Here is a 144,179-nt window from a genome sequence, read left to right on the forward strand (position 1 = left end):
AACAGTCCCGGGCTATTCTTATACCCCTGAGGCAAACAGCAGAATTTTTCTGGGAGCCTAACGCGCTAAAGCTTGTCAAATCCCTACTTTCTGGTGCTATATTCTGACAGAAGAATCCATTCGAGATGTCTAAAGTCGTTTTATATTTTTTCCGCACAATGTTGTTCATCAGTGCGGCGCTATGTGAATTTTGTATAGCATATGTACGTGTATGTTCGTTCAAATGTCTGTAGTCTAAGACTATTCTATATGAATGGTCCGGTTTAGCTACAGAGAATAAGGGATTATTCATCGGTGAGACACAGTGCTCAATTACCCCCTGGTATTCCAGTTGTGTAAGTATTTCCCTCACCGGTGCCCTTGCTTCATGTTTTATTGGATACTGCGGTTGTGGCTGAGGTTCACCTTTAATCGGAATTACATGATATGGAGAATCCCTATCCCACCCTACGTGATATCTATATAAGGCAGGTGCTTGTGCTAGAGCCCACTTGATGCAATAGGACTCTGCGAGTTTCCCTGGAACAAATAGTGAGAACAAAGGTTTAATAACCTCCTCCCCAACTGGGCAGGTGCGAACAAAGTCCGGCGCCCAATCCTGTTCAGCCAGCAAAATGTCATATATCTTGACTACACAATCCCAAAAGATTGCGTTTATAGTGCGTTCAATGTCTCCTTCCAATTGTAAAGTCACTGTATACACCCTATCGGGTTCAGAGACACGCATATCTGCTGTTTCGACTTGTATGAAGTCATCAGTTGCTTTCACCTCCAGATGCTATAGAAGATTCCGGAGCCTCTGCTGCGCTGTCTAGCAGTGCTAGTGCCCAAGTCTTGTTCTTCAAAAGAACTCTCTTCCTGTGTGGCATGTCTAACTGAGACTGCTGCCACCTTTTTCTTTTTAAACTGTTGTTTTTGTTGTATCGGTTTCTCTTCCTTCTTGACAGAAACCTCCGAAGAGCGTTGTGATTCCTGTCTTGGTTTCACGTACTCTGTTCTCCGCTCTGACCGCCCACCTCTCTCATTTCTCTTTTCCAATGAGTCCTGAAAGAAACGAGATTGGCGTGTATCGGTGTATTGATATCTATCAGGCGTCTTCAAATTATCCCTATTTCTGAGATTATACCTATTCTGCGGGGGCTCCGTACGCGGAGATTCTCCCCTTTCTTTTTTAGGTGTCTGTTGTTTTTTCTCCCAGCGCTTCTTATTACCCTCAGGTTGCTGTTTAGCATTGTCTTTACTAATTTTTCCTTGAAACTGTGGTTTTTGCGGTCTAAGCCCTAGGCTATCTCGACCGATACTGGAATATGTTTCCGCTATTATTTTAGGCAGTTCCCGCTCCTGATCTAGTTGCGGGACGTCACGAAGACGCACACGCACCGTAAGTGCAACTGCCTCCCCTTTAAGATTACTTAGTATTATTGAAGAAACCGTGGCAAAGTTGCCCATCAGTTGCATTCCTAAATCTATGGCTGGGGCAGCCCCTTATTCATCTTGAATCTGTTTAAGCACTTCCGGTTGGTTGGCCAAGGTCGGTGTACCGTGTGCCATTCTGTAGAGCGCAGCAAACACTGTGCCCCATGTATTACAATGTTCCACTGTGGGAACCATGCCAAATGGTAAACACATAGTTAATATTCTATGTTTGTCCTGAGGTCCTGAGGTGCTGGAACTTTACCCATGATAGAGTGTACAGTCACTGGGTTTATACCTGGGGCTACTGCATGTGGTTGTGCTGGAGCAGCACGCGCTGGGTTTGTATTTAGTGTCTGCATCACAAATTGTACTAAGCGTCTATATGTAGCCGTTAAGTCTGTATATAAACGACGAACTTCAGTCACCGGCATATTTGCAACCGCAGGATGTGGTGTATATGTGGCCAATAAAGGCCAGGTCGGACCATCATTACTCAGTGGACCTAACCTCACTGGCAATATTGTATGGGGTAGGGCGCCATCAAGCCAATTATTATGTTCTTGATAAGATAGAGGTATCTCTAGGTATGCGTACGCCCTGTACTGGCCAGGCGTGTTTCGCAACCGTATATGTGTGAAATGTATTTGTATTCCCATCAACTGCTGGAAACGTAACCCAGAAGTAGAAAAGTTCTGTTCTATAGGCTGCATGGGCGGCCACCACAAACGTGACTGGACCACCCTGGTTCGTAAGACCATGTGCAAGCAAATTTGCTGTGAGCGGCTGTCTCATATTAAGAGCTATTTGTATTACCTGGGGATTCGCCATTGGAAAAACAGCGCTGGTTCAGAGAAGGCACACCAAAACGGGGTTTTTCCTTTTAAGGTTCAAGCTTGAACAACCATCCGCTATATTTAGGGTTACCTATATCGCGGTGGTGGAGGTCCTCAGTGCCACGGACGTCTCTGTTGAAGGAACTGAGGGATCATCATAATATATGAGACCGAGAGAGACTGGTGGACCCGAAAATTAGAGCCAGACCAATCGTTGGTGGCGCCATGTCGCGTAGGCTCTCATTATCCTAATGAGACTACTGGATTTTTGGGCGGCAAGATCGTTCACAGTTTGGGGGACTAAGTCTAACCCACCGCGAAGGACCCTTGTCACCCCAAATCAGGGTTGAGCTCCGGCTAACTAGCAGTACCTTATCTCTCCGAAAGGGAAGAGACAATTGGGCAGCTGAGCGCATGACATCTTAGTGCTTCCCAGGGAAGTCGTGGTCACTCAGATCCCAACCAGTTCTCTCATACACAGTGTGGTCTCATATATAAATGACAAAGGCAGTTTGAGTTTTAAAGATTGGTTTAATAAAACAACTGCATTTTAGATAACAAGGTGTGAGCCGCAATAACCAGACCCATACAACACTATAGGATTGAAATAGTAACGAGGAGAGTGAAACATAAGAATAACGCTATCATAGTGCAACTAGATTACGTTCTCTCTTCCAAGTTCTATTTTGAGCACAGCATGTTAAGCTCTAAGCCTGCCTTTCAGGTTCCCCCGGGAGGACATCGACCCTCATACCTGAGCAAAGGCCTGTGATCGGGATCAGCATCTGCAACAGGACAGTCAGCGTCTAGTTGTGGGTTCCTTCTCGGAATCTCCCTCTTACGTGTACCAGGACAAGGAAGTGTTTTTATAACTAACACGCCGGTGTTCTAAGAAACGTCCCTACGTAAGAATGTGTACTTTCTACGAACCCTAAAGACTAAACTTCTAACACGTCTATCGGCAATGTACCAGACTGTATCCTTGACTGAAGCACATAGCAAGCAAGAATGTATTGTTTGAGAACTTCAGTGCTGAAGTAAGCTAAACAGTGTGATAGAAGAAAATAAAACAAGACCGTGAAACTGGTTATTGTAAAATAGCAGTGCGAGGCTAAATAAAATGCATCTAGGGCAAAGTGCACAGAGGCCTAATACATTAAGCAAACGCGCAGAAAGCTACATTAAAAATGGCTACACTACAACGGGAGGAAAGGCTCTTTACATCTTGCGTTCCATTCACCTCAATGTCCGGCAAGGTAAAATCCCCTACATCAGGAGTGGATTCCACGTTGGTAGAGGGAAAAATAAGATTCTCCGAATCCCCGCCAACAGAGAGCGGCTTACTGATCAGAGGAATTGAGACCACAACCTTTCCAGAGGTATCGAGAACATTAGTATTTGAATTAGCTTCCTCCTTGGATGCTGGTCCATCAAGTAGCTCCTTTAGAAGGAAAGGAAGAATGGTGCATGAGTTTTTTGTATTCATGTGAGAAATTCCCTTATTTCTTAGGGGATTCGAATTAGTCTTTTTACATGCCCGGTTAAGGAAAGCTCTACCCATTCGAAGATGTTTGGCCGTCATATACAAGAGATGGACTACCTTGAGGAACTAGACAACAAATAGATATATGATGAAATGTACAATAAAACATTTTAATCTTTTATGGAGGAACAAACACTCCAAGTATGAGGTCAATGAGTACTTTGGGGAGGTCTGAGAATTGTGGCCCCTCCAGGAAGAACAGGCCGCACTGGCCTAACGCCAGCCGCTTCCGCTCCACCTCAGGGATCCACAACTCTGAACTTTTACCTTCTCAACCCCTGTTTTCAGTTCACTCAAACTCTTTATCAGCTCTTATTCCGCAACTTAATTCCAAACTTGCAAAATTTTGTAAACCAGAATAAGGAACTCCAGGCTAAAAACAATATGAGCTAAAGGTCATGTAAAACAGATGGAGCGACAGACAGAAATTGTGAATGAGATGGTAGCATGGGAGGCTACGTTGCTGAAAGGTATTGTTTAGTGACGATAATCCAAAACTCCCTCCTCTCCACTCTCCACGCTCCCAATGTCTTTATTTTGCCTTCATTGCCTTATGCTTTTTACTTCCGCTTTTACCAGCACCTTCTAACCCCTCCTGGTGGGGTCACAGCATCCCACAATGTACCGTACCCCGAATCGAAATCCTCACCAGCGTCTCCACCGGTATGGGCGTGGGGGTAAGGCGTGAGGCGACTGGGCAAGGCAACGAGATGATTGCATCTATTTCAGCAGGTCCGAACCAGTTCTTGGGCCACCCCTAGGAGTACTCCTCTTCTGGAGCGGTTGCGAGTTGGGGGCCAATGCCGTGGAAAAAAGTTCTAGGCTCCAGCAGTCCTTGAGCCTTGATTCTTGGCAGTCGTTTGGGCGTTCGCATGTCGGTGCTCTGCCCCTTCAGCCCCTTCCGCTTCCGTAGCATTCATTCAGTAGTTTTAGAGAAATTAGTGTTTAAAAAAAAAATATCTAGGGACGCGGATCCTCCGCGGATCCAACTTTTCCCTGTGCTGATATATGATTGGCAGCCGTCTTGGGACAAAAAAAGTTTAAAAAAAAGAAAAGTGGTCTGAGTAGGGACACCCAGACCCCTTGGCTCTGGTGCTGGGGTCCGAGAGGGACCCCACCTTGGCTTAAAAGCATTTTTTTTAAACATCTGAAAAATCTGTGGACCCAGTTCCGCAAATTTTTCTGATGCTTAAAGATGGATTGTTTCACACCCTTTTTTACAAGACCCCCAGGTGGGTGAAGTCCCAGATGCATGCCAAAACTAAGGTGAGGGGTGCACTGGGCCCTCCTATTGGGCTTGTTAAATCCCAGAGGCTCGCCACCTCCCAGGGGCTAATGTTTGATTAAAAGTGGGGTGGGGGGCGCATGACCCCCCCTGCACCCCCTCTGCAGCACCTAGGACCGCCACATCCCTAGGGCTTTAATAAAATGTAATGGAGGCCACCCAGCCTCTCTGCAGAGTTGTATGGCAGAACTATGCATACCAGAACAACGCATGCATTAACAACGCAGGCAGAATCACATCCGCGTCTTTTACACAAATACCTTTACCACACATGCCTTCACAAAGAATTTCATTATAAAAGCATGCTTAGTAAAGGCATATGTGGAAACGGCATGCGTGGTTCTGTCATACAAATGAGGCCCAAAACTACCTCCACCCCTAATAAGTATACTACCCAGACACCCCTGACCCACACTGAGCCCTAAAACCTTCTCCCACTCATAATAACTAAACTACCCCAACCCATCCACCCTTGCCCCTGAAAATAAACTACCCTAACACCCCCACCTGCCCTGAGCCCTAAAACCTTCCCCCCACCCCTAATAACTAAACTACCTGACCCTCACCCACCGTAAGCCCTAAATAAAAAACTACTTGACCCCACCACTCCGCCCCTTCAAAAAATAAACTACCCTGACCCCCTACCTTCCTAAGCACTGAATCTAACCACACTTAACTCACCGTGTCCTCTCCCGATCCTTCCTCCTCACTTTCTGCCCTTCTTTAATCCTTCCCCACCCCAAAAAAATAAACTGCCCCACCCTAAGCCCTAAAAAGAAATATACCCCAATCCCCCACCCTGCCCCATAAAAATAAACTACCCAATCCCCACCCACCCTAGGCTCTATAAACTAAACTTCCCCAAACCCCCCAACCATTGCCCCTAATTTTTTTTCCAAAAAGCCCTTAATCCACCCTATCCCTAAAAACAACCCCCAAACCTACCCCAGCCCCACTTACCTCAGTACATCCTCTCCCAAGCTCTCTGCCATTTTCTCTGCCTTAACTACGCATAGGCGTAGTTTTGCACATGCGTGGTTAAGGCAGAGAAAAAGGCATGCGTTGTTCTGGTAAGTGTTGTTCCGCTTGCGTAGGAAGCATCCTTGTTGTTTTCAACATGTTTTTTAGGATGTTTTCCTCCCTGCAGCCCCGGGGACCACCACCAGGTCTTTACACAAAGGTAATGTGGAGGGGGCCGTACAGCCCCCTCGCAGTCCAGAGGACCTCCGTCTCCCCGAGACCAAAGATATTCTGTGTGCTGGGAGGCCGAGCAGCCCCCGAAAGCCCTGGGGACCACCACCTCATCGGGGCTACAATAAAAGAATAAAGGGGTCTGTTATGGAGCCCTGGTGCCCACCACCTCCCCAGAGCTTAATAGGTTGGAGGGGGGCCAATGATGGCCCTGGGCACCACCACCCCCAAGGTCAGCTCCGGCTATGTCTAGGGTTACCCACCCCCGGGAAATAGCTGTTTGCTGTGACTTGGCAGGAGCTTTGATAGCTCCTGCCACGTCAGAGCAAACACTTCACTTTCTGCAAGTAAGAGCTGTCAAACAACTCTCACTTGCAGACAGTGAAGTTTTCATCTGATTCCTTGCATGCAAATATGCATGCAGGGAAACGGATGAAACAATTGCTCCTGCAAGCAGGGAGCTGCTATTTAAAGCAGCTCTCTACTTGTGGGAGCAATGCCAGCTCCCGTAGGATGTGGGGAGCTGGCTAGGACCGCGGGGGCCTTCATGCTCCCCCCATCCTGTCACGCTCTCTCTCAATCTTCCATCCCAGAATAGGAGAGAGAGAGATTGTCATTGCAATTGTCTATCCATGCAATGACTTCATGGAGACAGATTAGCAAGATGTTTGGTACGAATGTTATGGTTACATTTAGATGCAGAGTGGAACCGAGTCACTTCAGGCCTTCCGGTCAAGGGCTTGTGCTGTCACTCAGTAGGCTGAATGTTCAAATCCTAGTATCGCTTGGCACTGTGTTTGTGTATTTACCAGTTTTTGACTGTTAAATCTTCCTAGTGATGGAACATTCATGTTCCAGTCACCAGCGTGGGTTGACTCTCATAGGTATATCTAGAAGCATCACACTAAGGAGTCAACTATGGCCGAAAGGTTAAAGTCACAGACCCTCACACTGAAAGTTGAGGATTCTGCTCCAAGTGTGTCTGTACAAATTTTCCTTCTTTAATTTCTTTTAAACTTCAAATGTTTTAGGGTCATACTGAAAGGCGATCATACTAGTTTTAATTGACAAATACATTTTTCTTTTCAATTTGTCCAGAAATTTCTCATTTTAAGTATATCACTCATCAAAGCCTAAAAATTCTCTGTCTCTCTCCCTCTTACTCTCTTTCTCTCTCTCTCAATTTCTCTTTTCAATATCTTTCTCCCACTTAACCATTCAGACCCATATGCACCCATTCACAGACCCACTCATACACTCACGTACCCACACATAGATCAACTCTGACACTCACGGACCCACTCACAGACCCTCTCAGATTCTCACACACCCACTCACAGACCCACTAAGACACTGATGCACCCACTCTCACACCCAGACCGACACTCTTACAGGTACTCTCATGCCATGATACATCCTCTCACACCTGTTCTCACACACAGAGTGACAGGTTGCATCCAACTTCCACCGCACACAGCCAAAGGCTGTGCAAAGCATGGGGTTGGGTGGTTAGGAGGATTGGCCGGAGGGTCTGGTCGCAGGCCAGGCCCTGCAGCTATCCCCCACCGTGCATGGCCAAAGGCTGTGCACTGGATTGGGTGGTTGTAGGGGGTTGGGCACATGGTTTGTCCGCAGGCCAGGCCTTGTGACCGACCCTCGCTATGTATGGCCTTTGGCCATGCATGGCAGTGGTTGGATTAACGTATACTGATAAAAATGACTTTATGTTAAACAAAACATAGAAATTCACTTAAAAAACCAAGGGTTACAGGGATGTTATAATTGGGAAATATAATTTAGAAAAAACATGGAAATTCACTGAAAAAATAAAGGTTAAAGAGGCATTATACTTAGGAAATAGAATGAAAACAAAAAACATAGAAATTTACTGAAAAAAAAACAAAGGCTTCAGGGATGTTATCGTTAGGCTCACATTTCACATGTACAAAACCAGTGAAATGCAGCAGTTATAATAACCTCAGCTAACTATAACTTGTGCCCTTATAATGCACTGCTTATGACCTCACATATAACTTCACTCATGACATGGTCCGTGACATCACTGATGACATCACAAATGACGGGGCTACAAAATAAAAAGAATAGGAGAGGCTCAGCGCATTATATGTAAATAATATGTGAGGGACCACACTGACCCCGAACTCTGGGAACCATCACCTTCCTGGGGCAACATACTGTGAAATAAATTGGGGGAGCCAAGAGGACACCCCAGGGACCACCATCTCCCTGGGGCAAATTTAAAAATAATTAAAAGGGGGGCTACCACCACCTCCCCTGGGCCAATATGCTTTTTTAAATATAGGAGAGGGGTTGGGCAGCCCCTTCCTAAGCCATATATGGCCCTGGGGACCAAAACCTCCCTATCAACAACTCCCATTAAGCAAAAGCAAGCACTGCTCTGCTCCCAGCAATTGGGAGCGTTAAAACTGCTCCCGATTGCTGGTGTCAGGAATAAGGCTGTGCGCAGTCCAGGTCCCACCCGAAACTCCACTGTGCGTATTTGCGGCACTGCATGCGCACCACTTCTCATCACTTCTTGTTCTAAAAGTGGTCATCAGCATCGCCTGCCCTGTGGTAAAGCTCATGTAGCTGCAGGGTCAGGACATTGGTGGACAAGATGCACTTATCAGTGCTATTCTATGAAGGGACTACAATTCCCAGGTTATTAGAGGCAGCGGCCATCTTGGGGTGTGGCAGGCCTATAAAGCCCAGCCACACCCAAGCACCTTGCTCACTATTTTGAAGACTTCGATGCAGTCAGACCTCGTGGGGGTTCCTCTGAAGAAGAGCAGATTTCCTGCATGGCAGATTGACAGCAAGTCGGAGTATCCTTGTTTCCATGGTGAATTCAGATACGAGTAGGTCGTACTCATAGCGGTGAGGTCTTGAAGAGCCCAATCTTGAAGGAAGTGGTTACTTCCAAAAGTACAGTGCCCCTTAGCACAACGAGCAAAGCATTTCCAGTTCTAAGAGTAAAGCGGCGTTGGTGCGACAATCAAAGCGCTTCGGATTACAGGAGTAAAGCGCCCCTTAGCACAATGAGAAAAGCGTTTCAGGCCACACATGTAAAGCACCCTTGGCACGACAATCAAAGCGTTTCAGTCCACATGAGTAAAGCGCCCTTGGCACGACAATCAAATTGTTTCAGCCCACATGAGTAAAGCGCCCTTGGCATGACAATCAAATAGTTTCAGTCCACATGAGTAAAGCGCCCTTGGCACGACAATCAAAGCGTTTCAGTCCACATGAGTAAAGCGGTCTTGGCACGAGGATCAAAACGCTTTAGTCCACATGAGTAAAAGCACCCCTTAGCACATAGAGCAAAGCACTTCAAGGTACAAGAGTAAAGCGCCCTGGGTACAACAATCAAAGCGTTTCAGGCTACATGAGTAAAGCGATCTGGGCATGGGTATCAAAACACTTCAGGCCACATGAGTAAATCGGCCCTTGGCATAACGAGCGTAGCGCTTCAGACAAAGCAAGTAAAACGCTCTCTGGCATAATAAAAAAGGTGCTTCATGTATGATGATCAAAGTGCTTCAAGAACAACAAGCAAGGCGCTTATGCTCAATGAACAAAACGCTTCAAGTTCAATGAGTAAACTTTCAGGCATAGGTAGTAAATGTGAAAACGTTTCAGAGATAAGCAAATTATAGTTTCATTGTTTTTTGGGAAACATAATATGTGAGATACATATTTAAGTCTTTGAGAATTTCTAGGCTTAGATCAAAGGTTTATCTTATGCATGCATAATTGTTACATGATTGATATTTAGAGTATGACCATAGTCCAAAGCTCTTGCCATCTCTAGGTTTAGAGGTTGTAGTTTGTTCTTGTTCCATGATTCAAAGAAGGGGCTACGCCCAATTCACAAAGGGTCTCAATCTGATATCACGGAGATGCCTTTATTCAAGAGTCCATTGGTTAGTTATATTGTTATGAATAAATGTATGCATATTTGCTCTAACTGTTTCTTTTCAGATCTCTCTCCCTGCAGTTCCCTACCCTAATTCCCTTCCCCCGCCTGGCTTCATCATAATTCTGTGCTATAATAGCCTTCTGAGTTGGTGACGCCAGGAGTTGGGCCTTTGGTTCAGCAGTGTGCAGATCCAGAGGAAAGGGCACTGTCACAGCTGGGAGCAGAGTTTTCATCTCTTTCCCCACCAGATGTCATGTGGGCAGGGAAAGAGATGAATAGATTGCTCCTGCATGCAGAGAGCTGCATTTTTAGCAGCTCCCTGTGTGTGAGAGCATTGTTGGCTCATGCAGGAGGTAAGGCGCTGGCTGGGATTGCCATGGCCTTGAGGCTCCCTCCTTGGTCCCCATCAAAGGACACTTGGTGCCCAGGGTGGGGCCAAGGCACACATGAGGACGTGGCCGGGCCCCTGTGGATGGGGTTCAGTGGGCTGAATACGCCTAGGAAGGGGGGCCATATGGAGGTTGTGGTCCCCAGGGCCTGGGGTGGTCTGTGTGGCCCTCATCTATTTATTTAAAGTAGCCCCAGGGAGGTGGTGGACCCCAGGGTGGTATGCGTGGCCCACCCACATATTTATTAAATGTAGCCCCGGGAAAGTGGTGGTCCTCAGGGTCCAGGGGGCTCTGTGTGTCCCCTGTTTTTAATTTTTGCCCTGTATGCTTGTCCGCCTGTCCCCCAAATATTTTTTTTAGGTAGGTGTTGGTTTCAAGGGCCCAAGGGAGGTCTGTCTTGCCCCAAATATTTTTGGTAGGTTGCCCAGGAGGGTTGTAGTCCCTGGGGCTGGGTGGGAGGGTTGCACAGCTTCCCCATATTTTTATTAATTGTAGCCCTGTAGGTGTGGTCCCCAGGGCCCTGTGGGGTCTGAGCAAGGAAGGGTGGCCCCAAGGAAGGGTGGCTCCTGGGGCCCGGTAGGGGTCCATGTAGACCCCAAAACAATTTTTATTAGGTTGCCCAGGGGAGGTGGTGGTAACCAGGGGGTCCGCGTGGCCCCCCATACTTTTTTTAGGTAGCCCTGGGGAGGTGGTGCATGGAATGGGGTTGGGTGACTTTAGAGTATTGGATGCAGGGCCTGGCCTGAGGTCTGGCCCTGCAACCAACCCCTGCTGTGCACTGCCAAAGGCCATGGGTGTCATAGTTTTTGGGTGTTTATAGGGGATTGGCCTCAGGGCCATACAAATTTTGTATTTTGAATAAGTTTTAACAATTTTATCTTGTTCCCCTAGGGTGTCCAGGACAAGCTGGTCTCGCCCTCGGCAACGGTTGCCCGGTGCGAGGACGAGACCACCTTGGCCTGCTATGGGCCACCGGGGGAACGCTAGCTGGGCAGGGATCGAATGTGAATCGCTTCCCCTTCCACCCCGTGGCGTCTGATGAAGAGGCCTTCCCCTCCGTGCTGCAAGCTCAGCTTCCAGCACCGATCGGAGAAGAAATGCAAAAGCATTTCTCCTCTGCTCACATGGAGGGGGCAGAGAGGAATGAAAGGAGAGGAAAGGTCTTTCCTCTCCTTTCATGTCTCTCTGAGCATTTCTGCTACCCGACCGCATTGCGATCGGGCAGCAGAAATACCACTAGACACCAGGGAATTTTGTTTTTTTGTGTTTAGGAAACTAAGGGGAGCAATTTATTTTTAGGCTATTTCTGCCTTCCCTGGGGGCAGATCGGTCTATTTTTATTAGGCCAATCTGCCCCTAAGGGGGGCAGAAACCACTAGACACCAGGGCTTTTTTTTGTCAGTTTCACATGAGGGGAGCAACCCCTTAGGCAAGGGTCGCTCCCCTGGGGGCCATACCCCCACTCCAAATAAATGGGGCCAAAGTTGTTCTGCCCACCAGTGGGCAGATGGGGCAATTACCCCCAATCCACACCCCAAGGGGACAGAATGTCTACTAAATGCCAGGGAATAAAAAAAAAAATTGTGTGGTGGCCACCAACCAGTATGGGCATGGTTATGCTCCCACCCCAACTGAATGGGGTAACGGTCTTTCAGCTCCCCCCGCATATTAAAGCATCTTATCCCACGGCAAGCAAGTGGACATTTGATTATTTGGGGTTTTGGTTTTACATTTGGGCCATGAGAGCTTGGCTAACCCTCAAAATCGTCCCACTTGGAATGGTGAGGGCTGCACTTTTTGGACTTTGGGACGCTGCCATGTAGGAAAATACACAAGACCTAAAAACATCTGAAAACTAAACATCTGGGTAAGTCCAAGGTGGTGTGCTTCATATGCAGCCCACACCTTTTTCTTACCCACAATGCCCTGCAAACCTCCAACTTTGCTGGAAATCACACATTTTTTCCCCATTTTTGTGATGGAACATTCTGGAATCTGCAGGAATCCACGAAATTCTTCCCAACCAGCATTGTCTCATCTACACCGATAAAAATTCTGCTGCACTTGTCAGCCTAAAAATGTTTTTTTTTAAACTGCCCATTTGGACCCACTTGGTTCCCTCTCAATTTTGACATGTTTTTGGCTCTTCCCTGTTACAAGAGCATGGCCTACCTACACAAGTGAGGTATCATTATTACCAGGAGACTGAGTAGAACGTTGGGTGGTAGGAAATTTGTCCCGGTGCAGTGATCCCACTCAGAAATGTGGGGAAAATTAGATTTTTGAGCTGTAGTTGAGGTTTGCTGAGGATTCTGGGTAAGAAAACATTGGGGGATCCACGCAAGTCACACCTCCCTGGACTCCCTCGGGTGTCCAGTTTTCAGAAATGTCTGAGATTGGTAGGTTTCCCTAGATGACTGCTGAGCCCGGGACCAAAAATGCAGGTGCCCCCCGCAAAAACAGGTGGTTTTGTATTTGATAACTTTGATGTGTCCAGATAGTGTTTTGGGGCATTTCCAGTTGCGAGCACAAGGCCTACCCACACAAGTGAGGTGCCATTTTTATCGGTAGACATGGGGGCACACTATGTGGAAGGAAATTTGTGGCTCCTCTCAGATTACAGAACTTTCTGTCACAGAAATGGGAGGAAAAGGTGTTTTTTAGCCAAATTTTGAGGTTTGCAAAGGATTCTGGGTAACAGAACCTGGTGATAGCCCACAAGTCACCCCATCTTAGATTCCCCTAGGTGTCTAGTTTTCAAAAGTGCACAGGTTTGGTAGGTTTCCCTAGGTGCCGGCTGAGCTGGAGGCCAAAATCCACAGGTAGGCACTTTGCAAAAAACACCTCTGTTTTCTTTGGGAAAATGTGATGTGTCCACGTTGTGTTTTGAGCCATTTCTTGTCGCAGGCACTAGGCCTACCCACACAAGTGAGGTCTCATTGTTATCGGGCGACTTGCAGGAACGCTGGGCGGAAGGATATTTGTGGCTCCTCTCACATTCCAGAACTTTCTGTCACAGAAACGCGAGGAACAAGTGTTTTTTCAGCCAAATTCTGAGGTTTGCAAAGGATTCTGGGTAACAGAACCTGGTGAGAGCCCCACAAGTCACCCCATGTTGGATTTCCCTAGGTGTCTAGTTTTGAAAAATGCATAGGTTTGGTAGGTTTCCCTAGGTGCCGGCTGAGCTAGAGGCCAAAATCCACAGGTAGCCACTTTGCAAAAAACACCCCTGTTTTCTTTGGGAAAATGTGATATGTCCACGTTGTGTTTTGAGCCATTTCCTGTCGCGGGCACCAGGCCTAACCACACAATTGAGGTATCATTTTTATTGGGAGACTTGGGGGAACGCTGGGCGGAAGGATATTTGTGGCTCCTCTCACATTCCAGAACTTTCTGTCACAGAAACGTGAGGAACAAGTGTTTTTTCAGACTAATTTTGAGGTTTGCAAAGGATTCTGGGTAACAGAACCTGGTGAGAGCCCCACAAGTCACCCCATCTTAGATTTCCCTAGGTGTCTAGTTTTGAAAAATGCATAGGTTTGGTAGGTTTCCCTAGGTGCCGGCTGAGCTAGAGGCCAAAATCCACAGGTAGCCACTTTGCAAAAAACACCCCTGTTTTCTTTGGGAAAATGTGATATGTCCACGTTGTGTTTTGAGCCATTTCCTGTCGCGGGCACCAGGCCTACCCACACAATTGAGGTATCATTTTTATTGGGAGACTTGGGGGAACGCTGGGCGGAAGGATATTTGTGGCTCCTCTCACATTCCAGAACTTTCTGTCACAAAAACGTGAGGAACAAGTGTTTTTTCAGACTAATTTTGAGGTTTGCAAAGGATTCTGGGTAACAGAACCTGGTGAGAGCCCCACAAGTCACCCCATCTTGGATTCCCCTAGGTGTCTAGTTTTCAAAAATGCACAGGTTTGGTAGGTTTCCCTGGGTGCCGGCTGGGCTAGAGGCCAAAATTCACAGGTAGGCCCTTGGCAAAAAACACCTCTGTTTTCTTTGGAAAATTTGATGTGCCCACGTTGTGTTTTGGGGCATTTCCTGTCGCAGGCACTAGGCGTACCCACACAAGTGAGGTACCATTTTTATCGGGAGACTTGGGGGGACATAGAATAGCAAAACAAGTGTTATTGCCCCTTGTCTTTCTCTACATTTTTTCCTTCCAAATATAAGATAGTGTGTAAAAAAGACATCTATTTGAGAAATGCCCTGTAATTCACATGTTAGTATGGGCACCCCAGAATTCAGAGATGTACAAATAACCACTGCTCCTCAACACCTTATCTTGTGCCCATTTTGGAAATACAAAAGTTTTCTTGATACCTATTTTTCACTCTTTATATTTCAGCAAATGAATTGCTGTATACCCGGTATAGAATGAAAACCCACTGCAAGGTGCAGCTGATTTATTGCGTGTGGGTACCTAGGGTTCTTGATGAACCTACAAGCCCTATATATCCCCACAACCAGAAGCATCCAGCAGACTTAACGGTATGTTGCTTTTAAAAATCTGACATTGCAGGAAAAAGTTACAGAGTAAAATGTGGAGAAAAATGGCTGTTTTTTAACCTCAATTTCAATATTTTTTTCTTTCAGTTATTTTCTGTAGGAAACCCTTGTAGGATTTGTGGGGGGGAAGGACTGACAGCGAAGGAGCTAACGTTTGTTTAGAATTGATTAGGATTTGAAATGCTATATGCAACACTTCCTTGTGCTGGAGCCAGAATAGTAAATGTACCCCTCCAAACTTCAAGACACCCCACTGGTATTTAGATTGAAGTGGGTCAGGTAAATCTTACCCTTCCAAAGGTTAACACTTTCCCTGATTTTGCTTAGGTTGGAGGGAGAACAGTACATTTACCTCCTCTGAAGTTACATAATTTCCCTACTGTTGCTTAGATTGGATTGGGAACAGTGAATCAAACCAAACCCATCCAAAGGTCAACACTTTCCCTTCTGTTGTGTACACTGGTGTAGAAATAGCACATCTAACTCCCTCAATCGCCAGCATTTTCTCTGAGTTTGCTTACTTTGAAATATGAATAGTAAATCTAAACCCGTCAAAGGCCAACACTTTCCCTACTTTTTTGTTTTTTAGATTGGAGTGTGAATACCAAATGTAACCCCTCCAAAGTCCAACGCTTCCCCTGTTTTTGATTATGCTAGAGTGGGAATAGTAAATCTAACTCCGATGAAGGCAAACACTTTCCCTGCTTTAGCTTACTTTGAAGTGGGAATAATAAATCTAAACCCTCCAAACTCAACAATTTGCATACATATTCTTAAACTGACTCTAACTCCTCTGATGTCCAACATGTTTTGGATGTGCAACTAGTTTTGTGTATATTTCTATGTTATTATATTTATGTCATGTTTTAACATTACATTTTTTTAAATATCTAAAATATTTTACAAGGTATCTACTTTTTATTTACCTTGTCCTTTTTAATGTTAATATGTTTTTCAAATAATTGTGATATACGTTATTGTTTATACATATATGTTAATTGTTATTTCAGTTACTGTTAATATTATTAATTTATTTTTTAACATTCACATTGTATTTAGATTGTTTAGATACATACATTTATTTATTTTTCAGAGTATCAAATAAAATTAAACTTAAAATAATTTTATGTTAAGTTTTATTTTTATAGTAGGTTATATATAAGTTTTGGTCATGTATATGTTGGGTAAATGTTACTTTTAATTTATTGTCAATATATTTAGGTTAATATATTTTTAAAATGTTTTTTTTTGTATTTAAAAAAATATAGTCATATATTTTTTATTGACATTACTTAGTAAAGCTGATTATATTATTATGTTCTAGTTTAATATTTTAAATAAATTACATGTGATGCAATATACATTTTAACATTCTTAACTTTATTAGATATATTCTGCCCCATTATAATTTTTGACACACTCTTTTGGTAGGTCGCTTACTATGGGCCATGTTTATGAACCCACTTGTTTCGCACTTCTATCACATAACATGGTGAATGTGTGAACCAACTCAAAAATGCGTTTTATTGAAGCCAGGCAAGGCCACTTTACATGGCCCTGAGTGGTAAATCTGGATAAAGCAACGCAGTACAAGTTGCTGCATTGTGTTACACTGCCCCAGGGAGGCTTTCCATGGATGTTCCCACATAACACCCATGCATTTTGATGCATTCCCAGACTTACCAAAAGTGGTAGACCTGGGAATGCGCTAAAATGCTATGCCTTACCAGATGAGGCGTAATGAGGAGAAATATCTTTATTTCACAGAAGAAACGAAAAAACGCCTCAAGAGATTCCTCCACAAAAACAATCCTTATTACAACGTAGGAGGGTGCCTACATTAGCGCTAGGTAGCTAAAATGGCATCAGTGCAGGGACAAAGAAAGGAATGCACCTTATTCTTTTAAGTATGGAGCATTCCTGCTTTTTCCCTGTGATACAGCGAGCACAGCAAGGTGACTTGGTGTGCTGCCTCACTTTACCATAAATATGTAAACTCAGTTTGTTGACACAATGTTCTTGTTTCACGATGTTGTTGTCCACAATATTTTGTCATACAACTATTTTTAAACTTTCAAACTTTGCATTTTGTGTAGCCTAAAAAGCTAAAATAAATCCACAAAGTTGTGAATTGGCCATTCCCAACTTTTAACACCCATAATTTAAAGGTGAATTTATCTAAGTAGTGAAACAAACATTTTCATGACAAAGAAGCAATTATTCTTTCCAGCCTTGAAACATCCGGAACTTTTACACTGCTTTAGTCCATGAATGTAGCAATTAACAGCTCAAAGATGATAATTTATATGTTGGGGTTTGGAGCAGGGTTGCAATTTGCGTGCAGCCTTTTTATTAGCATCTTTGAACCTAACTGTGAGCTATAACATTGTTTTTGCTGGATTCTGCGATTTGTGCAGCTAGTGGGTTATGTGGTGAGAGCACATCCATAATTACACGGAAAGCGCAGGGACCATGAAATAATATTAGTCCTTTGTTCCTTCCTCTATGTCCCTCTTTTCTTGATAGATCCAGACGAACCAAATTTGACTTCTAGGCTACAAAACTGAAAGAATTATAGGATTTACTGTAGGTTGAGACATGTGATTCTCATCCACTCTCACAAGCCGTTTAAGCAAGCCACATTACATTGTCAGTTATGCCAGAGGTGGATTTCACCCAGCGCATTAGGACGATCGCTATTATGTTTGCCAGTGGAGTCCTTGTCTTCTTTGAGGTTAGCATCCTGCTAATTGCTCTTCAAGTTAAAGTACACCTGTCACTCTACTGTAGTACCACATATCAGCAACAAGCACTTATACAATACATTAGGTGCAAGTGGTGGGGTGTTGATTATGGTATCATTAAAGGATTCAAGGACTGTGCTCAAAATGTGATCATTCAAACATTCTGTAGTGTTGTGAAGTGTTTGGAAGAATTCACTGAAGCACAATGCTGGGCATTTTCTGCACATATATTGAAAGCTCTAATCTTGTTTACAAACTTTGTGATGCTCAGACTCAGAGACCTGAACAAAGCTGGTGGACTTTATGGTGTGCAGATGTGTGGAGATGCATCTGTGTTTCAGGTTTATCACTTTGAGCAGGCCGGCTTTAGGGCAGTGCGAGCGGTGCAGCCACACCGGGTGCTGACCGTGATTGGGGGGCGCTGACCTCAGGGGGGCTCTGAGTTTAGCAATAGATTGCATCCATCCTTCAGGAAACAATTAAAATCTCAAGATAGCCCTTTTGATTAATGTTCCTGCTGGGAGTTTTTTCTACAGGCAGCCCTGACTCTCCATAAAGTAGTGTAGATGATTAATGTACCTGCTACAAAGAACAGAACTATATTTTATGTGGATAGCTGAGTGGGTTAGTAAACCCAGCCTTTACAAGTTATTTAAAACAAATGTATGTGAAATGGGGGCTATGGAGAGATGAGGGACAAATTTGCTGGATAGTAGGGAGTGAATCTTAAGAGGTGGTCATAGAGTGAGGGGGTGCCAAAATGACTGTTGCACAGGGCGCCACCAGCGCTGAAGCCGGCCCTAACTTTGAGCTTAATGAGTTCTGATGTTTTTGCTTAAATTATACCTCAAAACTTGAGCCATACCACAACTCTCATTAGACAGGGATTAAATCATTGTTATGTGAAACAAAGAAATGATGATGAGGAGTAGCAATCAGTAAACCGTGTCGAGTATACATATGAGTCAAGTCTGTTGGTGATAGTTACAATATCAATAAACTTGAACATTTCAGGTTTGTAACAATCACATCCAGGGCAGAATGTGGTGGGGGTAAAAGTATTGCCATGGTGCAAAAGCTTGGGCAAGCAAACTACGGGGAGGCAATGGAATTATGCGAATGGGGGAGTGAGTGATTCAGTTGGTCCCAAAAATCGGCACCAGATTTAATCAAATGTGTTTACCTGATCATTCTTTCTATAAATAGCCCACTCAAATGTTGCAATCAGGCACATCTCAGTGAATAAATCCATATGTGGCTGCATATCTAGATTTCCAATGTCTAAATGAGAATATTTTGGCAATCATTAAGGAGGTTCGATTCAATCTTCTCCACTTGGAGGTAGTTAGTGGCATTTTGGCCAGAGCTGCTGACTATGGAACTGGGTAACTAGGTTTGAGTTTATCAGAAGAGGCCATAGCAGCAAATTTGCAGTACCTTCTAATCGCTGAACTTGAGTCAAGCTTCTTGTATGCTTTTTCATTATACTCCAGCAGAGTGGGTCAGTCTTCCTCTGAGTATTGAAAGAGTCAGTAGTGGCTCACAGTGCGGGGCGGGGTGGCACACGGGGGGAGGTCGGGGGCAGTGAAAACAAATTAATAATTAAAAATAAATAAAAAACGTACCTGAATGCGCCTCCACCACCATCGCGCACCTCCTCTTCCCTTTGCCGCAGGCACATGCTCCCAGCCTGCCCTGCGGTCAGTCTGAACGCTGCTGTCATGCTGCTGGCAGCATGACAGCAGCTTTTGGATTGGTCAGAGCACCCAGCCAGGGCGCTCTGAGGTAGACTGGGAGAGTCTGCCTACTCTCCCCAACCCGGCACTGCGTTGCCGGGTTGGACAGAGCTTAGTGTGCATGTATGTTTGGCTGGCCTGAGATGGCCGGCCAACCATACATGAGTACTGAGGGGGAGTGCTGAGCTCTCCCCCTCTGTGCTTGTCCAGCCTGTGGCCCGCCCCTTCTACAGTACAACAATAATAAACATAGGCCCTCATTATGATATTGGCGGTAAATGCCCCTTACCACCGCGCTGACGGCTGCCAACTTACTGCCGCGCTGGCGAAGATCCGTTCACCATATTATGACACACACACACCAATCTGACAGAATACAGCCACGTACACAAATCCGCCAGACCAAAGGTGAGTGATAAACTGGCTGTCCCAAAACCCACACCGTTACACCAACAGAACAACGCCTACCACATTATGACCCACAAATCACCACGGCGGACATTCAGCAGCAGTAAACCATTGGTGGTATATACCGCTGCGCTCACAATGGACACCCAAAGACAAAACAACACTACATTGGCCAATATGAAAAACACACACCTGACACTCATTCACACACCACACCCACACCACTATAAAACAAACACCCACATTACCCACAACCCTTTACCAACAACTATTGCCACCACAAGACTGAGAAGAAGAGCACAGAGACAACTAGACACAAACACCACTGACACCCATACACCCCTCACATACTCCACATCACACACCCCACTACATTACCCAACACACCCTCACCAACCCACATCACACAACAAACATGGCACCAGAAAGGCACCCCCGTTTCACTGAGGAGGAGTTAAGGGTCATGGTGGAGATGATCGTCAGGGTAGATCCACAGCTCTTTGGAGCACAGGAGCAGCAGAAATCAATAGCAAGGAAGATGGAGCTATGGCGGAGAATTGTAGACAGGGTCAATGCCGTGGGACAGCACCCAAGAGCCAGGGATGACATCAGGAAGAGGTGGAATGACCTATGGGGGAGGTACATTTCATAGCAGTAGGACACCAGCTCACCCTACAGAGGACTGGCTGTGGACCCCCACCTCCTCCCCACAACTCACAGCATGGGAGGAGCAGGTACTGACAATACTGAATCCTGAGGGACTCGCCGGAGATTGCAGAGGACTGGACACTGGTAAGTCAACTTTTAACAATTACCACCCCTCATACCTGCATGCCATCACACACCCTCACACTCACTCCCATCACTCCACCACATCCCACACACTCCACCATCACATCTCACAAATCCCAATGCCAGGCCCTGCATGCTGTACCAATGCATGGACACCCCTCCCAGCCCTGCATGGACACCCATCACTAAAGCATGCACAGCATAGGGAAGCTGACAATCCCAAAATACACCTACATACACAAGCAAAAGCTGGCAGGGGAACAACAACCATAGAGGGGAAGCTACAGAAATACAAAAGTCAGACAGTTGAAGCATAATAGATCATTTACATCCCCACATGTACCCCAGCCAATGTCACTGGAGAGGAGGTGCCACCACTATCCAGTCCCCCAACACAAGAGGCCCACAGTGATGACAGTAACTCCGGACTTCAGGATCTGGACGATCTACCTATCCCATCAGGTACCACTGGACAGCCGGTCACCTAAGCCCACTCACAGACCACCACGGAGCCTCCCCCATCAGGAGCCAACACCACAGCACCCACCCAGCGTACACACACCTCTGTCCCCAGGACATGTCAATCAGCAGTGTGCCCACCAGTACATGGACCCCAGGCCACACCTCGTCCACAAGACAATCAGGGACCTGGGGTCAGTGGGCACACCATTCAGGGACAGAAGCACAGGCCAAGAGGGACACTGGGAGGACTGCTGTGTGCCAGGGGGAGGACAGGAACAGGGAACTGACTCTCCAGGAGGCACTCACCGAGATCCTAGGAGCCTACCAACATTCCCAGGACACGATGGACCAGATCCTTGACAACGTGCAGGAGAGCAGGTGGCTGCAAGAGGGACAGTAACAGGGGATCAGGGAGGACATGCAGGCCATTACCACCACCCAGATCACCATAGGAGGGTTGCTGGCAGACATGCCAACATCATGAGGGAGGCAACAGCACACCAGCAGGCCCCTGCCACTAGCCAGTCATCTGAACAGCCCTCCACTTCCGCTGCCGCTAATGGCCAGGAGGCTCCGCCACAGAACCAGCAGGTCACCAGCACCCCTCCACCCCACAAACGTTCGCTGAGAATCAGACAGAAGCCAGAGACACTTGCCAAGACCACCGCCAGGAAATGAAACTCTCCTGATTGTCCCCCTTGTGTCCCACACTGTCACCTTTTCCACTTTGAACTGCCATAGCTCCCCTTCCTATGTCCCCATGGACAATGCACCTGTGCTACAAACAGACTGGAACAATACCCTGGACTTTCCTCCATCATCACCCCATTCCATTGCACTTTCCCCTGTATATTTTAGCACAACAATAAACACCCTTGGATAAACCTCGACTACTAGTATTTCATGTATTGCAAATTTGTATTGGTTGAAACAGCTACAACCATTGCAAATGAACTGTAAATAGCATGAGCATAGAATTAATGACCTGTAGCTGTCTGTTGTGATCACATCAAGAGAATTTTGTCATAACACCAACATCTGTCAAATGAATGTCCATAGGTAACAGTAAGTAGGGGAAAGAAGTGGGTCATGCCAACATGCCAATGCCACACAGAATACACCAATAGTCATAGAAATGTGAAGTTGCGCTGTCTCACCTGTGTGTCATTGGAAGTACTGACAGATAACTGATGTCCTGTTGTCCACATCCTCATCTTCTGCCTCCTCATCCTAACTGTTCTCTGGGTCCACTGCTGCTACAGGGGCATCTCCAGTCTCCTCCTCCTGCAGAAAAGGTACATGGCGTCTGAGGGCCAGGTTGTGCAACATGCAGCATGCCACGACTATCTGGCAGACCTTCTTGGGTGAGTAGCACAGGGGTCCACCTGTCAGATGGAGGCACCTGAACCTGGCCTTCAGGAGGCCAAAGATCCTTTCAATTATCCTTGTGGTTCGCCCATGTGCCTCAGTATAACGTCCTCCAGACCAACAGGTGAGTACACTGTGGGCATGATGCGTGTGACATGAATGCATGGAGTTGTGTGTGAAGGCATCGTGTAAGGGGGGTGAGTGGATGTCCTCTAGGCGGTGTACATGTTGTGCGCTGGGCTATGTGTGTGCCAATGGTGATGGGATCAGGTATGGCGGGCCGTTTGTGTGACAGGTTGTACTGTTTGTCTAATTGTGTTCTCCTGTCTTTATTGCCGCTGCAGGTCAGTGCCCATCGAAAGAAGGGAATATGGCGTGCCATCGCCAAATAGGTCTGGACCCTGGGGGCTATGGCAGGTGGAGCACCCACTGTCGGAAACGGTGGGGGGGACCTGAGATGCTGGGCACCGAAGACCACCGAGGCCCAGCTGGGGACGGCCTTCCAATGAGGAAGGGGTGCCCATCGGACCCTGGCCCCCCTATGGCCTGCATACTGGCGGTGGCCTACCCAGACCTGAATGGGCGCTTGAGGGCATCACAGAGCCACAAGGGGGTGAGTACAGTGACTATCATTACAACTTACGGCTGGTGAGGTGGTAACCGGGTGGTGGATGTGTGCCTTGGGTGCCTCTAGGCCAGGCCAGACATAGCAGCATAGGTCCTCTGGTGGCTAAGGGTTTGAATTTAAAATACTGCTTACCTTGGTTGTCAGTATTAACTTCTGGTCAAGGCTGCGTGGGTCCCAGGTGTGCTGCAGTTGGCAGTTTGTGCCCCTCCTCATTCCTAAGTGACTAGACATTTCAATGGTAGTGCAATGCATAGTGTGTAGGCCTGTTCCCTGTGTGTGAGGGTGCTGTGTACGCCAACGGTGGTGTTGCAATCATTGACCCAGTGTATCCTCTGTCTCTCTCCCCCCCTTTCTTGTTTTGTTATCCTGTCCTTATGTGCATTAGCATAATCTGGCGGAGGAGCAGAGGCACTGGCGACAGAGGGAGCTGCATCCTAAAGGACCCTGGAGGCAGAGCCCACCAACGCTGAGGGAACCAGTGGGACGGAGGGCGAGGGGATCACCACAGCAGAGACTGGAGTGGACAACACAGACTCTGATACTTCTCCGATGGGAATTCTCTGGTGGTGGTGGACACCTCTGTGACCACCCCAGCTGCAGGTACAGCAGCCACCCCGTACAAGCACCGCCCTCCCAGTAGCCCCTCAGTGAGTTGCTTGTGCCCGCTCACCCAGGAGGGTGGGCATCACCTTTGCACCAGGCACCTCAGGCCCTGCCCCAGTGAGCTCTTCCGCCCTGAGTGAGGAGGCTATTGACCTCCTGAGATCCATCTCTGTAGGTCAGTCAACCATTGTGAATGCCATCCAGGGGCTGGCAGCCCAGATGCAGTAATGCAATGCATTCCTGGAGGGCATTCATGGTGGATTGGCGGCCCAACAGAGATCGATTCAGGCTCTGGCCTCCTCTCTGATGGCAGCCATTGTCCCTGTTTCTACTGTACCCCCTCCAACTTCCACTTCCCAATCCCATTCTCCTCAATCCCAACCGATCCCATGCAGACGGACCTACGAGCATGCACACAAGACAACACCCAAGAGTGGCACAGGCAAACACAAGCACCACACTTCATCCCAAAGGCACTCACACAAACACCATACTGTTGCAGACATGACAACATCCACTGCCTCCACTGTCTCCCACTCCTCCTCCTCCTCCTCCACCTCCCACCCAGTTACGTCCACACTCACACCTGCATTCACTACATCAATATCCACTAAGAGCATCATCACCACACCAAGCAGAACACACACCTCACTGGCATACACCTCCACAACATCCATGCATCCTGTGTCCTCTCCCACTGTGTCTGTCCCTCCTCCTAAAGGACACAAACGCAAGCACTCAGACACCCAACAGCCATCCACCTCACAACAGCATACAGCCTATGCACCTGCACCCAAATCCAACAGACATACACCTCCAATGACTACTCCCTCATCCTCCACTCCCATTACTCCTCCCTCATCCTGCCCTACGCCCCTAAAAAACCTTTCCTTGCCCAACTTGACCGCTTCCCTCCCCCTCCCACCCTCGTCTTGCACGTATGGGCAGGGTAGTAAGGACACAGTCCAGCACGTCAGCCAAACAGTCCACGGGGACCGTGGTAGCACCACCTACTCGTGGTGGTAGGGATACCAGAACAACAACACTGAAGGGGAAGGAGGCAGCACAACCTGGGATGAAAGGAGGAGCCGGCACCAGCTGTGAGGAAGGGGAAAGAGCCTGCACCAGCTGGGAAGAAGGGGAATGAGCCTACACCAGCTGGGAAGAAGAGGAAGGAGCCTGCACCACCAGGCAGAGGGGAGAAGAGCCCATCCACCCTGCCAGGAAGGGTAAGGGAGCCCCAACCCATGACCAGGAGGAGAAGAGGCACTCTACGCTAGCGGAAGCTGTCAGCAAAACACCGCCACCACCAGCAGATGTCACAAGGCCCCCACAGCCAGCCGTGGATGTTCTGCCATCACAAAGTGCAGGGGCTGTCCAGGACCCTCTCACAACCACCACCAGCATGCAGCCATAACAGAATGCGGGCTGTCCAGGAGCCTCCCACAACCACCATCAGCATGCAGCCATCAAAGAGTGGAGGGATTGTCCAGGAGCCTCACACAATCACCACCAGCATGCAGCCATCACAGAGTGCAGGGGCTGTCCAGGAGCCTCCCACAACCACCACCAGCATGCGGCCTTCACCGCCGGTGGACGCCATGTAGTCCACCCTCCAGGGGCTACTGTGCGGGCTGCCCCCTCCAAAACCAGTGGGTCAGACACCCACTCCAGGAACTGTGGTCTTGGTCTCCCCAGGACAAAGCAATAGGCATGTTGCCCCCTCAGAATCAGTAGCATTACACACACTTGAGAGACTGTGGCGTTGCACTCCGCATGACAAAGCAATGGGCGTGTTACCCCCTTCAGAACCAGTGGGGAAGACACCCACTTGAGAGACTGTGGCCTTGCACTCCCTAGGACAAAACAATGGGCATGTTGCCCCATCCAGAACCAGTGGGCATGACACCCACTCCAGGAACTGTGGCCTTGCACTCCCCAGGACAAAACACAGGGCATGTTGCCCCCTCCAGAACCAGTGGGCATGACACCCACTCCAGGAACCGTGGCCTTGCACTCCCCATGTCAAAGCAATGGGTATGTTGCCACCTCCAGAAACAGTGGGGAAGACAACCACTCGAGAGACTGTGGCCTTGCAGTCCCCAGGACAAAACACAGGGCATGTTGCCCCCTTCAGAACCAGTGGGCATGACACACACTCCAGGAACTGTGGCCTTGCCCTCCCAGAACAAAGCAATGGGCATGTTGCCCCCTCCAGAACCAATGGGCTTGTTCCTGCATCCGGCTGATGTTCCCCCCCCCCTCAGATGCCTGCCTATTTGACAACTGATGCCCCTGCATTGTTCTATCCGGATTGGTGCAGGATTCGAGTTGGGCCTTGGACTGTGCCCTGTGGTCATGTGGCCCCTTGGAAATATGGACTGGGGAGTGTCCCCTTCTTATACAAGTGTACATATCTGTTTCATGGTCAAATCGGATTTTTTTATTTTTTATGTTGAACTGATTACAATCCCTTTGCTAAATTCCTGTTGTTCTTGCATTATTCTGCAGATTTTCGGGGTCAAATTGTTTTTGTAATGAGGCTGGTTGTTGGTATGTTTTGTGTGTGTCCGGTGTGTGTTGTGCGTGTGTGTGTGTCACTCTCATTTTCCTCCCTCCCTCCCTTGTGTGCTAGGTGGCTGTACTCACCGTCGTCATCTTTGCTGGTGTTGGTGTTCCAGGTGGAACATAACGTACAAGATCATCGGGAAAACTTGCAGTTTGGGTTCCATGGCGGCGAGGTTCTTCCCTGTGTCTCCAATGGTGAGTCCTTTCACTTTTGTGCTCTGTTTACGCCAGGCTTTTGATGGCGTTGGTACTGCCTCAGAAAATGTGGTGGTTTGCAGGGTCTTAATATCGTGGGCAGAACTTTGTCTTCCGCCTGGCTGTAGGCGGCTACCGCCATGGTGATGACTGTTGTTTCCACCCTGGCAGTCGGTGTGGTACATTGGCTGTCAATCGGAGATATCACTGCCATGGTCATAATTTGGCGGTAGTTACGGCCAGCCCGTTGGCAGTATTACCACCACTTTATCACCCACCGCCAAGGGCGTAATGAGGGCCATAGTTTATTATCATTGTATTGTAGAAGTTTGTCCGCTGCTGCTGCTGGCGGGGGGCGATGCTCCTCCACCCAAACGGAGGAGCCTCCCCTGCATGGAGCTTGTTCCTGGAGTTTGTTACCAGAATCGTCTTGTGTACTGGTATAGGGCATACAAAAAAATACTTTGCATGGTAGCCTGGTACAGGCCTGATACCACCCCTCTAAACCCTCTCCAGATACGGATGTACTTCAAAACAGTTGAGTAAACTTGTGTGATAGGAGCCAGGCTTGGGTAGACAGTGTATAGGTTGTGTATCTTTCCAACTTTGGCCAGGGCCAAGGTTAAATTCTCAACGTTTTGAAGCACTTCTCAACTATTATATATGATAAATGTTATGGAAACACACTTGTGCCAAACTCCGCAAGAAATCTTGTAACATCCAATCAGAAGGCTAACATAGTTCCAGAGCAGTGCTGGGGCATAGCTTACGTGATTTGTTTATAGGTCTCATTGAATTAATGTGCACGCTATTATCAGGCAACAAGTTATTTGCTATGACTGTTCAACTTTATGTGTGGAGGAGCAATATATCACATCTAATCCTGTTGGAAGTTGTAGTAAATTCATTTGAACTGAGCTCGAAGGGGGCGGAATGTCTTAGACAACATAGACCAGCTGAAACAACTGGTGGGCAAGCCACTGGTGTGAGGTATTTTTACGCCTTGATCGAGTGTCTGCATGTATTTTATCTGCATTTAGACAGAGTCTCATACCTCCCCACACTAAAGAGGAAACTGCTTTATCGATTTGGGAATGCATTCATTTAAACACGATATGGGCAGCATGCTGAATAAATAGTTATAGCCAGCTATTCCCGTCAATTAGATGATTTGCGCTGTGCCCAACAAGGAGATTTGAAGATGTGGTTATCTTTCAAAGTCAAGGTCAGTTTTCGAGATGAACGGGAATCAAGTTGTCTTCCTTCATACGCCCAATATTAAAATACCTAAATATTTAAAGTTCTCTGTGACTTATCCCAATTTACTTTATATCTTGAGAATTTGGATAACTGTTATCAGAGAGAGGAGCATTGGGATAGTAGTAAGAGGGTTAGCGATAGTAAGAAATATGTCAGTATCTTAAACCAGGTCTTTGGATTCCACCACTGAGGTGTGTATGCCTTTAATAATGTTCTAAATTCAAGAGGAATAATATGGGGGGAGAATGCATCCCATCTATTACTCCTCTTAACTGAAAATGGATCATGCAAAAAGTCCCTACAGATTAGTCGTTTGCTTGTGTTCCTGCACAGTAGGTGCACATTGTAAATGAATTCCTGCCCCAAACCCACCCTCTCCAAAGTTCTGGATAAATAGCCCCAATCAATCTGATTGATGGCTTGCTCCACCTCTAGCGAAAGGGCAATGCCGTCTCCTTTCAAATCCTATAGTAGATGCAAAAGTGTTCGAAGATGATTTCTTGAGGATCTTCCGGGGACTAACCCCACTTGAGTTTAAAGGAAGAGACTAGTAATCTCAATTCTCATTTTGTATTGTGGGATATTTGTCAAAATCGTAACGTCTGCATTAATTAAAGAAATGGGTCAATTGTTTTCACAGTGCATTAGTATCTATTTAGCTTTAGGATTAACAAAATCAAAGTGGTATTGCAAAGTGTTGGTAGTCTTCCTCTCATCCCTGCCTTCTTATTTAGGAATTGCTTGTCCAGTTTGTAAAATTCTGCCTGGAAGCCTCATCGGTTAATTTATTGTAGGGGAAATCTCTATTGGTACTCGCAATTCTATCATTGTTACTTCACCCTTAAGGAGACGTCTCCTTCGTCTTTCGGAGTGGGAAGTTTCAGGGAAGACATGGAACCTTCCTCATCTTCCAGTGATTCTCACTTTATGGATTCATATAAAGTTTTAAAGTAGGTGGAAAAGGTATCAACAATATCAAGTGGTGAGTGCACCGAATATCACGTTTGTTGTACTTTGCAAGTATGATCATTTAGGTCACTATCTGTATGGAGGATGCAGCAGGGAGCCTGTCAGTATTCTCTTCCTTCTTGTAGTGGTGCCATTTAAATCAACAGAGCACATATTCAGCTCCTGATATGAAAACGGCATTAACTTCATGCTTCTCTTTTTTAGAGGATTCCATGAATGTCTGGAATAGATTTTTCTTTAAGGGTACTAATAGTGGTCTCTAGTCTTGTCTGCTTGAGTTTCACCTTTCATTTCACTAGTGTTGAGTCTTTTATCATCATTCCTCTCCATGTAGATTTTTATGTTGCTCTCAGAGTTTGTGTTGGTGATACAGTATATGTTGCTCTTTAAATAAGCGTCAATGTGAGAGTTGAGATTCATCTCTGCTTTTGCATCTGGTCAGATTCATGCACCATGGCTTAGGCAAGAGTAGAACTTGACTAGGTCAAATAATTTAAAGAACAGGCGAATGGACTAATAGCTCTCCTTGTAGGATGAAGCTGCAGTCACAACAGGTAGTAGGAAAGTAGGATCTATGATGGGTATGTTCCACAGCTTAAGCTGTGCACACATAGGACTCATTACGAGTTTGGCCAACAGGCTGGTGTGAAAGACTGCCAAATTATGACCATGGCGGTATCTCCAACAGAATACAGCCAAACCACTTTTAGTGCGGTTAGGCCACCACGGACAACGGTAGCCACCTGCAGGCCGGCAGAGATCACACACGTAAAAAACTCACACCAACCCCCGTATACACAGTACAGGCACAGTCACACACAACACACAACACCACCAAACAATACTACTACAACACAATCACAACACCAGCAAAGCATTGGCTAACACCCACAATAGGCACTACCCCTTGACAAATCATCCATACAACACTACATACCAACGGCAGGAAACAAACTCATACAAGCACACAACTGTACAATGCAGCATATGACATACCCTGCAAACACACATCATGACGTATCTGACATACCACTCTCCACACACACTCACGCACTCAGTCCAACCACACAAAGGCACACAACACCGCAACTAACACATGTCAACACAAGCACCACTCAATACCATCACAGCAACATGTCCCCAACATACACATGCCCATCACACAACACACACCCATCACTGTTGGTTAAATGCACTGCACACAACCACACATGCTGCCTAGACTAAACAGGTAGCACAATCACTGACACACAAAATGCTCACAAAAACAATGTCAGCTAAGACCAAATCTGCCCTAAGTAAAGAAATGCAGGACAAAGACATAACATTGACACCAACAACAGGTTGGTTCAAATATATAATATTAGTATGAATATACTAAAACTGTCCAAGGCCAGAGGCCAAATTAAAGAATATAGGGGGTCATTCCGACCCTGGCGGGAGCACCGCCAACAGGCTGGCGGTGCCTCGCAGGGCATTCTGACCGCGGCGGTTTGGCCGCGGTCAGAACAGGAAAACCGGCGGAGTCCCGCCGGTTTTCCGATGCCCTGAGGAATCCCCCATGGCGGCGCAGCTTGCTGCGCCGCCATGGGGGATTCCGACCCCCTCACCGCCATCCAGGAACAGGATGGCGGTGAGGGGTGTCGTGGGGCCCCTGGGGGCCCCTGCAGTGCCCATGCCAATGGCATGGGCACTGCAGGGGCCCCCATAAGCGGGCCCCACATAGAATTTCAGTGTCTGCATTGCAGACACTGAAATCCGCGATGGGTGCAACTGCACCCGTCGCACCCTTCCCACTACGCCGGCTCCATTCGGAGCCGGCGTCCTCGTGGGAAGGGGTTTCCCGCTGGGCTGGCGGGCGGCCTTCTGGCAGTCGCCCGCCAGCCCAGCGGGAAACACAGAATGGCCGCCGCAGTCTTTTGACCGCGGTGCGGTCATTCGGCGGTTCTTGCCAGGCAGGCGGCTCCCGCCGCCCGCCGGGGTCTGAATGACCCCCATAATGTGCAACATGAACACAAAGCACGTGTGTGATAGCAACTTGACTCCTGGCTGCCATGTAACCTCTACAGGTAGGGCACCAAGGGGGCAGACAGGCACCTCAGGGATTAAGGAGGGGTTCGGGGGGGTTGGGTCTTGGGAGAGGGGCTTAGGTCGAGGCTTGGGGGAGGGTTGGGTACTCTTGGGAGGGGTTGACTTCTTGGCGGGAGAGAGGCATGGGACTTGCAGGGTGGCAGGGGAGGTCTTGGAGGTGGAAGTGCTGGACTTGGGGAGGGGCACAGAATGTAAGGGGTATAACGGGGTGGGAGAGGAGCATTGAAAAAGGCGCACTCCGAGAGGAAAGCTTTCTTTGAAACACAGGGATGGTCATGGCAAAAGGGTTTGGGTGTGGAGGGAAAGGGAGTGGTTGTCTGAGGTGTTGTTGTGGATGTCTTGGGTGCATGTTTGTACGAGGTATGCTTGTGGGTAGTGGGTGTCTGTTGGGTGGGTGAATGTGGGCATTAGTGTGTTTTGGGAGGAGGGCGGTGCAGGTACTGGGAGATGCCATGGTGGATGGGTGACTGTCTGTTGGGGTGGTGACTGCAGGTATGGTGGATGTGCTGCATGTAGGCATGTCTGTGGTTTTGGTGTCTGTGGATGTGGTGACTGGGGTGGATGTCTGAGGGTCTGCTGTTGTGATGTATGTGGGTAAGATAGGTGTAGTGGCTGGATCTGTGATTGTTGGTGTGGTGTCTGCAGGTGTGTCAGGTGTTGTGTCTGTAATTCTGGGAGTGGTGGGGGTGTCAGGGCAGGTTGTGACTGTTGATGTGTCTGCAGGTGTATGTTGCTTGTGTGCATGCCGGTGATGTGTCTTCTGGTGCTTGTGTTTGTCTGAGCTATCCTTGGATGTTGAGGTGGATGCATGCTTGTCAGTCTGTGTGCTTTGGCTGGGTCAGGGAAGAGGGGTTTGGGATTAGGAAGAGGAAGGTGGAGGGGGAACAGAAGCCAAAGGGTGACTGGCTGCCATCAATGTGGAGGACAGAGCCTGAAAGGATCTCTGTAGGCCTGCCAGTGCACCATGAATGCCCTCCAGGAATGCATTACTCTGTTGGATTTGAGTTCCAAGTCCCTAAATGGCAATCACGATGGTCGACTGACCCACAGAGATTGACCTCAGGAGGTCAATAGCCTCCTCCCTGAGGGCAGCAGGGCTGACAGGAACTGGTGCAGAGGTACCTGCAGCAAAGGAGATGCCCACCCTCCTGGGTGAGCAGGCACCGCCAACTGGGTGGGGAGCTACAGGGAGGCGGTGGTAGAAAGGGAGGAGGCAGCAATGATGGTGCTGGGGTGGTCCCAGTTGGGTCCGCCACTGCCAGGGGGTGTCCACTGAAGATAGATTCTGAGGATGATGATGTAGATCCTGTCTCCCCCGGGGCACTTCCCTCACCCTCCAGGCCACTGGGTCCCTCGCTGTCGGTGGTCTCAGCCCTCCGGGTCCCATGGCCGGCAGCTTCCCCACTCGCCTGTGCCCTGTCTCCTTTGCCTGTTAATGCGGATGCAGAGAGAGAGAGAGGGTCATCACATTCTTCACACATACACATTACAACCAACTTGCACAACAGTAGGTATCCATCTCCTGCTAGGGAAGTCCCAGTTAGAAATACTTTAGTGCCTACATCATGTCAAAATATGAAACTTTCAACTACCCTGTTTGTCTTCTGTCTCACTGACATCATAAGCCAAGTATTTGTGCCCCCATCAAATCACGTAACTCCAAGGCATCACGGCGATCATGGCATGGCTAAAGCAAATTATTAATCCCCATACAGCTAATCACTGTCCAACATCTCATCAGTCTAAGGAAATGCAGGTGACAGATAACACCATATCATGCCTACTCCGACTCAACACCTGCCAAGTTGATCAACAATAGACATGTAACATGAGAGGAAAGTCATCTCACTTCAAATACAACACATCACCTTTCCTTCCAATCACATGCCTAGCTGGTCCTTCTGTCCATAACTCACACAATGGCTACATTCTCTGATGAATACACAGCAAGTGGAAGTCCCATACAGTGGCCATCACAATTTGACATTCCATGTCTGGAAAACAGCTATGCAAATACCTGTGAAAGAATTTACAGGATTTTCTGCAGTCACTATTCAGAAACATTGCCAAATGCACAACAACTCCAAGTATTGCAATTGGAGCTACCGAACACACATGATGCATCCACAGACAATCACAGAGAGCATAGTTACAGCAACACAACTATGGACAGCATACAAATTGCTAGGAGGGCTCATAACATTGCACCTGACGTGCTGATTCAGTGCCACTACATGACAACTTGAGTACACCTACATTACTTACAGCTATCCTGACATGTGGTTCCCACTACCTAAGTCCTGACTAAACACTTACACAACTGAAAAACAGTGTACCCATGAATTACACATGCACCTACACAACTGTTATTTTTCTGACAACATATCCCACAACATCAACAGTGTATGTGAAATGGAACTTCTGCTAAACATTAGATCAGGCCACTATGAGCTGGGCCAAAAATAAACCTGTCCAAACAGCCCAGATCAGCTAAAGTAAGTGTAGGAAAAATAACCTACTATACATGATCCGCCATGAAGTATCCATTGAGCCATGATGTAGGCAGCTAATATCATATGTTGCACTCTTATAGGTTTGTTATTGGCATATCTAGCATGGTCATTGCACATGGGCAAAGGGTCAAACTGACTAGCCACTTGCCTTCTCTACAACAAAGGCATTGGGATACAAGTTAGTTGTCCACATATCAATGTAATGTCAACAAATGTTAAGGGCTCATAGTCAACATGAGCCCCCCATTGTGGGATGTCTATCCTTTACAAACTTCACAATACCCCATTTTGTGATTGTAACATGACAATGGGGACACCTCCTCAAACCTCATAGAGACAGTACTATATTGGTCATAACAATTGCCTGGATTGGATGCCAACCTCACATGACGTCTACAACTGTTTCTGGACACTGGATAACTAGGCCCTGTAACTAATATGTCAGGCCCAGTGTTTCACATAGAGCAGATCCATTTAAATAGGAGTGGTCTGACACCTTAGAGTTACATAACACACTATTTGGATGATACAGCAGCTTACTGACATAAATGGCTTGGTAGAATCACACATGTGGCTCAGTCACTTGTGCATCTCCACATGCAGTCAAACATTTTGCATTTTGCTAGACACAGGTGATCAACATGTTTCCATGCACAATACAAAGGCCAGATCTCTGTTTGTATAATTGAAACTGAAGTACTGTGCATTCCCAGTAGTTAACATACCTATAGCACCTACAACATTGTCACAGCTGCAATACTGAGACAGCATGCAGCAAACTATCAGAGGAAAGTACATGGGTTCTGTCATGACTTACTCTTGTGTGGCTGCTGTGCTGCCCTCAAATGCCCATCCACCTCACGGTAGGCCACTGCCAAAATGCGGGCCATTAGGGGTTCATGGTCCAACAGGCACCCGTCCCTCGTTGGGAGGACATCCCCAGCTGGGCCTCAGCGGTCTTCCAGGCCCAGCGAATCAAGTCCTCCCACCGCTACCTAAAGTGGGTGCTCCACCGGCTGTAGACCCCCAGGGTCCACACTTGCCTGGAGATTGCACGCCAAATCCCCTTCTTCTGATGGGCCTTGAGTGGCATGGATGACACAGACAAAAGGAGAATGTCATGTCCACATGCCCCATATCAACAGGAGTGGACAATACACATCAGTCAGAGCAAGTTGCCACACATTCCCATCCTTTCAGCTCACACACCTCCACAATGTACCATCTAAATGCATCAGCACCTTCACAAGCTTATATTAACGGTACACCGTCAAACAATCCACCTATCACACACTGGTATGACATTGAACTCACCTGCTCCTTTGGTGCACTAAATAGCTGTTCATACAGGGGTAGGGCCTCACCGACTGGCTTCTCCAGCTCTTCAAGGGTGACACAGGGGCCCTATCACCTGCAGGATGTGCCATGATAGCTCCCAGGGACAGTACACAGCAGCTTAGGTTATGGAGGTTTAGCTGGCAGCAGTGTCAGGAGTCACGTGAGCAATACTGCAAAAGATGGCTACATCAGGATTCCCCACTGAGTGGATTTGGCCTATGTGAAGGCAGACTTTTATGAGATGGGACACATTCCACATGTAGTGGGAGCCATTGATGGCACCCATGTATCCTTGGTCCCTCCCAGTGCAAATGAGCAGGTGTGTAGGACCAGGAAAAACTACCACTCAATCAACGTTCAGGTGGTGTGTCTGGCAGACCAGTACATCTCACAAGTCACAACCAAGTATCCAGATTCTGTGCATACATGTTTGTGTTGTTCTCATATTGTGTTCACAGGTGACTCTTGCTATCCAGGCCTTCCTTGGCTGTTGACACCAGTGAGGTACCCAACCATGCCAGAAGAAGTCCGCTACAATGAGGCCCACAGGAGGACAAGGTGTGCAGTTGAGCAGACTTTTGGGCTCCTGAAGGCAAGATTTAGGTGCCTGGACTTATCTGGAGGAGCCCTCCTCTACTCGCCCCACAAGGTATGTCAAATAATAGTTGCCTGCTCCACAATCTAGCCCTGAGATGTCAGATACCATTGATAGTAGATGAGGGGGAGGCAGCTGAATCTGTGGGTAGAAATGCTGATATGCCAAGTGATGAAGAGCCAGAGGAAGATGACGCAGAAGACTCTAGGGCAGATCTCATCAAGCAGTAGTTCAACTGACAGACAGGTATGTGAAGTATACCTATTGTCGTGATGAAATTGTTAAACCAGATGTAGATGGCTGGCATCACACCTCCTTTCTTGCATCATCTGTGGGGGTGTAGTGATGTCAAAGGCATGTAAGTGAGTTGTGAACGCAGACTGAAAGTTTGTATTGTGTACAGAACAAATTGTTCTGCAGTCTCATGTATTGTTACAGCATGTGCAAACTTACACTTCTAGAAATGACTTATCTGAAGTGAGGAATGTTTTGTGCAATGTCCTATCCTTTTTCAGTTTCACTCACATATTTGCCTAGATCCTGTTTGGCTCTGCAACCTTGGCTTGAGAAATACTGTGTCAGAAGCAGGTAGGAATTGCTGACAGACATGAGAGGTGTACATGACAGATACCTGCTAATATCAGTGTTCTTTAGGTGGGGTGTAACCTTGATTGTTATACCGTCATAACACTGGGGTGGAAAAGGCTTTAAGCATTTCTTTCACCTGTGTGATAGAGGAGAATGTCAAACGGTGTATTATGTGTCTGGGGAAGTGTCTGGCACATGTGTAAAAGTTGGATCATAGCCTCTTGCTTCACAATGGGTGGAGTACTTTGTGATCTACATTGAACCTGGCTGTCATGCTGTTCTTACTTTGCAGTCGAGGGTGCATGTCACTGTAGACTGACTTAGGTGAGTGACAATCCTAAAGGTATGGGACCAATGTTAGTGAATGGTTTCAGTACTGGGTACCTCAGTTATCATCTTTGTATGTTCCATGTGATATGTGATTTAGAAGCTATGGTATGGGTATGTGATGAGCCTATACCAGTGTTCCCCTGCTTTGTAGGTAGATTACCATTACCCTGACTTCTGTATCCTGTGTATTTGCATTGTATGACACCATTGCATACATCCTGATGGTACTCTCAGTCATGCTCTATGTGCTGATTCCAATACTAACAGTATTAATATTGTGTCAAACTAGATTTCAACCTCTTTGACATCTGTCCTGTAAAATGTCTGTTGTAATGAGTCTCCTTCTGATGGAGTCCCCATTTGATGTCCATTACAATGACTGTTCGATACAGGGGAACATGACCACACCGGAGTTGACATGCATAACTATTGTAAGTGGATGATAAAGGACACATAAATAGGACCTGTGTTTAAGTGTAATTTATTGTGCATATAAAAAGGAAATCTAGAACAATGATACTAAATTAAATGAACATAGCAGTGATGGGTAAAGTCATGGTGGACGATTTAATCAGGGTAGCTGCTACCCCAGTTGGTAACACAAGTCCAGTGTTCTTGTACCATGGGAAATGGAGTTAGATATCAGAACAGTCAATACGGTGTATCTGTGGCACAAAAGGGGGACTAATCAGGAGAGAGTCACTTCCTGGCAGTGGGTTTGGTCTTGGCGTCTGCTCATGCTGGATGTCTGGGTGGACGTCCACGTTTGCGTGGGGGGGTTCTTCAGCTACAGAGGGAGGGGTGTCTGAGGCATGACTTTCCCCTGGAAGGGCCTCCATTCCACTAGCAGCCACTTATGTTGAAGGGACAGATGTTTCATTGCTAGTAGAAGGGGCCAGATGTTGTGTAGAGAAGGTAATCAGGGTAGTTTTGATGTCCCACAGCACCCTGCAATGGTAGCCATGTGGACCTTTTGTGCCTGCAACTGCTGCATGACTTTCTGGTGGTGGTCCCTCTGCAGCATTTGATTTCCCCCAACATAGTGATGGCTTGACCCATCCTGTCTTGGGAACTTTGGTAGAATTCAGAGATGGTTCCTGGTCAGCTCTGCCCCTTTGAGGCCCCATCCTCTGGCCCACAGCATCCCTCTCACGCACCCTACCCCAGTGTGCCTGTGCCCCTGGCAGTGTGCCTACTCCAAGTAGTTGCAGGTCCATCATTGTCAGGGATGGCAAAGTTAGACTGAGGTACTTATACTGTGGGGCACACAATAGCTGATACAGTCATTGAGACACAGGTTTGGGGGTGAATGCTTGCCTGTGATGTTGATGCAACAGGGTTGGTAGGAGTTGATGTGGGCAGGGTGGGGCTGAGAGTTGTTGACTGACCAGATGTCTCAGATGGGCTAAGTTGTTCGTCAGTGTCCAGACATCCAAAAGTGTTGTTCTCACTGGGGCCTTCATCCAGAGGGGGAGTGGCAGTCTCTGGTATCCTCTCCGTGGTGGCAAGAACCAGGCTACCTGTGGAAGGAGTGAGACACAGAATTCTGCTTAAACATGGGTGTTTTCTAGCATTTGTGTGAAATGCAGACAGCACCTTAACATGATTCCCTGCAATGACATTGATAGCTGGTGAATAGCATACCTTAGTTGTACATACAACGCTGTGACTTGATTTCCATACTCCATGTTAAGAGTTGTTAGACTAGGTTGGTACAGATTGCACTGCAGATGGCATGTGCTATTGTCTGATTATTGACATGACTGTTCACCTGTTACCTAGTGAATAGTCAGGCTTGCTAGATGTCACGCATTAGAGCTGCACAATGCACAATGGTGTCCTTGTAGGAAAGCAGCATGTGAGTATGCAAGGGACATTGACCTGTAATTAGATGTAGTGCATGTGCATCGACTCAGTCATCTGGCTTACCAAACCAGGTCAGTCTATTTCTGGCTTGGGATATTTGATCTGTGGCCATTATAAATGGCACTCAGCAATAGCTGTGCTTTGCTTTGGTTGCTATTGTGAGTGTGCCATTGCATTGCTGTCATTGTCATGTACTGTTCCACACTATAACAATATAGATGGTGTAGCTAGTAATTTAGTTGTACACGCATTACATGTGATGTGTTGTGCACATTCCAGGTTTACACAATGATGGGTTAGTGCATTCTGGGAGTTGTAGTGATATGATTAGTCAGTAGTTCACTTGTCATTTCCAAGGGCTGTTAGGGCAGTTGGGCTCAGTGGAGAAGTGGCATGCCAGGGAGAGGCACTAGGTGATTTGGTGAGAGGTGAAGTGGGTAGAATGGTTAGTTAGGGTGTGTTTAGGTGGTGAGGGAGCATGCACGACAAGACAATTGTGTGACATAAATGTTGTGGGTACTTACCAGACTCCAGTCCCCCAGGTATACCTGTCAGGCCCTCAGGATGCAGTATGTCTATGCCTCTCATGATGTGAAAGTATGGGGAGGAGGTGGGGGCCCACTGCCAGTCTTCTGTATGGCTAGCTGGTGCCGGGATGCCATGGAATGCACCTTCTCCCGTAGGAGGTTCCACCTCTTCCTGATGTCCTCCCTTGTGTGTGGATGACTGCCTACAGAATTGACCCTGTCGACTATTCTTTTGCCAGAACTCCATTTTTCTGGCAATAGATGTTTGTTGGACCTGTGCTCCTAACAGGTGTGGCTCTACCCTTACTATTTCATCTACCATGACCCTCAACTCGTCATTTGTGAAACGTGGGTGTTTTTGTGGGGACATGGTAGTGGTTATGTAGATGGTGTGTGGGAGTGTTGTGAGTGTAATGGTGCAGTGTTAGGTAATTGGTGGGGTGTGGGTACTGCGATGTGATTGGGAGATGGTTGTAGCGGATTGTGTGTGCTAGTGATGTGTGTATTGTGATTGTTGTGCTGATGTGCGTGTGTGCTGAATGAAATGTGTATGTGTGCCCATGGTGTACAAGTACAAATTCTTAGCTTAATGGCTTCTCTGTGGGTGGAATTTTGTCTGGCGGTGCTGGTGGTGGAACCGCCTCTTTTCCGTCCTCCAGTGTACTGGCAGTTTCATGAAGTTGGCCTTTTTTTGGCAGACTTCACAATGTAACTCTCAATACAGCAGTTGGATTACCACCAACATGGCTGTTTTTTGGTGGCCACCACCACGGCGATCTTCCCAAAAGACAGACAAACTCGTAAAGAGGTCCATAATGTGGACATAAAGTGCCTGATTCCAACCTTAGTGGAGGGGATTAATCCATCCTAAACGTGACAGATATCCTGCCCGCTGTATTACAAGTTCCACTATATCCTATGGAACTTGTAAAACAGCAGATGGGATAGCCATCAATTTTGGGACGTAGTAATCTCCTCCGTCAAGGTTGTAATCAGGCCCAAAGTGTTTGTCTCTGTCATGAAGGGGATCTTCATCTGGCAGTGAAGCAATAGTCATTAGTGATGTCTTTAAGGAGTGTCATGTCATTCATGTATTCTCTGTCATGATCCCCAGATCCCTCCAGAAAGGGATGTATGGTTATATTCCAAATTGCTGCTATGAGGATATAAGGTCTGCCTAACTTCAGAAGGAATCTGGTAATGGAAGATAAGAATTGAATTTGTGAGGAGTTGGGAGCATAAACTGGTTCATATACCACTCTTGTGTCTAATATGGAGTATTTAATGAAGACATAGGGGGTCATTACGAGTTTAGCGGTCTCAGGGCCACCATGTTGGCGGTCGTACAGCCAACAGGCTGGCGGAGAAGACTGCCAAATTATGACCATGACGGTCTTCCCAACAGAATACAGCCAAAGCACCGTCGCACCTCCAGAACGGTCAAGCCCCCATGCATGACGGTACCCACCTTCTGACCTCCAGAGACCATGTTTCTGCCGAACAGATTACAAGGCTGCACACCACCAAGCTTTCCGCCCCGGTCACACCACCATGAAAACCCTGGCGAAACCAACTTTGTAAAAGGAGACACTCACCTCCACGAACACATACTCATCCTGGAGCCGCCATGGAGCCAGAACTGCACGTCTTCCCACTGCTCCTGCTTGCCCAACATCTTCCGAACCAGCAACGACGACGATGACAACAACCGTGAGTACACACTTACCTGTCACTGTTGTAAAATGTCAAAGTACCTACGCACATACAACATACATACCCAGGACGGCTGGTGAGGGCAACACACACGCATTTTCGCACACTCACACACTGCCACATACACACACGCACATACAACTACAAACACTACTCCCATCACACACACACAAGCAAAAAACACACAACTACACCCAGATACAAAGCAAGTGCACACTCACAAACAACAATGCACAACACCACCAAATGACACAACAACACCACTGTCTCAACAACACAAATGTGCCCTTAAGAACACACAATACACACCTCAACATCACAATTCAATCATACAACACAACACTACAATACCAGAGGCAAGTACACACATTCAGACATCCAAGCAACAAGCCACAACACATACTCCGCAAACACACATCACAAAGGTTCAGACATACCAATACCCACACACACGCACACAGTATAACCACACAAAGGAACACAACATCGCAAATTACACATGTCAACAGTAAGTCCACACAATACCAACACAGTTACATGTCTTCAACATACAGATGCCCATCACACAACACACCCATCATTGGGAGACAACTGCCATGCACACAACCACACATGCAGACCAGACACAACTGGTAGCACAACCACCACTCACACACAAATGTTTCCACACAAACAATATCAGTCAATAGCAAAACTGTCTTAGATAAGAAATTCAGGACAAAGATGTTACCTTTAAACCAACTATGGGTTGGCCCTGATAATTATTAAAAAAACATAAATGTATAAATAAAAATAAGTGCAAAGGCCATGGGGCAGTGCAAAATGTCAAAGTGCTAACTGCAAAAAATGCACCTGTCTGTGCTTCAACTTGACTCCTGATTGCTGTGTAACTTCCACTTGTTGGGGCATCAAGGGGGCAGGAAGGCACCCCAGGGATTGGGGGGGTGGGCAGATGGTGGGGGGGGAGTTGGACTTAGGTTTGGGAGGGGGGATCCTTGGGTTTGGGTTTGGTAGGGGGCATTGGTCGAGGCTTAGGGGAAGGTTGGGTACTCTTATGAGGAGTCAACTTCTTGGCGGGGGAGGGGCATGGGAACTTGCAAGGGAGGTCTTGGAGGTGGAAGGGCTGGACTTGGGGAGGAACACTGATCATTTAGGGGTATCACAGGGTAGGAGAGGAGTAGGGAAAAGGGAAAAGTCTGAGAAGAAATGCTTCTTATTTACAAGAAGACAGTCATGGCAAAAGGGTTTGGGGGTGAAGGAAGAGATAGTGCTTGTAAGAGGTGTCTTGGTGGATGTTTTGGGTGCATGTGTGAGTGAGGTATGCTTGTGGGTAGTAGGTGTCTGTTTGGTGGGTGAGTGTGGGTGTTTATATGTCTTGAGAGGAGGGGCTGGAGGTGCAGGGAGATGCCATGGTGGATTGGTGACTGTCTGTTTGGGTGGTGACTGCAGGCATGCTGGATTTACTGCATGTAGGTGTGTTGGTAGTTGTGGTGGTTGCACATGTGATGACTAGGGTGGATTTCTGAGGGTCTGCTATTGTGCTGACTGTGAATAGGATAGGGGTTGTGGCTGGATCGGTGAATGTGGGTGTGGTGACTGCAGGTAGGTCAGCTGTAGTGTCTGAGGTGCTGGGGGTCGTGGGGGTGTCAGTGCAGGAAGTGACTGTTGCCGTGTCTGCAGGTGGGTGTTGTTTGTGTGCATGCTGGTGGTCGGTCTTGTGGTGTCTGTGTTTATCTGAGCTACCTTTTGATGTTGAGGTGGATGCATGCTGGTCTGTCTGTGTGCTTTGGCTGGGTTTGGGAAGTGGGGTTTGGGTTTTGGAAGAGGAAGAGGAAGAGGATGGTGGAGGGGGACAGATGACAAAGGGTGACTGGCTGCCATCAGTGTAGAGGCCAGAGCCTGAAAGGATCTCTGTAGGCCTGCCAGTGCACCGTGAATACTCTCCAGGAATGCATTACTCTGCTGGACCTGAGTTGCCAGTCCACTGATGACAGTCACAATGGTCGACTGACCCACAGAGTTTGACCTCAGGAGGTCAGTAGCCTCCTCCCTGAGGGCAGCAGGGCTGACTGGGGCTGGGGCAGAGGTGCCTGCGGCAAAGGAGACACCCACCCTCTTGGGTGAGTAGGCACGGACAACTGGATGGGGAGCTACAGGAAAGGGCGGTGGTGGAAAGGGGGTCGCGAACAAAGATGGTGCTGGGGTGGCCCCAGAAGGGTCCGTCACTGCCAGGGAGTGTCTACTGGTGGAGGATTCCGAAGATGATGATGATGTTCCAGGCTTCTCCGTGGCACTCCCCTTACCCTCCGAGCCACAGGGTCTATCACTATCAGTGGTCTCAGCACTCCAGGTCCCGTGGCTGGCAGCTTCCCCACTTACCTCTGCCCTTTGCATGCTGATACTGATGCACACAAATAGAAAGAGAGGGAGGGAGGGAGATAGAGAGAGAGAGGGAGAGAGAGGGTCATCACATTCTTCACATACACACATAACAACATGCACAACAGTAGGTAGAAATCTCCTGCCCAGGGAATCCCATATGGAATGTCACATCATGTCACGGCTACCTACCCCTTCATGCCATATCTCTCACCATTATCATGATCCATGTGAGGTATCACAACTAGACCCTTCCATCTATTCACCTGTAAACCTATGTCAGCATGCACATCATGCCCTTGCTAAAGCTGAACAACCGTCCTCATCCAGGTCATATATCCCCTATCATCACAAGGAACAGCAGTTGATAGATAACACCATATCATACTTGTTCACATTCAACTCCTGACATGTATGTAAGGAATGTACCATGCTGGTCAAGGCAACTATATTGAAAAACTACCAGCTCCTGCCATTGCTATCACATGCCTAGCTGAACGCTCTGCACACATATTATACTATGGATGCAATCCATGATGAAGACACATGTGGCAGTCCCAGTCAGGTGCCATCTGAATCTTACAATACATGTCTGGAAACCAGCTATATCACAACATGTATCTAATCCTAGTGGCCTCGTTGCAGTCTCCATACACAATACTCCACATCAGACCATACATGCATGTACGGCAACAGTGGCCTACCTAGCCCACACGATACACACACTGACAATCGCAGAGATCACTGTAACCACAAGTAAACATAGGACAGACAACTAATGCCAACCAGGCCAACTCATATTCCACTTGATATGCATATTCAGAGCCAACGCATGTCAACATGAGTAAACCCACACCACTCATAGCAGTCCAGACATGTGAATACTACTACCTTAGGTTCACACAACACACATAAACCACTGAGAACACATATACACATGATGCACACACATGGATCCACACAACTGCCATTGCACTTACAACATATGCCACTACTACAACACCTGCATGACAACTAGTATTACAGCCAAAAAATTACATCTCATAGTAAGAAGTGACCCCATAGCATGTCCTGTCCAACCTCTCCATATTAGCTAGGCAAAGGACAGCAAGGACAACAAGGATTGTCCCACTCCAAAAGCTCTGACCCAAAGTAGCCATTGTGACATGATCTAGGCAGATATTACAATATGATGCACTAGTAATGGTAGGGAATTGTCAAATATTGCATGGACATTGTACTTTGTCAATGGGTAGAACTGCCTAATCACTTACCTCCAACGAAACAAAGCCATTGGAACACTAGTGTTTAGATTACATTTTATTGGCCTGGAAATGCATGGGTAGGCCACATATACATGATAAAACACCCACATTGAATATCCTTCAGTTGCAACTTTCACATACACCATAATATGCACATGAAGGGAGAATGGGGACAACACCACTAACCCATATATAGGGGGTCATTCTGATGGGCCAGGGTTGGCGGGAGCACCGCCAACAGGCTGGCGGTGCCCCGCAGGGCATTCTGACCGCGGCGCTTTGGCCGCGGTCAGAAGAGGAAAACCGGCGGTCTCCCGCCGGTTTTCCGCTGCCCATAAGAATCCTCCGAGCTGCGCCGCCATGGGGATTCTGACACCCCATACCGCCATCTGAACAGGATGGCGGTATGGGGTGTCGTGGGGCCCCTGGGGGCCCCTGCAGTGCCCATGCTAATGGCATGGGCACTGCAGGGGCCCCCGTAAGAGGGCCCCACTTTGTATTTCAGTGTCTGCTTTGCAGACACTGAAATACGCGACGGGTGCAACAGCACCCGTCGCACCTTCCCACTCCGCCGGCTCCATTCAGAGCCGGCGTCCTCGTGGGAAGGTTGATTTCCACTGGGCTGGCGGGCGGCCTTTTGGCGGTCGCCCGCCAGCCCAGTGGAAATCCCAGAATCACCGCAGTGGTCTGACGACCGCGGTGCGGTGTTCTGGCGGGGGTACTTTGGCGGGCGGCCTCCGCCGCCCGCCAAGGTAAGAATCAGGCCCCTAGTGTTCACATCTGTCCATACCTGTTAACCGAATGAGATGCCAGATTCACATGGAGTTAACACATGTAACAGGACAAAACCTAACTAGGCCCCGTCCCGCACATGTCAGGCACACTGTAGCAAATACAGTTGACATACATATATGGGAGTGGGCTGACACCATAGAGGTACATAGGGGCTCATTCTGAGCCTGGCGGGCGGCGGGCACCGCCCGCCTGGAGGGAGCCACCAAATGACCGCACCACGGTCATAAGACCGCGGCGGCAATTCAGACATTTCCTCTGGGCCGGCGGGCGCTCTCCAAAAGAGCGCCCGCCGGCCCAGAGGAAATGCCCCTGCAACGAGGACGCCGGCTCAGAATTGAGCCGGCGTAGTTGCAGGGGTGCGACGGGTGCAGTTTGCACCCGTCGCGTATTTCAGTGTCTGCATTGCAGACACTGAAATACACAGTGGGGCCCTCTTACGGGGGCCCCTGCAGTGCCCATGCCGTTGGCATGGGCACTGCAGGGGCCCCCAGGGGCCCCGCGGCACCCCCTACCGCCATCCTGTTCCTGGCGGGAGACCCGCCAGGAACAGGATGGCGGTAGGGGGTGTCAGAATCCCCATGGCTGCGGAGCGCGCTCCGCAGCCATGGAGGATTCCCCCGAGCAGCGGGAAGTCGGCGGGAGACCGCCGACTTTCTGCTTCTGACCACGGCTGAACCGCCGCGGTCAGAATGCTCGTGGGAGCACCGGCAGCCTGTTGGCGGTGCTCCCGTGGTCGGTGGCCCTGGCGGCCACCGGCCACCAGGGTCAGAATGACCCCCATAGTCATATACTTGGATATTCAGACCAGCATATACTAGACAGGTAGCCTACAGATATATATACACCTGGGTGGAGTGACACATGTGGCACTGGCTAGTGTACATCTCCATATGCAGACATAGATGTACCTTGACACACCTGACCTAAATGTACACATGCATTAGCCTAGGGCCAGATCTCCATCTCTTTGTCAGGCAGAGTACAATGTATTCTCAGTTGACTACATAAATGGGCCACCTACTACAGTGTCTCAGCTGCTAAAGTGTGACAGCAGGCACCAAACTATCAGAGCAAATTACATGGGTTCTGTCAGCACTTACCCCTGTGTGGATTCTGTGTTGCCCTTAAACACCCATGCACCTCAGGGTAGACCACTGCCAAAATGCAGGCCATTGGTGGTTCAGGGTCTGATGGGCGCCCCTCCCTCGTAGGGAGGACATCCTCAGCTGGGCCTCCACGGTCTTCTAGGTCCAGTGTCTCAGGTCCTCCTACAGCTTTCTGCAATGGGTACTCTGTCGGGTATGGACCCCAAGGGTCGTCACTTGCTTGGCTATGGCATGCCAGATCCCCTTTTTCTGATGGGCGTTCACCTGCATGGGTGACACAGACAAAAAGAGAAAGTAATGTACACTGGCACCATACCAATATGATTGATCAGTGCACAACAGGCACAGCAAGTTGCCACTCATTCCCGTCCTCTCAGCACACTCCTACACATCATGCCATCTGCATTCATCGGCACCCACACTAATGCAAATGCAGTATGCAAAGTCACACACAACATCTATCACACATGACTGTGGCATAGGACTCATCTGCTCCTCTGGTGACCCATATAGCTGTTCCTACAGGGGTAGGACCTCATCCACCAGTCTCTCAAGTTCCTCCATGGTGAAGGTAGGGGCCTTATCACCTACAGGACGTGGCATGATGGCTCCTTAAGGCAGTACACAGCAGCTCACATTGTGGCGGTCTTGCTGGCAACAGTGTCAGGAGTCAAGTGTTCAATACTTCAGAAAACGGTGGTCATGACCCCCACATACAGAACCGTCACTGCCGGCGGTCATCACCATTGGTCCAACTCCACCAAAGGCAGCAATGTTGTCCAATGTCAAGTTGCACCACGGTTGTGACCGCCTACCGCCATTACAACTTCCGCCGGCGGACTCAGGTTACTTCCTCGGGTCTAGTACAGTAGGTCAGGCGCCTGCCATTTTGGGCACATTTCTTTGATGGATATGTTTACTTATCTGCTTCATACACCTATTCCACCCCAAGAGCAGTATGTAGTGCCATCATTTATGTGCAACATTATGGTCATATATTCACCTAATGATGTGATTAGGGAGTATTTATGGTGATAACTTATGTATAGCGACTCTGAAGTACATAGGTCACAGATAGATATAGGTAGTTTACAATAAATATGTGTGAATAGTGCAGGACAACTAAGTGTTACACACTTGTACACTAACATTAGTCTCATTGCTACATTTCCATTTGCATGTAAGCCAATGTGCAGCAATGAGGCAGGAATCTGTGAATATTTATGGGCTGCACTGTATATGTCAGAAGTTCTGAACATCCTCTACATATGTTAGGTGTCAGCTAATATGCAATGTGTAATAGATGTGTGCATACAGCATAATTCATAGTATACTCCCTCCTCTCAACATAGTAATGCTGCCATGAGGAGAGTGAGACACTCACCAGTGTACCGTCCACTAGTAGACCTGGAAACCATGGAGGACAGGCATGTCGCACAGACATATCCCCTGAATCGTCAGACCATCACAGAACTTTGTACTCAGTTAGAGCCAGATCTGATGCCTGCCATTCACAATCCTTATGGCATGCCTCTCATCGTTCAAGTCTTGTCAGGGCTACACTTCCTGGCCACACGGTCCTTTCAGAATACAGTAGCTTTAACAGCTGGGATGTCTCATCCCATGTTCAGTCTGGTTTTGAAGGATGTACTGTGTGCATTGTTGAAGCACCTGGACAGCAATATCAGCTTCTGCCACTGAAGGGATTTGGCCTATGTGAAGGCAGATTTTTATGTGATTGGACACATTCCTCGTGTGGTTGGAGCCATTAATGGCACCCATGTAGCCCTGGTCCCTCCTAGTGCCAATGAACAGGTGTATAGGAAAAGGAAGAACTACTACTCAATCAACGTACAGGTGGTGTGTCTGCAAACAAGTACATCTCACAAGTCAAAGCCAAGTTTCCTGGATCTGTGCATGATTCCTACATCATGAGCAACAGCAATGTCCCACATCTGATGGCATGACTGAAAACAGAGAGGGCCTGGCTACTTGGTAAGTTAGCATTGTTGTGTGTGTCTGTGAGTTATGTCTCCTGTCTTCACAATCTACCCAGTCCCACATACAACATTGGAGTTGTCCCTTTGTGTACACAGGTGACTCCGGCAATCTAAATCATCCTTGGCTGTTGACACCAGTGAGGTACCCATCCACGCCAGGGGAACTCCATTACAATGAGGCCCATGGGAGGACAAGGTGTATAATCTAAATTTGGGCTCCTGCAGGCAGGATTCCCCTGCCTGGACCTATCTAGAGGATCCCCTCTTCTACTTTCCCCAAAAGGTATGCCAGCTATGGGTCATACTTAAGTCTATGGTTTAAGTGCTGTGTTCCTCAGTGATGCTCTTTGTGTGTTCCATGGGATAAGTATATATATAGCTATGGTATGGTAATGTGAAGATCCTGTACCTGGTGATATATATAGTACCTATCGGGATGACCCTGCTTGGTAGGTAATCTGCCTTGGCCATGACTTTTATTACCTGTAAGTGTGCTTAGTATGCCACCATGCCTTCCATCCTGATGGTACTCTCTATCATGCTCCATTTGCAGATTGGAATACTGACTATACCCTGGTGTTACTCTGGATTTCACACTCACATCTGGCCTGTGACATTTCTGTAGTGCTGTATCTCCTGCTGAGGGTGCCTCTCTTTGATGCCAATTACACTGGCTGTTCGATGCAGAGGGACATGCCCAAACCACAGTTGGCAAGCATGACAATTGTTGATGTTGTATTAAAGACACATTTATAGTATCTGTGTTCAATGGTGATTTATTGTGCATATCATAATAATGATAGTAAAAATAAAGGTGCATAGATTAACAAAAAGGTCATGAGTGAGGTCATGGTAGGTGGATTAATCAGGGTAGCTGCTACAGCAATTGGTTGCACAGTTCCAGTGTCTATGGGAAAATGGAGTAATGACTCAGAATAGTCAACTAGGTGTATCAGTGGCACACAAGGGAGACAAATCAGGTGAGGTTAACTTCCTGGCAGTGGGTTTGGTCATGGCCTCTACTCCAGCCAGATGTCTGGATGTTCATCCACGTTTGCGGGGAGGTTCTTCAGCTACTGAGGGAGGGGTGTCTGAGGTCTGTGGTTCCCCTGGCAGGGCCTCCATTCCACTAGCTTCCGCAGATGTAGATGGGCTAGATGTTAGGGTGCTAGGGGTCGGGCCTGATGCCGTCTGGGGAGACCAATGAGGGTGGTGTTGGTGTCCCTCAGCATCCCTGCTATGGAAGCCATGTGGGCATTTGGGGCCTGCCGATGCTGCATGACTTCCTGGTGGTATTCCCTCTGCAGGCTTTGATTTCCCCCAGCATGGTTATATGGCCCATCCTGTCCTGGGAAGATTGGTATGCTCCCAGGACTTGGGAGATGGTTTCCTGGTCAGTGGAGTCCCTTTGAAGCCCCATCCTCTGACCCACAGCTTTCCTCCCACGCATGCAAACCCAAGGTGCCTGTGCCCCTGGCACGATGTGCCCACTCCCAGCATTAGCAGGACCATCATTGTCTGGGGTGTCAAGGTTAGACTCAGGCCCCTGTACTGTGGGATACACAATTGATTGAGCAGTCCTTGGGACACAGGTTTGGGAGTGATTGGTTGCCTTTGATGTGGATGCCTCAAGGCTGGGAGTGGTTGATGTGGGCAGGGTAAGGCTAGGACTAGTTAACTGACCAGGTGTCCCAGAAGGGCCAGGTTGGTCATCACTGTCCAGACATCCTTGCTTGTCGTCCACACTGGGGCCATCATCCTGAGGGGGACTAGTAGTCTCTGGTATCCTCTCCATGGTGGCTATGGCAGAGTTACCTGTGGAGTAAGTGAGACACAGAGGCCAGGTTAGATTGTGTGTTTGGTTACAACTTTGTGAGATGCAGAGAGTGGCTTAACATGATTCCCTACGATTACATTGACAGCTACTGCACAGCATACCTTTGTTGTACATACTATACAGGGACTTGGTTTCCATTGTCCATGTTGGGAGCTGTCATACAAGTTTGGTACAATTTGCCCTGCAGATGGGTTCTGATTTAGCCTGATATTTGACATGACTGTTCAGCTCTGTTACCTTGTGAATGGTCTGGCTTGCTAGATGTCACACATGATAGCTGCACAATGCACAATGGTGTCCTAGTGGGAACACAGTATGTGAGTATGCAAAGGAAATAGTCCAGTATCTAGATGTTGTGCATGTGCATCAACTCTGCCATGTTACTTCCCAACCCAGGTGAGTCTATTTTGGGGTTTGGATATGGGATCTGTGGCCATTCAGAATGGTCACTGAGCTGTAGCTGTATTTTGCTTTGCTTGCTTTTGTGTGTGTGCCATTGCATTGTTGTCTTTGCCCTGTACTGGTCCTCACTGGTACAATCTACATGGTGTAGCTAGTACTTTATTTGTACATGCATTACATGTGATGTGTTGAGCACGTTCCAGGTTTTCACAGTGATGGGTTAGTGCATTATGGGAGTTGTAGTGATATGATTGGCCAATAGTTTACGTGGCATTGGCAAGGGTTGTGAGGGCAGTTGGGGTGACTGTAGGGGTGGCATGCAGGAGAGGGGCATTAGGTGAATAGGTGGGAGGGATAGTAGGACATTTAGTTAAGTTGGGGGTATTTGGGTGGTGAATAAGCATTCAGGACAAGACAAATGTTTAACATTACTTTTGTGGGTACTTACCAGACTCCAGTCCTCCAGGTATTCTAGTCAGGCACTCTGGGAGCAGTATGTTCAAGGCATTCTCCTCCCAAGATGTGAACTGTGGGGGAGGAGGTGGGACCCACCGCCAGTCTTCCGCACAGCAATTTGGTGGTATGATGCCATGGAACGCACCATCCCCTGTAGGTCATTCCACCTCTTCCTGATGTCATCCTTTATGCGTGGATGGCTTCCCACTAAATTGACCCACAACTCCAATTTTTCTAACAATGGATGTTTGTGTGACCTGTACTCCAAACAGTTGTGGCTCTCTCTTGACAATTTCATCCACCATGACCCTTTGTCAGTGAATTGTGGGTGTTTTTGTGGGGACATGGTAGTGATTGTGTGGACAGTGTGTGGGGGTGTTGTGAGTGTTAGGATGCAGTGTTGTATACTTGGTGAGGTGTGGGTGCTGCGTTGTGAGGGTGAGACGGTTGCCGCGGGTTGTGTGTGCTAGTGATGTGTGTATTGTGTTGGTTGTGCAGTTGTGCGATGTGTGATGAGCGAGATGTGTATTTGTGCCTGTTGAGTAAAGGTGCTTTCTCTTAAATATTTCCTGGTCTCGGTGTATGTGAATGGCGTTTTTGTTGCAAAGAATTGTGGGTTGTGGAGGGGTATGCTATATAGTACAGTGAGTAGGTGTGTCGGGTGTGTGAACGTGTGGCAGGTGTGGGGTATTTAAGCTAGCCAATGTGGTGTTCTGACAGTAGTGAGTTTGGACCGCAGTGGTTCATACCACCAATGATTTTCTGCGGTGAAAGAACCACTGTGGTAATTTGTGGGTCCTAACCTGGTGGGTGGAATTTTGGCAGGCTGGTGGTGTTGGTGGTGGGACCGACTCTTTCCTGTCCATCAGTATCCTGGTGGTATCAGAAGTTTGGCTATTTTTTGACTGTCTTCACAGTTTGACTCAATACAGTGGTCGGATTAAAGCCAACATGGTCTTCCAAAAAGACCGCCAGAGTTGTAATGAGGCCCATAGAGTTCGTTAGGGCCAATCCATACCTTTAGTATTTTGTAAGCAAGGGATTTCCTAATAAATATGGCTACTCCCTATGTTTGGAGGAGCTTCTATACGGGGTTTAAAATGGTAGGTAGAAACAATGTGGCTACTGTACATTACTTTGCACACCAAGGCCCTCATTATGAACATGGCAGTCCGTTCCGCTCCACCGGCGGTGGCGGTAGAAACCGCCAACAGAGGAGCGGTCCGGACCGCCAAATAATGATCCAAACGAAACACAGGCATCCAGCGAACCACCCACCGCCAGGAGAGGTGTCCCGCCGACGACGCAGAGTCAGCCCACAGGCCATCGGAAAGACACAATCCGCCCATCAAATTCTGAACCACCATTCCGCCACCAGTTCTGGGGCAGGAACCACCGGCACACAAAGCCAGGCGGAAATGAACCAAATATAAGGAACCACACACCGGAGACCCACAGAACGCGCTGCGGCAGCCATGGATAGAGAGCTGCAGATCATGCCAGCCCTGCTCCTTGCCATATATCTACACGACCGAGACCGCCGACCAAGACGACGACGGTAAGTACTGCAACCTACGACACAAGGGAGGAAAGGGCACAGTTACATACCCACCCACTCCAGCCATCCGGCAACACCCCCCACAACCCTTCCCAGCAGCACAAGTCATACACCCCACAGCAAGAGGTACTTACCCGACACAAGGCTAATGCAACTTGACCATAGTACATGCAAAAGTCCCACACCCATACAAATTTAAACAAATTACCAGGATTTCATGGCGTGCAGCCCAAACACAGGCCATACAGAAACTTTAATAAGAACCTCACTGAGCCAAACAGTGCAAACAGGACCAATGGCCAGTCCGCAAATTCACAATTGTCATGGGCCACAACGGGCCCCACCTTACTCCACATACTGGGGCACCATATGGGCATCCAGGCACCTCACGGAAGGGGATCAGAGGGTGGTGGGGGTGGGGATTTTCGACGGGGTGGGCCTTTGACTTTCTTGTGGAGGGGGGTGGGCTTCTCCTTTGAAAGGGGTGGGGGCTGTTTGGCTCGGGTGGAGCTGGATGACCTAGGCTCTGTCCGGGCCTTCTTCTTATCTGAGGAAGGGGCATGGGAATGTGAAGGGTGGACCGGGGTGGGCTGTGATGTGGAAGGAGCTGAAAGGGCAAGGAGGTGGGTACGTTTGGGGACAAGACGGGGTGGGCCAGTGGGTTGGAAGAGGTCAGTACGGGAGAGGAAAAGTTTTTGGGGAGCAAATGGGGTGGGCGTGGATGAGGGTGTGGGAGTGGAGGCAGAGGGAGTGGATGTATGGGGTGTAGGGGTGCGTGTAGTGGGTGCAGGTGACTGCTCAGTATGCTGTGGTGTGGTGGATGTCCGATGGGTGGCTGTCTTGGTGCATTTGTGTGTCTTGGGAGGTGGGGGTTGGACACAGTGGGAGAATACAGACAGCTAGTGTGGATGTATGTTATGTGGGTGTCTGCAAGTCTGGTGAGTGTGCTGCATGTGTCAACTACAGTAGAGGTGGGGAGTGCAGGTGTGGTGTATGGGGTGCATGTATGGCTGTCTTGTATTGTGGTGAGTGCAGGAAGAGGAGCAGTAACAGTGAGTGAAGGTGCAGTGCATGAGGGTGTGGATGTAAAGGGGACAGACAGGGAGGCGGAAGAGGTGGGCACACTGGGGGAAGTGGATGTTGTTGTGTGTGCAGGTGTCTGTTGGCTGTGTGAATGCTTGTGGTGGGAGGTGTGGTACTTGTGTTTTGACGTGTGCTTCTTGTGTGTTGATGTGCCTGTCAGCGTGTCTGAATGTGTGCTTTGGACGGGTGAAGGGAGTGGGGTGCTGGAAGGGGTAGAAGAAGTTGGAGGGGGGACAGAATGGCCAGGGAAACTGGCTGCCGTCCAAGAGGAGGCCAGAGCCTGAAAAGATCTCTGTAGGGCAGACACAGCACCGTGAATGCCATCCAGATAGGCATTTGTCTGCTGCACCTCTGATGCTAGCCCCTGGATGGCATTAACGATGTTGTCTGTCCTACAGAGATGGTTCTCAGGAGGTCAATAGCCCCCTCTGTGAGGGCAGCAGGGCTGACTGGGGCAGGGGAGGAGGTGCCTGGGGCGAAGGAGACGCCCACCTTTCTGGGTGGGCAGGCACGGGCAACTCGATGGGGAGCCGAAGGGAGGGCGGTGATGGAATCGAAGGTGGCAGAAGATGTCAAGGTAGTGGTGTGTGCACTAGGGTCCGCCACTGCCGGGGGACACCCATCGGAGGAGGTCTCAGAGTCACTACCTCCTGTGGTAGTAGCCTCCCCAGTGGAAGTCTCCCACCCACTGGTCCCCTGGGCATCCGTTGTCTCTCCCTCGGAGGACCCGTGGGCCGCTGCCTCCCCACGTGCCGGTGCCTCAGCTCCCTCACCTGATGTTGATGATGTACCAAACCATCACAAGAGAACAGGGATGGGAGACAAAACAGGAGAGACACTTGTAAATAGCTGAATGCAGGTACAGAATGGTCAGACATACACCCACCCAGCAAACACACCCAACAGGCAGCACCGTGCACTATGCCCATGGCCATGCCCCTGACTACTGGCCAGAATACTGCTCTACACCCATCCCCTGAATTACCTTAGGAGCAGAAGTAGGTGAAACCTGACAGGGACACCCCTACACCCTTTGGGGAAAATACAGTAGATGGACACCAGTCAAATTCCCTGCCTCTAGGCAGCATGAGCCCTATTGCACACCCAGACATCCTTCCAGACTGAAGTATGGTCAAAGAGTACTCACCCCCTTGTGACTGCTGTGCAGCCTTCAAGCGCCCATCCAGGTCTGGGTACACCACCGCCAGGATCCGTCGCATAAGGGGGGTCAGTGCCCTACAGGCACCCCTTCCACGTTGGGAGGACTTCCCCAGCTGGGCTTCACTGATCTTTCGCACCCAGCGCCGCAGGTCCTCCCACCTCTTTCGACGGTGGGTGCTCCGCTGGTTGTAGACCCCCAGGGTCCGCACCTCCTTGGCGATGGAATGCCAATGTGCACTCTTCTGGTGGGTGCTGACCTAGAAGGGCGACACAGAAATGGAACACAGACGTCAGGCACTTGCATGATAGGTACAGCTCGCTAATCATCCACTATGGGACGGACAGTACTCTCAGACATACAGGACAGTTGCACGCAGCATGCCATGCACCATGGCCCATGCAGGCTCAGAGGTGCACACATATGTCCAATCAACACCACCCATTACACACACACAGTGCCCTCCAAACCCAGACTCACCTGTACCTCTGGCCGTCCGTACAGTTTCGTGTACAGGGGCAGGACCCTGTCCACTAGCTTCTCCAGTTCTTACTGGGTGAAGGCCGGGGCCCTTTCCCCTGCAACACGTGGCACATCCATAGTCAGAGGCAGTCCACACCAGTACACAGAGTGGAGTACCTGTCTCCACGAGATCAGGGAGTCAAGTGATCAAAGATGAAGAACGCGCGTACGTCTGTGGCGGTGTGCACCGTCACCGCCGGCGGCGATTATGATGCGCCAGGATTCCCCATTGGCACCCATGTTAACCAATGAGGGTGCGAACAGCGGTAAACACCGCCTTACGCTGTGACGTCAACCGCTAGTGGTAAGAGGTCACTTCCACAGCGAAAGGGCAGATTTACAGTGGGCAGTCATTTTGCCTTTACCTACGCATCTACAATTACTTAATACTCACAATGCAGGCCCTACTAGCCACATGATGCACCTAGGCCTCTGACCATTCACTATTGTAGCACACATGAAATACTCTGTTCTCTCCTTGTGATGTACATGTATATCTGTCAGGTAGCAGTTATTGTAGAGACACCGCAATGAACAATGCCGTGCACATATGATGACAAGTGTGACTATGTATGTGTTTTCATCACTCCTTTTTGTTAACCCTCGTAGATATCGACCCTTTTGGCGAGGAAGGGCACCATCAGTGTACAGACCACTTGTGGATATGGGGGCCATGGTGGAGCGTCAGATCATAATCACTTACAGGCTTACGCGTGCAACTATTCAGGACCTTTGTGCATTAGTAGATCCTGCACTAACTCTGGGAAATCATAATCAGCATACCATTCCAACTGAGGCGCAGGTGCTCTCCGCACTCCATTTCCTGGCCACAGGCTCATTTAAAGTCGCAGTGGGCATGGGTGCTGGTTTCAGCCAGGTACTGACAAGATTTCTGAATGAATTTGTACAACATCTGAAATCCTATGTGAAGTTTCCCCAAAGTACTGACCTCCCTGCCATCAAGTCTGACTTCTATGCCTTTGCCAACATTCCCCATGTCATAGGTGCCATCGATGGCACACATATAGCTATCATCCCCCCAAGAGTGAGTGAATAGGTGTACAGAAACAGGAAGAACTTTCACTCCATGAACATCCAATTGGTATGTACTGCAGACCAGTACATTTCCCATGTGAATGCCATGTTTCCAGGTTCAGTCCATGATTCCTTTGTGTTGAGGAACAGTAGTGTGCCGCAGAAGATGGAACAACTACAAGAGGACAGAGGGTGGATCATAGGTAAATCTGCCTGTCACTAACTGAAACATTGCAGAAAACCAGCCTGTCTGACTAAGGAACATAACAATGACGAGTCTAAATTGCACCATTTTGTAGGTGATTCTCACTATCCAAACTTGCGTTGGCTCCTGATACCAGTGAGGAATCCCAGGACGGATGCAGAGAGGAATTACAATGAGGCCCATGGGCATACTAGGAGGGTAATAGAGCAAACTAGAGGTCTCCTGAAGGCTAGATTCCGGTGTCTACATATCTTTGGGGGTTCCCTGGCCTATGGACCTGATAAGGTGTGTAGAATAGTGGTGGCCTGCTGCATGCTGCACAACGTGGCAGTGAGACATTCTATCCCCCTCTTGGAGGTGGAGGGTGCTGTAGGTCCTGATCAGCTACCTCAGAGAGGTGAGGAGAGTGATGGTGATGATGAGGAAGGGGAAGATGTTAATTCCAGGAATCAACTGATACAACTCTTCTTCCAATAACTGTGTGGGACTTAAGCCTGTCATTGGGGTTACTGACTAATACTGTCAGTGTGCTCTGTCTTATGGGGGGTTGGTCATGATAGGCGATACATGGACCACTTCTGCATGGCGCTGACTGAAAATATATGCATTCCCTCCTTGCCACCATTTGGGCACACAGGACTACCGTCATGCACAAAATTGACAATAAAGTTGTTCTCTGCCAGTTGCATCCATACTCCACTTTGTTCACAATTTAAGACAGGGGACAGTGTTACAGGTGTGAAATGTGTTTTATTGATAGAAGTGAGTGAATTGTGCTATATACAGTGATAGGAGTCGTAAGGGTTGGGGGTCCTCAAAACCAACTTGGTGGCAGCCTTGTTGGATGGTATTGATGGGTCCATTTTGTCGAACAGTACTTCAAATTGCCCTCAGCTAAGTGTTGTTGGGGAATGGGTGGGATGGTTGCTTTGCATTAGTAGCAGAGTCAATTGTTGGAGGGGGCCTTGTTCTTAGCTGGGTTTCCAGTGCCATATCTTGGCCTAAGAGTACGTTTGGGTGCCTGCTGTGGAGCTTCTTGGGGTAACATGGTTGGCCCTTGGGTTTCCTGGGAGGGTATTTCCAGGGATGTTTCTGCTGCTTGGGTCATCTGATGCTGGTTGTCCAGGGCTGTTGTGGGGGCCTCTTGTCTGGTGTGGGTGTCAGACTGGTTTTTGACCAACTGCAGCAGTGCTCCAGCTATGGTGGCCATTGTGGCATTGTGCTCTTTCCACTGCTCCATGGCCTGTTGGTGTTGTTCCTGCTGCATCCTCTGACTTTGCATCAGGGTGGACACAATCTGTGCCAACCTGTCTTGGGTATGTTGGTAGGCCCCCAATACCTCTGAAATAATGTCCTGGGCTACTGCATCCATCTTGTGGCCTCCCCCCTGGCCCACTGAGACCCTTGAACTTGCCCTAGCCCCCTGTGCCTGTGTCCCCTGCACAGGTCTGGACGTGCCACTTGTACTGGGGCCCTCGCCTTCCTGCATGTTGGGAGTGGGAGACTGTGGCCTCTATAGCTGTGTTCCACCAGTCTGTGCTCTGGTTACACTGGTGTGGGTTAGCCTGGCCTGCTGGTCTTGACTGGGTGGTAGGGGTGACAGTGGTTTCCTGGGTGGGGCTGCTGCATGGTGAGAATCCAGGACTGTGTGAGGGGCCTGCCTGCTCATCAGTGTCCAGCGATCCTTCGCCAAGGTCTTGTGAGGTGCCTCTGTCTTCCTGGAGGGCAGTGTCACTCCTTGTCGTCCCGTCCATTAGGGTTGCACGGGTGCTGGTGCCTGTTGGGGGATGGAGACATGTCTGTTACATATGCATGTAGGTTTGAGGTTTACAGGATTGGGCTATTTTGTGCTGGTGTTACTTTCAGTGGCCTTCCAGGGTGCCTTTGTGAGGTTGACATTGCATTTAGCACCAATGTGGGGTTGCATTGTGGTGAGGGGTATAGTTCCATTGTAGGTACGCGCAGAGGTGGGTGGCTGTGCACAGTGGGGGTGATGTGGCCCTGTTAGTGGGCTGGAGATCATGCAGGGGGGTGGATGTGGTGGGTAATGGCTGGGTGGAGTGTAGGTCCAGGTGGGTGTGGGTGGGGTGGTGAATGCATTGCAGCTGTGGTGCATATGGGGTAATTGTAGATGACTTACCTGAGTCCATTCCTCCAGTGAGTCCTGTGAGTCCCTCTGGGTGCAGGATGGCAAGTACCTTTTCCTCCCAGTCGGTGTAGTCGGGTGGTATTGGTGGCGGTCCTCCCCCAGTCTTCTGCACTATGATGTGGTGCCTGGATGCCATGCCACGGACCTTCCCCCGCAGGTCATTCCATCTCTTCCGGATGTCATCCCTGGTGCGTGGATGGTGTCCCACTGCATTCATTCTGTTCACAATGGTCTGCCACAGGTCCAATTTCCGGCTGATGGGTGTGTGCTGCACCTCGGCCCGAAGATTTGTGGCTCCACCTTCAGGATCTCATCCACCATGGTCCTTAACTCCCTTTCGGTGAAGCGTGGATTTTTTTTGGGGGGGGGATGGTGAGTGTGCTGGATGGTGTCGGGGCTGGGGACGAGGTAAGGGTACTCTTCTGTGGGTCGATGTGCATCTCCTGTATGCTGGCGTTCGCTGTCTGGCTCTGGTGCTCTCCGTCTTCTTGTCCTGCTTTCATTGCAAGGGATTGTGGGGTGTGCCTGGGGGTGTTTTATGGGGTTCTGGATGTGTGTCAGGTGTGTGGGTGATACACCTGTCCAATGTGTGCACTTCTTGCTGTGGAGTCCACTTGCCGCCCGTGGCGGTCGCAGCTGCCAATGGTCGTCAGGGCTCCACTGTCCGCCGAGGTGATTTGTGCATCATTATTTGGAGGGCGGGATGTGGGTGTGATTGGCGGTGGTGGGGTGGGATGGGCCGGGATTCCCTCCGACAGAGTCATGGCGGGGAGTGGTGGTCTGGGAATTTTTGGCGGGATTGGGTTTTTCGTTCATTATATGTCGGGTTTCCATTCACCGCCAACAGCGGGATTCTATTCACTGCCGACACAGTGGTCGGCGGTCTTTCCTGCCATGTTCTTCATGACCGCCCAAATCTCTCCTTAATTTGTCCAACTCAGGTGGTGACAGGTGTATTTCTTGTATAAGAGCTATATCTGTATTTCTGAAATGTAGATACTTCAGAACCTTTTTCTGCTTCATGTAGTGGGACGTTCCATTCACTTTCAGGATAAGGCAGTTAACTGTTTATGGCCTTCCTTGTGGTTCATCAAAGTTACGAGGCAGTACAGCTCAGACAGAGAGAAAAAAGGCAGGGAATGGGTCAGTAGACTGTCAGGAGTGGGTAGTATATAAGTAACGAGTAGCCTAAGGACTATGGTGAAAGGTGAGTGTGGAGTAGTCCTCTAGATAAGCAGTGGGTGGGAGGAAGTTGCATGATCAGTAGTGCTGGGCTTATGACTTTATGAATGTGAGAACATTACAGTGCACTTTGTCACATTGTACTTTGTGTGGCAGGAGAAACCTGGGGTTCACGTATTGGCCATCTTTCAGAGCGATAGGTCACAGTATAAAGACTGGGTCAGAGGAAGGAGAACGCGAAGAGCTGCTGTAAGATTGCTTGCTAAATAGGGTAGAAGGAAGTAGAGGTGCTGAGGACCATAATAGCAGTCAGTCTGGTCGAAGTACCATCATATTGAGTTGATCTTACGATCAAGCAATTACAAATATGAGGCTGTTGCATTCTCTGTCAAAGATATTGGTGCCAATTTGGACTTTTGCTATCTCATTGAATCGAGGGTATTATTTGTGTGCTGACCATCATGATCTGTGCAAGTCTTATGGGAGCCATAGTTTGAGGCTCTAAAGATCATTTTTGCATTTACGTTATTGTTCAGTTTGCAATGATGTTTCCTTTTCCATGGGGTCCATTTCTACAGGGAAGTGGCAAAGGTTCTCAGGTTCTGTTTGTTCTACTGTTCTACCATTTGTTGTGATAAGCTTTGGGGGCAGTTCTAATAAAAAAATATTGGATGTTTCTCTTTTTAATCTCTGGACATAGTCCCAGGAAGGCCATATGCTTATGGATTGCTTCCACAGAAAATGCACCAGAACATATATGCTTTAACCATAATGGACAAAGGAAATGTGTTTCTTGCCAGTTATATTATCTGTCTTGCTTGTTGCTACCTATTAAAGCACACAGTGGTTTGAATGAGGTGGCCGGGTTACAAGATCTTAACCTGTTGGCTCTATGAAATTCAAAATGCAGTTTAAAACTTGTATTCAACAGTTTGGGCAGCAAGTGTATAAGAAAGGTTTCCACATTTTCCACATTTCCTGCACCAGTTCCTCTGGGGTTCCATAAAGTCTGATATTGTCACACCAATATTTTTGGTGATGAAAGCTATCTTGTCCACAACCAGAAGAAAAATTCAGGTGACCATCAAGGCCAGGCAGACAGTGCTGGAGGTGTCCATTAATTGACGAAGAGCTGTGAAGACTGACCATTTGGCACAGAGGCCAAATCTGAGTTTTCTTGCAATCATGTACATCAAGACACCCATGGACGATATTTCCTTTAGGATTGTTTATAGACTGGTGTCTGGAATCACAAGAGCATGGCATCATTCCCAGTAGTTCAAAGGTCTGCCCATTTCAGATGAGATAGTCTAGATAATATGGATAAGAGTCATTGTCTACAGGTGGGGGTTGCTCCCGTTTGGGAGGCACTGGTGGCCATTATGAACATGGCAGGAAATACCGCAGATCTCCGTGGTGACGGTGAACAGAAGACCGCCAGTGGCGGTGAACAACACGCCGCCATATAATGATGCAAAAAACAGAAACCTCCAAAAATCCTGCAACCTCCAGCCACCGCCAGGGCCCATGATGGGGGAAATGCTCTACACCCCACCCTCCCAGTGCCAAGCAGACAAATCCTCTACCCACCAAATAATGATGCACCAATCACTGTGGTGGATAGTGGACGTCAAACGACCATTGGCGGTACGGACCTGGCAAGTTTGAAACCCACACACCTGACATACATCCACAACAGTATAAAACACCCACATACACATCCCAACAATCCTTTGCAAAGCCAATTACATGAATCAGACTGACAACACTTCACGCATACACTGAACACAACATAACAAAAGTCACACACAAATATACACAAAAGCAACCTCACCAATACTCTCTGAACACCACACCTATAACACACACCATGCCACCCTATAAGCACCCAAGCTTCACAGATAGGGAGCTAAGGACCATGATGAATGAAATACTCAAGGTCGAGGCACAACTATTTGGGGCACAGGTGTAGCACACACCCATCGCCAGGAAGATGGAGTTAGGTTAGACTATTGCATACAAGGTCAATGCAGTGGGAAACCATTCACGCACAAGACATGAAATCTGCAAGAGATGGAACAACCTGCGCGGGAAGGTGAGGTCTATGGCATCCAGGCACAACATTGCGGTACAGAAGCCTGGTGGAGGACCCCCACCTGCACCCCCGACTACACTGACTGGGATGAGAAGGTACTGGTTATCCTGCACCCGGAGGGCCCCACTGAACTGATTGGAGGACTGGACTCAGGTAAGTCATCTAAAATTACTTCATATCCACCACACCTGTAATGCATGTACCACCCTACCCCTCCAACTACCACCAGGACCACATCCCCACCCAGGCCACAACATCCACATCCAGTCACCCTGCATGCGCATAAACACACTAACAGGCCCACATCCCTCCCCCTGTGCACAGTCACCTACCCCTGCATGGATTCACAATGGCACTACTGCACCCACAAAGCACCTCCACATCCCATGCAAAATGAAAGGATAATCCTACAAAAGGTCCTTGCATGGCCAGACAGGGGAATAAACAGTATAAAATAGGGGAGGGCTGTGCAACCTTATTTGATTTTGTACATGGAACATACATGTGCACCCTCACCCCCCCCCCCCCCACAGGCACCACCACCCATGCCACCCAGACGGAAAGGCCAAGGAATGCCAGCACCCCACACGAAGACAGAGTCCCCACTCAGGAGACTGGAGAGGGATGTACGGACAGGGAGGAATACCCTGGCCCGTCACACAGACCTGGACTGTCACCCTCCGGCAGTCCCACCCAGGATACCACTGACAGCCCTACCACCCAGCCACCAACATCAGCTTTGGCCAAATGACCCCACACCAGTGTCTCCATGCCACAGACTGGCAGACCACATGTACAGAGGCCAGAGTCTCCACCAACATACAGGCAAGATGACGGTGGCCCCAGTGCAAGTGGGACTGCCAGATCTGTGCAGGGGACACATGCACAGGGGGCTAGGCCCAGTGGGAGGGCATCAGTGGCCCAGGGGGGAGGCCAATTGGATGATGCAGCCCAGGAGGTGATCTCTGGGGTCCTGGGAGCATACCACAATACCCAAGGCAGGATGGGCCAGATCCTGGCCACCCTGGAACAGAATCAAAGGCTGCAGATAGCCCAACAAACTAGAGGCCATGGAGCAATGGCAGCAGCTCAATGCCACCATGGCCACCATTGCAGGGGTGCTGCAGCACCACCACCCTAGCCAGCCTGAGACCCCCACACACCTGGAAGCCCCTATCACTAGCCAGCACACAGACCTGCCGTCCACATCTGCAGCAGCAACTGTCTGGTGGCAACGGCAGAGAACACACAGGAGACTAGCACCCCTAGCCCTGCAGCCCAGCACCAGTCACTCAAACGTGCCATCAGACCGGGTATGGCACTGGAACACCTGCCAAGACCAAGGCCCCCGCTAAGAAGTGACTCTGCCCTGAACTGTCTCCAATGTGTGCCACTCGGCTACCATCTAGACCCGCCAATACCAACATACCAACTTGTAAGGGACATATGGACCAATACCCACTGCCACCAATCACTGAGCACATGTACCTGGTATGGATATGCACCATGAGCCCACTCCCTATCACTGTACAGCTCACCTATGGAATTGTGACATGTAATAAAACACATCTACACCAATTTGTATGTCCCCTGTCATTATGAGTAGTCAATTGTTACTGTGAATGCATTATCCAGTCAATTCCATAATCATACCTTTATTGCAGGAATGGTACCCCATGCACAACAGTGTCTGGAGTAAGTCAAAATGTACACCATGTTTGTTTCCATGGCACATGCCACCTCAGTCTTCAGGTAACAGTGTCAATGACAACAGACACCACATCCCCAAGCAAATGAGTCAGACAACTATTATGCAGTGCAGACAACAGCATCAGTGAACAGTACCTCATAGTCACTGGAAGTATAGGTGGATCAGCTGGTTCCTGGAGTTGACATCTTCCCTCTCTTCATCCTCACCATCACTCTCATCCCCTCTCAGGGGTTGCAGGTCTGGATGTACAGCACACTCCTCCGCTAGAAGGGGGATAGCTCTCCTCACAGCCAAGTTGTGCAGCATGCAGCAGGCCACCACTATTCTACACTCCTTCTCAGGGCCAAAGCACAGGGATCCCCCAGAGAAATGAAGGCAACAAAATCTAGTCTTCAGGAGACCTATAGTGTGCTCAATCACCGTGCTAGTACATCCATGGGCCTCATTATAATTCCTCTCTGCATCTGTCCTGGGATTCCTCACTAGTGTCAGGAGCCATTTCAAGTTGGGGTAGCCAGAATCACCTGCAAAAGTGGGCAGAAGAGGACTTCAACAAACTGCCATTACTTGCATGCAGCCTGGCTGTCAGCTATGTACCTATCCAGTGTCATACACACTCACCTATGAGCCAACCTCTGTCCCTTGTAGTTGTTCCATCATGTGTGGCACACAGCTGTTCCTCAGGACAAAGGAATCATGAACTGATCCTGGAAACCTGCCATTGACATGTGATATGTACTGGTCAGCAGTACACACCAATTGTATGTTCATTGAGTGGAAGTTATTTCTGTTTGTGTACACCTGTTCATTCACTCTATGGGGGATGAGAGCTATGTGGGTTCCATCAATGGCACCTATCACATGGAGTATGTTAGCAAAGGCATAAAATACAGACTTGGTGACAGGGAGTTGAGTCCTTTGGGGAAACTGGACATATGTCTGCATGCGTTGTAAAATGCATCCAGGAATTTGGACAACATGAGGCTAAACATTGGCTGTGAGAACCCTGCACTGCACCTATGCCCACTGTCACCTGAAATGAGCCTGTAGCCCAAACAATTGAGCACTTCAGTAGGGATTGCATGCTGATTCCAATTAGCCGGTCTCAGTACAGGATCCAGTAAAGCACATAGGTCCTGGATTGTTGAACGATTGAGTCTGTAGGTGACAATGATGTTACGTTCCTTCATGTATCCAAATCAACAAGAGGTCTGTACACAGATGGGGCCCTCCTTCGCCACATGGGTCTGTACCTATGGGGAGGAAATAACACCTAGGAGGGACACACATACACATGCAAAACATGTAGTGACTGCATAACTGGTGTGCAATACATAGGGTACACACACAAGCGATGTATAATGTACAACGTTAGGCATCTGTATGCAGAGATACCTCTGGTCTATCGGCATTCCAGTGTGGATACATTACATGAGATGGGTGAATGTGAGGAACAGACACTCATGTGGGCAGGCGACTAAGGACTGGGATTTGTAGGCCCTGAATGGGGCCCCTGACCAGGAAATATGTATGTGGTGCTAGCAAAATGGCAGCCCCCTGCCATCCAGATATGAAGGAGAGGAAGTGACATCATTCCGCTGGCGGTTGTTGTCATGGCGGAAGGCGTTGTTCACCGCCGTGCACCCATTCATCGGTTTACATGGTTGTCAATGGGGAAACTGGGCCTATCATGATCGGTGCCGGCGGTGACGGTGCACACAGCCGTGGAGCGTACACCATGTCGTCACACCAATTTCTCTTGACTCCCAATTCCTGTGCATGCAAGTACTCCACTGAGTGTGCTGCTGTGTCCTGACTCTGGTCACTCCAATGGCACGAGTCACAGGGGAATGGGCCCGGCCTTCACCACGGAGGAGCCCGAGAAGCTGGTGGACAGGGTCCTACCCCTATTTGCCAAGTTATATGGGCGACCAGGGGAACAGGTGAGTTTGGCGGTTGTCTTGCATAGATGTGTGTGATGGTGGCGGATGCCTGTATGCATGTGTGCTTGATTTGTAACTACACAGGCATAGATTGTGTGGCATGTACTGTTAGTGAGTTGTTAAAATGATCCTGTGTAGTTTCCGTCCCATAGGGAACGACATGTCAGCTGTATTAGATGGGCATATCCTGACATCTGTTTTTCTTCTCTGTGTGTCCCATACAGGTCAGTGCCCATCAGAAGAGGGGACTCTGGCAAGCCATCACCAAGGAGGTGTGGACCCTGGGGGTCTACAACCAGTGGAGCACCCACTTCAGAAAGCAGTGGGAGGAACTGCGGCACTGGGCCAGGAAGACCTGCGAGGCCGAGCTGGGGAAGGCCTCCCAATGAGGAAGGGGTGCCCGTCGGACCCTGACCTCCCTAATGGCTCTCATTCTGGCGGTGGCATATGCAGATTTGGATGGGCGCTTGAAGGCAGCACAGCAGCCACAAGTCAGTGAGTACCAACACTGTTTAATGCTACTCTGATGGATGTGTTTGGGTGCTGTGGTTTGTATGCTGTCTAGTGCCAGGCACTCTGACAGGTGTGTTCCTGCAGTCCTGACCCCCATAGGCACGGAAATGGTGTGGGGCAGGTGTTGGCGGTCTAAATAGGCCCATGGGGGTTGATTTTCCTGTACTGTAGGATTCTTTGTGGGCCCATGGAACAGTGGGTGCATTGGCTGGCCATGGTCCCCCATGTGTGTAGTCCAAACAGTTCATCAGGTCCGTGTTTCATGTGGGAAATGAGTTGTATTCTGGGGTAGTGGCCACTAGTCAGAGGCATAGTCATGACTATTGTTGTAGGTGCTGCGTGTAGGTGTGTAAGCTGGATGTGGTCGTGTGTGCACCAAGTATGTACATTCATTCTGGTATTTACAGATTTCTATCATGTTTTGCCTCCCCACTCCTGTGCTCTTGTGTTCTTTGTGTACATCAGCATCATCTGGCAAGGGAGCAGTGGCACTGGCGAGTGGGAATGCAGCAGCCCACGGTTCCAAGGAGGCAGAGACGGCGGAGCCCAAGGGGACCAGTGGGTTGGAGGGCGAGGGGAGTACCACAGGGGAGGCAACTACCACTGTCGGTAGTGACTCTGATACCTCCAGGGGCTAGCATCCCAGATGCAGCAATGCAATGCATACCTGGAGGGCATTCACGGTGCCATGTCTGGCCTTCAGAGATCTTTTCAGGCTCTGGCCTCCTCTTTGATGGCAGCCAGTGTCCCTGGTCTTTCTGTCCCCCCTCCCAGCACTTCTACACCTTCCAGCACCCCACTCCTTCACCCATCCCAAGCACACATTCAGACAGCCATGCACACACCTCAACACACAAGAAGCACACAGAGAAACACAAGCATCACACTTCCCACCACAGGCATACACACACCCAACATACAAAAGCACACACAACATCCACTTCCCCCAGTGTGTCCACCCCTCCCGCCTCCCTGTCTGTCACCTCAACAAGCACACCCACAAGCACTGCACCCTCAGTCACTACTGCTAGCCCCATTCTTGCAGTCACCACAACATCTGACATCCACTCATGCACCCCAGACACCACACCTGCACTCACCACAACTACATTGACTGACACATGCAGCACACTCACCAGACCAGCAGACACCCAGACAACATCCATTTACACTGGCAGCCTGTCTTGTCCCACTGTGTTCACACCCTCCTCCCAAGCACTCAAACGTTCACAGACACCCACTCAAAACACATCCACCACACATCAGCATACTGTACAGGCACCTGCATCCACGTCCAGCACACCTACACCTGGTACAAGCACTCCCTCTACATCCACTCCCACACCTTCCTCCATATACACCCCAACTGCCTCAAAGAAACTTTTCCTCTCCCATGTTGACCTGTTTGAACCCACTGGCCCACCCCATCTCGTCCCTAAACGTGCCCATCTCCTTGCCCTGTCCACTCCTTCCTTGTCCAAGTCCGCCCCAGTCCACCCTTCTCATTCCTGTGCCCTTTCACCAGAGAAGAAGAAGCCCTGTGTTGCCCCAGGTCCCTCTGCCACCCCCTGGTCCAAGCCCACTCCCCCACCTTCCAAGGGCAAGACCAAACCCCCTCCACCTCCCAAATGTAAGCCCAAGCCCCTCCCTTCCAGGTGTAAGTTCCCATCCCCGCCACCCCCTGCCCCTGTTCCCCGAGGTGCCTGGCTGCCCCATTGATATCCCTTTACAGTGGAGAACCCTGTGCACATGTGGGAGTCAAGTCCGGCACATTTGGGCCCTTCAGGGTATTCTACATGGACTGGTCAGTGGCCTTATTTGGACATTAACATTTTGATGTTCGATTCAAGTTTGTGTGCCCGATGGTGCTGTTGGCACAATTTGGAGATGTGGTTCATCATTTCATTGTGGGGGTGTGGTGTGCACATGTGTGTACTTTGGTGCAGGTCTTTGTTGCGTTGTGTCAGGTAAGTACCTCCTATTCTGGTGTGTATGGCTTGAGATGGTGGGAGGGGTTGGGAGTGCCTTGCAGGGTGGGTGGGGTGTGTGGTTGTGTAACTGTGCCCTTTCTTCCCATGTTTACTAGGTTGTGGTACTTACCGTCGTTGTCTTCTTCAGCGGTCACGGTCGTGGAGGTATATTGCAAGGAGCAGGACTGGCATTATTTGCAACTCTCTCGCCATGTTTGCTTTGGCGTGTTGTGTGTGCCTCCGGTGAGTGTTTCCTTTTATTTGGTTCGTTTCCCGCCCCGGAACTTACGACAGACTTGTGCTTCATTATTGTTGGGCGGGTGGGACCTTTCAGTGAACCTGTGAGTGCCTCTTCCGTCGTTGTCGGCACTCCAATGATGCGGTGTGCGGATGGACCGCTACTTGCTTCTCATGTGCTTCATTATTTGGCGGTCCGGACCTCCAGCCTGTTGGCGGTAGTTACCGCCACCGCCGGCGGAGCGGTGATTGCCGCCATGTTCATAATGAGGACCACTGTCTGTGCATTGGCTCTTCCAGTTCCTCAGTGTTAGGGTTTCTGTTCTGGTTAGTGACTAGAGAGTATAAAAAGACTTCAAACACCTTGGTATGAGATTGAGACACGTTTTGCAATGTCTCTTATTCAGATATGTTTTGTTAGAGGAGGTGGATTCTGGGTGAAGGTGCATGCTGGAAGTGGTCCACCAAATGGTCTTTGTGACCTCACTGTACAGTCCAAAAAATTCAAGATCCTCTTTCGTTTCATGAATGCAGATTAAAGCACTTCCTATCAGCACCTGACATTAACTGATGGTCACAAAGAGGTCTATAATATATTTTCTTAGTGCAAAATGCACCCTTACATCTAAAATGGGGCCATGGATGCATTTTATGCAAAGGAAATAGTACTTAAAGCTACAGGACACGAAAAACAGTAGCCAGCAGTCACTCGCTCTCTCTTATATCATTGTTCCTGTGCTCCTGTGTTTTAGAATGTTAGCTCCCAAATTACTTTTAATTACTTAAGCTGGCATAATCACATTATTTTGGTAATTTGACAATACAATAGAAATGTGTAATTACTGAAATTACTCAGATTACTCTGGTGTAATTACATTTTTTCCCATGCCTGCTTCTATGCTACTGTTGGGTTCTATGGGAGATTTATAGGGGACTTCAAGATTCCGCCATACGTACTCTTTATCTTCATATTAGAGCCGCAAAGTTCTACTATACATTTTGATTTTCGCTACCTTCATATGTCTTTCATTATTGTGGTCAGTTGGCGATCAATAATATTCCCTTTTCTGTATCTATCAGACCATGTGTGTACTCAACATCTGACAGGCATTTTCATTGGCATCAGACTTGCTACGTACTTTGCATCTTTATTACTTTGTCCTCGGTGACACTGGTCACAATACAACGTTTCATAACCTTGAAAAAGTCATCAGAGATGAAACAAGTGTCGACTGCCTGCTCTTTTGTGGAATAAATACTTCAACTTTCGCAATGAAAAACTACAATTTTGTGTATTAACTTGACGTACTATATCGTCTTACCTTTGTTTTGAGACTCATTTGCTGTGCTCTGGGTATTGTATACTGCTTCTATGTTGGATAGAGATCTTTGTATTGTTACAAATTTTTGATTGGTCTCTATGTGTATTTCATATTGTTGCTTGACCTCAGCTATGTTGGTTCTCTGTTATTCACATTTTCAAATTCTGGCTGGTTCATTTAAGACTTTGTGGACCAGGTCTCAAAATGTTCTTAACTAGCATTATTACATGTCCTTAGAGGTTGGCACTATTACATGTCCTTGGTGGTACCTTTGCAGTACAAACACCTGTACCACAGTATTATGAAAGCAATTTTTTAGAAGCAGTAATGTGTGACAAGAATGTTTGTACATACGTGTTGTGATGAATACTTTGTGACAGTGATGTTTTGTTTTTTAATGCTGTTGTGCTTTATGATATTATATTGCATTGTATGGTTGTTGTTTTCTATTGTGTTTTTTGTGTTTTGGTCTGGTTTGACTGTTTTGTTGTGTTACAGAAGTTATGCTTTAATTGCGAGATTATGTTGCTTTTAGTTGTGTTATTTTGCCATATTCCTGTGCTTGCTTTAGATATGTCAACAATTACTGATATATTTCCATCCAAAGATAATGCTTTCCTTTAAAGTTCCAGTGACAAAGAAACATTTACTACTGTCTATGAGGAAAATAGTGCAGGTATTTTTCAAATACTAGTGAACCAAAAACAGTGTCAGAGGGCCGTCTTGCATACATTCAGATAATGGTAGCACAAGACGGGTCATATGAAGCAAAAAGAAAAAAAAGAGAGAAGGCAATGAAATGATTTTAAAAAGACCGCAAAATTATTGATGAAGTTATGGTGTAATGGAAAGGGAAAAGCTACGCAAACGTAATACAGTGTGAGAAAGAAGCATAAATAAACGCTGAAAATCAGATTAGTAGTTAAAACAAGGTCAAAGCCTGTAATCATCCACATAAAATTGAGACCTATATATGTCAACCCAAGAGGGAAATTAAACAAAATAAGAAAGAAACCAGGGAGAAATCGTAAAAGACCTGACAACGAAATTGAACAAGAAAGAGGAAAGCAAAAGACAGTTTGAAAAAAAGGGAACAAAACAGATGCATGAAAGAAAGAAAAGATAAATATGCAACACAGGAGAAAAAAACACGGAGGAAAATAACTTGAGACGGAAATAAAGCCGGTGACACAAAAGAGAAAGTTGTTCTTCCCTTATGCTTATTTGTTTTCTACTGGACCTTCAATGATGTAATGTCTTCCTGTATCGTTGTTCTCTAAGCATCAGTGCTGTGTAAATCCCCTCACTCCTCCTCCTCCGTCCCTCAGCCACTGTGCCTTGCCATGGAGACAATTTCATCATTGGCTATGTGATTCTTCTCCAATTTATAGAATGATGTGTGTTCAAGTTGTCTCTCCCCAGGATGTTTGATAAACAACACGGAATCCATTTCTCTTCTAAATTAAATGTAGGCTACAGATGGTACTGTGATGGGCCTGACTGATAGGCCACAGATTGCTTGGAGTTTAGCGTGTCGCGTCAGGGATGCGTGGTGTGCGCAAACAGTATACTTGTGGCACCCTAGTCTGCTAGCTTAGTACACTAAGCCACCAGCTAAGAATACCTTTACACAGGAAACTGATGTCGCAGCACATGCTGATTAAATCAATAGGACAGAGTTAGAGCTAATGCAGTTACACCTGCAGTAGAAAGATCTGCGTGTAATTTGAATTTATAAATAATATTTGTAAATAATAATTTTAAAAAAATCCTACTCCCATAAACATTTGGAATTTATATATATATATTTACATATATATATATCTTTAATGAAAAAACCAAAGGTTACAGGCACGTTATACTCAGGAAATACATAGAAATTCACTTAAAACACAAAGGTTACAGGGACGATATAGCTAGACTCACATTTTAAACATACACAACCATAGAAATTCCCCTTTAGAATTATCTCAAGAAACTATAACTTGTGCCCTAGGGTAACTACAACTTGCGCCCCCGCCATGCAGAGTTTCTTTGTCAAAAGTTTTACTGCAAATATTACATTGATATCATCAATATTGTTAACAAAGATGTCATGAGTGCCATAATTTGTGGGATAATTAGCATTGCATGGTGAGGGCAAGAGTTACAGTTACCTTAGGTTACGAGTTATAATTACTTGTGATAACTCTAATTATAAAATGCGAATTTCTATGGTTTTGAACGTTTAAAATGTGAGCCTAACTATAACGCCCCTGTAACCTTAAGTTTTTTAAGTCAATTTCTATCATTTTTTAAATTCTATTTCCTAACTATACCATGCCTGTAACTTTGTTTTTTTAGTGAATTTCTATTGTTTCTTTAACTTAAAGTAATGTTCATTATTATACGTTAACACAACCACTGCCGCACACAGTCTTTGGCCATGCATGGTGGCTGTTGGCCGCAGGTCCTCGCTTGGCCAACCCCTTACCCACCCAACACCACACTGCGCACATCCTTTGTCCATGCCTAGCGAGAGTTGTCTGCAGTTCTGCGTGGCCCCTTTCCCCTCGCTGATTTCAGCCCCGGCAAACACATCCCAGAGGCTGGCCTTCTTAATTAAAAAAAAAAAAATTTGGGGGTGGGGGGGGCCAGGTGGACCACATGGTCCCCATCTCTTGGCCGATTTCTGCCCCAGGGACCCCATACCCTGGGGCCCGCCGTTAATATATTTCTTTTTTTGTGAAGGGGGCCCCCCTCCCAGGGCCAATCTGGGCCCCGGGGGAACCCATCCCGCAGCCTTCTAAAATGTATTTTTTTGGAGGAGAGGGGGGCCATGCAGTCTGGCATTATTATATTTATTTTTTGGGGGCTGTGTCGCCCCTCCTCTCTGGGCCAATCTCAGGCCCAGGGACTTCACCCCCCCCCCTCCAGAGCCTGGCATGAACATTTTATGTTTTTGGGGGGAAGGGTGACCACGTGGCTCCCCTCCCCAGGCTGATCTTGGCACCAGGGACCCCATCCCCTGGGGCCCACCCATGTCACCTAGGTGTCCCCAGGGCACCCAGTCAAAATAATTGGGGACCGCAAGGGGAGCCTGACGACCCCTGTGGTCCCAGCCAGCTTGGTACCTCCTGCGGGAGCCAGCATTGCTTTCAAAGAGAGGGAGCTGCTAAACATGCAGCTCCTTTTCTACGAGAGCAGTATTCTCTCTGTCTCCCTGCCTGCATGTGTGCAGGCAGGAAAACAGAGGAAACCTCCACTTCCAGCAAGTGATAGATGTTCGACAGCTCTCACTTGCTGGAACCGGAGTGTTTGCTCTGACTTGGCATAAGCTGTCAAAGTTCCTGCCAAGGCAGAGCAAACAGCTGTGTGCCAGGGTGGGCACCACAAGACATAGCAGGAGATGGCCCTGGGCGGCGGTGGTCCCCAGCGCCATCTCTGGCTCCATGAGTGAGGCCGCACTGCCCCCTCCAACATTACAATTTCCCCTAGGGAGGGGATTTTCCCTGAGGCTGTGGGTCTGTAACAGACTCCCTATGCTCCTTAAATTCAGCCCCAGGGGGGTGGCAGTCCCCGGGGCTGCAGGTGGCCCCCAATTCAATTCTGCCTTGGGCCCTGGGGCGGTAGCTGTCCCCAGACCAGCAGGGGGACCAGGTGGTCCCCCATTTAATTCTGTCTTTGGCCCCCAGTAGGTGATGGTCCCAGGGCTGCAGGGGAGCTGGGTGCCCCACCGCATTTCATTTCATCTTTTGCCCCAGGGAGGTGGTGGTCCCTGGGGCTGTGGGGGGCCACGCACCCCCACATATTATTCACAGTTAGCCACAGGGAGGTGGTGTCCCGGGGACAGGTGGGGTCTCCTAAGGGAGGTTGTGGTCCTCGTGGCCTTGTGAGTCCCTTCCTTATTTTTAACATGCCAATGGGACCCCTGGGAATTTTTGAGGATTCGGGACCCCATTGTGAATTTGCAGCAACATTTTTTTAAACAAAAATGCTTTTTACCTTGGAGGGGTCCCTCTGGCTCCAGCAGCAGGGCTAAGACATCATTGTGACATCATGGTGTCCCAACACTGGCCCCATTTCTCATTTTTTTATCTTTTCTTCTAGATGGCTGCCAACACTTCCTGGTTGAAGTGTTTGCAGCCAATCATATCTCAGCACGAGATTTGGAGTGTTCACAGAACCTTTGCATCTCTATATATACAAATTTGTCTTTCTCAGAAACTACTGAATGGATTTACACCAAATAACAAAAAAGTTGCTTTCGGGACCAAGCGCTACCTTTCTGCCATATTTGGTGTAAGTCTGTCCACTGGTTCGGGTGCTATTTCTGTTCACATGGAAAAATGCGTGGGGAAAAAGTGTTTTGGGGCCCCTCTTTTTCTCAGCCTCCGCTTGATGGATCAGCCTGAAACTTGAGCGTTGTATTTTTTTGAAAATGTTTGTTAAGATTTATCAGACGGCACAAAATTTAGTAGCAAAACAAAAATGCTTTTTCTATAGAAACTAGGTCCTATAACTACCTAGTGGCAACCTCTGGGGTGAAAATATATATGGATGTTTTTTGTGTGTGTAAAATCTTAACCTAACTATAAAGTCACTGCAACCTTTGATTTTTTTGTGAATTTCTAAGTTTTTTTTTTTTTATTGTATTTCCTAACCATAGTTTTCCTGTAACCTTCATTTTTTCAGTGCATTTCTAGAGTCTTTTTAACGTTTGATAAGATGCCCAGTGCATGGTGTGGGAGGGCTGGACGCAGGGCCTGACTTGGCATTGTGCTGCCCCCACCCAAGTTGCTGCTGCTGCCCCCCCCCTTACCATCTATTATCCAAGTCCAGGTCCCTGCTCCCTCATTACAGCGGTGTGTGACCGTTGTTCTGCCACTGCCCTTCCCGCCTGTCCTGAACAGTTAGCTTGCTGCCACATCCACCTCCTCCTCCCTACCCTCTGTTGCCCAAGTCCATGCACTTGCCCCCTCCCTCCAGCCCTACTTGGTCCAATGTGGTTCCACTTCCCCCTCCCATCTGCACTTTATTGACCGTTAGGCTGCAATTTTCCCTCCAGTCTGTCCAGTATGGTCATCTTGTAGCCCTTGCATCTTTCCCTTCTGCTCTCTGTTGTCCATATGATGGCCCTGTCCCCTTCCCATTGTGCTGCACTGCCATCCTGCTCACCCTATGTGTTGTACTGTGTTGCTGTAACCCCTGACGCTTGCTCTGTAATGTCAGTTCCGTGCCCCTGCCAATCCTCATCCTGCCCTTTGTTATCTGATTCCATGTCCCTCACTCATTCCTCATGCCCTTTGTGATCCAATGCACCATACTTGCCAATACTTTGAACTTGGTAAGAGGGAGATATTAAAAAAAAGATGGCAGAATTGATTTTCCCCATTGACTTACATTTAAAAAGAGGATCTTTTACATCGGGAGTCTCCTGCCTGAATTGGGTCTATTGGTATGTATGGTTGGACTGCCTCTTCCTTCTGCCCTTAATGGTCTGTTATATTGCCACAGCCTCTCTTGCCTGTCCTGCACAGTTGTTGTTTTTTGCACTTGCCTCCATTTCTCCTTCCTTCCATCGTCCATTCTGCTACCACTGCCCTTCATGATTGCCCAGTGTGGTCAACTTGTTGCCGCTGCACCCTCCTCCCTGCCTGAATTATCTGAGTGCCCCTGACCTCTGCCTCCCCACAGTATGCTTTTGAACAACTAGATTGCTAACATTCTATATTTATTACAAAAGTGTGGCATGTTTGACATCATCCTCATGTAACCAAAAAAGGCATTTACTGGTGGCATTATAAAACCCATGGGGTCTTATTGCTATAGAAATTATGGTAAGTGTTGTAAAAAACTTAAATTAGGACATATTTTCTGAGTCCTCAAATGGTGACAAAGCACTTTTAAATTATTTGCTAGCTTTATGTTTTTTTATCCAGTTGATAACTTGATTCTTTGCAAGGCTCCCAGTTTTCTATTTTACTGACTTTGACAGATAAATACCAGACAGAAAACAATGTGTTTTCTGTCTGTATTAATTTTTAAAAGCATGCTGTTTTTCATGAATTCTAGGCCAACAGTTGATATACATCATGGAGAACTAAAAAAACAGCAATACATTTCTTTAAATACAGGCATGTGTTAACAAATATTTGCATTTATCGCTAATATTTACCTGTGGATGTAGTGTTTTGTTATATTTAGCTGCTCAATTAGCTACAAAAGTGGCAGGTAGCAAAGTATGACTGCATGTTTATCAGTTTTTTAAAAATGTGGCAATATACCATCTTACATTTCCATATAATCTCAAACTACAAAATAAATATGGAAAAATACCAATAGGATGGCCAGAAAATGAATATTGATAAATACAGATGGAAATGTTAAAAAAATAAATACCATAAAACTGGAAGCCCTAGTTCACTTAGGGGAGAGGATGTTGCCTTATGGACTGAGCTGCAGACTTTGCAATGAGGGAATCAACATCGAGTTTCGGCATCAGCTCACGATCCTGTGATTTTGGGCAAATCACTTCATCTTCCCATGCCTGAAACCAAAATGAATGTGTCCTTGTGTAATGTAAACAAAGCACTCCAATATCTTCAGGTCAAGTCTCCACTATAAAAAAAAATTAAAAAAAAAAAAAAAATGGAAGGCCCCATTACAAGTTTGATGAACGAGAAAGCCTGTCCATCAAACTCCCGACAGGGTGGCTGCCGCCGTAGTGGCGACCACTCCCCCCAGACCTATTAGGTGTTTCCCACTAGGCCAGCGGGCGGAAACCTTGGTTTCCACTCGCCAGCCTAGCGAGAAACAGGTGGCAGCATTGTCTCAGGCTCATAAGTGAGCCAATGGCAATGCTGTCGCCTCCAGGGTGCATCAGCACCCTTGCAATGTTCACTGTCTACACAACATACAGTGAGCATTGTGACAGTGCTGGGCAAGTGGACCGCTGCACTGCCCATGCCAAGTGCATAGGCAGTGCAGACCCCCCCCCCACTGAGGCCCCATGCACCTGTTTTCTGGCAGCCTTTTAAATGGCTGGCAGGAAAACAAGGTCGCAATCTGCAGGGCTTTACGATCTCTGCCACCGCCAGGCTGTCGGGATCATGGATTCTGGCGGTGATGGCGGAACCCTGGATTCTGACTGCCAGGGTCTTTATTTGGTGATCAGACTGCCACAGCAGCGCCGACTCTAACCGCCACCGAGGGGGCTGCCGATATGAAAACCGCAAGCCTTGCAATGAGGCCCTAAGTGTTTTTCACACTTCTGTTTATAGGCTATACTTATTTGGGTGATATATGTGCTACATTTGGGCTCTTTTTTTCTCTGATGGCCATCTTGGGAGACTTATTTGTTATGAAGCTCCCGAATTTCCTCATGTGTTACAGTATTGTCAGTAGAAAATGCTCTCAGTTTTCCACTTCGATTCCATCAAGATGGCATTCAGACATACTGCACTTTTGGCAAAAATTCAGAATGTTAGTGCTCTAGTTGCACATTATAACTTTGTAGAGAAGCTGCTGATCACTAGGGAATTGACTTGTAGTCTGCTGCTGGTGTTGAAAGTGCATTTTTCAGTCTGCATGTCAGAATGGTTTAATGAAGTAGAAAAGGAAGATATTTGAGAACTCACATTAAACATGTTCTAATTATTCTTTCTATAGCCTGTCCAGCTGTGAAAGCAGCACCACTGCAGATAGAAAGCAGGTCTGTGTGACTTTACTACATTGTCATATAAAGAGCAACCGGATGAAATAATTTCAGCAAAACTCAGTAACTGTGCTTTGAGTTCGCCCTAAGGTTTTTAAATGTGCTTTAATGTGTGTTTGGCTGCAGCAACCTACCAAGGCAGAAATTATTGTCTACTAAAGGTGTGATATAAATGTGCAGGACTACCACTACCATGATGCATTGTGTAACTCACCAGAGCATTTAATCAAGTAATCAGGTGCCTGCATTTATTTGCTCAACCCAAGCATTTGGCCTGTGACCAATGATGATATGTCTGAAACGCGTAAGGCCTGGAAAATGTGTAAAGAATTCTTTGAATGTAACTGGCTTTGCTGCTTTCCAAAATAAACTGCAACCTGTTCAGAGTGCGCTTTTGTCAGGAGGACAACTTTGTTTTGCATATATATATATACATATGTTTTGTCACACAAACTTGACACTTCTGTCAATGACGCGGCACTCACAGGATTCTCAAATCTTCATTTTAATGTGCAAACAGCAATCAACACCGCGTTTCAACCCTCACGTTCTTGATCACGGTAATTAATCAATCCATTTCGTGCTCTACTTATACTCATCTCAACATGCCTTTATGTGGCATTCTGGGATATGTAGTTCAAATCAATACACATATGAAAATAAAAACTACAATTATGACAAAAAATTCTGTACAACTACATTCTGCCTCTACAAAATACCAAAAGGAAAATACAATCAATTAAAAAATTTCTACTGAGATAAAAAGAAGAAACACTACACATTACACATTCTAGCCACAACTTAACTTATCATCTATCACTATGTCCAATAACCAATTATATATCTGATTATATTTTATCACATCAATTTCTTTTCTTATTTCAATTGTATATCATACTTTTCTGTTGCACTTGTGTTACTTAGTTATGGGTCTAGTACCCCATAATTTCAACTTCTCACTGTAAGATTAGTGGCAACCCTCTGCAACCAATAATACATTTAGTCTTTCATGTGAAAACCTCATGTTCAATTTCTATTACTTATTCATAGTTATAGTTGACAGTATAATTCCTCATCGCCATTCACGCCAAACGGAGTCTTGGTTTTTAATTTAACGATGTATCTAGATTCTAAACGTCTCAGTTTCTGAACTCTGTCCCATCCCCGCTCATGTTTTTTTTATGTAGCAATGCCATAATATTTAATGTGTAACCAATTTGATTCTGGATGGCTTTTCAGATGTTTAGTCATGGCATAAGTATTATCATCATTCTGTACCGCTCTAATGTGTTCCAATATGTGCTTCTTTAAAGGGCAGATAGTACTGCCAACGTATCGTAGACCACACCGGCATTCTATGACATGTACCACAAAAGCTTTTATCACATGTAATTCTGTCTTTGATCAGAATCTCTTTCCCCTGAAAATCTATTACTGCCTTTTTGTTGCAACCAATTTTACATGCTTTGCACTTATTGCAGCAATAGAAACCCTTGTTTCCATCTACTAGCCAATTAGGGATCATTTGTTCTTGAAGTGACTTCTCACTAGTGTATCCCTTAATGCTGGTACTTTTCTATATATAACTGATGGGCGAGTTCCCACTCTTTGTCCAATGTCATTGTCTCTTTTGATCATATGCCAATGTCTGTTTAACACATTTAGGTGGTCATTCTGACCCTGGCGGTCTTTGACCGCCAGGGCGGAGGACCGCGGGAGCACCGCCGACAGGCCGGCGGTGCTCCAATGGGGATTCCGACCGCGGCGGTAAAGCCGCGGTCGGACCGGCACCACTGGCGGGGTCCCGCCAGTGTACCGCCGCCCCATTGAATCCTCCGCGGCGGCGCAGCTTGCTGCACCGCCGCGGGGATTCCGACCCCCCCTACCGCCATCCAGATCCCGGCGGTCGGACCGCCGGGATCCGGATGGCGGTAGGGGGGGTCGCGGGGCCCCTGGGGGCCCCTGCAGTGCCCATGCCACTGGCATGGGCATTGCAGGGGCCCCCGTAAGAGGGCCCCTACATGTATTTCACTGTCTGCTGCGCAGACAGTGAAATACGCGACGGGTGCAACTGCACCCGTCGCACAGCTTCCACTCCGCCGGCTCGATTCCGAGCCGGCTTCATCGTGGAAGCCTCTTTCCCGCTGGGCTGGCTGGCGGTCTGAAGGCGACCGCCCGCCAGCCCAGCGGGAAAGTCAGAATTACCGCCGCGGTCTTTCGACCGCGGAACGGTAACCTGACGGCGGGACTTTGGCGGGCGGCCTCCGCCGCCCGCCAAGGTCAGAATGAGGGCCTTAGTATTTGATGGCTCTCTTTATTATAGTCCAGAATAAGTCTTATCTCATCATTTTCCATCATCAACTCATTTGGCACTTTTTGTTTTTGACCAACACCTGTGCTCGTGTTTTTGCCTTTGCTTTAATCTCTCCTTGATTCACCACCTTCAATTTATATCCTCTATTTAAAAATCTCTGTTTGGTTTCCCCTAATTTTTCATTCATATCTTGTTCATTTGAACAATTTCTTTTGATATGGACAAATTCCCCACATGGGATGCTTTTAATTAGTGACCTAGGGTGGAAACTAGACCCATGTAGGATGCTATTGGTTGCAGTGGGCTTTCTGTGTAGTGTAGTCTGTAATTCATTTCCTTCAATATACACTAGCACATCTGGAAACTCAATAGAGATCTTGCTTGTCTTACATGTAAATTGCAACCCAACATTGTTCAAGTTCAGACTGGTAAAAAATTCCTTAAATATTTCCTCCGTTCCATTCCAGATCAAAAATAGGTCATCTATATACCGTAGCCACACCACCACTTTGTCCATGTATTCCTCATTCCCCTGGCCCCAAACTATGCATTTCTCCCACCAACCCATCATAAAGTTCGCATAGCTAGGAGAAAAGGAAACTCCCATGGCTGTCCCACCAATTTGTCTGCATACCTGATGATTAAACATGAATATATTATTGCTCAGGCATATTTCTGTCATCTCCAATAGTATCTCAGAATGTTTTAAGAGATGAATGCTTTTTTGTCTCAAGAACGATTTCACTGAGTCTATACCCAATTGATGCGAAATTGATGTATATAGTGATACAACATCAATAGTAACTAATAAGTAATCTGATTGCCACACTATTCCATCCAGTAACCTAAGAAAGTCCCCAGAGTCTTGTATGTATGAATTCAAATCTTTGACCATCGGTGCCAACAAGTAATCTACATATTGAGACACACCCTCATACAGTGAACCACAGCTTGATATTATGGGTCTCCCCGGGGTTTGTTTAGAGTTTTGTGAATCTTCGGTAAGAAGTACATAGTTGGCATGATCGGATTTTCATTCATCATAAATATTCTCTCGTCCAGACTAATTAATCCTTCTGAATACCATTTCTCTAGTCTTTCATTCAAGTCCAACACTAATTCATTCATGGGATTCTTAATTAGTTTACAATAGTTCGACTCTATATTCAGTTGGCTATATGCCTCCACCATATAGTCACTCCTCTCCCAGATCACTATATTTCCTGCTTTGTCTGTGGGTTTGATTATTATTGACTGATTATCCATCAAACCTTTTAATGCTTCTTGTTTGCTTTTGGTTAGATTTTCCCTGCTTCTCTTATGGTGAGGCAGTATTTTCTCTAAGTCACTGATAACAAGATCATGGAACATATCAACCTTGTAGCCTGGAGACAATACTGGGCAGAACTTGGATTTCAGTTTAAATGTTGTTTTTTCTTTTTGCCCTATGTCAATACCTAGTGTAGTTAGTACTTGCATTTTCATCATCTCCTCATCTCTTAGATCATGTGTCAAGTCATATATTGTTTTCACGTCCATACTCTGTTCTATAGTCAAGTTTGAATCACAGGTATTGGAGACCTCTTTAGATGCTGTTACAAATCCCGTTTTGGAAAAGTGCTTAGCCAGTTTAAATTTCCGTACAAATTTGTATATGTCGATTCTTGTTTGTGCAAAGTCCTGATGTTTCTCTGGGCATAAGCTGAGACCTTTCTGCAGGACACTTTCTTCTACTTTTGTTAATCTGTATCTTGATAGGTTCACAATCAAATTCTCTGATTTTGCCGATTGTATTTCAGAACCTATTGTCTCTTCCGAATGCATAACATATAATCTTTTCCTTTTTCCTCTTCTCGTCTTTCTGTTCTTTTGGAGTCTCGCCAGCCTCGCCCTCTACCCCTTCCTCCTCGTCCTCTGTTCCTTGGTGTTGCTTGATCCAGATATACTAATTTCATTTCATCTAAAAAAATCGTTTTCCTTACATTACTACTAGTTCCTTCTCCTTTACTCAGGTCTGTCTCAGATCCACTGGTCTCTATATTCTGTACCTGTTCCAAATCCATATTTCCTGAGTAAAATTGCTGTTTTAGAATATCGAATCTCTTAGCAAAGGTCAAAATGTGTCCTGTCTCATAATCTTGGGTGTCCCTCATAAACTTTCTCTTTTTACGTTCTTCCACTTGATTTTCATATTTATCCAAAAAGGTGTTCATTACTTTCTTACATTTCTCTTTCTCCTCTTCCTGATCCAGCACCCGCATCTGGTCTTCCAACTCTTTAATACTATTCCTCAATTTTTCAATGTTTTGTATATATATATATATTTATATATATATATATATATATATATATATATATATATATAATAATATGTGTAAATATAAATATCCAACACAAATCTCTCCGATTCAGGGGTCCCCAACCCTGGTGGGGCAGCTTTCAGTGAGCAGGAACAGAGCAACCTACTTGAAACATCAAATGAAGCAAAGGAAACTGAAGCCTGACTATGGAGGGAGTTTGTCCTTTATTACTAATCAAATGGTTTAGCTTAATTACTTCCAGACGCGTTTTGGCTGAACAACAGCCTTAATCATTGGTAAGAGTCAGCACTGAAATCATTTAAATGAACTGCTTAATAGTATTGTAGTCCAGAGATCTTCCATGCACCAGGAAAGTAATGGTAATCATGTATAAACTGAAGTCGATATTTCAGTTCTTCCATTTCTTGCATTGGCACAGATATTTATCATTCATGCTTCCTGCAGTTATATTCCTCATTATTATGCTTCCCATCGTACATGCTAAAATTTCTGTTTTTGGATTCAGCAGGTTAACACCAGTACTCACAGTTCATAATAGTTGCAGTCCATATGTTTAAACTTCCACAAAGTGTCATTACTCTTGTTAAGCATAACCAGATAGCAAATAATGTCAGACGTCTTCCTTTAACCATAGTCTGCCTGCCAATATGAATATATGTCAAGGATCCCTGACTCGCCTCAGGTAAGTGTAAAATATCAGGTAAAATCCTTTTGCTGCACTTTCTTAGAGACGGGCGGTCATGCCCCTGTAAGTGCGTCAGACCTTAATAAGTAAACTTACAAGGGGACGCAAATAGGTCGATAAACCTTTTGATCTTTTGACATTTAAGATGTTCCCAACATAGATCCAGTACATTCAGATCAAAAATCCACAATTAATCAATAACATCAATCAATAATCCACAATTCATCAATAATCAACTGGAGTCAGTAATTATCGCACACCATGACCTTTCAGTCATGAATAACCACACCTTTTAGTAAAAGTTAGAATATTTATTTCCTTATATTAACAATGCTAATGTCACCAAAAAGAATCTCAAAACCAAATGATAAACATACAGAAACATCACTGGCTGTCCAAATCTGCGAAAGAAACGTAATCTAATCAAAGCTTGAACAATTACATATTGTAAGGTTATGGTGCAAATTAATAACAAGAACAATTGCGCTAACAATAGTACATACATTTAGATTCAGCAAAGGAAAGATATCTACTATTACTCCCAATAGCGAATTTCCATTAGTGAGGATCCTTATCTAACACCAGATTAGCATTAGCATGTTGGGCTTCATGCAAAACAATTTAGTCAACACGAATTTAGAAAACATCTAACTATGGCTCTATCAAAATAGTGCAGTTGGTACCTAGAAAGAAAAAGCAAATAGACATAACAAAACACATGCGTAACAGTATACCTCTCCTCAATTGGAATGGCAAGCTAAGATAGTCTTCATCATCAGGACATCAATTTGGTCATCAAGGCATCAGGATTCACCATCAAAGTTCAGAAAAACTCAAAGTCTTTAAACAATTCGAAAGACTAGAGGTAAACCCTTGAGTAAGATGGGAAGAATGGCGAATGGCAAGTTGTGGTTTCTTCTCGGTGCAGTCTGGCTAAGTTAGATTTCCTAAAGTTACTTCCCAAGTCCTTATTGGTCAAGGGATTGCATGTTCACACTTTGTCCAATAAAACTAAAATATTAAATCTATAGTTTCTACTAGTACTCGGTTCACATGTCACTGATTGGCTTCTCTTGCAATGTCCTCATCATCCGGCTCGTCAGGTAACAATATTTTGCAGCTTGTACTCCAGTCACTGTCTCTATTGTTCTCCTCCTGAGAAAGTCAGTCTTACACACATTGCACTTATACTGTAACATTTTACAGCATCTTCTAACAAGCGGTTCTCATGAGAAAGACTTTTGGCCACAAGTACATTTGGTCAGCACAGTGGAATATCACAGTTTAATTCTCTAAGCAAACATGTTATTAATTGCCTAAGAAATACAGCTTGACATGAGACCGTGCAACTAGGCCAAGACCTCCGCTAAGTTAAGGCCTACAATTAATAAAGCTAATACATAGTGCATAACCCTTAATATGACATATTACTACCTTAATCAAACATAAGCTCCATATTTTACGTTAATAAGCCATTAATAAGTACAGTTCGTGAACATTGACGGCCACTCACGTGGACACATTTTCAAATATGTGCATTATTTTCTCTATTAACACATTTTCTACGCAAATCCATTTCTCAGAATACATGAGTATTAAATAATATTTTTATTAGAACACCTGCTTTAGCAATCCCTCCTCTGATGACTAAATGTGTCATCACACTAAACTATCACTCACAAATTTTTGCATCTGTTAAATTTCTGTCATTTTAATCCCTTCTAATCTTTGTTTTCTTTTCGAATTTTCCCTAAACAATTTTTCCCTTTCCTTTTCTTGCCTCCTCTGATTATTCTTTGACCTTTTCAATTGTATTCTTTTACGCAATATACATATTCCCATATTCCACGTAGGCAAACCATGATAATTAACATCCCCTGTCTGATTTTCAATAAGATCCCTTTCCCAATGTTGCTGAGCCAATTTCCCACTGAAGCAAAACCTTTATCAACTTTCTCCCAAACATCCGGTTCTTTCATTTCTTTCAAATCAGCACTTTCATTAGTCAGATTAGTAAGTAAGCTTCTAATTTCTTTACTATTATCAAGAATGAACGAACAACAATGCCTAGAATTAAGCATTCTGCAAACTCCGCCATCCTTTGCTAAAATAATTTCTAAAGCAAGGCGATTTTGAAGAGTCATAGCTCTTTCAGCAGCTAATTCGGTATCTATTAGGGGTATGGCTCCTGAAAAGTTTGTCAGCATGTTATCCACAATAGTAGACAACATTTGAATCTTTATCGAATTCAGAACAACTCCCACTGAAGGAATTATTGCTCCAAATATATCTCCCACTATACCAGAAGGAGACTCTCCAGAAGGCGACTCTCTCCTCTGTCTCATGTGATGTAATTCAGTTAATTTTGGAAACTTCTTTAAGTCATCGATTTCAAAAATCTTTGGTAAAACTATTCCCAAATAACATATCCCATACCATCCTCTTGGAAGACGGTAATAAACATTGGGACCACAGATGTAATATATCCCAGGAATTGCTCGATACTGTCCATTCAACATAAATGTTCACTTACTCTGAAACAAAAACACGTCTACATTCACTCGTTCCCACAAATAAAGTGTTGGTGTGTGATTTAGGCCTATATATACAAAGTTTCCCTATGTGTTGTGCATCTAGAGATAATTTCCCTTGTGTTTTAATTGCACTATAAGTATAACCATTCATGTAAAGTCCTTTTCTCTAGGCCTTTTTCTAACTTATCCTTCAATGCCTTTCTCCTGTCATCTGTGTGATCTAAAAAGCTCTTCTCTAACGGTGTAAGCAAGCATGTCAAATTATTGTGGTGTGCATAAGCCATGCTAAATGTTAATGTAGGTTCAAAGAAACCTCTAACTAATACTATGTCATTATCCTCAGCTACTCTACTCAAATACCTAATTATAGGGACAAACAAAAACACCCCATCCTGGTTAGAGTAAAAATATTGGATGTACTCCTTGCTATAGAATTATTAGTAACAGAATACAACTTATCCCATAAGTGAGAGACAAACTGTGATAAGTAACTCCTCCTTCGACTGATGAAGGGATCTGTGTGCACACATAACAATTCATCACATCCATTGTTTCAACATACTCACTCAGCAAGCAATAGAAGACATTAGAAGAAAGTTCCCCTTGGGCATTAGTACCCTCATGCAAATACTTCTCATCTAACCTAAACTTCTCTATGGCTGTTTAAGCAGTAGTTCCTTCAAAAGCAGAAGTATGGCTGGCTTTGCTCTTTTCAAGAAGTCATTCCCACAGTCAATACCACAAACAATATCCCGCACACAATCTCCAAACCAATACTCATATATTTACAGCATCTATTTTTCCTACCCTGCTGGCTAATGTTACTCATGATCTGTAAAGTATCAGAAAGCAGTAGAGAAATTTAGAAAAACTGCCGCAAAAATCAAGAACAAAACAAAAATCTTCTTTTAGCAGTTATTTACAGCTCTCACTCTTTCTTCCGGGATCCCTTGTCAAAAATTGGTAAGCAGCTTGTCAAAATCAGGTTTCAAAAAGTCAAATCAGGATATCAAACTCTTTTCCGGTTACTTTCAACAGTCTCGTTCTCTAAAAAACATTTATCAGATTGTTTCAACAGTTCAGTTCATCAGCTTCCTTCAAGTGCCAAAATATTGACCTGGAATGTCTCTATCACAACAAAAGACAAAAATTATTTCTGTCATTCCCTTGTAGTTGCATACGCCCATTCAGGACCTGCATATCTTCGTCTTGCTATTCTCTTTCTTTTCAACTTTCGATCACCATTCAATTCTCCTTCACTTAGATCTTCTCTCCTTGTTGTGTCTACTTCTTCTCCGATTGTTGTTTCAACACTAATTTACTTTCTCTTTGCTTGTTACTCCGGCCACTTATCTCCTTTCAGTGGACCCTTGGTCAATGTTCTTTTCAGTGTTGAACTTGAAACATCTTACTGTTTTATGGTGTCTTCTCTTGACGGACATGCAACTGGTTCAGGACGAGTCAGATCACAGTGACCTTGATCCGCCTCAGCTCCTTCCCCCCAAGGGCTTGGCAACTGCTCTTTTTGTCTCTCAAAATTGTCTGCTTCTGGGAAAACCCTCCTTTGGCTAGGCTCTCCTGCTGCCTCAATTACCTTCGTCTTTCACGGGAGTGACTGAACCGTCCTCAACTGGCTCAGATCTGGTCTCAGTTTCCCTTTGTTCTCCTTCTGGCCCTGAGACTTGTTTTGTTGTTGTTGATACTTTCAACAACTCTACTTCTTCATCAGTCAGGCATTTCACTTTCTTCATGTTACTGACATGGATACAGTTTGGAACTCCAGCGCACTTTACAGCTGTAGTAGTTGTCAGAACTACCTGGAAAGGACCCTTCCAACGAGGCTCCAAACACGTTTTCCTCATGTGTTTCTGGACCACAACCCAGTCACCGGCCTTCAGATTGTGCCCTGGTTCATGGATCGGTCGCAGTATGGTGGCTTCCACCTGCTGAGAGAAAGAGTGAACCACATCAGCCAGACCTTTGTAGTAGTCCAACACCATATCATGTGTAATGTTGACACGTGCATTTGCAGGCACCGCTGGCAACCTCATGGCTCAGGCCCGTAAAGATCTCATGCGGCGACAATCCTGTCTTCCTGTCGGGTATGTTTCTCATTGTCATCAGAACTAAAGGAAGTGTGTCAGGCCATTTCAGATTTGTGGACGCACACATCTTTGCCGCTCTTGACCTCAAGGTACCATTCATTTGTTCCACTAGTCCTGAAGCTTTAGGGTGAGAACTACAATGCAACTTCTGCTCGATGTTCAATGCTGCACACAGTAATTTAATTACTTCATTGTTGAAATTACTTCCTCTGTCTGATTCTAAAGAGATCGTAAACCCGAAACGTGGTATCAGTTCCCTTAGCAGTAGTTTTGGTACTGTGAGACTGTCATTTCTTTGTGTGGGGTAAGCTTCAATCCAGTGACTAAAGATGCAAACTATAACCAACACATATCTGAAACCTCCACACACAGTCATCTCAATAAAATCCATCTGCATTCTGCTGAATGGCCCCCCTGCTCTTCTGTTGTGGCTCAAATTAACCACTGTCCCTTTCCCCTCGTTAATTTGTTGTCAAATGACGCAACAATGGCAAACTGCTTCTGCAACCTGTCTAAACCTTGGGTAGAACCAATAGTGCGTGAAAAAACGAATCATGGCATTCCTCCCTACATGTGCTTGGCCATCATAATAACTAGCCATTTGAGACAACAGACTATAAGGCAAAACTAATTGACCCTCTTCTGAAACCCACAATTCATCTTGTCACTGTACACATTTCACTTTGCTCTATGATAGTTTCTCCTCCCTGTCAACATTATTCTGCTACATTTTCAATTCCTCCAATGCGTCAATTACTTTCCATGAAAAACTTGAACATGTTTCATCTTCTTCAGGTAACAGTTCCCACTTATCTTTGAACGATATACAGTTCAATGCGCAAAACCTTGCGACTTGATCAGCATATCCATTTCCCATTGACACGAAGTCCTGAGACTTCAGATGTGCACTGCATTTCACCACTGCAATCTATTCAGGCATTTTAATAGCATGCAACAGATCTTTAAATTTCTCACCATTCCTCACTGGTGATACCTCTCTGTGACCACAACTGGCCAATATCAATGCCTATTCCAAATCCGTACTGGATATCCATATCAATAGTAACTTTTAGATCAGCAGAAACATGGCACGCTTGAGTAAGGGCTACCAGTTCTGCTACTCGGGCAGAATACACTCCTTGAAGCCAAGAAGCTTCCAGAATACCAGTAATTGTGCACACGGCATATCCTGCTCTCAGTGTCCCTACATTGTCTCTTGGGCAAGAACCTTCAACAAAGATAATTTGGTCATTCTCTTCCAATCGAGAATCTCTAATGTCAGGTCTTGGTTTTGTGCACAAGTCAGTTACTTCAGGACAATCATGCTCAATGTCTTCCAATTTTTAACCGGTTCTGTGCCTTGGACGAGATGATCTCGTCCAAGGCTACAGTTCCCCTGTGCCTTGGACGAGATCATCTCGTCCTAGGCACAGGGGAACTTGGGGGAGCGCTAGCGCGCCCCCGTGCACCCCCCTCCCCCCTCCAGGCGTGGATGGAAGGGGAAGACCTTCCCCTTCCACCCCCGCACACCCCCATGGCAATCCGATGACGTCAGCGCGCGCACAGCGTGCTGACGTCATCTAGTGTTGCCGGGCGCGCTGGAAGCCATTTGCTTCCAGCGCGTCTTCGGAGGAGGACATCAAAGGTGAGTCCTCTCCGTTTTTGGGGGGCGGGGGTGGTGAAAACAGACACGGGGGAAAGGAAAGGGTTTTTCCTTTCCCCCTGTGCCTGTTTTCACAAGATTCCTGCTCCACGATCGCGGGCAGGGCCTGCGATCGTGGAGCAGGAATCTCCACTAGCCACCAGGGATTTTCTTTGTTGGTTATTTTGGGGCGACCCCTTGCGCAAGGGTCACCCCCCCGGGGGCAATTTTTATTTGTATTTCGCCCCCCCCGGGGGCATATCCGCTGATTTTTCGGCGGATCTGCCCCCGGGGGGGGCGAAAACCACTAGACACCAGGGATATTGTTATTTATGTGTATTTTGGGGGCGACCCCTTGGGCAAGGGTCGCCCCCCCCTGGGGGCCATTTTTTTTTTTATTTCGCCCCCCCCTGGGGGCAGATCCGCCGATTTTTCGGCGGATCTGCCCCCAGGGGGGGGCGAAAACCACTAGACACCAGGGCTATTTTTATATATGTGTATTTCGGGGGCGACCACTTGGGCAAGGGTCGCCCCCCCCGGGGGCCATTTTTTTTTGTATTTCGCCCCCCCCTGGGGGCAGATCCGCAGATTTTTCGGCGGATCTGCCCCCAGGGGGGGGGGCGAAAACCACTAGACACCAGGGATATTGTTATTTATGTGTATTTTGGGGGCGACCCCTTGGGCAAGGGTCGCTCCCCCACCGGGGCCATTTTTTTTTGTATTTTGCCCCCCCGGGGGCAGATCCGCCGATTTTTCGGCGGATCTGCCCCCAGGGGGGGGGGGGGCGAAAACCACTAGACACCAGGGATATTTTTATTTATGTGTATTTTGGGGGCGACCCCTTGGGCAAGGGTCGCCCCCCCCTGGGGGCCATTTTTTTTTGTATTTCGCCCCCCCCCTGGGGGCAGATCCGCAGATTTTTCGGCGGATCTGCCCCCAGGGGGGGGCGAAAACCACTAGACACCAGGGATATTGTTATTTATGTGTATTTTGGGGGCAACCCCTTGGGCAAGGGTCGCTCCCCCCCGGGGGCCATTTTTTTTTGTATTTTGCCCCCCCCGGGGGCAGATCCGCCGATTTTTCGGTGGATCTGCCCCCGGGGGGGGCGAAAACCACTAGACACCAGGGATATTTTTATTTATGTGTATTTTGGGGGCGACCCCTTGGGCAAGGGTCGCTCCCCCCCGGGGGCCATTTTTTTTTGTATTTCGCCCCCCCCTGGGGGCAGATCTGCCGATTTTTTGGCGGATCTGCCCCCAGGGGGGGCGAAAACCACTAGATACCAGGGATTTATTTTTATTGTAAAGTTTTTTTGGGGGGCGACCCCTTGGGCAAGGGGCGCCCCACTGGGGGGCTATTTTTTTTGTATTTCGCCCTCCCCCCCCTGGGGCAGATTGCCAATTTTTCGGTTGATCTGCCGCCAGGGGGGGGAGGGGGCGAAATCCACTAGACACCAGGGATTTTGTTTTTATTGTTTATTTTGGGGGCAACTCCTTGGGCAAGGGTCGCTCTTTTTTCTTTTTCTGTTTCGGCCCCCCCGATGGCAGACCAGCCATTTTTTGGACGATCTGGCCCAGGGGGGGGGTGGAAGCACACTAGGCGCCAGGGATTATGTTGTGTGTGTTTGGGGGCACCCCTTGGGCAACGGTCGCCCCCCTAAGGTGTGGAAAATTTGTATTGGCCATCTCTGCCCCTAATTTTGTAGGCCCATCTGCCCCCAAGGAGGGCAGAAACCACCAATACGGCAGGGATTTTTTTGTTTTGTTTTGTGTTGTGCTGGGGGTGCCCCCTTTGGGAAGGGTCGCCCCCTGAAAGGGGGCACAGAGGTGTTGCCCATTTCTGCCCCCCTTGGGGGCAGATTGGCCAATTTATTTATGCCCATCTACCCCCGAGGGGGGCAGGATCCACTTAGGTACCAGGGACAACTTCTAAGTTCTTGGTGGTGGGGTGTTTGTCAACTGGCAAAGTATTTGTATTTGTGATTATAACAATTTTTGTCTTCTTTTTCTTCTAGTTCAACGCTTTTGCTTCCTTTGCTGTGGATCTTTGCGGTTTTGGCAGTAGTTGTCCTGTGGTTTGCATAGTTGCATGTTTTAGGTAAGTGAAAGCAATTTACTCCAAAGGAGTATTGTTGACATGCATGAATGACATGTTTGTAGGTGGTGTACTAAATGCAGTATTGTGTGATTGACATTGTCCTTAGATTTGAGCACAGTGATGTTTGTGTTGTCATATGTCTAATTTGCTTTTTTCTTTTTTCTTTTTAGTGGGATATCATTGGTGATTGCTGTGTCTGTGCAGAGTAGTTGCTTGGTGAGTAGCTATTTCAGGCAACTGAGTGGTATAGTTATTTGTAGTACATAACTCTTTGTGATAAAGCTACACTTTGTTTATTACTTATTTTAGTGCTAGTTGTTGTTGGCAATCCATTTGTTGTTAGGATCATGGCTAGCCGCAAAGTGACCGCTCAGCAGGTTGTTCGCATGCTCTTTGAGTCGTCTTCAGACCATGATTACGACACTGACTCTGCATCTGAGGCAGAGGAGGAAGCAGGAGATTCTAGAATTGAGTTTTCTGTCAGAGAGTATTCTTCTGATGAGGAAGCTACTCTCAGTGCAGATGAAGGGCCTGTGTTAGAGGAGGACATTGATGTGCCAAGAGTGCAGCAGCCTGGGGCTGAAGGGTTTCCCATTGGAAGACCTGACACCTGGATTGCCCCAAACATGGAGCAGCCACAGTTACCTGCATTTACTAGTCTCCCAGGGTGTAGAGTTAATACGGAAAACTTTCTGCCTGTCCATTTCTTTCACTTGTTTATGGACGATGTATTTTTGGAAGAGATTGTGGTGCAGACAAATGTGTATGCAGAGCAATATTTGCGGGACAACGCTGCCAGACTTAAGCCTCAGTCTAGAGCTACTCATTGGGTTCCCACATATCTGGAAGAGATGAAAAGGTTTTTAGGTTTATCTTTTTTGATGGGGTTCATCAGGAAGCCGTCACTGGCTTCTTATTGGTCTACTAGTCCCTTGATGGCAACTGCTATATTTCCTGCAACTATGACACGTAATCGGTATTTGCTTCTTCTTCGTATGCTGCATTTTGTAGACAATGCTTTAGCCTTGCCACGAGATCACCCTGATTGTGACCGCCTTTTTAAGATTAGGCCTGTCCTTGATCATTTTGTGGATCGGTTTTCAGAGGTCTATGTTCCAGGCAAAGAGATAAGTGTGGACGAGTCTTTGGTCCTTTTCAAGGGGCGTTTAGTTTTTAAGCAGTACATTCCTAGTAAGAGGGCACGGTATGGGATTAAATTGTATCTGCTGTCAGAAAGCAGTACAGGATATGTGTATAATTTCCGGGTCTACACTGGTAGGGATTCCAGTATTGACCCTCCTGGTTGTCCGGCCACTTTTGGAGTTAGCGAAAAAATTGTGTGGGAACTTGCTAGACGGCTGTTTAACAAAGGTCACCATTTGTACGTAGATAATTTCTTCACTGGAGTGCAGTTGTTCAAGGAGTTGTTTAGGGTGGACACTGTTGCTTGTGGCACAATCCGTTCTAACCGGAAAGGCTATCCCAGGGAGCTTGTCTGTAAAAAACTTGAGAGGGGACAGTGCAGTGCCTTGCGGAATAATGAGCTGCTAGCTCTGAAATTTTCAGACAGGAGGGATGTGTACATGCTATCGACCATCCATGATGAGAGTACTTCCCCTGTGGCTGTTTGGGGTCAGGGTGCGGAAGTGCGCAAACCTGCGTGCATTTTGGACTACAATAGGCACATGGGTGGTGTTGATAGAGTAGATCAGAGGTTAGAACCTTACACTGCTCTTCGTAAGTCTTATGTGTGGTATAAAAAGTTGGCCCTACATTTATTTCATTTGGCAACTTTTAATGCCTTTATTGTATACAAGGATTGTTCACCTGAGTCAAGGATGACATTTGTTAAATTTCAGGAGTCAGTGATAGAAAGCCTTATTGTGGTGGAACCGGCAAGAGTTCCTAGAGTAGAAGTGGTGGAGGATGTGGCTAGATTGAAAGATCGGCACTTTCCAGATCACATTCCTCCCACTCCCAAAAAAGACATGCCCACAAAGAAATGTAGAGTATGTGCCCAGAGATTAATCTGGAGGGAGAGCCGGATGTACTGCCCCGAATGCCCTTCAAAGCCTGGGCTGTGTGTTCCCGGCTGTTACAGAAGTTACCATACCCCAAAAAAATTCTGGGAAATACCTTGAGCGTAAGCTGCCTGTTTTATATTTTCATATGTTTCACGGTTGGCATCTCTGTCATGTATTTAGTTAGAGCTTTTGTGTTTGTAGTTTTGTGCTTATTTTATAATTAGTGGTTTCTTTGTTGTTTATAAACAAAAAAAGTGATGGTGGTGTGCTTGGGGTGGCGCTTGGCTGGCGGTGTGCGTGGGGTGGCGCTTGGCTGGCGGTGTGCTTGGGGTGGCGCTTGGCTGGCGGTGTGCGTGGGGTGGCGCTTGGCTGGCGGTGTGCGTGGGGTGGCGCTTGGCTGGCGGTGTGCTTGGGGTGGCGCTTGGCTGGCGGTGTGCGTGGGGTGGCGCTTGGCTGGCAGTGTGCTTGGGATGGCGCTGGGCTGGCAGTGTGCGTGGGGTGGCGCTTGGCTGGCGGTGTGCGTGGGGTGGCGCTTGGCTGGCAGTACGCTTGGGGTGGCGCTTGGCTGGCGGTGTGCGTGGGGTGGCGCTTGGCTGGCGGTGCCAGCCAAACGCCAGTCCACACTCCCATCAGCTGGTGTGATTCTTGTATCAGGCATGTGGGCGTATGTAAGTGATGGGCCCTTGAGTGGCGCGGTCTGTCGATGTGAGTGTTGTAATGTGCTGGGCCCGTGGCTGGCGGTGTGAATGGTCTTGTGCGTGTCATGTATGAAAGGTGTGTGAATGGACTGTAAAGCGGTTGGTGCCTTGTCGCGGCTTTACAGCTCACGAGCTGTGAGTCATTGGTTCAGTTTTTGGCCTTTCAGTTATTAGCAGTGCATTTCATTTTTGTGAAATCTCTTGTTAATAAAATTTGATCCACTGAACCATCACTCACCCTCGTGCCAAATCCAACCAGTATGTGTGGTAAAAATTACAAAACCTGCTCTGCTGTAATCAGGCGTCGCAGCACACCTGTGACACGCTAGGTGCCTCGGGTGGGACCCCGATGATGAAGCATGCCACCAACTTGGTTGGTGGGTGAGGGGTCTTCTTCACATAACCTAAGTGTATTTCTTTTCACAATTTTAGTGTTTGGCACATCACGGACGTATGTGCACACATCAATATGATATATTACAAAAGTACCTGTTTTTGGGGGGGAGGGCCCACCTATGTTTTTGGTCCTGGGTGCGGCCTTCATCTAGGGAAACCTACAAAACCCAGAACTTTTTTAAAACTAGACACCCCAAGGAGTCCAGGGAGGTGTGGCTTGCGTGGCTCCCCCAACATTTTCTTAATCAGACTCCTCTGTAAACCTCAAAATTTGCATAAAAAAGCATATTTTCCTGACTTTTCTTAGTAGGATCACCGCTCCAGCAGAAAATTCCTTCTCCCCAGTTTTCCCCTCAGTCTCCAAAGTAAAATGACACCTCACTTATGTGGGTCCCCAAAGCAGAGTCTGTCTAAAGATGTATAAAAGAATATGCCCTTATAAACTCGCTGTGCTATCCCTTCTATCTCTTCAAGTTTTGGGCCTTATTCTGTTGCAGGCACCTGGCCCACCCACACAAGTGAGGTATCATTTTTATCGGGAGACTTGGGGAATGCTGGGTGGAAGGAAATTTGTGGCTCCTCTCAGATTCCAGAACTTTCTGCCACAGAAATGTGAGGAAAATGTTTTTTTTTAGCCAAAGTTTGAGGTTTGCAAAGGATTCTGGGTAACAGAACCTGGTCCGAGCCCCACAAGTCACCCCATCTTGGATTCCCCAAGGTCTTTAGTTTTAAAAAATGCACAGGGTTGGTAGGTTTCCCTAGGTGCCGGCTGAGCTACAGGCCAAAATCCACAGGTAGGCACTGTTTTCTTTCGAAAAATGGGATGTGTCCACGGTGCGTTTTGGGGCATTTCCTGTCGCGGGGGCTAGTCCTACCCACACAAGTGAGGCATCATTTTTATTGGGAGACTTGGGGGAACGCTGGGTGGAAGGAAATTTGTGGCTGCTCTCAGATTCCAGAACTTTCTGCCACAGAAATGTGAAGAACATGTGTTTTTTTAGCCAAATTTTGAGGTTTGCAAAGGATTCTGGATAACAGAACCTGGTCCGAGCCCCGCAAGTCACCCCTCCTTGGATTCCACTAGGTCTCTAGTTTTCAGAAATGCACAGGTTTGGTAGGTTTCCCTAGGTGCCGGCTGAGCTAGAGGCCAAAATCTACAGGTAGGCACTTCGCAAAAAACACCTCTGTTTTCTTCCAAAATGTTGGATGTGTCCACGTTGCACTTTGGGGTGTTTCCTGTCGCGGGCGCTAGGCCTACCCACACAAGTGAGGTATCAATTGTATCGGGAGACTTGGGGGAGCGCTGGGTGGAAGGAAATTTGTGGCTCCTCTCAGATTCCAGAACTTTCTGCCACAGAAATGTGAGGAACATTTGGTTTTTTAGCCAAATTTTGAGGTTTGCAAAGGATTCTGGGTAACAGAACCTGGTCCGAGCCCCGCAAGTCACCCCTCCTTGGATTCCCCTAGGTCTCTAGTTTCAGAAATGCACAGGTTTGGTAGGTTTCCCTAGGTGCCGGCTGAGCTAGAGGCCAAAATCTACAGGTAGGCACTTTGCAAAAAACACCTCTGTTTTCTTCCAAAATTTTGGACGTGTCCACGTTGCGCTTTGGGGTGTTTCCTGTCGCGGGTACTAGGCCTACCCACACAAGTGAGGTATCATTTTTATCGGGAGACTTGGGGGAACGCTGGGTGGAAGGAAATTTGTGGCTCCTTTCAGATTCCAGAACTTTCTGCCACAGAAATGTGAGGAACATGTGTTTTTTTAGCCAAATTTTGAGGTTTGCAAAGGACTCTGGGTAAAAGAACCTGGTCCGAGCCCCGCAAGTCACCTCTCCTTGGATTCCCCTAGGTCTCTAGCTTTCAGAAATGTAAGGTTTGGTAGGTTTCCCTAGGTGCCGGCTGAGCTAGAGGCCAAAATCTACAGGTAGGCACTTCGCAAAAAACACCTCTGTTTTCTTCCAAAATTTTGGATGTGTCCACGTTGCGCATTGGGGCGTTTCCTGTCGCGGGCGCTAGGCCTACCCACACAAGTGAGGTATCATTTTTATCGGGAGACTTGGGGGAACGCTGGGTGGAAGGAAATTTGTGGCTCCTCTCAGATTCCAGAACTTTCTGCCACAGAAATGTGAGGAACATGTGTTTTTTTAGCCAAATTTTGAGGTTTGCAAAGGACTCTGGGTAACAGAACCTGGTCCGAGCCCCGCAAGCCACCCCTCCTTGGATTTCCCTAGGTCTCTAGTTTTCAGAAATGCACAGGTTTGGTAGGTTTCCCTAGGTGCCGGCTGAGCTAGAGGCCAAAACCTACAGGTAGGCACTTCGCAAAAAACACCTCTGTTTTCTTCCAAACTTTTGGATGTGTCCACGTTGCGCTTTGGGGTGTTTCCTGTCGCGGGCGCTAGGCCTACCCACACAAGTGAGGAATCATTTTTATCAGGAGACTTGGGGGAACGCTGGGTGGAAGGAAATTTGTGGCTCCTCTCAGATTCCAGAACTTTCTGCCACAGAAATGTGAGGAACATGTGTTTTTTTAGCCAAATTTTGAGGTTTGCAAAGGATTCTGGGTAACAGAACCTGGTCCGAGCCCCGCAAGTCACCCCATCTTGGATTCCCCTAGGTCTCTAGTTTTCAGAAATGCACAGGTTTGGTAGGTTTCCCTAGGTGCCGGCTGAGCTAGAGGCCAAAATCTGCAGGTAGGCACTTCGCAAAAAACACCTCTGTTTTCTTTCAAAAAAATGGGATGTGTCCACATTGCGTTTTGGGGCGTTTCCTGTCGCCGGCGCCAGGCCTACCCACACAAGTGAGGTATCATTTTTATCGGGAGACTTGGGGGAACATAGATTAGCAAAACAAGTGCTATTGCCCCTTGTCTTTCTCTACATTTTTTCCTTCCAAATATAGGAGAGTGTGTAAAAAAGACATCTATTTGAGAAATTCCCTGTAATTCACATGCTAGTATGGTCACCCCGGAATTCAGAGATGTGCAAATAACCACTGCTCCTCAACACCTTATCTTGTGCCCTTTTTGGAAATGCAAAGGTTTTCTTGATAGCAATTTTTTACTCTTTATATTTCAGCAAATTAATTGCTGTATTCCCGGTATAGAATGAAAACGCACTGCAGGGTGCAGCTCATTTATTGGCTCTGGGTTCCTCGGGTTCTTGATGAACCTACAAGCCCTATATATCCCCGCAACCAGAGGAGTCCAGCAGACGTAACGGTATATTGCTTTCGATAATCTGACATTGCAGTGAAAAGTTACAGAGTAAAACGTAGAGAAATAATGATGTTTTTTTCACCTCAATTTCAATATTTTTCTTTTTCAGCTGTTATTTTCTGTAGGAAACCCTTGTAGGATCTACACAAATGACCCCTTGCTGAATTCAGAATTTTGGCAACTTTTCAGAAATGTTTAGGTTTCTGGGATCCAGCATTGGTTTCATGCCCATTCCTGTCACTGACTGGAAGGAGGCTGAAAGCACAAAACATTGCAAAAATGGGGTATGCCCCAGTAAAATGCCAAAATTGTGTTGAAAAATTGGGTTTTCTGATTCAAGTCTGCCTGTTCCTGAAAGCTAGGAAGCTGCTGAGTTTAGCACTGCAAACCCTTTGTTGATTCCATTTTCAGGGGGAAATCCACAAGCCTTCTTCTGCAGCCACTTTTTCCAATTTTTTTGAAAAAAACGAAAATTTCACTGTATTTTGGCCAATTTCTTGGCCTCCTTCATGGGAACCCACAAAGTCTGGGTATCTCTAGAATCCCTAGGATGTTGGAAAAAAAGGACGCAAATTTGGCTTGGTTAGCTTATGTGGACAAAAAGTTATGAGGGCCTAAGCGCGAACTGCCCCAAATAGGCAAAAAAAGGCCTGGCACAGGAGGGGGAAAAGGCCTGGCAGCGAAGGGGTTAAATTTCAACATTTTCATTTGGAAGTAAGGTTGCCGGGTTCAGTACTGTGCATCTTTTCAATGACAAATTTGGTGACCTTAGAATACCCATTTCATATCTGGTCAATCGTGCACCAGTCAAATATTGGATTTTCGTCTTTTTTAAGTAGGATCTCAATAGAGTAAGGAACCATTATAGTCAAGGGATTTCGCATCATAATGCCCTCACATTGTGTAAGGCTTTCTCCAACCTCTGCAACTGCACGGAAACCACCTGGTAAGGCTGCTGCAAGTGGGTCCAAAGTAGCTGAAAAATATGCAACTCGGCGTTTTACACCTCTATGGACCTGCGTCAAGACAGACAAAGAACATGCATCATGCTCATGACAAAACAATGTGAAAGGTTTTGTGTATTCAGGCATACCCAAAGCCGGAGCTTTGCACAGACTCTCTCTCAGATCAGTGAACGCTTCCATTCCAGCATGGTCTGACACTATGGGATCAGTGACTTCTTTGTAAGTTTCTGCAATGGTCTCAAAATGGCTGAAAAATTGGGATTCCATTGGCAGCAGTAGCCTATCATCCTTAGAAACATCCTGACCTCTCTGTTAGTTGGGGAGATTCATTTGTAATATGGTTGTAAACCTTTCTCTGGATATCTTTCTTGACCCCTTCTCAGTCTGGTGACCCAAGTATTTCACTTCTTTCTGACAGTATTGTAATTTAAGTGGAGACACGTTATGACCATTCTTTCCCAAATGGCTCAGCAAGGCAATCGTGTCATACTTGCACTCGTCCCTGGTTTTGGACGCAATCAGCAAGTCATCAATCTACTGTGCCAAGTTCAATTGGAAAGGCAATTCCAATGACTCCAATTTCTTTTTCAAGATCTGATTGAATATGGAAGGTGACTCTGAAAACCCTTGAGGAATTCGACACCAACAGTAAACTCAGTCCAAAAATTTGAAACAAAAGAGAAATTGGCTGTCCTCATGAAGAGGCACAGAAAAGAAAGCTTGTGACAAATCAATGACAGTAAACCACTCAGCATCACATGGAATCTGAAACATTATCACAGCTGGATTTGGCACCACGGGACAACATGTGACCCCAACGTCATTTACTTTTCTCAGATCCTGGACAGTTCGAACTGCAATTATTTGTTTGACCTTCATAGGGCATCTTGTGTTATATGGTACTGGGGAATTTGAGGAAAAATAGCATTCGGCTTCACAGTAACTTTAACTGGCTCAACTCCCTTTATCAGACCTATCTCTTTTCCTGTCAGATCCCACACCTTCTCCTTAACGGTTCCCTGTAAATCAGGATGCAGCTCCTTCACTGTGAACACTGGAAAAAATTCAATCAGAGGGTATTCCTCATTAATTGTCTCACACTCTGTCTCTGGGGCTTGGTCATTTTCATCATCGCTATACATTTGAATCTCTGTTCCATCATTTGAACAAGTAATCGAGCAGCTTGTTTTACACAGCAAATCTCTCTCCAGTAGGGATACAGGACTTGAATCACAGACTACGAATTTGTGCAATCCCTGGAAGTTGCCAGTTTTAACCTGAACTGGTTCTGTAATCGGGTTGGTCAAATACTGATTCACTACCCTACAATCTGAACTGTTTTACCTGAAAGGTGCAGGTTTGGAACCTCAACTGATCTTACTGTATAATGTGTAGCTCCTGTGTCAACTAAGAATGAAACTCTGTGACCCTTGACTTTTCCCTTCACATAGGGACCTCTCTGATCTACTTCTAAAGAAGTTGCAAGCACACATGGCTCCTCATCTGAACTCTCGCTCAACCAATCATTGTTTATTCCATTCTCACTGTGTAATGGGAATTGGTGTAAGTGTTATTACTTTGGTTAACGTTCTGACCTGTGACCTGTTTAGAAAGCATCATTTGCTGCTGTTCCATTGGGGCTTGAGGTATTTGAATTTTCTGTCTAGGTAGCATGGGAACCTGCTGCTGCACTGGCTGCAACTGTGTCATTTGTACACGTGGCATTTGCACCTGCTGCATGGGTTGTAAATTCTGCACTTGATTCACATTATTTTGAACATTTGGATTAGGACCTCTCATTCTTGTCCTCTCATGTTCTGGAATGAATTGACATCATTAGTTTGCTGAACAACACCTTCCTGTACCAACATCAGACACTCTAATTTTCAATGTCCAACAGCTCCGCAAGCGTGACAAGACAACAATTTCTTCACCCCTGACCATCATTCTGAACTACTACAGCACCAAAGTCTGATCCACGATTGATATTACCTCTGCGACCTCTACCTCTCATGTGGGACTGAAATACCATGTCTCCCTGCTGCTGCTGTGGTAGCTGTTGTGGAGAATTTCCTTGCAGGTCTGAGCAGCTTTAATCTGCATCACTGTCGCCTTCGCTTTCAGATTTTTCTGCTTCAACTATAGTACTTTTCATACTGCAACACCTCATCAATCCACTTTGCTTGCCAGCAAATCAAATGACTCTTAATCATCTGGCTAATTTCAGGTCTCAATCCTTCCACAAATCTGAACACAAAATGAATCATGACCTTTGCCTCAATTGTCTCTGTACCACTGTAATGCTTGAACGCCTATAACAATCGCTCATAATTTTCATGTATAGACTCCTTTGCTTCTTGAGCTGTCCTGCCAATTCTCTGCCACCAATGTTCTTGGGCAAAATTCTCGTTTTAAAAAATGCAATCACCTTATAGTAGTATTTCATTATCTCGGGAGATGGTTTGCTTGTAATTTTATCTCTCTCTGGTTCTCTTGTTGGCCATTCTATACTCCTCTTCCACAGGTCAGCTGGGACCACTATCTCTAATAAGGTGTTCAAATCCTCCCACAGGCACTTTGCAAGTTTTAGAAACCTATCTTTCTGCTGGTACCATTCTACTGGCTACTCTCTCAATTTTGGATAATCATTTGTAAATGATAGAATATCATTCTGCTCCAAGGGACATGAACAAAATTCCCTCCTGGAAGCTCTCACATTGGTAAAGTCTTCACTGGATCTTGGCCTTGCTGCACATTTGCAGTCAGCTCCACAGAATCCCTTTTTCTTTTGTCTCTTTTCTTTACCCATCTGCCTTACCATTTGTCTAATTCTCCCCAAGTCTGGGCACTTTGAAGTAATTCCCTAAGGTGTGCCTTAATTCCAGCAGATCTCATGTGTTCAAATTCTTTAGCCTCAAAATCTAATCTGTAACTCCTTTTCAAATGTTTCATTTTATCTATTTCTCTGCTGTACTTCTCTGCCAGGTCTGCTAGCTTCTGATGCACATTGCTCACATCCCTCATAATCTTCGGGCACAGATATCTCAACTCTGCTTCTGTGTAGGATTCTAATCTGTTCACACCCATAGTTCCCTCAATAAGTTCACCCGCTTCCATGCTTAGCCTAGTGTAGTTCAAATACTCCTCTCCCTTAGGAGCACTCTGTGGGGTATTCAGCTTGTCTAACCAGTCAGTCAACTGCTGAGCAGTCAAGCCTTGCAATAAGATGTTGCTGGCTTGGACAGGTGGTACCTGCTGTGCAACGGCATTCAGCGTCTGTGGTGTCAGGAATTTCAAACTCTGGCTAATGTTTGACCCTATCATAGTATTTGGAAGTATTCCGAATGGACTAAGGTCTAATGGTGACAGTGCTTAATTTTTGCGTGTTGTTTCCGGTGCAGAGCACCAGCACTTATTTTTGAGGGCCGGCGCTTATTCTTCTGCCTCAAGCATTTACTGCAAGCAAAATGCATGTGTGGGAAAGACGGAAGACGAGAAGAACGAAAAAGCGTCACAGTAGGAGAAAGCAGAAAACTGCAGGAGTGAACTGAAGGAACAGGGAGTGGCTGTAAATATATTAAAGAGGCCCGAGATGGCTTCAGGATGGCGCTGCCTCAGTATTCCGTGTTCGCATATTTAATTGCAGCAGCCCCGTGTTTCAGAGGAGAGTTTTGCGCACCGGCACCTTTTTATTTACAAATTAAGCACTGAATGGTGATCTTGATCCGTCAAAAGTCTTTCGCACAGGAGAGACTACTCCAGTGTTCTCATTATGTCCTCCCCCCCATTGCATTCTGTGTCATGACGCCCTGTTCACATACACTGGGTTTCTTTTGTGCAAATAAGGCTACGGCTGGCCCAACAGTAATAGATATAGAATCTGGGGTTGGTCTGGTGCTTAAGTTCTGTGGGAGAGTAGCTCCCATGTTCTCATTCATCATTGAAGACGAATCTGACTGTGTCCCTGTTACTGGAGTGAATCTCGCATGACTTGTGGCTGCACTTGGGGCAGTAAAAGTGGAGTTGGTTCTGTCTGAACTAACATCGGTTATTCCAAAGTAGTGCTTGAAAACAGTAGGTAGCATTGCTCATCAAACATATGACAGGAAGTAGTGTCTCTAAATGGAAACCAGAAGTGTTGAGGAGGATGTCTTAGGCGGAAGTTTCCGGGATCCCCACAGCTTCAGGAGGTAGATGTGGGAGAAATTTGTGGTGAGTAAGTACCAAGGAGGGCATTCAGAGCCAAGAGACACAGCAGAAACGCATTCCGATGCACCACATACAGAATAAAGGGGTACGCTCAGCAGAGAGGAAGCGTGGGAGAAAACAAGCCCTAGTGCGCGACTCCAATAAATGTCAAGAATCTGGAATTGCAGACTGGTCAATCTGGGAAACCTTCAGTCTTGAGGTAAACACTGAAGAGTGCTGAAGTAGAAATTCACAAAAGCGTCTCAAAAGTTAGTAGAACCAAGCACATGGGACAACCAGCTCCAGAGACAAGGAGCACCGCTGAAATGATGAGGGAAAGGAGATCCCTGGGATTGTCCAAAACAAACACAGTACCTGACAATTGTCTGTGGGGAATCCCGGTCAAAGTTGCCCAACTCGTTTCCATTTTTGTTGAGTGTAATTTAAATCCAAGAAGCAGTGAAGTACAGCAGAAAAAACTTCCACTGTTCAGAATGGCTCAGAGGAGCCAAACAAATGACATAAGATACAAACCAAAGCACATATAGATTCCAAAAGAGAATGAACAAAGAACCAATAAAAAAGTCATAAAACTATACTTCATAGAACAATAGAAAGGAAGACATCCAAGGTGAAAGGTACCAGGTGCCACAAGACTTCCGTATTGCTGGAACAAACGCTTGATCTAAACATACTCACCTCTTCTCCCCCCATTGAAATGGTGGACCCACAACCCTCAAACTGCTGATAGGGGTGTCCCTTTTACATACCATGACTGTAGGTCTGGGTCACCACTGTCTCACCTCTGCAAGGCTTGCAGACTTGCAGGCACATGAGGAACATCTATATGTATGTCCCCTTTGTAACCAGCCTGAACCATTATTTTTTCCATAATTCTGTGGAAGTTAAAGGCAATCATGCTGGTTTTGCAAGCCTTTTCTTGTTGTCAAATTAAATTTGTTGATGTTGAAAAGTGAAAGGAACACAGCTGCCTTATATATCAGTAAGCAAATTGCCCACATTCTCAAGCTAAGTTGGGTGGCAATAGATTTGAGTGAGTGTGCCATCTCTCAGGACATGTTTTTCTCGATCTCCCACATTGCTGGGCCCTGAACAAAGGGGCAGAGAGCCTGACCACATGTCTAAACCTACCCAGTGAACCGAGGCTAATCAAGATGGCATTGATGCAGTGATTGAGGCCTGTGATGCAAACAGACAGATGACTTTCTGAGCTATGGAAACAGGAAGGGCAACAGATGTGCTGCTTAGACTGGTTCATAATTCTTGGCGACGCCTTATGTTGACTCTAGATCTTTCTTTATGCCTTCGCTCTAATTATTACCTATGAGGAGTCTTCCAAAAATTAAAGTGCATCTATGAGTGCTCTGTCGACCTTGGTGGCCCCATTCTGACTAGAAAGATCTAATATTAGGACTTGCTCCTTCTCAGAAGGAGGCCATCTGTTTTGCACTGAGACTAGACTTGCTGACCATGTACCATCCTATTTGGAAGACAACAGGGATTAAATACGTAGCTTTAGGAGTTCTATTCCAACAGTGTCAAACACCACCAAATTTGCCTATTTCATTTTGACATTGTGTGGGGTGGCAAGGAGGCGGGCCTTGATAACAATTTACCATCACCTCCCCAATCCTTTCAAATAGATGGCATACTGTTATATGACTCTGCTTTTGTGTAATACAGATTTTGTATTTGCCCTGCATTCCAACAGATGCATTAGCAAGCTTCAAAGCATATGCACTTTAAGATTGTGCACTATTTGCGCTGGAATATTTGTTGTCGTACTCAGAGAACATCTGTTCTCCATATTAAAGATGTTGACTGAATTTCACATAACTGTAAGGTCTCTGTTGTACATTTGTTTTGCACTAACCCTCCTCCTCAGGTGAGGAAATGTTGCATAACTTTGATGCCAAGCAACAAGATCTAACTTCAGCAACCACCTCTTCACTGCTTATCATGGTGGAGGAAAGGGAAAGTCTTCACTAAATAACTGTTTTGGAATTCTCAATGACCTAGCTTTGCTAAGAAAATGTTTTATGTCAGATGTCCGGGCAGATTCCACCAGAGCCAAGGTGGCATTCTGCAGACCTGGGGGGTCATTATGACCCTGGCGGAAGGCGGAGAAGCGGCGGTAAGACCGCCAACAGGCTGGCGCTCTTTTTTTTTGTATTATGACCATGGCGGTTACCGCCATGGTCATCCGCCGCTTCTCCGTTCCGCCCGCCAATCTGGAGACCTGGGTCTCCAGCCCGGCGCCCGTCACTATATCGGTGGCGGTATTTTGACCCGGCTTACCGCTGTGGATTTCCTGCGGTTGGAACCGCCATGAAATCCATGGCGGTAAGCACTATCAGTGCCAGGGAACTCCTTCCCTGGCACTGATAGGGGTCTCCCCAACCCCCCACCCCCACCCCGACTCCCTCCCCTACCCCCCCACCACCCCTCCCACCTCCCAAAGGTGGCAGGACCCCCCTCCCCACCCCGACCCCCAACATAACATCATTCATACACACACGACACGCACGCAGGCACCACCAACACACATACACGCACACACACCGACATACATGCCAACATCCACACACACAGTCAGACACGCACACCCACATTCAAACATACACGCACACATCCATACAGACATACCTACAGACATACACGCACTCATTCCCAAACACACAACACCCCCGCAAGCATACATGCACTCACACACCCCCTCTACATACACACACGCACACCCCCATGCACGCACACAACACACAACACCACCCCCCTCCCCTCACGGACGATCGACTTACCTGGTCCAACGATCCTCCGGGAGGGGACGGGAGCCATGGGGGCAGCTCCGCCGACACCACACCGTCAACAGAACACCGCCAAGGCGAATCACAGGACGTGATTCGCTGGGCGGTGTTCTGTTGGCGTGGCGGTGGAGGTGGAGCAACCTCCACTTCCCCAACTCCCGCCAGTATGGCTGTTGGCGGCTCTCCATCCATAAAAGGACGGATAGCTGCCAACAGTCATAATAGGCCGAGCGGCAAATCGCCACCACTGGCGGTCTTCCACACGGCGGTCCCTCAGCGGTCTTGGAAAAAGACCGCTGAGGTCAAAATGACCCCCTTGGTGTCTTGAGGTGATTAACAGGACTGCCAAGTGAGCCTTGAGCCATCTCACATGCACTGGCCACAATTTTGGTAATTTGTCAAGAGGCAATGTACAGTTTGACTAAGAGAAAGTGAGAAACCTTTCAACTACCACTACTACTGTGGCTCGGCTCTTCCTAACTTTCTTTACTCTCTAAACTGACAATAAAAAAGACCATGGAATTGGGAATAAGATAAAGTAACTTATATGCTGACACCTCTGCTTTTAGCCTTTTGGTTTACTCACATTCCTAAAACCTGTCTGTCTACACTTTTTATGTCAGTCAAATCTATCACATAGATTGCCTACATTTAAAAAAATTGAAACGGACGATGGTGCAACCTTGCGCCAGGGAATGATGTATGGCTGGATGCATGCCATGGTGCATGTATCCCTTGGCTGTGGAAAGCTCTATATCAACATATGTTAAGAAGCAGGGTCTTATCCTGTCACACTGACTATAAGACACTACAAATAGATACTCAGAATCTATGAAACTTTGTGTTTGGTGATGAAGAAACAGTGTGGAGACTAGGTTTGGGCATGATTTGTGTAATTTTCTCTAGCATAATTACTCGTAATTACCACACAATTACTCGAAATAACGCATAATTGAGTGAGAAGTGTAATCCACCATTTAGTGCTACTTTCTTAGCACAAAATGCACCCTAGCATCCATAATGAGCCTGAGGAAGCATTTTGCACTAAGAAAATAACATTAAATGCTACAGGATCCGAACAACAGTAGCCAGCAGCCACTCGCCCTCTCTAGGTTCCTTGTTCCTGTGCTCCTGCAGCAGGATTTTTGCCCGCATTACTCTTAATTGCTCAAGCTGGCATAGTCACATAATTTTGGTAATTTTGCAACACAAGAGTAATGTGTAATTGCTAAAATTACTCCAATTACTCCAGCATAATTACAGATTTGCCCTATTGCGATGGAAAGAAGAGAAATGTTTTATTGCTAAGTAAATGTAACACTATCTTTGATTCTGCTCCTAAAAAGCATTTGGAAAAGCTGTTGCCAGATTTCAAATTAAGGATGATTTCAGAACAGGCTAGAAGATCCCCTTCCTACTTGCATAAGTGGAACAAACTAAAACATATTTACAAATATCAGTATGTAACTGCCATTTTCAGATTTTTGCACTGTGAATCGTCACAAGCCAGTGCAGAAGTCACATGTTCTAAACTCGGAGGGGAATATTTATTTAAAAAATCACGCACTGCAGCAAGCCACCTTGATGTGCTGCCTGATAAGGAGGAGGCAGCAATGTGCTGTATTTAACATTGTACAGCACATTCCTGGCTTTTCCCGACGCTGCGTCACAATGTGCTACCTAGCGCCATCTCAAGCACCCTTGCACCATGATGCAAAGGTGACTACATGGTAAGCAGGATTGTTTTTGTGCAGAAAGTGACACCTTCCTGCACAAAAACAATCTTGAGATGCATTTTCCTCTATGTTTACTGCAGAATGCAGTACAAATAGAAAGAGGAAGTAACGTGGAGAAATTAAAATATTTCTTCTATTTGCGCCTCATCAAGGGAGGCATAGGATTTAAATTATAATATAGTGTTAGGTCAATGTTTAACAGCTGCTCCGTGTTTCTCTCCGCAGGTGGCAAACTGCCTGCACTTTTAAAAGGGATTAGAGATCCCCTTGCAGGTGGGTGCAGTGAGAAACTGCACCCACCTGCAAGAGGATATCTGGGGGGTCCCTAGGATCCCTTTCATTCTTTCAGAAGGCTGCATTTAGAAGGCGTCATGAAAATGCACCATCTTTTTGTGGCGCACTTTCAATGCGTCTTCTAAAGTCATGTTTGCCTCTGTCTCAAGAATACGGCACAGGTGCATAGGCACAGCAATTCCTTTATTTGCATGGGGCCACGCCTTCATTCAAATGAGGAAATGCCCTCTAATGATAGCTCTGGCACTATATGTGTGCCAGCGCTATCTGTATTACACAAGGGACCAAACAAGCATCATGGGCCGCCCCTTGTTGGCCCGTTCTGTAATATCAAAGTGCCCCGGGGGTGCACAAAGCGGATGCAAATGCCCATTGTGCCCCAGAGGCACTTGTGCAATATGTCCCCTTGAGGTGAATTTGTAAACAGAAATTAATACCGTGAATCACAGATGAGGCCCCATTCAGAAACTTGCCTAAGACGTGCAGAAGTGGCGGTCCTTCATTGATGCCCTACCTGCCAGTCAGCATAATGAGTACTAAGTAAATAAGTGAGTGGAGTGACTGAGAAAAGTTTCTGTAGAAATTAGACCAGGTTCACTGGCTCGTTTCCCTTTATCTGGGTGTACAGTCATACTGAGAGAGGCCTGGATGCTTACAGAATGCAATCATACAACTCCTTTCGTGAGACTTTAACAACTGGACTAGCAATGAAAGCTACACATTTTCTTTTGACTACTATGTTGCTTGGATGCGCCTGCAAATATCCGGAAATGTCCTGAAAACCTGCTAATATTTGCAAATCCAATGACCTTCTGAATCCCATCATATATTAGTTGCAAGATTCAGACGTTTCTGCTGGTGACCTTTCCAGACCACCAGGCCCGCAAAGAACAGTGTAAGGCTTTTTTTTCAAATGAACTGTCTAGGTGTGCAGGTTCTCCCGGTAATATAAGACTGTGTTTTTTACTTAGTTCAAAGATAAAAAAGAGCCGTCTTTAAAAGAAATACACTGTGAGATTTTTTAAATCCGGCGTGGGAAGTTAATGTTGCCTAATTAATTATAGGTTCTAAGGGATCTCCTTAAAAGAACGATGGAGTGTAGAATTTTTTGCAGTGAAACTTAGGAGAAAACAACATTAGTTGAAAGGAAGACAAACAAGGCTGTCTCACTGTAGACCTAATCGTCAGCTGTCCCATGTCTTCTGCACATGAACCCACCATCCAATTAGGCATATCGGGAGAAAACATAACATTGCCCTGTGGAGAATTTCATAGTTCGAGCAGTCTTTTGAAACAAAATTAGTCACACAGAAATTGTGGTACTGGAACCAGTGTTCAGACCTGACTAGAGGAATCATTGTGAATGGCAGGCATAGTAGTGTTCTGCAGGACAGCACACCCAAAGCAGGTTATAAGTTCCCAATAACGATGGGCTTATTGGAGGTCATGGATAAGGTCAGAGTTGAGGAGAAATATGAGGTAGATCAATACGGGGAACAATAAAAAACAACAAGCAAAGCAAGATCTTTTCATTTTTATGTTCATATATGAAAAGCTATGAAATGGCCAGAGAAGGTGAAGGCCCTAGTACTGAAGAGCTACCCACTGCACAGTTGGATCTCAAAGACTTGTTCTCAAGTCTGAAGACAGCATTTGCGCCATGATCTTAAAGTCAAGTGTAATTCACTGTTAGATGGAAGGTGTGCACACAGATGATTCTACTGTAAGTTGCTACCAGAGTCTCTAACCTGATTCATCCAGACATTTCATTAGAAAGCACACACACTTCAACAATAGTGGCCTCTTAGGATTAATGTATATATGGAGATTTGTGAATTATTGGATTAATCATGAAGCACATCTAAATTAATTTCAGACGTTTCACCACATGTGAAGCATTCATTTTGTCTGGAATGTTTTTGAAAAACCTCAGTAATTTGTTATGTCCACATTCAAGACAATCACTCTGAGCAGTGTGTCCCGTGACCTGCTCTATAGTTAGAGTGTGCTATCTTATGATGTGTGCCAAGCTCCTGGGCTCAATTGAGCTGTATTTGGCAGCATGCCAAAACAAATCAGGACTTAGGGTCTGATTTACAGTGTTGCGGTTGGGTTGCTGCATCACAAATATGAACGATATCCCATCCGCCAATTATATTTTATCACACTTGCAATAAGGCAGATGGAATAACTGTTATGTTTGTGACGGAGTAACCTGTCTATCAAATCTAAATCAGGGCCTGTTCTACACAGATGGATTTGTGAGTGTGCCTTGACGACATAATTCTTTTTTGTGCTTGATCAATTTTTTATAAACCCATTTACCTCAGGCTACATAAGACAGAGATATGTGTGGGGGTTGCGAAGAGCAAGCCCCTTTCATCCAACGATACCATGTCACCCAACTTCATTGCTGTATTTCGAAGTTGTTTTTTTGTCAAGTATACTTTTTTAAGTGCTCTAACTATAGAAAACAGTTTGTATAAAAATGTTTTAATTCTGAATTCTGTGTTCATTTATTAAGTGTGAACACAATTAATGTAACGTACAAAGCATGAGTCCCAGAATCGACGGCGATGGGCTGATTGAAAAACTACATCGAATCCATGCTGTTTGAGGATGCCATTTCCAACATGCTCATCATGGAGCGAGCCCATTGCTTCCTTGGACCGTGGCCTCCTCATGGGGCTCCTGCGTGGCCCATCATCACCCGCCTTCTAAATTATTGGGACCGCCATACGGTTCTTCACCTGGCCAGGGATTGTCAAACCCTTCACTACCAGGGCAAAGCGGTTTTGATTTTCCCGGATTTCACGGTCGCAGTCCAGGCTGCCTGAAAGGACTTTCTACCAATTAAATGCTTCCTCGTGCAGACATATGCAAAATACACACTTCTTTACCCAGCCAAGTTCAGAATCTTTCTTTCACTAAAAATGCACTACTTTATTGATCGGAAGGCAGCTGCAAAATTTGTTAAAACTATCCCGAGGACCAGATCACGACAGTCCCCAGTGGCAGGAAACTCTAGAACTGAACATCTCAGCTACAATGACTAATCAAGGACTGTGACCCTCCCTACAGCTGTAGGACTTGAGCTGGACAGTGTTATCCCAATTGTGCATAACATGGGGTTCTTATGGCCTGTGGTTCAACCTTGGGGTCCACCTAGGTGGGCCTCGGCCATGTGCATGCCATTACTCCGGCCACCCGTCTACCTTATGGCTGGGAGATGTCGGGCTTCTTGCTTGACCCCACAGAATGAGTTCCTTTTTTGCCTCTATGATCTTTACCTTGGTAATGTTAGATTTGTGGGATGGGCAGATTTGGCCTAATTGGGAGGCCAACATGGGTGGTGGGAGGATTGTTCAGGAACAGGTACTGTTTACTGTTGAGGGTCCTGTAACACCTTTTCCCTTCCCCTTCCATCCCTGTTCAGCACCATGTGATAATTACACAAGCTGCCAGTTCATACTGGGATAGTTGGGTACTTTATATGTGTCAAAGATCCCCCCCCCCCATATTGCTGTATTTGTGACACCCGCTGCTCTCCCTCCCTCCCCCTTCCGCAATACTAAGACTTATTAATGCCATCTCACACTGGTGGCACGCTTTCACAGCAATCCACACATTCCCTTGCTACTCCCAGCCATGACTAACCTTACCTGCTTAACCTGGAATATTAAAGGCCTCAATGATGAACGAAAAGTCCGCCTGGGAGCTGCATACATGCACCGGCATAAGGTGGACATTGGTCTGCCTCAGTAGTTGCACCTCACGGCCACTACTAAGTCGCAGTTGCAGGCTGGCTGGTTTGGGAAGTATCATGTTACACCCTACTCTAACTATTCCTGAGGAGTGGTGATCATTATTCAGAAGGGTCTCCAATGGCGCACTAGGATTGTGGTGTTTGATCCACTGGGGCACTATGTCCTTTAGTTCGGAATGCTCTGCAAGCACCCGTTCGGTTTACTATCAGTATATGGCCCCAACATGGACTGATCCAGGTTTTTTGCTGAGGTCTGGTTCTTGTCTGGCATGCTGGGCCAAGGGGCTCTTCTGTGGAGCAGTGACTTTAACATTGTGCTAGATCCCACAGTGGATCGCAATAGTACGATCAGAATGCCACACCCTAATGCATTCACACTACTACACTCACTCATGACAGAAAACCATTCCGTTGACCTTTCATGTTCTAAACACACCCTTGACAGTGAGGGCTCTTGTCTCACTGCTTCATACAATGCTTGGTCACATATAGATTTCTGGCTTGCTACTTGAGATGCAGTGTCCTGAACCCGCAGAGTCAAACACTGCCCTCGCACTCTATCAGACCACGCCCTTGATTTTTTAGAATAGCACATCCCTGGGGGTGCTCAGGGATCATTCTCTTGGTGCCTCCCCAGTGGCGCCCTTAGAGACCAGGTCTTCAGAGCAGAACTTAAAGAAGCCATAGTTGAATACTTCGACTGCTATATCAATATCTCCAATATCGCTCTACTTTATGGGAAGCGTTCAAGGTAGTTATCAGGGGAGTCTGCATTGCCAAACAATCCAGGATCCTGTGGACGCTGAGGCGAGAGGAGAGCTTGTCAAACATGAGAGGTAGCTGCTACTTGATGGGGGACATGTCCACTCTCGACTGATCAGAGCAAAGATAGTCGATTTTGAGGAGGCCACAGGCTGGGAGTTGTGCAACCTGGGGCGCGAAGCACAAGCCCACTGTTATAGTGAGGGAGATAGGGCAGAGAAGTGGTATATGGGTTTTAAGCTTTAAGTTTTATTCTCTGTTTCTATTCACAGGATATTCACTTGTTCACTATTTATAGGTTTCTGGTAAGTCTCGGGTTTTCTGTCCTTCTTAATTTTCTTCTTTCTTCCTTAGGTTTCCTCTCCCTCTGGTCTGTCCTGATGGTGGAAGGTGCGGATCTCTCACTCAGATTCCGGGAGCATGAAGGAAAAGAAAGAGACGGGTAAGTCCCTCTGTGGCAACGGGTTTTAGTTATCGTGCTCATACAGGGAAGGGCAGCAAGCAGGGTGGGTCAGTGAGGGAGTGTCACAGGTGGGTTTTGGGGTTCCTGGTGTCTGTGCAGTTCCTGGTTCCTTTCCTTCCCCTTCCCTTGTGACTCATTAACCCTCCCCGGCCTTCCTCCCACCTCCCTGGTGCCCTTTCCCAGTGCTCGTGGTTCCCCGTGACCCTCTTGTCCCTAGGAGGGACCGTACATTCCGAAGCCACGACCCTCCGGGGTCGTGGCGGGGTTCTCGCATCCTCTGCGTCTCTCCTTTCGCCGTTTCAAGCGTCTCTTCGCCCCTTCTGGTGTCGGGTTCCTGTGTCCTCGGTGTGGCTGCCTGGGTAGCTGCTCCCGCGGTCGGTGTTCTCTCCGTGGCGTGCTCCGTCCCAGGATCGCCGTCCTTCCTTTTTTCAAGGGCCGTAACCCGGAAGTTGACGCAGCTGTTGCGGCGCAGCGTCCCCTCGTTGCCAGGGGAACGCAACGCCGTCTCGAGGGAGCCTGCCGAACAATGGCGGATCCTGGGTAAGGAAGACGCGGTCTCCGAGACCCGTCTACAGTCCCCTTCCCATGAACGGGACTGTTCGAGGACCGAGGAGGATGAAGGTGGAAACCGGGAGAGGTAGTCGGCGGGACCCTGTTGGAACCAGGAATGTGGCGCACCTGGAACGTAAATGGTTGCAGTTCTAGGAACCATCTCAATATTCTAGAGTTAGAGTCTTTGTGAGAGGCAAGCCAGGTGAGAGGGGCATGGTCAGTATATAGGACGAAGGACCTGCCTAAAAGATAATACTGCAAGGAGTCAACCGCCCATTTGATGGCGAGACATTCTTTTTCGATAGTCGGGTAATGGGTCTCTCGCGGAAACAGTTTTCTACTTAAAAAAACCACGGGGTGGTCGAATCCCTCTTCATCGGGCTGGGTGAGTACAGCCCCGAGACCGACGTCCGAAGCATCAGTATATAAGTGAAAACCTTTTGAAAAATCAGGACATTTTAGTATTGGGTCTGTGGTAAGGGACTGTTTTAGTCATTCAAAACTACACTGTTGGGTGTCTGTGAATGGGGCAAGTTTTGTGGGGCTTTGTTTAGTCAGGAGGTCAGTCAGAGGGGCTGCAATGGTCGAATAACCGGGGATAAATCGTCGGTAGTATCCTACTAAGCCTAGGAATGACCGTAGGTCTTTCTTCGTTCTTGGTTTAGCAGCTTGGAGTATGGCCTCAACTTTGCTTTTCTGCGGTTGCAGAGTGCCGTTCCCTATGACTTAACCTAGATATGAGACTTCAGTGCTCCCTAGTAAACATTTCTTAGGATTGACAGTCAAACCGGCCTCAGTTAAGGTGGAAAAGATCGTATGAAGATGCAGTAAGTGATCTTGCCAGGTTTCGCTAAAGATGATAATGTCGTCTAGGTAGGCTGCGGTAAAGGTCTGGAAGGGTTTTAAGATTCGATCCATCAGGCGCTGAAAAGTCGCGGGGCGCTGTGAAGACCAAAAGGTAAAACTGTGAATTGATAGAGACCGGAGGAGGTTGAGAAGGCTGTTTTTTCTTTGGCGTCGGGGTTAAGGGGGATCTGCCAATACCCCTTTGTCAAGTCAAGGGTGGATAAGTAACGGGCCTTCCCTAATTTCTCTAGGATGTCATCTACTCTGGGGATAGGGTATGTGTCGAATAGGGAGATCTCATTGAGTTTGCGAAAATCAATACAAAATCTAATCGATCCGTCTGGTTTGGGAACCAATACTACAGGGGAATTCCAGGGACTGTTAGAGAGTTCAATGACACCTAGTGCCAACATTTTTTCGATTTCGTTCTCGTTTATGGGTTTCCGTGCTTCAGGGATGCGATAGGGACGAAGAAGTACTACGTGTCCTACAGGTGTTTTAATATGGTGATATATCAAGGAAGTTTTTCCCGGTATTTCTGAAAATAATTGGGGATGTTGTTTTATCAGTGTGTATAACTGATTTTTTTCAGTTTCGGTTAGCTCCTTATTAATACCGGGTTTTTCTTCTGGATTTGTTATTCTTAAAGGGCATAGGTCTATTTCCCGTTCTTTGGAGGATGAGACGAAACAACCAGTGGTTGTTTGTCCCTCAGTCTCCTCTGAAGATCTCCATTGTTTTAGTAAATTTATATGGTAAATTTGTGTTTTCCTCGGGCAGGTATTTATCTCTAGGAGGTAGGTAACAGGAGAGACTGCTCTAATAACCCTATAGGGTCCTTGCCATTTAGCAATCAGTTTATGATCAGACGTAGGCCGCATGATGAGGACCTGGTCATTTGGGAGAAAAGAGCGTATTTGACTTCCCCTGTCATAGTAGGATTTTTGTTGTGTTTGAGCCGTGACTAAATGACTATGGACGTCTTCCCAGAGGTTCTGTAATTGACTTTTTAGTTGGTGGATATAGTCAATCAGAGGTTTCCCTTCTTCCTGTTCTTCCTCCCACGTCTCGGCTGCCATATCTAGGAGACAACAAGGTTGTCTCCCGAAAACTAGTTCAAAGGGACTGTGTCCCGTAGAAGACTGTTCGTGGGTTCGTATGGCATACAGGACCAATGGAAGCTTCTGATCCCAGTTGCGACCGGATCCATCTACAGTCTTCCGCAATAGTTTCTTTATAGTGCGGTTATATCGTTCTACCAACCCGTCTGTCTGGGGGTGGTAGACCGAGGTCCTTAGTTGGGTAATCCCTAATATCTGACATATTTGTTTCATGAGTTTTGACATAAAGGGTGTACCTTGACCTGTCAGTATTTCCTGGGGAAAACCTATTCGGGAAAACACTGTTATCATGGCTTGTGCTACTGTTTTGGTTGTCATACTGGAGAGGGGTATGACTTCGGGTTATCTAGTCGCATAGTCTACTATGACTAAAATGTAAGTGTGTCCTTTAGAGGATGGAAGCAGGGGCCCGACTAGGTCCATACCCACCCATTTAAAAGGGATGTCAATAATGGGTAAAGGGTATAGCGGTGCTTTTCTGGGCATTCCTGGTTCAGTTAATTGGCATCTAGGACATTGGGAACAATATCTGCGTATCTGGGCATAAACTCCGGGCCAATAAAATCTACGCATAAGATATTCTTCTGTTTTTTCCCGGCCATAATGACCTCCCCTGGGTTGGTTATGGGCTAAAAACAGTACTTGGGCTCGAAATGGTTCAGGGACTACTAATTGTTGCTTGGTTTCTCCTGTAACAGTTGTAGTTATTCGGTAAAGGAGGTTTTTCTTGACAAGAAAATAAGGACCCACCTCATTGGTGATTTCTGGTTTGGCCGAGCTCCAGGCATGGGAAAGGGTAGGGTCTTCTCTCTGGCTGGTTTGGAAGGATATGGGCCTGCTGCTAATTTCTGCTACAATCTTAGGATCTTCCTTAGTCTTTCGGGCTTCCTGATATCGGATTTTCTCGCGTCTTTTCTCGTTTCGCGTGGGTTTCTTCCGGTTGGGAGGGTCTTCAATGGTAGAATTGGAAAAAGGGGCTTCGGTCCACCATTCGGGAATTACAGTAGGGGCGCGGATTTGGTCTAATAGATCATAGAATCGAGAATAGTCATTTCCTATAATGCAGTTCTCGATTAATCGATCCATAACCCCTTTTGGAACCATATCCTGAAAGGGACCCCATTCCCCGCAGTGAAAACATTGTGGGGACTGCATGGGGTGATGCTCTATGGGTTTAGGGAACTGGGTTTTCTCCGTGGAATACCTGGGAACTGGTTTTGATGGTGGTGTGGGAGTTTTTTGGAAAGGTCTTGGGGATAAGGGTTTGATTTCTGCAGAGCGATGGTAAGCACAAGCCAAATCAATAGCAACCTCAGTGTCCACCTTTGGGTGTTGTCGGATCCAGTTCTTGGTACTAGGAGGCAAGGAATCTAAATACTGTTCTAAAATAATTGTCTTAATGACATCCTCCCGGGTTGTCCCTATGGGTCTCAGCCATTTTAGAGCCAAGTCCTTTACCCGGAAGTAGAAGGAGCGAGGGTCTTCGTTCGTACTCCACTTTATTTTCCTAAATTTTAACCGATAATATTCCGTATCATGACCTACTCGCGCTAGAATACTTTTTTTTATGTCTTTGTAAGGGGTAGTACCGTCAGGGTTGGCGGATTGGTATGCTGTCTGTAGGAATCCAGTAAGCAGGAGTACCACACACTGACCCCAGCGATCCTCTGGCCATTGAGCAGATGAGGCTACCCTCTCAAAGTTAGTAAAAACGAATCCGGGTCTTCTCCCTCTTGGTATTTTTGTAGGACCGAACTAGGAACGTTTGGATGAACCTTACTGGCCGCTATTGTATCGGTTAATTTTTGTAATGCGGTTTCATGTACTAGTTGGTTACTGGCTAAAATTGTAGCCTGACTCTTTAAGGCCGATTGTAAGGCCTCCCGGTCTTCCTCGGCCTCTCTTTGGTGTGCTTCCCACACCAACTGCAGATGTCTTTGTCCTTCTGCAAGTTGCTTAATCATATCCTCAAGGGATGGGGATTCACTCATGATGAATCTCGCTCGTGAGCCCACCAAGGAATTAGTATCCCACTTCTGACACCACTGTGGTAGGCTGGTATACGAGCGGATCAAGCAGAGTCAGAGAAGTGGTATATGGGTTTTATGCTTTAAGTTTTATTCTCTGTTTCTATTCACAGGATATTCACTTGTTCACTATTTATAGGTTTCTAGTAAGTCTCGGGTTTTCTGTCCTTCTTAATTTTCTTCTTTCTTCCTTAGGTTTCCTCTCCCTCTGGTCTGTCCTGATGGTGGAAGGGGCGGATCTCTCACTCAGATTCCGGGAGCATGAAGGAAAAGAAAGAGACGGGTAAGTCCCTCTGTGGCAACGGGTTTTAGTTATCGTGCTCATACAGGGAAGGGCAGCAAGCAGGGTGGGTCAGTGAGGGAGTGTCACAGGTGGGTTTTGGGGTTCCTGGTGTCTGTGCATTTCCTGGTTCCTTTCCTTCCCCTTCCCTTGTGACTCATTAACCCTCCCCGGCCTTCCTCCCACCTCCCTGGTGCCCTTTCCCAGTGCTCGTGGTTCCCCGTGACCCTCTTGTCCCTAGGAGGGACCGTACCTTCCGAAGCCACGACCCTCCGGGGTCGTGGCGGGGTTCTCGCGTCCTCGGCGTCTCTCCTTTCGCCGTTTCCAGCGTCTCTTCACCCCTTCTGGTGTCGGGTTCCTGTGTCCTCGGTGTGGCTGCCTGGGTAGCTGCTCCCGCGGTCGGCGTTCTCTCCGTGGCGTGCTCCGTCCCAGGATCGCCGTCCTTCCTTTTTTCAAGGGCCGGAAGTTTGCGCAACTGTTGCGGCGCAGCGTCCCCTCGTTGCCAGGGGAACGCAACGCCGTCTCGAGGGAGCCTGCCGAACAATGGCGGATCCTGGGTAAGGAAGACGCGGTCTCCGAGACCCGTCTACAGGCTGCCTTTTATAAGGGATAGGATGAGTTGTTGGCACCTTATCTCCTTGACATGTACGCCGAATCTATGGCAACAGGAGTTCTCCATCCATCATTGAGAGAGGCCCAGAGTGTAACCACCCCGAAACCTGGCAAGGATACGCATAAATGCAACTCGTTCCATCCACTTTCAAAGAGCAACTTTGACAACAAAATCCTGGCTATACTGATTGCCTCTAGATCACTCCCACTCCTCCCCTTAATAACTTGTCTGGACCAATCTGGGTTTATACCAGGTAGGTCTATGGCCCATAATATGTGCACCTACTTTGCAGTGGTGCAGTCAACTTACTCAACAAGGCTGCTGCTGTCTTTTTAGATGCCACCAAGACATTTGATTCCTTGGAATGGTCCTACCTCTTCGCGCTGCTGACCTAATTCAGAATGAGTGTCAAGTTCCTTTGACTTTTAGGGCTACTGTATGAACAGCTTAACACCCATTTGTGTTATAAATGGAACCATATCTCACCATCTCGGTGGCGAGGGGCACTCGTCAGGGATGTCCCCTCTCACCTCTACTGTTTGCCAGGGGGATGTTAGTGTCCATGTATGCTGATGATGTCACGCTCTATGTGAAGGAACTGCAGGATAATCTGGACGACCTCATTAGAGAGTTCATTTACTTCGGTGACCTCTCAGGCATCATGATAAACTAAGTCCATCATATTCCCTCTGACCGATGCCACCACCCAATTTGTCTCCACTTTCCTGCTCTTCTCGGTGTCAGAGCCTGTGCAATATTTAGGAATCTAACTCAGTCAGGATCTTGACGAGCTGTGAGAGCTTATTAAGGTCAGGAGTTATCTGGGCCAGAGGATAAATTGGAACACTGGTGTTCCCTCCCACTTTCTTTGACAGGAAGAATAGCGCTAGCCGAAATGGTGGTCCTCCCAAAGTTCCTCTTTTGTTTGTAAATCTACCCATACCACTTTTGCACAGCTTCTGCACCCGCCTGCGTTCAGGCCTGATTGCCCTCATCTGGGCCAGTAATCAGCCCGGGGTATCTCTGGGGCTGCTCACCTTTCCTCTTGAGCATGGGGTCTGGCGGCCCCAGACATGGAGCTTTACTATAACTGCGCACAAGCACAATTCGCACACTTTTGGGTCCACCCTACACACTGCACCTGAACATGACCGTGCTTATCCCTGCCTGCTGCCTTTGGCACCGTACCTGGCTAAGTGATGCCCACGGGTGTGCACAGACACAGTAGCTTACACGACGTGGGCCTGGAAGGAGTGTCACTCTAGGGCCCAGACAGACCTTCTTTTTGCCCCCTCAGTGCCTGTTATTGGCCACCTAGTGCTGCCCTTCACTGAGGAGTTGGGCACATGTGGCCGCCTCAGCGCAATGCACTTAACGAGTATGGATGCCTTGTACCAAGAAGGGTTGTTTATTGAACTCGAGCACACTTTGCAAGAACCTCTTAATACCTTCATGTACAAACTGACCTACTTTCAGCTGATCTTTGCCATTCACTCCTAGCATGGCTCCTTTCCAAAGGCCTCTGTGGCGCTCTCGGTGCTAGAGGTGCTGCTCTCTTCTCCCTCCCCATGCTGCATGATCACTAAACTATACCTCGATATGCAGACCACTGCCCCTGTGACACTCCCTCGTTCATAAGAGACGGAACTGGGTGCACCCCTCCCCGCTGATAGATGGAAATACCGCTACACACATATCTGCACCCTCTCCCCAAATTACAGGCTACGCTTGATCCACTTTAAATTTCTGCACTGTCTTTATTACACACCTGCATGCTTGCATAGACTGGGCCTCCAACCAGATGCACACTGCCCACGCTGCTCTAACCCCATGGTGGATTTTGTGAATTTGGCCTAGTTTGCCCCACAGTGCCAACATTTTGGTAAGAAGTCATTGATGTACTAAATGAAGTAATAAAATGTCAGTTCCCCCATTCCCCATAGATAGCTCTGTTCAGCAATGTAAAGGATGTGCCAGATGGAGGGCAGAAGCTGCAGGCATGCTCTTGCTTTGGGCAAAGTGCAGGATTGCCATGCGCTGGGGTGGTGGCCGAGTGCCCAAGGAAAACTGATTGGCTTTGATACGCGGCCTACTGCCAAGGACAACTAAAAACTTATTGGGACCTCATTCCAGCGGGTTTGCGAATTCCAAACATTTGGTCTCCCCTAGTGGCTTACCTGAAGTGGCATAGCGGCAATACACTCTGCCCCAAACCGTACTCATCAACAGACCTCAACACTGGAAATGATTCCCCTGTTGGCAATGTGTTGTGATGGTATCTTCATGCTAATATACCATCTGCCACATTGTATTGAAGTCTGGTTGCTCCCCTTCCCTCCCTAGATTCCCCCCTCTCCCACCACTCTCCTCCTCATCCCTAAGGCCACATTGTATTGAAGCCTGGTTGCTCCCCTTCCCTCCCTAGATTTCCCCCTTTCCCTCCACTCTCCTCCTCTGCACCATCCACAACTGTATTGGGGATTCATGTTATCTGTATAATTCGAAAACTGCTGTGAACTATACCCGACCTGCTGACAATGGCTCCCTCTGACACCCCCTTCCATGTATTCATTTGTAATTTGCTTGCTGTCGGACATTTTAATAAACAAAGTTTCAAAAACAATTTATTCTTTCCGTATTCATATGTGTGCTACAATTTGTTACAATTTGTGCTTTGTGAGGCTGCTTCAGAGCACTAAATAAACCATATTCACAGTTGCATAAACAATGTTAAACACCATTTTATTCATCCCTGTCATCTAATTAATGAGTCTGAAACGTAAATGATGATATACTAAGAGTGCATAACGTCATAAACAATCTTTTCATTGAATAATTTGTGTTTCATTTTTTATTGACAAGTACTCCCATGAGCATGTGGGTGGCTGCAGATATGGTTTCTTGTAAAGAGCTATGTAGTTTGCATGTGTTATTGTTAATATTGCTAACGGTCCTAGTTAACAGTGCAATGTATATGTTAATTTATTGTTATGCATGGCTCTCAATTGAGTTCTATTAGCATGAATGACTGGATTTTAAATCCAGTAATTCAATGACATGACACAGCAAAAGTAGATAACAACATTTGCTTAACACTGTGGCTACCTCATAAAGCAATTCCAAGCTGGTCTGGCTGGCCTGTCTGAGACATTTTTGTACACTCTGGGCTCTTTGGCTTCACTCTCATTGTCTATTTGATATCACTCATACCCTTTGATGAAAAACATCCTTGCAATTCATTGTTACAAATCTCTAATTATATATGTTTTGCATAGTGCCCATTGAAAGCCTCTGCCATGGATAACCAGACTAAAATCTGATTATCAAATTCTGTGACACAACAACAGTGGGAAACAAAATCTGGCTCCCACTGTTGCTACATTACAAAGGGAAGTGCTTACTTCCACCTTGTTCCCCCTCTGCTTCCAGTGTCCTAAGTGGAATGGGAAAATGGCTGTTGTTGGTTTCACCCACCTTTCATCTGCCTTTCAAAGAGCAGCCGTCAGTGCAGCACAGGCTCTCCATTCTCTGTATAGGAGTGGAGAGGGTGGCTTCAGTAGGAAGGAAAAGGAAAGTCTCAGGGTGGTGGGGGTGAGGGGCAGAAGGCAGGTATTGTTTTATATATTTAAATTAAGAAAGGGGGAGTGCTTAAGAGAGGGTTGTGGGACAAAAGGTATTTTTAATAATTAGGACAGAGGAAAGGGGGAATTCATAAGGTGATGAGGGTGGACAGGTGTAATCATTTTTTAAATATATTTGGGAAGGGTTTGTTAATGCAGAGCGTGGTGTGGGATGGTGGAAAAATTACACGTTTGGGTTCTGGGCACTTTACCACTGCTGAACAGTGCTAAAGTGCAAGTGCTTTCTGTCTGAATTGTATTGGTGTTTGGTTTATCCATTATTGGCATTTTTGATTTACTAGTAAGTCCCTAGTATAGGGCACCATGTGTGCCCAGGTCCTGTAAACCAAATGTTACTAGAGAGCCCACAGCACTGATTGCACCACCCACATAAGTAGCCCTGTAAACAGGGCACAGACCTCCCCCTGCAGGGTCCATGTGGGCAGTTTTAAACTGCCATTTCGACCTGCCAAGTGCACTCACTTGCCAGGCCTAAACCATTCCTTTTGCTACATGTAAGTCAACCCTAAGGTAGGCCCATGGCAGCCCCATGGGCTGGGTGCAGTGTATTTAAAAGATAGGGCATGTACTGGTGTGTTTCACACGTCCTGATAGAGAAATACTACTGCTAAATTCGTTTTTCACTATTGGAAGGCCTATCTCTCCCATAGGGTAACATAGAGATTGCCTTGAAATATATTTTAAGTATAATTTCCCCTTGGGAGCAGAAAGAACTATGAACTTTGGGGTCTCTGAACTCACAATTTAAAAATACAACTTTTGGTGAGGTTGGTGTTTGAACTGTAAGTTTGAAAATGCGACTTTTAGAAAGTGGGCATTTTCTTCCTTAGCCATTCTGTGCCTCTGCCTGTCTGTGGAATACACGTCGGGGTCAGGATGACAGTTGGGCTGTTTGTGAATTCACCTTAGACGGTCACACAAATTGAGCTGTGGTGTGCCCTGCATTTCCTGATGAGTCTTCCTGAGCTAGAGTGGTGGGAGGAGCTGACACTTGCACCTGAAGAGGGCTGTGCCTGTCTTCACACCAAACAGTCTCCAACGCCCTGGAGTGTGTCTGGGACCAGAGCATGGCATTCAGGGTCTTGTGCACTACAAAGACTTCTCTTTGAAGTCTGCCTACTTCAAAGAAAGAAATGGGAAGCAATGGACCTCTGACACCACATAGTTGGAAAAATTCTGGGCTGAGGACACTGTCAGGAAGAAGAGCTGGGTGCTGTAGGAAGGACTGCCACTCTGCCTGTTGCTTTGTTGTGCTGGCCTGCTGCTTGCTGCTCCTGTCCTGGGAGTGAATGGACTGGACTTTCCTTTGTACATCCTGTTTTCCAAGGTTCTCCAAGGGCTTGAGTTGAGCTAGCCTCCTGTAAGAAGTATAAGGGACATCAAAGACTTCATCTGCAAGCACCTGGAATCCTCTGCTGTGAGCCCTTTCCTGTCAAGTGGTGCCAAATCCAGCTCAGGGCCCTTGAAGGAGATTTTTGGTGCTACAAGAAGAAAATCCACACATCAACTCAGAGTGTCATTCCAAACAGATGCATCCCTGTAAAGATTTGACTCATCACTGCTGCCCCCACCAGAGCCGGGACCCCACTTGATGAACTGACTGTGGTTTACAATGTAGGCCCCAGCTTTCCATCGCAGTGTGTCAGAAGTGAGTTTCGAGCACCGTATCAACAATGTCCGTGGCGTACCGCCCTGACTCCAATGCAGCACCTGCTTCCTCTCTGTGAGATCGATGCATCGAGGTTTGACTTTCAACGCATCATCAACAGATCTTCCCTGGGCGCCATTTTCTTCTTCGACACTGCACCACAGTAAGGAACCAACGCTTCATGCTGCAAATGACGCATCACCTCCCCTGTGGCAGTAAGGAAACAACACATCACCTCCCCTCTTTAGCAGTAAGGAACCAATGTATCAACTCCTCTCCAACAGTAAGGAACCAACGCATCTGCAGATCTTTCAAAACATCACCTGCCTTTCAGCCCGCATCATCTTTGTGACGCATCTCAGGTACTTTGCCTCATTGAAGCGCTTCACTGATTTCAAGGAACTACAATTACATTTCATCTTTAATAATTATATCTTTACATGTGTATGTTGGATATTTGTTGTTTTGGTCTTGTTTTACTCAGATAAATATTGGATATTTTTCTAAATTGGTTTGGAGTACTTTTGTAATGTTTACACTGTGTTACTGTGTTACTGTGTGCATGTACCAATACTTTGTACACTGCCTCTGAGATAAGCCTGATCGCTTGAGTCAAGCTACCAAGGGGTGAGCAGGGATTATCGTAGCTGTGTGGTTCTCTTACCCTGACTAAATTGAGGGTCCCTACTTGGACAGGGGGCAAACCACTGCCACTAGAGATCCCATTTCTAACAGGAGTTTTTAACATAACTACAGCCCGAACCGCTGAACGGAATTACACCAAATTTGGCAGAAAAGCATATCTTGGTCCAGAAAGATCTCTTTGTTATTTGATGTATATCCATTCAGTACTTTTTGAGATATTTAAAGAAAACAATTATATCTAAGGATGAGGGTCTAGCATTTGGTTGGCAGCCAACAAAACAACCTAGAAGTGTTGGTAGCCATCGTAGAACTCGGAGGAGTCCCAAAAAGAAAATTTAAAAAAGAGAAGGGGGCAGGCTATGAATACCCTGACCCCCTAAGTCTGATGGTTGGGTCCTACAGTGATCCTGCCAGGGTCAAAAAGCATTTTTTTAAATATGTTTTCCCGTGAAAATTGCAGAGGATCCGCAGATCTTGGGAAAGGTTTAAAAGAAAACAATTGCGGTCTCCTGTGCTTGTTTCTAGTTGAGCCACTCAGTGGGCCTGGTCCCGGGGGCATATATTGTTGTTTATTATGAGGAGGGAGGCGCATGCAGCCCCCATCTGCATGGTCGATATAGGCCCTGGTGACCCCCACCTCCACAGGACCAGGACAATGTAAAATCAAGATGAGGGGGGCAATGCGACCACCCACTGTTGGCCATTTATGGCACCCTTCATAGGATGTTTACGTCCCAGGGAACTCCCACCTTAGTGCAAGGCCAAAGCAATATAGGGGACAGGCCCCCTCCTGGGCCTACTACTGCCATGGGGACCACCACCTCCCAGGGCCAGCCTAAACTAGAAAAAGGGGGGGGAGGCAGCGCGGCCCCTCTTCTGGGCGATTTTCAGCCCCAGGGACCACCACCTCCCCAGGGCATGGCCGAAATGTTAATGGGTGCCCTGCACCCCCCTCCTCCTGGGACATTTTCAACACATGAGACCACCACCTAGCTGAGACAAACTCTGCAATAACAAAGGAGGGGGCTGCATAGCCCCCCTCCTGAAGCCATTAATGGCCCTGGGGACCGCCACCCCTCATTGCCTGCCCTCTATGTCCCAAGGTGCCCACCCTCAGGACATAGTTGTTTGCTGTCACTTGGCAGGAGCTTCTACAGCTCCTGCCAAGCAAGGGCAAATAGTAAGTCCACTCCCAGCAGACGGGAGTAGGAAAACTGCTCCCGCCAGCTGGGAGTGTATTTTTCATCTGTTTTCCCTCCCACTGTCAAGCAGGCAGGAAGAAGATGAAAAAATTACTTTTGCACGCAGTGAGCAGTATTTCTTGCTGCTCCCTGCGTTTGAGAGCAATCCCGGCTCCCACTGGAGGTGGGGAGCCAGCAGGGTCCGTAGGAGTTTAAGGCTACATCCTCGTCCCCAACACTGCACACTGGGTGTGTTGTGTAGGGCCAGGGCACCCAGGAACAAGTGGCTGGCCAAGCCCCAGGGATGAGGTCGTGGGGCCAAAATCTGCCCAGGCAGGGGGGGCTGCATGGCCCCATCCCCTTTCAACAATTGGCCGGACCCTGCTGGATAGGGTCCCAAAGGGCAAAATTGGCCCGGGAAGGGGGGCTGTATCACCCCCTCCTCTAATATTATTTGGTTGGGCTCTGGGGGATGTGGTCCCAGGGGCGAAAATCAGAAATGGCAGGGGGGCTGCATGGCCCCCATCCTCTTTTATTAATTGGCTACGGCCCAAGGGATGGCATCCCTGGAGCCAAAATTGGCCCAGGGAGGGGGGCCAAGTATACCCCTCCCCTGTTACTGATTGGTCAGGCCCTGAGGGATGGAGTTTCCAGGGCCAAAATCGGCCCAAGGAGGGGGGGAGCAAGTAGCCCCCTCCCCTATTACTGATTGTTCAGGCCCTGAGGGATGGGGTTTCCAGAGCCAAAATTGGCCTAGGGAGGAGGTCTGCATGGCCCAGCTTCCATGTTAGTAATGGGCTGGGCTCTGGTGGAGAGGGTCCCTGGGTCCAAAATCAGCCCAGGGAGAGAGGCGGCGTTCCCCCCTCCCAGATTGAAAAGGGTATGTGACGCATGGAGGTGGGTGTCTGTGGGGGATTGGCTGCAGGGCATGGCCAGACCCTTCGTCTGACCTATCTCCATGAATTGTGGAAGGCTGTGCATGGAGTGAGGTTGGGTGCATACGGGGTTTGGTAGCAGGCCAAGTCTTGAGGCCAATCTCTGCTGCACACAGCCAAAGACCATGCATGAAGCGGAATTGGGTGGCTATGGAGGTTTAGCAGCAGGGCCTGGCTGCAGGCCAGGCCCTCTGGCCAATACCCCCCTGTGCACGGCTGAATGCAGTGCGTCATATGGGGTTGGTGCCTGCGGGGGTTGGCCACGGTTAACAGGTATCACTTTTACCTAATACAATGGTATTTATGGTTTCGTCCTTGGGAGGGTGAAGCAGTAAGTCAGCCCTGCTCTAATTTGATTTTGTTGTCTGCCCTTCAGAAAGATATCAAGTGTGAGCACTCACCTTGCCGGCCTAAATTACTGACAAATCAAAAGGCAGAATCCGGTTGGAAAAAAGTTCTCGAGACACACACCGAAAATGCAAAGTTGCAACTTTCCTACTGAACTACTGGAAGGAAATAGAATATCGTAAAGAGAAATAGGAAAACAGCATTCAATAAACAAAGTACAGCACTTGGAAAATTGTAAGCGATTATGGTCCAAATGAAAAGTAAATTAAGGTAACAAAAAACATAACCCCTATCCCTAAATAAATGTAATTTACTCACCCAAAAGGAAAGCATTAATATATACTACTAAGGATGTTTTAACTTTTTAAAGTAGAAAATGTGACGGCCCTCACACAGTGGATTTAAAACATAACTGTATACTATTTGTACAAATATTGAGCAATATGTTCTGCACAGAGGTTTTTTCAGGTCAAAAGGCCCGGTGTTTTTAGGAGAGACATTTTGATTTTCAGCATATGTCTGTCCATTCCACATTATCCTGCTCTCTTCTACTTCGGTTAATGGAGATGCCCGAGAGAAGAGAAGTCCTTATGACGTCTCCCTCCGGGGTGCTGCGAGTGACGAAGTCCAGGACAAGAGGCTTAGGATTTTAGTTAGGGAAAGGGCGGGGTTTATTGGGTAGTTATATGTAGTTAGTGGGTGTTTGGGTAGGGGAGAGGGTTGAGTCGTGTCCTCTAGTTATAAGCTACACTACCCTAGGGTGGATAAACCCGTATAACACAGGACTGATGCACTAGAAAGTGCGGGTGCTTGCGGCTGTAGGGGGGCGGGCTGGGATCGCTGCCAGTGACATCATAAAATCAAGAAAGGGGCAGGAGAGATGTTTAAGATGGGAATGGCACACGGAAGGCAACAATTTGCATATGTTCTGAAGGACAGGGGGCAGAGAGGAGGATTGAGGTCGTGGCAGGGTTAGGTAGATAAAACTGATGTGTTAGTTAAGCGGGGATTTTCTTCATGTTGTAATGTTTTGAAAGTTAGTTTAATGACCTGTCCTAATGAAATGGCCTTTAACTCTCTTAATTGGTTCCATCCTGAGGTGGCTGGCATGATGTATGTCTACTAGTTGGACATGACAAATATAAGAAAACAGTAAAAGGGATATGTGAAGTCTGAATAATGCCTGCAAATGTGAACAAATGTATAAACAAATATATATCTATACAGGAGCAAAGAGTTCATGCAAATGTATGAAAGAAAACAAATGAAAGCGAAAGGAATCTCTGCAGGGATACCTCATAACAATTTAACTTTTAGTTAAAGGCACTCCAAATTTGTGAAAAATATGTTAAAATCTGAAGTACTATTTTCGCAGTTCTGATGGAAAAGGATGAACAACCTGGGGAAGACATGGTGGAAAATATCAGTACTGTTTCTTTAAAACAATGCCAAAATGGTATGAAATGTACACCAAATTGCAGTATATTATTTTGACTAGTGTGTTAAGAAAACAGCTGATTGAGTGTCATACAGTACTCGCCCCCTGTCCAACCCTGTTCATGTATTTAAGTTACAGTTTGTGATTCCTGGTTGCAAGGTCTCTTCATATCTCTCAGTACATTTTTTGAGTATCCTTTGTGTTCTGATGCCAGGGTATTTCACTCCTCATAAACATTTTCTAAACGCATCCACTTTCCTCACCTGCACAGTCACTTGGTAGCTGGAGACGGTCTGGGCTGCTTCTCAGAAGAGACTCACTATGCAGGAGTCTACTTGCCCATCCCCGTCTGCAACGGAGCTGAGCTCTTATCATAATTAATGCATACATTGGTCACTAAGTGCAGTGTTGCTGATCTATGTTAATGGTCACCGCTATGGCTACGTTTACATAGCCCAAGTTATCACTTCTTTCTTTTGGAATTCGTCTACATTTTTCTGAGCCTGGAAAACTAGGTATAGATAGATGTGTATGGGCCATTGCAAAATTCTTAAAAATCTGTTTGCAAAATGTCCAAAATCTATGTTAAACTAAGAAATCTGTGGAAAATCAAGAAATCTGTAGAGAACCAAGCAATCTGCATCTTCCACAGAAAAATCTAAACTGCATATTTAGATTGCTCTAACGTAATCAAACAGAATCCTGCTAGGAAGACAGTTGCATTGAGCTGAATCACAATTTGCCCGAACCACAAACCCCATCAACAAGCTAAAATGTTTAGACCAGCAAATCTGCACTTTTTTGCATCCACCATCGCTGTTTAAATACAATATTTACATTTCCTCAAATTTCGGTCTAATTGCATGCACCCCAACCACATTAAGACCATGGTTCTCTTCATGACACTATTTTAGGCATGTTCGGCCTAGGGTTCATTAGATCGATGGCACATAAACGTTTGTCTGTTTCAGGGATGCTGCAGGAGCGAGCAGCCCTTGCAGACAATAAATACAGAGGGTCACGGACAAGGTATGGAATTGTGTTAGATTTACATTATGGGGTGTGATTAGGAGTTTGTTTAGATTAAGATTCACTGTAGAGGACGGGCTTAGCCCTCTATTTAGTTTTTATAGTTTGGAATGAGTATGGGGTAGGGTGTACAGTTAGGGATAGTGAAATTGTTATGGTAAGTTTTAGTGCCAAGCTTAGGAGGTTATTACGAGTTTGGCGGACTCACAGCCACCAAACCCTTGGTTGTGGTTGAGCTCCGCAAACCTGGTGGTCTGACCGCCAGATTACAACCTTGACAGTCGTACCGCCGCAGCTGCCAGGATCATAGGTCCCAATGGGTTGAAGTCGTGGAAAGCCACAGCAGCACTGAATTCAGCACGGTCATGCTGATCACAACTTCACTTCTGCCAGCCTTCTCATGGTGTGGTCCCCGTCATGAAAAGGCTAGCAGAAAGGCAGTGGTGGGGACTATAGGGACGGGCCCTGCACTACCTACGGCCATGTCATGGGCAGTGCAGGGGCCCCTCTGCCCAGCATCCTCCGAATGTGCACTGTCTTCTCCTCTGAGGAGCTGAGGCCAATGCTGCCACATGATTTCCACTGGGTTGACCTTGTAATAGAGCCGGGGGAGACCTCCAGCTCTGCAATGGTCTCCTCCCCACAGGTCAGACAGTCCAACAGGTGGACCACCGAACTCATAATGAGGCCCTTAGTGATAGAAAAAACATTAGGGTTGACTTTGGGTTTAGGCTCATATTTAGGGGTAATTTAAAGTTTATGGTAAGGTTAAGTTTCAGAGTTTAGTTTTACAGTTAATGTAAGTCCACCTACTCTAGTATTTAACTTTCTCAGTGTAGTTGTGCTCTCAATACTGGTAATCCCGGTGCAGTGAATTGTATGTAGAGGTATTCAGTGCACTTGTGTTCTATATATTTACCTACAGCTGTAAACCAACCGATCACATGCTATCAAAGTCTTTGTGATTGCATCTGTAGGTAGGTGGGTGTTCAGAAGGGCTGTGTGCATATATGTGTCGGGATGCATGTGCGCAAATGCATACATGTGTTGACAGGTTAAATAACAAACTGCACTAGGAAGAGGAGAAAACCCTGGCTGCGATAGTTCTGTGAAAGCGAGCTGAGCAAGTGGCCAAGCATGCTTGCTTCTAGTCTCATTTAAAGCTCAGGGGTTTTTGTCCAGGGTGGTAGAACATTTCTCTTTCCGGCACCTACATGTGACTTGTAACGTTCACATAATGAATACATCTTCTAGCCCATCGAAGCAGGGTGCAGCATGATGAAGAGAAAGCCCCACCTGAATTGATCACAGGTAATGTTCCTACACGCCAGGAGGAGGAGGTTGGGAGGAGGGAGTGCGCTGGAGGCTCAGGTTAAGTGAGCTGGTCTATGGACCAGTAAATTGGACATCATCTGTGTGTGGAGAAAGATGTAGACAGTGAGTGTCTGCTCGGCTGCCCCCAGTAATGAAAGGCTGAAAATGAGAAGGCGCCACACTTGGGTGGCTCAGCCCACTCCACGGCGGTTCTGTTGTTCTAGCATTGATCTGCCAACAGAATTAAAATGTGCAGAGCTCAGCCTGTGCCCCACAGGTGATATTCACTTCTGAGTCGTTCAGAGATGGAGTTTTGTGGCAGACTAACTGGGTGTGGAGATCATCTGGGTATAACATGCATGTAGGCAAGCGGGGGTAACACAGGACGGAGGTGTGTACTTGATGGAAAGCTGTGTGTGGATTAGTGGTTGGTTTGTGGGGTGGCAAAAAAGGATAGATGGCTGAGTCAGGTTTTTTGGAAGGACTGGTTATCTGGTGGGTTTTTGAAGGGCTACGTGGAAGGGTTTGCAGAGGAAAAATGGAAATAGGTGAGTGGAGAGGTGGACTTGTGAATAGTGTTGGCTGGTGCAAGGCGTGTTGCTTTACAAGATGGGTTGGTGGATGAATTGTTAAGTGAATGTATGTGTGGTGACTGTGTGTGGTTCAGTGAATGTTTGATTGCAAAAGTGGTGGTGACTTAATGTTTGAATTGTGGGTGGTGCTTCAGGCAAAAAGGTGGATGGGACTGGTCAGTGGAGTGGTGGACTGATAGGATGTAGTTTGTTAGCAGAGAGAGTCATTTATGGATAGAACCACTTGGGGAGGAATGGATTAGTACTCAACAGGGTTGGCGGTAGAGAAGTGAATGGGGCCAGTTGAATGAAAGGTTCTACATGCTGAGGTTTAGGTTGTTGACTGATGTCAGTGAGTGGGAATGTAGATCGGTGGCTATGATCCACATGGAGGTATAAACTGATTTGATTGCTGTAAAGAAATTGATGGATAAACTAAGTGGGCTGGGTTCACATGGAATTTTCAGTGGTGTTGCCTTAAAGGAATGAAGGTCCCTCACCACACTTTTCTCACAAATGTAACCCACCCTATTTAGGGTGGATGGTATGGTGTTCTTTTTCTGTGTCCTTCACTGCCAGGTTTTTGAGTGGCAAAAAGAAAAAAACAGTAATTACCCCCACACACAGAGAAAAAAAGCTACCTGGGTGTGTTATTCATAAATTGTTTGTTTTTCAATAACAAACTCCCACTTGGCAAGACTTTTTTTGAAAAACAAAAACTTTAGTAAAGTTTGGTGAATGCCTGTCAAAGCCAATGGCGGCCATGCAGCAAACATTTTTAACTGTGACAGTAGTTCCTTTCATGGTACGGTGAGACGGTGATGATCTCTAAATCTGGTGGACAGTAGTCTCTCAGGGTTGTGGGTGTATTGTCCTGCGCCATCCTAATGCACTTAGGGGCATATTTATACTCCGTTTGCGCCGAATTTGCGTCGTTTTTTTCGACGCAAATTTGGCGCAAAACTAACGCCATATTTCTACTTTGGCGTTAGACGCGTTTAGCGCCAAAGTATGAGGAAAGAGCGTAATTTTTTTGCGTGAACGCCTTCCTTGCGTTAATGAGATGCAAGGTAGGCGTTCCCGTCTAAAAAAATGACTGCGACGCAAATGCGTCGTATTTATACTCCCGGGCAAAAATCACGCCCGGGAGTGGGCGGGGCAAAAAACCCCGCATTTGCGCCGGATTTTAGCGCCTGGGTCAGGGCAGGCGTTAAGGGACTTGTGGGCTCAAAATGAGCCCACAGCTGCCCTCCCATGCCCCCAGGGACCCCCCCTGCCACCCTTGCCCACCCCAGGAGGACACCCAAGGATGGAGGGACCCATCCCAGGGACATTCAGGTAAGTTCAGGTAAGTATAATTTTTTTTTTTTTTAATATTTTTTTTTGGCATAGGGGGGCCTGATTTGTGCCCCCCTACATGCCTCAATGCCCAATGACCATGCCCAGGGGACATAAGTCCCCTGGGCATGGCCATTGGGCAAGGGGGCATGACTCCTGTCTTTACTAAGACAGGAGTCATGTAAATGGCGTCTGGGCGTCGTTAAAAATGGCGCAAATCGGGTGGAGGCGATTTTTTGGCGTCAACCTGACTTGCACCATTTTAAGACGCCCTAACGCCATTTTCCCCAACGCCGGCGCTGCCTGGTGTACGTGGTTTTTTTCCACGCACACCAGGCAGCGCCGGTCTGTTAGCGCCGGCTAACGCCATTCAATAAATACGGCACCCGCATGGCGCTTCAGAATGGCGTTAGCCGGCGCGAAACTTTTTGACGCTAAACTGCGTTAGCGTAGTTTAGCGTCAAAAAGTATAAATACGGGCCTTAATTCACCAAACACTTAATCAGACGCTAACAGCCATTACAGGTAACTGGGATGAGTCATACAGAAATGAGAAGTTGGAGGAAGCTGTTCATGATGTGAGCGACCGCCTTTTGTATCAAAAAGAACGTGAATGTCTTTTTGCTGTGCTGCCATGTCAGTGCACAGGCGCTGAGCAAGAGAATTGGTTAATGCTCAGTAACGAAAAGACATACCGCCATGGATTGATTGAAGGTCATTCCTTGAGCTTTGTTTTAAGAGCAAGTGCTAATCAGTCCCTGATTTAGCAAATACCATGGTTTTATTAACCATAATAAGTGCTAATAAATTAATAGGATATACTATCAACATGAGAAAATGTGGTAAGGTGTCCTTACCTCCCCAAAAATCGCAAGAGCTAATAACTTTTCATTGTTACTTTGTAAAATGATACGTTAAGTAACCATTCTATGCCTCGCAGCACGGCTTGTGGTGGGTCCTCCGAGAAATGTAGGCAAAAAAGTCATTTTCAGAGTTGAATGGTAATTTCCGACAATAAGTATATACAGCAGAAAACATAGTGGGCGATGCCAGCATTTCATGGAGGTGTGGTGTGATATATTGCTTTTTAAAAGAAAAGTGCCAATTATTTACTATGTGTTGTTCTGGTCTTAAAATGAACCAAGCATGTGAAAATGCAAACATGGTAAATGCGGTAGAATGGGAAGAAACGGGACAGCGGGGCGAGATGGGAGGATATCATCCAAGAAATTCTGAGAAAAAGTAAAAAATTAGCACTTCAATAAGTTTATGTTTCCTTTTCTAAACATTCATTTTGACAGATACACTGAAAAATGGAATTCGCTTTTAAACACTTGTAAAATAATGAGGAATCCGTGCCCTGTTCTTTAGATCACAGGTGTCTAAAATAGGTCCAAAAGGGTCGGATACATGACACATTTTCACAACCACCCTCCCTGGTTGTGATGAACTAAATTTAGGTACATCATGTGAACGTTTCTTTAATTCACAATTTCTGACCGTTTTCTACGCATCCAGCTCTCCTGGACGTATCCTGGACACCAACGTTTTGGATGTAGAACTTTGCATGTGGCTTTTGTGAACCTAAGCCTCCACCCCCTCGACCACCCTTACAACTTTTGTAAATTGTATCTCATTTTCCATTTGGGGTTCACTCCTATGAGATCTCTTCATGTCATCAGGACTGACAATTAGTTAGCTGAGTGGGAGAAGGCAGTAGCCATGGTGGAGAGGAGTTTAAAAGGGTGGGAGAGTTAATGTATTAGATAGTTTTTTGGTTCATGTGCCCTTGGAGGCAGGATGTGTGAGCAGGGTGTGTACATGGGTGTATTAAGTGAGGAGTTTCAGGTTCTGATTGAAAGGATGGGTAGGTAGTAGACAATTTGGACTTGGATGCATGTGTTTGTAAGATGGAGCAGTCGGTGAGTCTTAGCTGGAATGTCTGAATTGAGTATTGGGTGGATGAAGGTTGAATGGTTGGGATGTGAATTCACAATAGTTGGGTAGGGGAGAGAGGGTGAATGCACGTAGGGATTTGCCAATTTGGTGAAAGGGGTGAGTAGATTATGGAGTGAAAGTATGGAGGGTTAAGTGTAATTAAAGGTGTGGTTTATTGTGTGAAAATGTTTCCCTCCTGGATGGTTTTGGTGGATTGTTGATGGGATTTAACCCCTTCACTTCCAGGCCTTTTCCCCTCAGGTGCCAGGCCATTATTTGGGCTATTTGAGGCAGTTAGCACTTAGGCCCTCATAAATTTGTGTCCACGTAAGCTACCCACACCAAATTTCGTCCTGTTGTTTCCAACATCCTAGGGATTCTAGAGGTACCCAGAGTTTGTGAGTTCCCCTGGAGGACACCTAGAAATGAGCCAAAATACAGCAACAATTTTGTTTAAAAAATAAAATTGGAAAAATGAGCTGCAGAAGAAGGCTTGTTGTTTTTTTCCCCTGAAAATGGCATCAATAAAGGGTTTGTGGTGCTAAAATCACCATCTTCCCAGCTTTCAGGAACAGGCAGACTTGAATCATAAAACCACATTTTTCAACAAAATTTTTGCATTTTACTAGAACAAACCCCATTTTTACTATTTTTTTGTGCTTTTAGCCTCCTTCCAGTTAGTGACAGAAATGGGTGTGAAACCAATGCTGGATCCCAGACGCTAAACATTTCTAAAACGTAGACTAAATTCTAAATGCAGCAAGGGGAAATTTGTGTAAATCCTACAAAGTTTTCATACAGAAAATAACTGAAATAAAAAATATTGAAATTGAGGTAAAAAAAACAGCCATTTTTCTCCAGATTTTACTCTGTAACTTTTTCCTGCAATGTCAGATTTTCAAAAGCAATATACTGTTACATCTGCTGGACTCTCTGATTGCAAGCATATATAGGGCTTGTAGGTTCATCAAGAACCCTAGGTATTCAGAGCCAATAAAGGAGCTGCACCTTGCAATGGGTTTTCATTGTATACCGGGAATACAACAATTAATTTGGTAAAATATAAAAAATGAAAAACAGATATCAAGGAAACATTTGTATTTCCAAAATGTGCACAAGATAAAGTGCTGAGAAGCAGTGGTTATTTGCACATCTCTGAATTCGGGGTCCCCATACTAGCATGTGAATTACAGGGCCTTTCTCAAATAAACGTCATTATTACACACTGCCTTACATTTGGAAGGAAAAAATGTACAGAAAGACAAGGGGCAATAACACTTGTTCTTCTATTCTGTGTTCCTTCAAGGATACCGATAAAAATGTTACCTCACTTGTGCGGGTAGGCCTAGTGCATGCGACAGGAAACGCAACATGGACAATCTTATTTTTACATTGAAATCTGACATGTTTTTTGGAAAGTGCCTAGCTGTGGATTTTGGCCTCTAGCTCAGCCGTCACCTAGGAAAACCTACCAAACGTGTGCATTTTTTTAAACTAGACACCTAGGATGGGGTTACTTGTGGGGCTCTCACCAGGTTCTGTTACCCAGAATCCTTTGCAAACCTCAAAATGTTGCAAAATAAAACACTTTTTCCTCACATTTCGGTGATAGAAAGTTCTGGAATCTGAGAGGAGCCACAAATTTTCTTCCACCCAGTATTCCCGAAAGTCTCCTGATAAAAATGGTACCTCACGTGTGTGAGTAGACCTAGCGCCCGCAACAGGAAATGCCCCCAAACACAACGTGGACACATCACATTTTCCATAAGAAAACTGACCTGTTTTTTGCAAAGTACTTAGCTGTGGATTTTTGCCTCTAGCTCATCCGGCACCTAGGAAAACCTAGCAGACCTGGGCATTTCTGAAAACTAGACACCTAGGGGAACCCAGGATGGGGTAACTTGTGGTGCTCTCACCAGGTTCAGTTACTCAGAATCCTTAGCAAACCTCAAAATTTGGCAAACAAAAAACACTTTTTCCTCATATTTTGCTGCTGCAAAGTTGTGGAATATGAGGGGAGCCACAAACTTTCTCCTACCCAAAGCTCCCCAGGTCTTCTGATAAAAATGGTAACTCACTTGTGTGGGTAGGCCTAGTGCCCGTGACAAGAAGTGCCCCAAAACACTACATGGACACATCAAATTATCAAATACAAAACTACCTGTTTTTGCGGCCAGGGCCACTTGCGTTTTTGCTCCTGGGCTCAGCAGCCATCTAGGGAAATATACCAAACCCAGACATTTCTGAAAACTAGACACCCAAGGGCGTCCAGGGAGTTGTGACTTGCATGGATCCCCAGTGTTTTTTTTTACCCAGAATCCTCAGCAAACCTCAAACTTAGCGGAAAAACACCTTTTTCACACATTTCTGTGTGGGATCACCGCACCGGCAAACATTTCCTACCACCCATTGTTCCCCTCAGTCTCCAGGTAAAAATGATACCTCACTTGTGTAGGTGGACCAAGTGACTGTGACAGGGAAGAGACAAAAACATGCCAGAATTGAGGGGGAACCAAAGTGGATCCAAAAGTGCAGTTTGGAAAAACACGTTTTTAGGCTGACAAGTGGCGCAGAATTTTTATCGATATAGATACGACAATGCTGGGTGGTAGGAATTTTGTGGATTCCTGCAGATTCCGGAAGGTTACATCACAAAAATGTGGGGAAAATGTGTGATTTCAAGCAAACTTGGAGGTTTGCAGGGCACTGTGGGTAGGAAAATGGTGCGGGGTCCATGTGAAGCACACAATGTCTGGACTCACCCAGATGTTTAGTTTTCAGATGTGTCTACGTCCCGTAGATTTTTCTACACAGCAGCGTCCTAAAGTCCAAAATGTGCAGCCCTCACGATTCCAAGTGGTACGATTTTGAGAGTTAGACAAGCTCTCTTTGCCCAAATGTATAACCAAAACCCAAAATAAACAAATGTCCTCTTGCTTGTTGTGGGATAAGATGTTTTAGTGTGCTTGGGAGCGCTGGAAGACTGTTACCCCCTTCAGTTGGGGTGGGGGCATAACCATGCTCATACTGGTTGGTAGCCACCACACCACTATTTTTTTAATTCCCTGGCATCTAGTAGGCTTTCTGCCCCCTGGGTAGTGGATTGGGGGTAATTGCCCCACCTGCCCCCCAGGGGCAGAACAATTGTGTTCCCATTTATTTTGGGTGGGCGTATGGCCATACCCCCACCCTTTTTTTAAAACAAAAATCTTCCCTGGTCTCTGCTGGGGTTTCTGCCTCCCCTGGGGGCAGATGGGCCTCACAAAAATAGGCCGATTCGCCCTAAATGGGGTCAGAAATGGAAAACAGTAATGTGCCCCCATGGGGAGCAACCCTTGCCCAAGGGGCTGCCTCCCCAAACAACACACACACACACACTAATCCCTGCTGCCTAAGTGGTTTCTGACCCCCCGGGGACAGATCAGCCTTATAGGTGTAGGCCGATCTGCCTAAAATAAATTTGCCCCCCCAGGAGAGCGACCCTTGCCTAAGGGGTGGCACCTGATCTGTAAAAAAAACATATTTTTTTAAATCCCTGGTGACTAGTGGTTGTTGCCTAGGGCAGAAATGGCCTAAAATAAATGATCCCCCCAGGTGAGCAACCCTTGCCTACGGGTCGCTCCCTTTGCGTGAAATTGGTGCAAAAACAAATATCCCTGTTGTCTAGGGGTTTCTGCCCCCCTCAGGGGCGGATTGCTCTAAGAAAAATAGGCCAAACTGCCCCCAACATAGGCAGAAATGGCCTAATATAAAATTGCACCCCAGAGGACCGACCCTTGCCTAAGGGGTCACTCTCTATTAGTAAAAAAATAAAAATAAAAAAATCCCTAGTACCTAGTGGTTTCTGCCCTCCTTCAGGGCAGATTGGCCTAATTAAAATAGGTCGATCTGCCCCCTAGGGGGCAGAAATGACCTCAAATAAATGTTCCCCCCAGGGAAGTGACCCTTGCCAAACGGGTCGCTCCCCTTGCATGACATTGACATGACAGAAAAAAATCCCTGGTATCTAGTGATTTCATCCCCTGTTGGGAGCACATTAGCCTAATAAAAATAGGCTGATAGGTCCCCAGGGGTGCGACCCTTGCCCACATCTAGACAATAAAAGAAAACTAAAAAAAAAGCAGAAAAGACCTTAAACAAATGCCCCCCTAGGAAGAAGCCCTTGCCTAAGGGACCGCTCCCCTTATGCATAAAACAAACCAAAACACAAATCCCTGGTGTCTAGTGGGCATTTCTGCAGCCCGATCGCTTTTCCTTTCCTTTGATGCCTCTCCGGCCACCCAGCCCATGATCGGAAGAGAAATGTTTTTGCATTTCTCTTCCGATCGTGCTGGAAGCTGAGCTTGTGGGTGGGAGCGGCCTCTGACATCATCAGACATCACTGGGTGTGTTGGTGAGAGGTGGGGGTGGAAGGAGCAGCAATTCCTCTTCCATCCCTGCCTAAGGGAGGGGGGTGCAAGGGTCTCCCGAGAGCCTATACCTGGACGAGGGTGTTAAGTCGCTGGCGCCTGAGCGCCATGGCAGCGGACATAACCACCTCGTCCAGGTCACCCGAGTGGTTAAAAAAGGGTTGTGGAGTATCAGATGCATTTACGCATTGCATTGCCAGGCGTCTAAACTGACTTACAGGTAGATGTTGATGAACAGGCATAGTTGTTCTCTCGCCTATCATGTATAATTCTCATGAGAACATGTACACAACACAAGGGTGGTCGTTACATTGAGAATCTGGATTCTGGCCATGTCTTTCATCACAAGATCTGCACATCCACTATCTGTTCGCCAGTGAAAATAAACTTGCTTTCACTGTCTACTGTCCAGTCTCTGTAAATTATGCCATGAGCTGTGCTACTGCTTCAGCAGCACGCATGGTGCACTGCCTGTTTTCTTTATTTGTTTTTTGCTTTTTAGCAGTGTTATATAGCATAAACTGGACCTGGAGGGATTAGAGCTTTTTTACATGAGCACCTGTTTCATTACACAAGGTCACTTTTTTGTTTAATTTAATTTGTATTTAATTTTTTTGAGGCACGGGGAGACTAAGGGCCTCACTACAAGGCTTGCGGTCAGACCCGCCGCACTCCAGGCAGTCCGACCACCACATTACGAACCTGGCAGTCGGACCACCTCAAGACCGAGGGTGCTGGAGTGCTACGGTATTGGCCTCAGCTTTCTTAAGTGAGCCAAGACCAATACCATAGCAGTCTTACCACTGGTCAGCCCTCTGGGAATGTCATAATACAATGTTCCCGTCAGTCAGCCCAGAGTGAACATTGTAATATGACGGGAGTGTGAACGCAGCTGGCATGACTTCAGCTTCGTCCCTTGGCACTGGTGGTTCCGTAGTGGTACCACCAAATTCATAATGAGGCCCTAAGTGCCATCTTGGTGGATGGGATTCTCTGTCACAAACTGGACAGATATCCCCTGTGCCGTATTACAAGTGCATTATATCCTATGGTGCTTGTATTACAGCAGACAGGATATCTGTAACGTTTGTCATGGAGTATCCCATCTGCCAAGATCTAAATCAGGCCCTAAGCGATATGGTGAGAATCACAGGGTGTTGCTATTTATTTATTTATTTATTCATTACAGAAAATTCAGCTTAAACCAACTGTCTGTGACATTGTCCAGCATAATTAAACTACCCAAGCTACTTGTATCCCAGTAATCAGGATCTACATGAGATTACGTTCACGTAATAACATTTACACAAAGGACTAGTTGGGGATGGACAGCAGGGTGAGTAAGTGTTGAGGGGGGGAGAAGCAGTATGTGTCTGGGATGCTGAAGGCTTGAGTATGACAGAGATAATGGAGCTGTGGTAGATGCATCAATGACTGACAGGCTGAGTTGGGATTAAACGGTTAGTGTGATGTGTTGAGGGATCGATCAAGACAGGTTGTAGATATGAGGGATAGCATAGCTGGGGGTAAAGGTAGTTGGTAAAAGGTAATGTATGGATGGGTGATTAGTCTTGAGTTGTAAGTCACACAGAAGGATTTCTACATCAGGCTGCTTGGATAAAGGGGGCTTGAGGAGTGATTTGGTGAGGGAGAACTGGTGCTGTGCATAAGAATATCAAAAAGCTGTGCAAGTTCATCAAGCCCTGATTTTATCTTTGGATGTAAATGTAGTCCCAGCGTATGGTTAAGTTATTTTACACAGGTTTTGTACCGTTAAGTATTTGCCAATTTCTTGACCCACTGGCACTGTTGGTGGGATCATAAATGGCTGACCATCCTCTGTTGGTTTTCCCAGTGAAGTAGAATAAGTAGTTATGGAGGGAAGGGACTTTGCAAACTTCCACTAACCTCCTATGTGAGTGGGTTCAGAGTCACCTGAAGCTTGTAGGTTTCTCCAGCAGTGGACTTTCAGGGAATGGGGCAGATTTCGAGACCTTTACTCAACCCCTGTGAGCATGATTAAATTTGCCTACGAGTTGTAGGTTTTCTCTGTCACGTTTTCCAATGGGGGCGGTGGATACATGGTCAACAGTTGTGTGTCTTTCTTATGTGGAGCTCAAGTGAGAGAGAGGTTTGTGTCTTCTCTCTTCTGTCCCATACCAGTATCATCCTTACCTCACTTACATGCTGGTGTGTCATGACTTATTGTGTCTCCCTGTTCCTGTGTTTACCTCATTCTTCACCACTGTCTCAATGTCTCATGATTTCCTCTTCCCATGTCTCCCTGTCCCAGTGCCTCACTACACTGGTGTCATACACAATACTTTTCCTCTGTGTCTCTGTACACCTCCCTGTCCCATCCTGCATCTTTATCTCCTCTCTTTATCCCTTTCTCTCCCTGTTCCTGAATATAAGACATGGAGTGTCCCTGTCATCGTGCCTCACTGTCCAAGCCACAGACTGTGCTCCATGCCACTGTGCATCACCTTGTACTGCATAGGTGGAGAATATTGCACTGAAGAGGCTTCAGGTGGGAGGTTTAAAGATATGTAGGAGGGGCTTGTGATAGAGGTGTCTGTGCTAAGTTTCTTAGGTTGGAGTGATTAGCTGTGGGGTGCACTTGGGCAGCCTTTATGTTATCACTTTTTCCATAGCTGTTTGAAGAAGATTGCCCTGTGATGGCCCCTAGTGGTCCTCCAACTGGGTTCCAGCAAGGAGTAAGAGTCACAAGTAGCTATGTGGTGAAGGAGGATGAGTGTCCAGTAGACAGGAGCTGAAGAAGTACCAATACCCATGTGGTGTAGGAAGAAGAATGTCCAATACCATGTACTGAAGGAGTAACAATGTCCAATAGCCATGTTCTAAAGGAGAAAGAGTGCCCTACTGACACGTCATGAAAGAGGAAGAGTGTCAAAAACCAAGTCAGCAAGTGGGATGGGCGTCTAATAATGAGAAGGTGAAGGGGGAAGTATGTACAGTGGCGGATTGCACTATTTAGCTCTATCCAGTCGTCTCAGAAAATGTAGCACTAGGAACAGTGGAAGGTCTTCCCTATGTTCTGTACTCTGTGTGGGATGGTCATGGACGTGAAGGGTATGTGTAATGTGTTGAGAAGTGTGTACACCAAAATTGTCATTTATGCACTGGTATAGAATTCATGAGGTTCTTTTGTTAAAGCGTGTACTTTGCGTCATATGATTAACTTGCAGGCAGTTCATCCGCAAAGAACCTCAAGTTTGTTTCCTAAAATAATGAATCATTAATAAAATCTTTAAAAATGGTCAGATTACCTATGGTTAACCTAAGGGAATAAAAGGTAATACAAATTATGTCTGGTTCTATATTCACTTTGGACCATAACACACTACGGGCCTGGTTTAGACTTTGGTGGAGATGCAACTCCGTTGCAAGGACAATGAATAACCCTCTTGACCAAAGCGAAGTTCTGCCTGCCTTATTTAGAATTAGGCAGAACCTTAGTATGTAGATGACAGAGACAACTCCAACTCCGCCACTTACAGGCACCTCTGATGGCTCAACATAGTAATGGCTGTTGCAGGTTTTTCAATATATTCGGCTGCCCTATTTAGAGTGGGCAAACATATGGTCAGTTTTCACTATCCGTCACAGCTAGGTAAAACCTGGCTCCAAAGGCCAATGGAAACAGTAAAATGACCCCATGTCAAAGGGGAAATCACCCTCGCTGACGGGGTCAAATTATTTTTTTCAGAAAGTCACACTTTGGGATTGTCTTTTTGAAAAAAAAAATTGAAAGTTTGATGTACCACTCCGTAATGTTGAAGGAGACTTCCGTCAAACATTCATTGCATTTACAGGAACCACTGTGATGGTGGCTCCTGTAAATGCAAGAAATGTCCGATGGGCCGGCAGAGTAAAGTGGCAACAGCACTTAATCCACCCTCCAAAGTATAAATCAGGCCCTATGAAATAATTCTATGCTTTGTATAAAACAGACAACCAGAATAGCAAGCAATAGGTACATCACTTAAAGGAACTGCAAGCAATGGACAAGTGGAAAGATTAAGCAACAGGTCCCAAAAGCAAATGGTACAGCAGGTAACAGGAATAGCAACAGAACAAGCTGCAAGAACAGCAAAGAAGCAATGTGAACATGAAGTAACAGGAACAGCAAGCAGAGGGAACAGCAAGTGAACTGAATGGCAAGCGGTGGGTACAGCAAGAAAGGGATACGGCAAGCAATGTGAAAATTAAGCCAAGAAATAGCGAGCGAAGGAGAAAAGAGATTCAAGAACTGAAACAGAATAAAATGACAATCTGTGAGAACAGCAATTAATTGAACCAGCAAAAGTAGTCAATGGAAGCAGCAAATAATAGGAACTGCAGACAACAGGAACAGCAAGTAAAGGGGAATGCACGCATTCAACCAACAGGAAGAGCAAGCAACGGAAACAGAAAGCAGTGGGAAAAGCAATAACCAGGGACAGTCAATCCATGGCTGATGCTGCAAGGGACATTTGTAGTTCCATTGCCCACATTTTTTCACATAAATGTGAATATCTCATGAAGCCTAAAATCTACCATTGTTGTCAAACGACAGATTAGATGCATATAAACTCTGAACCTAAATGTTCGTCAAGTACAGGTGTCGCATGAGGTGCCTGAGTGAAAGCGTCGGTGACAGTGCTGGGTGGGAAATGCAGGAGCTTGATGGCTAGCATGAGGAATTAATTACTGATTGACAAGCTGTCGGCCATTGCGGACCATTGTGATGGTCGTCCAAGTGAAACAAATAAAGAACATACTGGACAGAATAACGGCTGACCCTGAGGTTTTAATTTAAGGAAGACCATCAAGAGCAACAGAAATGAAGTCCCCCTAGCCTCCTGGGAAATCAAACAGATGAGATTATAGGGAGCAGAGTATCAGTATCTCGTCGGGGTGCGACCACGTCTCCGCAGCCAATGCTCGCCACGCTATTTACCTTGTCTTTCCGTGTATTGATCGGTCCTTAAAACATTAGCGGCCTGCCAAAGTTCAACCGCATGCCCTCAGAAGAAAGCCCGCCTTGCTGAAAAATCTTCCTTGAAATGAAAGATGGCGCGCCCCCTGCTGGCTCCGGGCGACCAGCGTTCATTAGGGCCGACATCTGCTATTGATGTCAATTATGATAATTAATGGAACATCTCCCTCGGCGCCCCGCCTGCGTGCCGGGAATTTTTCGGTGGACGTGCTAGCGGGTTTGCAGCGGACCGGCTTTGGGGCCAGGAGGTATGACGGATTATCAGGGAGCACCAGAGCTGCAGGGCTTGGGGGCGTGATTTGCACCCATCTTGATCTGTCAGGAAGCTGTTGTCTTGCGGGCACTCCATTCTACGGGATCGGGTGTAACAGGGGCAAACTGACCCTAAACTTAATCTGGTTGATCGCAAATGGCATAGGGTCCCCCCAGATGGATCATGTCTGTTTCTCTATCAGCGTCCATAGTCCTCGTTATTACCGTCTCTAAAGGTAACAACTTGTTTCTAAAGCTGCATTTAGCAGATCCAGTGTACCTCTGCTCCTCACCCATTTATCAGGTAAGCAAATGTTGGCCCCACATGGGCACCTCTTCTCAGCTCACATTCAGTGTGTGCAGGCCTGATAGAGGGCCTCTGGAGGCACCTCTGGAGGCACCCCAGAGTACTGATAGAGGCTCATCTAACCGGTCAATGGATGGAAGGGAGGTTACAATTACTACAGCGCTACACATGCATGGCTAGTAGTGAACATGGAGGTTTCACGGAGGTTCAAAGGTAAGCGTGCAATAGTGAAAGAACGAAGCACGGGAGAGCGCGTTGTCTGATATGAAAGGAGCTTGATAGTGTTGGGATGAGTCAGAAAGTGGAGATAGAGGATAGATTGAGATAAGTTTAGGGTGTGACAGAATAGTGAATGGAGAAAGTCATTTTATTAATTAATCTATTTTTGTACAGTACGGCTAAAGTACATATAAGATAAATGATTACATTGTAAGGAAATATATGTATAAGAAAGACATAGCAAACATGTTTACACACAGAGGCGGTGATTCTAACCGCGGCGGGCGGCGGTCGCCGCCCGCCATGCGGTTACCGCCAAATGACCGCACCGCGGTCACAAGACCGCGGCGGCCATTCTGGCTTTCCCGCTGTGCTGGCGGGCGACCGCCAAAAGGCCGCCCCCCAGCACAGCGGGAAAGACCCAGCAACGATGAAGCCGGCTCCGAATGGAGCCGGCGGAGTTGCTGGAG

Source organism: Pleurodeles waltl, chromosome 3_1, assembly GCF_031143425.1.
Source record: "Pleurodeles waltl isolate 20211129_DDA chromosome 3_1, aPleWal1.hap1.20221129, whole genome shotgun sequence".
Taxonomy (NCBI): domain Eukaryota; kingdom Metazoa; phylum Chordata; class Amphibia; order Caudata; family Salamandridae; genus Pleurodeles; species Pleurodeles waltl.